Raw genomic sequence first — 108,064 nt, forward strand, 5'->3', positions numbered from 1 at the left:
AAGCCATCTCCATCAGGACGGCACCAGCATATATACTAAAAATTTCTTAAATATCTGAACATATGTTGTTGCTAATAATCGAGGAGGGGATTGTGGGAAGGGATATAATAGAGGGAAGGGTGGTAAGGTGTCACTTTAAAGTTAATCAATGAGTGGGAAAGGAAGAGTTCACCAAAGACTGAATTTTAAGGGTAAGCCAGCATATGTCGGGCCCTGAAGGGTCCAGCGAGGACGAGAGTATGTGGCAGGAAGGTGATTGGGGCAATAGTTGGGGTTCACCGCTGAGAGTAACAGAGTATAATCTTGGAGTTGTAGGGGGGACAGGATATGTTATAGTGGTATAATATATAGCAGGCATTGAGTGATTATAATCGGAAGGAGGGCATTTCTAGCTTAGGCAGGTAGGTGGATAAGAGTTGCGGAAGATTAGTAGGATGACAAAGATGATCCAAAAGTGTGATAATAAAGAGGCTAACCAATGGTAGAACTTCTGCTGTCTTTGATCCAGGGTTCCCAATTCTCCTTGAAAGTTGGGAGTTTTAAGTTTGCTTTAACGAATGAGGACTCCATTAGGAGGTGGTTATTGAGAGTCCATATCACTTCATCTAGAGAGAGAGGATTTCTGTTTCCATTGACGAGCAAGGTCTAGTCTGGCTCCTATGAGGGTATGGGAGATGAAAGACCTGAGGTGTGGAGGGAGATCCATGATGCCTACTCCTAGAAGAGCCATTTGTGGCCTGAGGGAAATGTAGAACGTCACAGAAGACATAAACTGCACTACTGCTGACCAGTATGAGGAGGTGATTGGACAGTCCCACCAAATGTGATATAGGGTGCCAGTTTGACCGCACAGTCTCCAGTTCCGCACACACGGCTCATGTGTAAGGTAAAGTCTACAGGTTTGGAAATATCAGTTTGTAAATGGATAGAAAACTGGCTAAAAGACAGAATTCAGAGAGTAGTGGTTAATGATTCTTACTCTGAATGGTCTAAGGTTATCAGTGGTGTACCCCAAGGTTCAGTGTTGGGACCGTTACTTTTTAATATCTTTATAAACGATATTGGGTCTGGGATCAAAAGTAACATTTCCATGTTTGCAGATGACACCAAGCTATGCAGTGGAATAACGTCCTTACAGGATGTCTCCAATTTACAAGCCGACCTCGATGCTCTGTCTAATTGGGCGACTATGTGGCAGATGAGGTTTAATGTTGAGAAATGTAAAGTTATGCACTTGGGGGCTAAGAATATGCATGCATCATACATGTTAGGGGGGAGTACAACTGGGGGGATCCATAGTGGAGAAGGATCTGGGGGTTTTGGTAGATCATAAGCTCAATAATAGCATGCAATGCCAAGCTGCAGTTTCCAAAGCGAGCAAAGTCCTTTCCTGTATTAAGAGAGGTATGGACTCCAGAGGGAGAGATATCATTTTGCCCCTGTTCAAATCATTAGTAAGACCTCACCTGGAATATGCAGTTCAGTTTTGGGCACTAGTTCCAGATATCGGGGAACTGGAAAAAGTGCAGAGAAGGGCAACCAAACTGATAAGAGGCATGGAGCAACTCAGCTATGAGGAAAGATTAGAGGAACTGAATTTATTCACTCTTGATAAGAGGAGATTAAGGGGGGATATAATCAACATGTACAAATATAAAAGGGGTCCATATAGGGAACTTGGTGTCGAGTTATTCACTTTACAGTCAACAAAGAGGACAAGGGGGCACTCTTTACGTCTAGAGGAAAAGAGATTTCATCTCCAAATACAGAAAGGTTTCTTCACAGTAAGAGCTGTGAAAATGTGGAATAGACTCCCTGCAGAGGTGGTTATGGCCAGCTCAGTGGATTGCTTTAAGAAAGGCCTGGATTATTTCCTAAGTGTACATAATATAACTGGGTACTAACATTTATAGGTAAGGTTGATCTGGGGAAAATCCGATTGCCTCTCGGGGGATCAGGAAGGAATTTTTTCCCCTGCTTTAGCAAATTGGATCATGCTCTGCTGGGGTTTTTTGCCTTCCTCTAGATCAACTGTGGGTATAGAATTGGGTATATGGGCTGGTAGGATATTTATTATATATATATTTTTTTTTTTTTGTGGTTGAACTGGATGGACTTGTGTCTTTTTTCAACCTGACTAACTATGTAACTATGTAATGTCGGGAGTGATCTGGGAAGATGGAAGAAAGCCTGGTCGTAGTGTAGTACCATTTATGGAAATTTTTGAGTTGAGATTCCCAGTGGGAGATGCATTTAAAGATCTTTAGCAGAAGCCTTAATGATATGTACCATTGGCAAGTATGTTTTTTTGAGGGCAACCCAGCTAACTGCTGGGTTGCCCTCAAAAAAACATACTTGCCAATGGTGGTTGTAAACTAAAAAAAAAAAAAAAAAGAAAAAAAAAAAAAGAAATAGATCCTGTTCTATTATAGCAGATTAAACAGCACAGCGCTTGTGCTGCCTAATCTGCCCCTTTCTAAGCTGTAAAAAAAAAAAAAAAAAACTGTGCCCCGTTCTGTGTACCACTAATCATGGCTGCTGATCCCCGATTACCATGGCCAGTTTACTTTCCTCCATCATCCGCAGCTCTCCTCTCTCCCCCTGTTCCCCTGCCTGTCAGCTCCTGTGTGTGAGCTGCCCCACCCCTCCCCTCCTGCCACTATTAGATCACTGCCAGCCCCTCTCTTTTATCAAGCTATAACACACTGTGTACGTTAGTGTAAAACGGTTCCTGTAATTACTTTATCTCAGATCTCATCTATTCGGTCACATGACCCGTGGCTCTCCTCCAGTAGCTAAAGGCTACAGTGGGAGGGGCTGAACAGTCAGCAAAGCGGTCACGTTACCTCCCGGGCAGAGGGAATCTAAGCCCCTCCCGCTTCAGCCCTAAGATTGGAGGAGGAGAGCGGCCCAAGACCATGTGACTGGCCAGACGAGATCTGAGATAAGATCGTTACAGGCATAGTCTTATCCCTTGTACACACGGTCGGAAATTCTGATGGAAAATTTCTGATGGGACCATGTTATCGGATAATCCGACAGTGTGTGGGCTCCATCGGACTTTTTCCGACGGAATGTCCAACCAACAAAGTTTGAGAGCTGGATATAAAATTTTCCGACAACATGATCCGATAGGACTTTGTCTGATCGTTTGTAGAGAATTCCGATCGGACAAAGTGCCACGCATGCTCAGATCAAATTACGAGACCAAAGCTATTGGCTACTAGCCTGAACGTAGTTCCGTCGTAACAAACAAACGTCATCACGTTCCGAACGATCGGATTTTCCGACAACTTTGTCCGACCGTGTGTATGTAACACCAGTTTTGGACAAAATTTGTCGGGATTACAATGCCGGCACCGCAGAGAGGAGGGGGAGACGAGTGGGGCTTCGCTCCACCGCATTGCTGGACCCTGGGATAGGTAAGTGTCCAATTATTAGTCAGCAGATGCAACATTTGTAGCTACTGACTTTTATTTTTTTTAGCAGAACTCTGCTTTAATGAAATTACTGAAAAACTATGGAGAAATAGCAAATTTAAAAATGAATTTGGTAAAATCAGAGATTTTGAATATAAATGCAAGCAAAGAAGAACAGAGGAATTAAGACATTCACACTTGTATGTACAGTATATGTGAGCTGTAAATGTACCTTTTTGCCTTAACGCGATTTAAAAAAAATATATTCTACATATGAGATTCTAACTATAATGCAATCATCACTCCTCGCTGGTTTCACCCTGGTGTGCTATAAATAGATGCTCGCTGTCCATGGATGGGCCATTATTTATTAAGATTCTATTTGGAATCTGGTAATCCTTGAGTGAATAAAACACAGCTACTGACTATGCAAAGGCACACAATGCCAGCGTCAATTACTACAAACACAGAGTGGACTGAATAGAATCTGGGTATGGAGATTCTAAATGTTTTCTATACATTTTACCCAACAGAAATTCTGTGTATATAGTGTACATTTCTCTGTACATTTTCCATCTCCTTGATGAAACGTTTGCTATAGTTTGTGTTTCTCTTGGAGAGTTTCCATAGCAGCAAATGTTATTCTATTTTTTATTTTATTTTTTGCTTTGTCAGGCTAAAAAAAAGGCCGTATAATATATACAATGCTGTGAAAAAGTATTTGCCTCCTTACTGATTTTAATTTTTGTTTTGCATATTTCTCACACTTAAATGATTCAGATCAAACAAATTTTAACATTACACAAAGATAACCTGAGTAAATCCAAAATGCAGTTTTTAAATTATTATTTAATTTATCAAGGGGAAAAAAGCTGTTTAAAGTGGTTGTAAACCCTTACAACACACTTTGACCTACAGGTAAGCCTAGATTAAGGCGTACCTGTAGGTCCAAGAAATATCTCCTAAACCTATACTGTTTAGGAGATATTTGCCCGAAGACATGCGCCGCAGACAGCTGAGCACGGCATCTTCAACAACGGAGATGCCGCGCGTGTCAGCTCCCGTGCGCATGTGACGTCATCGCAGCTTCACCGAATGACTGCGGCAGAGCTGTGAGACCCCACCGAGAAGATGGATGCGCCGGACTACAGGGGACAGCGGTGACTTTGCTGGCTCCTGTGTCAGGTAAGTGACATATAATGGACTACTATGCGATGCATAGTAGTCCATTATCCTTTGCCTTTGCAGGGAATGAAAGAGGAAGTAAACCCATCCGGGATTACTTCCTCTTTAAATCTGCCTGGCCCTATGTGAAAAAGTAATTGCCCCCTCCCCTGCTGAATCATGAATGAACTGTGATTAACCACAATTTGTTGGTTCAATTTCACTTGCCACACCCAGGCACGATTACTGCCAGACCTGTTGAATCAAGAAATCACATAAAAAGAAGCTGTCTGACAAAGTGAAGCACGCCAACAGATCACAAAAAGCCACACATCATGCCACAATCTAAAAAAAAATCAAGAACAGATTAGAAACAAAGTAATGTACATGTAATGGTCTAGGAAAGGTTTCAAAGCCATTTCTAAGGCTTTGGAACTCAAGTGAACCACGGGGAAAGCCATTATACACAAATGTAGATAACTTGGAACAGTGGTGAACCTTCCCAGGAGTGACTGGTGTACAAAAATTACTCCAAGAGCATGACGACGACTCATCCAGGAAGTCATAAAAGAACACAGAACAAAGGGCAAAAATGTGTAAACCTATTACAAGACAATTTTATGGTTCATTTATTGAGGCCCTGACTAGGCATGATGCTCTGCTGGACCTGGTGACCTCAAACCATGCATCGCTTATTACCAATATTCATATAAAAGAACATCTGGGTAGCAGTGACCATAACATGATTTAATTTAATGTTAGCTGTAAGCAACAAACACATACGGGAAATACAAAAACACCTAACACAGGACAGAAATGGTAATTATTCAAAAAGATTGTATGTAAACTCACTGCAAAGTATATTCCCGTGGGCAATATTTAAAAAAAAATTAAAAATAAAACCTATGTGGATCAGGGCCAAAGTTAAAAAAGCTATAAATTAATAAAAAAAATGAAGGAACACGATCATCGTTTAAATGTTACAAAATATGTAAAAAGGAAATAAAGAAAATAAAAATTCAAAAATGACTGACCAATTGCAAAAGATAGGACGAACCCCAAAAAATTATTAAAATATATTAATAGTAAAAAGGCCAGGTCTGAGCATGTAAGCCCTTTACAAAATAATCTACAGTGCCTTGCCAAAGTATTCACCCCCTTGGCTTTTTACTATTTTGTTGCATTACAGCCTTTGGTTCAATGTTTTTTTTAAATCTGAATTATATGTGTTGTATCAGAACACAATAGTCTAAGTCGGTGAAGTAAAATTAGAAACATATACACATAAAACTATTTCTCAGAAATTAAAATGATAATTGGCATGTGCATAAGTATTCACCCCCTTTGTTATAAAGCCTATAGAAAGCTCTGGTGCAACCAATTACCTTCAGAAGTCACATAATTTGTGAAATGATGTTCCACCGGTGTGCAATCTAAGTGTCACATGATCTGTCATTACATATACACACCTTTTTGAAAGGCCCCAGGGGCTGCAACACCTAAGCAAGAGACTAGCCAAAAACTGCCATGAAGACCAAGGAATTCTCCAAACAAGTAAGGGACAATGTTGTTGAGAAGTACAAGTCAGGGTTAGGTTATAAAAACAAATATCCAAATATTTTGTGATCCCTAGGAACACCATCAAATCTATCATAACCAAATGGAAAGAACATTCCAGCACAACAGCAAACCTGCCAAGAGACGGCCGCACACCAAAACTCACGGACCAGGCAAGGAGAGTATTAATCAGAAAGGCAGCACAGAGACCTAAGGTAACCCTGGAGGAGCTGCAGAGTTCCACAGCAGATACTGGAGTATCTGTACATAGGGTGACAATAAGCCGTACGCTCCATAGAGTTGAGCTTCATTGCAGAGTGGCCAGAAGAAAGCCATTACTTTCAGCAAAAAAGAAAATGGCATTTTTGAGTTTGCGAAAAGGCATGTGGGAGACTTCCAAAATGTAAGGAGGAAGGTGCTATGGTCTGATGAGACTAAAATTGAACTGTTTGGCCATCAAAGAAAACGCTATGTCTGGCACAAACCCAACACATCATCCAAAGAACACCATCCCCACAGTGAAACATGGTGGTGGCAGCATCATGATGTGGGGATGTTTTTCAGCAGTCGGGTCTGGGAAAATGGTCAGAGTTGAAGGAAAGATGGATGGTGCTAAATACATGGATATTATTGAGCAAAACCTGTACCAGGCTGTGTGTGATTTGAGGCTAGGACAGAGGTTCACCTTCCAGCAGGACAATGAACCCAAACACACTGCTAAAGCAACACTTGAGTGGTTTAAGGGGAGACATGTAAATGTGTTGGAATGGCCTAGTCAAAGCCCAGACCTCAACCCAATAGAAAATCTGTGGTCAGACCTAAAGATTGCTGTTCACAAGGGCAAACCATCCAACTTGAGGGAGCTGGAGCAGTTTTGCAAGGAGGAATGGGCAAAAATCCCAGTGGTAAGATGTGGCAAGTTCATAAGAGACTTATCCAAAGAGACTTGGAGCTGTGATAGCCGCAAAGGGTGGCTCTACAAACTATTGACTTTAGGGGGGTGAAGAGTTATGCACAATGACTTTTTCTGTTATTTTGTCCTATTTGTTGTTTGCTTCACAATTAAAAAAAAACATCTTCAAAGTTGTGGGCATGTTCTGTAAATTAAATGATGCAAATCCAAACAATCCATGTTAATTCCAGGTTGTGAGGCAACAAAACATAAAAAATTCCAAGGGGGTGAATAATTTTGCACTGTAGAGCGGGTGACTGGGGACAAAGAGAAGGCAAATTGTTTAAATACTTTCTTCAGCTCGGTGTATACAAAGGAGCATGGGGGAGCTCTTGTCCAAAATGTGGGTGGTATTGACACAGCCCTAAATGATCCACAATGTCTCAAAAGTGAAATAATTCAGAAATATTTTGAGGTAATAAAGGTGGATAAAGCACCTAGACCAGATGCCACCCACCCACAGATCCTAAAAGAACTGAGCTCTGTCATTTCAAAGCCATTGTATCAAATTTTTAGGGACTCATTAATGATGGGAATAGTACCACTGGATTGGCGTAGGGTCAATGTGGTGCCTCTATTTATAAAGGGATCAAAGTCTTTACCAAGTAACTATGACCTGTTAGTTTAACTTCTATAATTGGGAAGATACTGGAGGGTTTAATAAAAGACCACATAGATGGTTTCTTGATGGAAAAAAATATTTTAAGCAACAGACAGCATGGATTCATGAAAGACAGAAGTTGTCAAACAAACTTGATTTATTTTTATGAAGAGGTTAAGTAAAACCTTGGACAGAGGGGTGGTGGTGGACGTGGTATACCTGGATTTCGCAAAAGCGTTTGACACCGTTCCCCACACATGGCTAATGTGCAAGGTAAAGTCTACAGGCTTGGAAAGATCAGTTTGTAAATGGATAGAAAACTGTCTAAGAGACAGAATTAAGAGAGTAGTGGTTAATGATTCTTACTCTGAATGGTCTAAGGTTATATCAGTGGTGTACCCCAAGGTTCAGTGTTGGGACCGTTACTTTTTAATATCTTTATAAATGGTATTGAGTCTGGGATCAAAAGTACAATTTCTGTCTCTCCACATGACACCAAGCCATGCAGTGGAATAACGTCCTTACAGGATGTCTCCATTTTACAAACCGAACTCAATGCTCTGTCTAATTGGGCAGCTGTGTGGCAAATGAGGTTTAAGGTTGATAAATGTAAAGTTATGCACTTGGGGACTTAGAATATGCATGCATCATACATACTAGGGGGAAGTATAACTGAGGGAATCAATGGTGGAGAAGTATCTGGAGGTTTTGGTAGATCATAAGCTTAATAATAGCATGCAATGCCAAGCTTCAGTTTCCAAAGCGAGTCCTTTCTTGTCTTGAGAGGTATAGACTCCAGAGAGAAATATAATTTTGCCCCTGTACAAATCATTAGTAAGACCTGATCTGGAATATGCAGTTTAGTTTTGGGCACCAGTTCTCAAAAAAGATATCGGCGCACTGGGGAAAGTGCAGAGAAGGGCAACAAAACTGATAAGAGACATGGAGGATCTCAGCTATGAAGAAAGATTAGAGGAATTGAATTTATTCTCTCTTGAGAAGAGGGGGTTAAGGGGGAATATGATCAACATGTACAAATATATAAATGGTTCATATAGTGAACTTGGTGTTGAGTTAGTCACTTTAAAGTGCTGTAAACCATTGTTTTTTTGTTTTTTTTCTAATAACATATCATACTTACCTCCACTGTGCAGTTCATTTTGCATAGAGTGGCCCTGATCATCGTCTTCTGGGGTTCCCACGGCAGCGCTTGTTGCTCCTCCTCCCATCGGTAAACCCCCTGGGAGAAGTGCTCTCCCTGGGGGTTCCTTTTGCGGGCATAGACAGATGCCGGACTCGTCCCTGCCCCCAGCATCGTTGGATTTGATTGAAAGCAGCAGAAGCCAATGGCCGTGCTGCTATCAATCTATCCAATCAAGAGCCGATAACCCTCAGGCAGAGAGCTGGACTGCATCTCCGCTGAGGGAACGAACAGGCTCAGGTGTGTAAAACGGGGGCTAGAGGGCCGGTCAGTGCCAGAAGTTTTTTCACCCTAATTCATAGGATGCAGTAAGGTGAAAAAACACTAGGGGATAAACAAACCCCCTGTTAGGATCATCACAGAGGACAAGGGGCCACTCTTTTCATCTCCAAATAAGGAAAGGTTTCTTCACAGTAAGAGCTGTGAAAATGTGGACTAGAGTCCCTCCAGGGGTGGATCTGACCAGCTCAGTAGATTGCTTTAGAAAAGTATACTTTCCTGAATGTACAGTGGTGTGAAAAAGTGTTTGCCCCCTTCCTCATTTCCTGTTCCTTTCCAGACTGATAGATCTCAATTACTTTCTTTCTCAATTGTTCCTGAATTTCTTTGGGTCTCGGCATGATGTGTAGCTTTTAAGGATCTTCTGGTGGACCTTACTGTGTCAAGCAGCTCCTATTTAAGTGATGCCTTGATTGTGAACAGGTGTGGCAATAATCAGGCCTGGGTGTGGCTAGAGAAATTGAACTCAGGTGTGGACAACCACAGTTATAGTATGTTTTAACAAGGGGGGCAATCACTTTTTCACACAGGGACATGATGGTTTGGATTTTTTTTCACCTTTAATAATAAACACCTTCATTTACAAATTGCATTTTGTGTTTACTTGTGTTGTCCTTGACTATTGTTTAAATTGGTTTGATGTTCCGAAACACTTAAGTGTGACAAACATGCAAAGGAACAGGAAATGAGGAAGGGGGCAAACACTTTTTCACACCACTGTACATAATATACTGGATAATAACATTTATAGGTAAAGTTGATCCAGGGAATATCCGATTGCCTCTCGGGGGATCAGGAAGGATTTTTTTTCCCCTGCTGTAGCAAATTGGATCATGCTTTCCTCTGGGTTTTTTTGCCTTCCTCTTGATCAACTGTGGGTTTAGGATTGTGTCTATGGGATGTTATTTTTCTTTTTTATTGGTTGAACTAGATGGACTTGTGTCTTTTTTTAACCAGACTATGTAACACTGAAGCTCATCTCTATGTGAAGCTTGATACACACGTTCCTCCTGAACAGGCTGACTTTTGGTACATGCGTACCACTGTCTTGTTAACAGACGGCTTCTAACGACCGTCCTAAAACCAGCATTGGATCAGCACTTGCCAATACCTGCAAGCACCAATCAGTGTATTCTGGTGGGGGAGTCAGAACACAATAGCACAGCAGCAGAGATGCCTACATCACACATCATCATTTGTTGATTTGGGGATCTGCGAGTCTTTTTTCGTTCAACCCGCTGGTTGAACAATAAAAACCAAACATGTATACCCAGCCTTATTCTCCTCCTTTCAGCTATCCATCCTATCATGTTCCTTGTTGGCACATGTGTTCATTGGCTGCTTGTGCTGATTCAACACCCCCACAGTCTGAATTCTGCTGTACAAGTACTACAAAAGGCTGATACCAAGTCAAATTCAGGCACTGCATACAATATAATAAATGTAAATACAATATTAATGATTACATAGCTATGTCCTTTAAATTCATCTATAAACAAGCTATTTTAATTTCAACTGCAGCAATACATAGAACTGTTTACATTAGTATATGCTGCATTTCACATCTTTCCCTTCCACAGTGATTGGCTGGTACTCTTTTAGAAATGTTATCGACTTTTTATCCACAGCAGCCAGTGTAAAATGTAGGTAGGCAAAGATGGGAGATAAAACCTCGGCCAGTCTTTTATTATATCTGTCTCCTTCCTGCATACTATTCAGCATCAGATTTCTAAAGATACTATAAAAGGAAGCTGAAAATAAAAAACTGGTAAATGCATTTCCCAGAAGGCAGCAAGTTTGTAATGCATTCTTTTGTGGAATCCATTTTCAATCACAATCGGACATGTCTGAATCTTTAGAGACGTGTATGTACAATAGACATTTCTTCAAGAATTCATTACTAAAATAAATAAAAAAAATTCTCCCTGCACCTCTTCGCAGTAGTTGCTATGCAAGGAGAGGCTGCAAAGATTTGAGTATTTTAAGGGACTACTAAGTAGAAATTGTGATGGAGATGGCCTTCCTGTATGTTTTAAACATTTCATTTATCAGAAAAGCAAACCTGTAGTTTACAAAGTGTTTACAATAGAGCACCCCACCTTCTATTATGTTCCTATGAGGATTTTGGTGCTTGAACATGCTCATTAAACTCTGGATAAGCAGTCTTTTTATTTTCCCTCTGAGACCCCTTTTGGGCAGTCTGATCAAGCCCACCACTCAGTTTTTCATCAAATCAGAAAGGGTAATGTAATAGGGTATCTCCTTTTTGGAGGACAACTTTCTCCATCCATAATGAGATGTATGGCGAGTCCCTTAACCTTTTGCTGGATATTGCTCTAATGTCCATATTGCCAGGCACATACAAATCTCGAAAAGCCAGCCTGTTGCGGTACTTCTCATCTGCAGCTTGTCAATTGACTGCCTCCTTACGGAAAAGTTCCAACTCTCCCCCCAAACAAAATCGTGCAGATGGAGGAGCAAGTAGAGCAGGAATCTGATATGTGGGATAAATACAAAGTTCTTTGGCTGATAACGGCGCACTACTCTTCCTCTGATTTCCTGAAAGCTCTAGCATCTGTAGATACTGCCCCAGCAGGTTCCCTGCTTGCCTCAACCTCAGAGTTACAACACCCCCCCCCCCCCAAGCAGTTGTACAAGGACCTTTCTTAGGTCGGACATCGGTCTCCTCATCCTGTTAGCCCCTCTCTCTTTTTCTGCCTAAACCACTTTCCCCAGAGCATCCCATTCCCTCCTCTCCCCCTTTTTTTTTCTTCTTCTCTCCCTCTTTTTGCCACCAATATGTCATACAGAGATCGAATATTTACCACTACAGATTTACTTTTAGTAAGCACAGCTGCCTGATGTATCACAGAAACTGTCTTCGGAAATTTCTTAGGATTCTTTTATATACACGTTTATGTTGCTATACTTTTTATACTCTTAGTTCTGTCTTACTGTAATATGCATTAGAATTAAAATAAACAAATATTCAACCTAAATCAGAAAGGATCAGAATCCATATTAGTCTATTGGGGGGGATAAAAAAAATTGACTCAGAACATGGATCAGAATCCACGTCAGTCTATGGGTAGGCATAATTGGACTCAGAACATGGATAAGAATCCATGTTAGTCTATCTGGGGGCGGATATAAATAGACTCAAGATCATGGATCAGAATCCACATTAGTCTATGGGCTGGCGGAAAAAAAACTGACTTGCATCTCTTCTCTACATCCGGTTCTATCCAGATCCCAAGAAAATGGAAAAGGTCTGCTGCATCCTATTCCATTTTTTTGGACCTAAACATGACAGAGGTAATGGGATTAAAATGCACACAGATCCATTTACATCTGGCTGCCCCCAGATCTGATAGAGGTCCAGAAAGCTCCAGTTTTTAAATGCACAGACACAAAAGTGACATCTGTTCTGTTCTAATTAGACCAAACAGAAGGCCTAGGGTTATACCTGCAAATATTGGTTACCTATTACCAAAATAACACAAACCAAACCTTAAAGCTGAACTCCAGGAACAAGTGTGTTATTTGAAATATATTCCTTTAATAGCCAAAAAGCTTATGAAGCAAACACAAATATTACATTGTAACAGTTCGAGTGACATCACTCTCCTGTACATAACCTATACAGAGATTTGAGCTGTGGGCTGGATCCAGCAGGCTCCACCCACTACAGGCTGGCTGCAGAAGACTACAGGAAGGGGTGGAGACAAGACCAATCACCCTGCACAAGGAGAGAAATGCAGTGAGTGGTCTTTATTACAGGAAGCTCCTGTACAGAAGTAAACTTTCACACTGGATTACTGCACAGATCTGAAAGAAAAACACACAAAGAATACATATGACTATGATATATGGATATTTACTAATCCCGGAGTTCAGCTTTAAAGTAGAGGTAAAGCCAATCACTAAAATCTCATAAGCTCCAACAGGTTAATGCAACGTCCAATATTTCTAAGAAGCTTTTATTAAAATAATACCTGGTGATGATACAAAAGGGATCCTTGTTTATGCACTTCCTATTTTAGTATGATAGTGCCCCATCCCTGTCTTTTATTTGTGTTCCTGTGTTGTCACCCTGCCACACAGGCTTCCATTGCAGACAAAAGACTGTTGCAATACACACTACAAAGATCAGGTCCACTGTTGACACATTAGGAAAAAAAACAGCCCTGAAGTGCATGTAGGCAGAAAGTGGTTGCAAAAAGCTGCAGGCGATTATCAGCAATGAGATGTAACAAAGCATGTTTGATATCAACACATGTGATGACAGAACACCTAATTGACTTTGCTTTCTCCCATTCTATATGAATATACGGTATAACTCGATTTAGTTGTTTTATAGCCTTAAGGACATATGCACAGACTTCATTCATCCTGGACATACACACATAAAAGTATAACAGGAATCTCTACATGGGGATGCATTTATTTACATCTTCACTGATTTAAAACTTAACAATGCCAACTCTGATACCAGCATCAAATGACTTCCTTACATTTTCTATACATAATTATAATAAAAATATAATTATGTGCGTACATATATACAGCTATTCTGCAAAGCTGAAAGTGATTTTATTTCTGCTCCAGAAAGTAAGGCTTTATGTACAACTAGGTTCAAAAACACAGCTTTTACAGGCATTTGTTTTTTTAGTCTGTAAAAGCGCGTCTATGGTCTATGCTAGCCTGTGTCCATCCACACACAGGTGTTTACAGGCAGAAAAATGCTTGACATACCTAAACACATCTAAAACACACTTAAACGCTAGGCATGTTTAGTGCTTGAGCCTTTATTCATTCCAATTGCCAGAATAAATGTATGTTCTGGCCAATGGAATCCATTAACATGCAAAACACGTGACGCACCTAAACTCACATACAATATGCGGATTTAGGCACGTTTTTTAAGCAGCTTTTTCCCACCAGTAAAAGAGGTTCAGAGATTAATATTCTGGTATATTTAACCTTGTTGATTGTATATGTTACCTGTGTTTTCTCACTAGGCATGTACAGGATCTTGGAACGTTTCTTGTACTCGAAAATTTTGCTTTTGGGGTTTGTAGACAAGCCACCAGCTTCAATACAAGCTTGCATAGAACAAGTGTGGTTTTAAAGGCAGCGTATAGTGGTTCAGCATATATCTTATGTATTTTGGTCTGGAATTAAAAAACATTTTTTTATGTCTGGAAATTATTTGATCCCCTACAGATTTTGTACTTTTGCCCACTGACAAAGAAATGATCAGTCTATAATTTGAATGGTAGGTTTATTTTAACAGTGAGAGACAGAAGAACAACAAAAATATCCAGAAAAATGCATTCAAAAAAGTTATAAATTGATTTGCATTTTAATGAGTAAAAGAAGTATTTGATTCCCTATCAGCAAGATTTCTGGCTCGTATGGGTCTTCTATATAGGTAACGAGCTGAGATTACAAGCACTCTCTTAAAGGGAGTACTCCTAATCTCAGATTGTTCCTTGTATAAAAGAAACCTGTCCACAGAAGCAATCAAATTCCATTCTGTCCACCATGGCCAAGATCAAAGAGCTGTCCAAGGATGTCAGGGACAAGATTGAAGACCTACACAAGGCTGGAATAGGCTATAAGACCATCGTCAAGCAGCTTGGTGAGAGAGTGACAACAGTTGGTGTGATTATTCTCCAATGGAAAAAAACACAAAATAACGGTCAATCTCCCTCGGTCTGGGGCTCCATGCAAGATCTCACCTCGTGGAGTTTCAATGATCAAGAGAACAGTGCCAGGAATCATCCCAGAACTACACAGGAGAATCGTGTCAATGATTTCAAAGCGGCTGGGACCATAGTCACCAAGAAAACAATTGGTAACACACTACACCCTAAAGGACTCAAGGTTCCCCTGTTCAAGAAAGCACATGTACAGACCAGTCTGAAGTTTGCTAATGATAATCTGAATGATTCAGAGGAGAACTGTATGAAAGTGTTGTGGTCAGATGAGACCAGAATCAAGCTCTTTGGCATCAACTCTACTCGCCGTGTTTGGAGGAGGAGGAAAGCTGCCTATGTCATCCTTAATGACTTGGAGAGGATTTGCAAAGAGGACAAAATGCCTCCTGAGATGTGGTGGCCAACTACAAGAAACATCTGACCTCTGATTGTCAACAAGGGTTTTTGCACCAAATACCAAGTCATGTTTTGTGAAGGGGTCAAATACCTTTTTCACTTATTAAAATGCAAATCAATTTAAAATAAACCCGCCATTAAAATTATAGACTGAACATTTCTTTGTCAGTGGGCAAACATACAAAATCAGCAGGTTACCCTCAACTGCTTTACAGAAAAATACTGTTGTTTATAGAGCTCATTAACGCAAGATAAAAATGGCATTGACAAGAAAATAACTTAAAATGATGACTCACCCCCTTCCTTCCCCTGACTGCCTGTTGTGTGCAGATGTGCCATAATAAAATTTCAATCAGAAGGCAAGAGTCTGAAGGTAAACAGCTTCTGTTCTCTCTTTGAAAACCCATACCGTGGTCTGATATTGCTGACCTATGCCTGTCATATGACGTTCAATGTTAAATTGCAGATGTTCTTTAAGCAATTATATAGTATACGCAAATGTTAACCTTAAATCTTACTGTCCCGGGACCAAAAGTAGATTTAATATCTTATCACTCCATCTTCTGGTGCCTATGATGATTTTGTCCACATCACATCACAAGTGCAATGTCATGTGTGAGCAGACAACCCCAGCTACCTAGTTTTAAGAAAAAGGGGAGCAGTCAAATCAGCATTTCTGCATTTGATCATTACTGTACCCCTTAGATAAAAGTCGCACCGGGAATGTCTGTATAGGACATACACTTGCATACTCAGACAATACAAAAGTACATATTTATGAACACATCATTCTGGGAAAAACATTGTCCAGTGATGGGGTTACATGTGTACCATTTTACCACTGTGGCCAGATGTACATTACGACATCACACATGTGGAGAAGTGTGGCATTACACTAAGCTTCTGCAAATAAGGAGTAACAAATGCACAATTTATAAAAGATCTAAAATTACAATCGCCTATTTTTTCTTTATTTCACCTAAAATGAAAACCTGACACTTCATCACCAACAGAGCAGGCCACACTAAACCAGAAATAATTATTTGCATCATGGAAAAACTAGAAAATAAACCTCCCTCAAAGCTGCATGTTTTTGTCATATTTCCCCCAAATCTTTGTGCTTTCTTGTCACTTATAATGTCGACCTGAAATGCATAAAAATTTTGACAGTTCATTACCAAAAATTATCATTGAGGGAGATATTCAGGAAAATGCACTAAACCAACAGTCTTTTTTTTTTCTAATCTCCATAAACAATAAACAGGCTTCAAAAATCCAGGAAGGTTGCAGGCTTCTGTCATGACTTTGATGATGGCTTGGCACTTTGGCGTTGGGGAAGCTCCTGTTTGGAAGTAAAGCTATCCCAATAGCTGGGGTCTTCATCAGACAGTGGAACAGCTGAGGCCATCAGGTCTTTGTAGGTGAGAACTGTAAATGGCGTAACTGATCTCTTTACGTTCTGATAATAAACCAAAGAAACAGTACAATGACAAAATATCAACAACTTTGTAGCTTTCATTGTATACAACTAAATCATACTCATATTTAAATTACCGTATATACTCGAGTATAAGCCGAGATTTTCAGCCTCTTTTTTGAGGCTGAAAGTGCCCCCCTCGGCTTATACTCGAGTCATCGCTGTCTGCCTGCTCGATCAGCGTGTCGAGCAGACAGACAGCGGCCATTCTATCATTCAAAAGCCGCGCCTCCGGCTCCGCCTTCGCCTGTGATAGGCGGAACACTGAATTTCCCAGCAGCCTGTGTTCCGCCTATCACGGACATCGTATCATCCTCGTACTACGGACGAGGATGATACGATGTCCGTGATAGGTGGAACACAGGCTGCTGGGAAATTCAGTGTTCCGCCTATCACAGGCGAAGGCGGAGGCTTTTGAATTTTACAATGGCCGCCGAGGCGCCGACGAAGAGGGCACGGGACGGAGGCAAGGCAAGGCACGGCACGGGACGGGACGGAGGCAAGGCAAGGCACGACACGGGACGGAGGCAAGGCACGGCGGCACGGCGGCAAGGCACGGCACGGGACGGAGGCAAGGAGGCAAGGCACGGGACGGAGGCTCGGGACAAAGGCTCGGGACACAGGTTGGACACACACACACACACACACACACACACACACACATGGATGGAGACACACACACACAGGGATGGATGGATGGAGACACACACACACAGGGATGGATGGATGGATGGAGACACACACACACAGGGATGGATGGATGGATGGACACACACACACACAGGGATGGATGGACGGACACACAGGGATGGACGGACACACAGGGATGGACGGACACACAGGGATGGACGGACACACACACAGGGATGGACAGGCATGTCTCACCCTCGGCTTATACACGAGTCAATAAGTTTGCCAGTTTTTTTGGGGGTAAATTGGGGGCCTCGGCTTATATTCGGGTCGGCCTATACTCGAGTATATACGGTAGTAGTTTTGGTTACAATCAGATTTTCCTGTGTTTTTTTTTTTAAAGATGTCACTAGGACTAGATCGAGAAAAAAAATTCAAAATACAAAAAAAGGTTAGGGGGTTTTGGCAATGCGCCCCTTTAAAGATGAACCCCAGGCAGATATACAAGAAAAATTAATGCAGCATTTCATTTACATAAAACAGAGCTAACATTGCATTTTAAAAGGAGAAGTACAGCCAAAGCTCGTTTGGCTGTACTTCTCCTGGGGATCACTGGAGTGCAGTTCATTCTGAACTCCAGTGACCCGTTTTCAGCAGACAGTGGGCTGCATCCCGCTGTCGGCTGGCGTCACAGAACCAGTCCAGGCTCAAGTAGGGTCAGGATCTGCCAAAATACCCTGGACCGGCATCCTGCTCAGCCTCTTAGGGAGCCTGAGCCGGCCACTCCTGCCCCCTCCACAGCCCAGCGCTCCAGTGAGTGTGTGGCACGGGGGCAGAGCAGAGGGCTGGTGACTGACTGTCACCAGCTCTCTGCTCACGGAGCTGACGTCACAGAACCCATCCAGGCTTGGAAAGGGTCAGGATCTGCCCAGATCCCTGGACCGGCTCTTAGTGAGATTGAGCCAGCCACTCCTGCCCCCTTCCACAAACCAGAGCTCCAGTAATGCACAACTCAGTCTATATACAGATGGCCAGGACTAAATGCTAAATACAGGGTGAATGCAACTTCTGTGCTCATGTGTGAAAGTTATGTCACCCATGGCCAACCTATATAGAAGACTGGGAGAAGATGGCAGCAGTTGCAACAGAGTGATAAGGAGGAGAGAAGACCTAGCATCGCTTGAGGAAGGATCACTAAAAAGTACCACTAAACTTTTGGCATATATACAGGTAAATATACAAAGGAGAGCGTTTTACCTGCCAAAGGTTCTTCTGTAGTTTGTCTATCCATTCCTGAGCTTTACACAGATCCCTTATACAACACAGCCAGGTGGGTAACACCACTTACAATTAAAGTGTAAAACCTAACAAACTATACCATTGAAAGTGTTTTGCTTGCTCTCTTTTATAAATGCAAACCTTTGATTTTGCCTGACATTTATGGGACATCAACAGTTACTTTTCTGTATTTGCAGCATGTTAAATGGATAAAACATGAAGGGAATGTCAATAAAATTGTAGAGATGTATAAAATATGTATTTTTCAATTTTGCCTTGAATATGCTTTTAAGCGGCAGTAAACTGCAAAAAAAATCTCCCTGCAAATGAAGAGCATAACGTGCTAGTATGTATCGCATACTAGTACATTATCCACTTAAGGACCAGGCCTCTTTTTCAGACTTGGTGTTTACATGTTTAAAACAGTTTTTTCTGCTAGAAAATTACTTAGAACCCCCAAAAATTATATGTTTTTTTTTCTAACACCCTAGAGAATAAAATGGCGGTCATTGCAATACTTTTTTTCACACCGTATTTGCGCAGCGGTCTTACAAGCGCACTTTTTTTGGAAAAAAATCACTTTTATGAATAAGAAAATTAGACAACAGTAAAATTAGCCCAATTTCTTTTTATATTGTTAAAGATAATATTACGCAGAGTAAATTGATACCCAACATGTCACACTTTAAAATTGCGCCCGCTCGTGGAATGGCGTCAAACTTTTACCCTCAAAAATCTCCATAAGCGACATTTAAAAAAATCTACAGGTTGCATATTTTGCGTTACAGAGGAGGTCTATGGCTAGAATTATTGCTCTCGCTCTACCGATCGCGGCGATACTTCACATGTGTGGTTTGATTACGTTTTAATATCCGGGCGCTACTCACGTATGCGCTCGCCGGGTTGGTGAGTTTAAAAAAAAATAAAAAATCGTATTTTTACACCGTTTAAAAAAAAAATGGATCACTTTTATTCCTATTACAAGGAATGTAAACATCCCTTGTAATAGAAAAAAGCATGACAGGTCCTCTTAAATATGAGATCTGGGGAAAAGTCCTCAGATCTTATATTTGGACTTAAATGCAATAAAAAAAAATGTAATTTGAAAAAATAACATTGAAAAAATGTGCCTTTAAGAGGTATGGGCGGAAGTGATGTTTTGACGTCGCTTCCGCCATCCTATGGTATAGAGTGGGGGCCATCTTAGCCTCACTCGTCTCCATACCCAGCACAGCAAAGGACCCGATCACCTCTGCCGCTACTGACGGCTCCGATAAGTAGCGGAGGGCGCAGGAAAGCGGCGGGAGGGGGGTGGCACCTCTCCCGCCGCCAACGGTGATCTTGCGGCGAACCCGCCGCAGAGACCACCATTATCGTAAATACGACCGGCGCCTGAAGAGATGGATATGTCGGTTGTGGCAGCAGCTGCTGCCGTAACCGAGATATCCCTCTTCAAAAAATAGACGTACATCGGCGTGCGCCGGTCGCAAAGTGGTTAAAAAATACTTACCTTAAAACAAAGCCCTCCAGTAGCACTGTCCCCACTAACAGGGCTTCCATCTTCACCCAGTCTTCCTTTTGCAATTGTGTGCTCCAGCTGTTTGAATGTATGAGCCACGTGGAAGTCACGGCCGCTCTCAATGGACGCCATGCACATGCCCCGAGTGACATCACCGACGCTATTAAATACCTTCTAAACCGTGCATGTGTGGGAGATATTTACTGTACCTACAGGTAAGCCTTATTATAGGTTTACCTGTAGGTATAAATAAAATGACTTTACGATCATTCTAAGGAATAAAATGATGTCCTCTCTCCACCCTGCCTTCTGATTGGATAGAGAAAGATTAGCAGCAGACCAATGAGGGCACCTCTTTGTTTACTCTTATCAACATGTAAACTCATATGCATTAAAGATGAATGAATATTGAACTGCATTAATGTGTGGTTTATATCTGCTTGTAGTTAAGCTTTAATTCTTTTAATATATTCAGGCAAATGAAGTTATTTTGCAAACATAACCTTTCCTCTTCGTTTCCTGTCCTTTGAGAGCTGTCATAAAATATCCAGACATTTTACATGTCTTTTTTTTACATTAGCCTCCATATGCCTGCCAGCTCTTCCAGGCGCTCTGGGAGTTCTGCAAGTAGCAAGTTACATTAAATTAGGTGCTTTCTGCATCCATCTGGATGTGCATGCTTCTAAAGGTTTGCAGAGATCACAAGGGATATTCTGTGCAGTGATATCTTGGAGGATTCCTTGTTTCTGCAGAATATCTCCCTCCCTCATACTTCCTCAGCATTCTTTGTATACTAGTAAAAATTGTCTATTGTAATTGCTACAAAATGTTGACAAGTCTGAAATATGCAGGGGTTTGGATAACTGTACTTTATTTTTATTTATCAAAAGGTACTTATATAGCGCAGGCAATGTACCCAGCACTATACATATATATTGCACATTCACATCAGTCCGTGCCCTTAAGGAGCTTACAATCTAAAGTCCCTAACTCACATTCATACATACACATATTGGGGCCAATTTATAAAAGAGCCAATTAGCCTACCAGCATGTCTTGTGGGAGGAAACCAGAGCACCCGGAGGAAACCCACACAGGCACAGGGAGAACATGCAAACTCCAGGTAGGTGGCGTCATAGTTGGGATTCGAACCAACGACTCTGGTGCTGCCAGGCAGATGTGCTAACCACGTAGCCGAAAATGTTAAGATACAAGTGTGCTTTTTGTTTTGTTTTTTATTTGAGGACTTTCTAATGTTATTCCCTACCCACACACACAGATTTACAAATCTGCATGGTGGGGGAGATGCAGGCAGGGGGATTAAAGCAGTGGTCATCAAACCTGTTCTCAGGGCCCACTAACAGGCCAGGTTTTATGTATTACCTTGGGGAGATGCAGACTAGAATACTGCAATCACTGAAGCAAATGAGATCACCTGTGATGTATTTCAGTTATCTTGCAAACCTGGCCTGTTAGTGGGCCCCGAGGACAGGGTTGATGACCACTGGTTTAGAGGATGATGATCTTTTAATTTTTTAATTTTAAATTAAATTTTTTCTTTTGAAGAATTTTAGATTTTATAGTCTAATATATTAAACAACTTTTTTTTTTTCCAGGGCAGATCAGGTTTTTAATTTGGTAGTAGATTTTGATACAGATAGCATCTTTTATTTTCTAGGTTTTCATTAGGCCTGTTCCCTTCCACACAAGAAATAGACAGTGAGATACAGGATATGGATCAGTGCTCAGACTTCAGAGGGCTTTAGGACCTATGATATCTCGGCAGAATAAACATTAGGGTATCAAGTGACCCTAAGCGCTGTTAAAAGAGAAGTATGGGATTTTTTTTTTATTTTAGATTCATACTTACCTATGTGGATGGAGCACGAGACAATGAGACAATGCTGCAGCTTGGACATTCACATATTACCATGTTTCTGACAGCAGTAAATAAGCTTTAAAACAAGCTCATCACTGACCCCTGTAGCTACAGACACTGTGGAGCAAATCATCCTCAAAGTTCAAACCAGAAGCAATGGAATTTTTCTATCAGCTGCTTAACTCACCCTAATCCCCCCAATATGTTGGCAATGCTTACAATGACTGCTTGTCGTTGCACGCATTATAAAGTTGAAAGGGTCCTAGTGCAGTGTACGGATCATTTTCCCTAAGTAAGCTTACCTTAAAGCAGTTGTAAACTGCGGGACATTTTTTTATTTTAGTTGTTTTGTACCTGCAAGGTAAAGGCATAATGTGCTAGTATGCATCACATACTAACACATTATGTGAAACTTACCTTAAAACAAAGCTCTTCCAACATCAAGATGTCAGTGCTGCATGCGCTCTCATCTTCACCCGTCTTGCTTCCAGGTTTGCCGACTCCGGCTCTGTGACTGGCCGGAGCCGCAATGATATCACTCCCGTGCATGAGCTCAGGAGCCGCTGTTCACTGCATAGGGCTCTGAAGAAACATCACAGGTGGCAGTTCCTTCAGAGCGCATGCGCCAGTGATGTCACTGGCTGCATGTTCAGTAAAATATCGCCTAAACGACGCACATTTAGAAGATATTTACACTACTTATAGGTATGCCTCATTAAAAGCTTACCTATAGGTAAAAGCAAGAGATGAAAGTTTACTTCTAGCTTAAATTTAAAGGATATATACAGCCAAACTTGTTTTCTTTATTTTTGGACTATGCATTAAAATGTCTGAGTTGAATTTTTTGCAGCCTTTGTCCTGAAAGATATTGGTTACCCTTCTGTCCCAGAGAGCAACAGGAATCTCTGAGGGAAAAAGAGTTTGCACTGGAACAGGTGTCCACATTAGAAAATGTCCCCTCATTTCCTGTTCTGGTGACAAGTGTAAAATGTTAGATTTCCCTTTTAAAGGAGAAGTACAGCCAAACCAGCTTTGCTTGTACTTCTCCTGTGGCTCAGAGGAGTGCAGAGTAATCAGCAGTGACTGACCAGCTCTCTGTTCACAGAGCACTGAGAACCGAGCCATCGGTGGTCTTTGATTGCTCAGTTCTCAGTCTTAGAGCTGGCGGGAGGGGGCAGACGCAGCATCCACCTAGGCAAGTATGACTTCTAAAGAGAAAAAAAAAAACCCATACCTCTCTTTTAAGTCTGTCTCAGCAACAATGGTCACTAGGACAAAGAGAGAGCGTGAAAACACCCAGTAGGAACAGAGGCAGCAATAAAAAGTTGACAGTGGTTATGAATCTTCCTTACTCTACTCAAAACAAACAAAAAAAGTTAAGGTTTGTTTTAACACTTCGGTTGCTTGGATTAAACAAACCTAATCAGCAATCGTAACGTTGTTCTGACCAGAGTGAGATGAAAATGTGATTCGATCTTATAGGTCATCTCACTTTACACCCCATAAAAGGCAGGTGACTGCTATATTAAATAAGGGCGCCAGTGTATCAACACCCTGGTAAGAAGGCGGCAAGCATTTCCTTGCAGCACACCTTTACAGATGTTAGCTTACCTTTGAAGTCTGTTCTCTGTTTGTATTTGTGTCCCCCAAGGCAACAGCAACATGATGCTTGTCATCCAGAAGCATTTCCTATACAATTCAATCAAAATTAATTACCGTTTCCTGAACACTGGAGTCCAACTTATCACAAAAATCTACAGCAAGGTATTTGCATTCTGATGCAACTTCCATTATTGCAAAATAAATCTGGCACTTCTTAAAGTGAACTTGTTAGCCACTGTTTATGTAAAGGTCCTGTGTGATTGCACAAATCACAAGAGGCCTATTAATTCTTACAGCAAGAATATCCTCCCATTAGATTCACTTTGATAAGTGGGGACTGCTTGTCTGTGTTCACACTGCGGTGCTTCTAAAATGCATCGGGTTTGTAAAAAATGCATAGCATGTATTAAATGTGCTGCAATACAGCGCAGATGTCTGAATAGCTGGTTGTTGAGGATGCCATCGTGTGCCAACTCCTTAACAACCAGCTATTCGTTTATTGTTAAAGGGGTTGTAAACCTTTCTGTTTTTTCACCTTAATGCATCTTATGCATTAGGGTAAAAAAACTTCTGACAGTTACCAATCCCCCCCCCCCCCCCATTTTAGCCCTTTGTTGCCTCGGCAACGACGCGATGGACCTCTCTGCCCGGGTTTCTTGGCTTTTGATTGGATAGATTGATAGCAGCGCAGCCATTGGCTCCCACTGCTGTCGATCAAATCCAATGACCTGGGGCCAAGTCCGGCATTCTGTGTCTATGCACGCAAATGCTGGACTCGAGAGCTCGCCCACACGGGAACCCCTCAGAAGAGAGCCTCACCCAGGGGGTTTACCGATGCGGGGAGGAGCCGTGAGTGTCGCTGGGGGACCCCAGAAGATGATGATCAGGGCCACACTGTGCAAAACGAACTGCACAGTGGAGGTAAGTATAATATGCTTGTTATTTAAAAAAAAAGAAAAACAAAGGTTTACAACCACTTTAAGGATGCGGACGGGTGGTTGTTAAGAAGCTAGAACCTGCCAGCGTCCTTAACAACTGATAGTGCCTCCTCCCAGTGGTCAGCATGCTCCAGCTTCTCTTGTGCAGGAGAGATACTACCACTAGAGGGGGAGGAGGTGGAGAGACAGCGGGTAGGACAGCAGGGAGCATCGGCTCCCAGAATCTCAGGTAAGGAGGCAGGGGAAGGCTAAACTCCTGGTGAGCCTCAGGGGGATAACTGAGCAGGAAGGGCGTGTTTACATACTGATTGTTAAAGTAGTATTAAAAGTTTGGCTTTAAAAAAAAAAATAACAAACATGTTATACTTACCTGCTTTGTGTAATGGTTTTGCACAGAGCAGCCGGCGCGCCTGGCTTCTCCCCCTTGACCAGTGCTGCTTGCTCCCGAGGCATGCTCTATATGACAAATAAAGCCGCAGCTCAGCCCTGCCCCCTCTGCTCTCTCCTCATTGGCTCACAGCCATTGGGGAGAGGGAATCCCAGGACAGCCAAGGCTCTCGTGCACATCGTTGGATTGAGAGGGGGCGCTGAGTATTAGTAAGTCTGGATTTTTTTTGGGGGGGGGGGGGGGGAGCAGCAAACATAGAAGGTTTTTTGCCTTCATGCAAGAAATTAATGAAGGTAAAAAACCGTCAGCCTTTACAACCATTTTAAGGAAGCCGGCATCTCCTGGGACCCTAATAATCAGCTATTCGCTGGTTGTTAAGGATGCTGGCAGGTACCGATACTTTTGCCACGTGATGTCAAAAACTCGCCTAAAAAGACCCTGGGTGCATTTTTGGTGCATTTCCCCCTGAGTTCAATGGAAGGTGCATCTTTAGTGCGCTTTTTAAAAGCAAACCAAAGATTCAGCACTTTTCAAACCGTACTGAAAACACAGCACAGCGATGTGAAAAGAAAATAGAATTTAAAGGCAAACAATTTGAATGCACTTTTGTCCCGGAAAGATGCGTTCCAGTGCAGCAAAAGTGCATCAGTGGGAAAGGGGTCTAAGGACTTTTAACTTTTAACCACCACCCTCTGTCCAATGAGAGCGACTTTCATGACTGCACAGCACTTCCACTGGACAGGGGTGGCGGTTGCAAGGCCTTAGTCCATAAGTCAGGTCTTCAGTAACAAAGGAACTAATAGATGTATATTGAGGTGTCTGGTCTTGCAGAGAATATTTAGTATAAAAAGTTAGATAAGGATGACATTTTTTTTTGCTTTCTGCATCCATCACTAACTTAATATTGCCTAAGAAAAAGTAATTGTGTGTTTTGACATAATCCTGTACTTCTGGCAGTCAGATAAGCGTGTTTACATAATGATACATACAGTAGTTTATTCTGACGCAGGAAAATATATACTTCAAAAACCAACAAAAAGATTAAAGTTTATAGATCGATATGCACAGCTACCATGCAGGAATTCCTATATGAATTATTAACAGACAAAATGATTCATTTGGAAAGATGGTGAAAGCAGAACATAAATAATGCTTAGATCTCCTGGGAGACAATTGCTTCATAGCAACTACAATCTAACATGGCCATATAGAAAGTTCCCAGCCCTCCAGATCTAAAATGTCATTTTTATATTTGTTGCCTCAATCAATCCTATGAAGTCAAGAGAATGCAAACTTGTTCACACACCTGCCCCTTTCCCTATCAATGTCACCAGCGATGGATTAAGGCAGAATGGGGACTCAGGCAGGGAAGCAGCCTTGGTACAGTAATCCCTTTTTCGACTGACATTGGAAAGGATTCCGTTATGCACAGAGAAGCCACCCCATTAGCATTGTCTGTACTGGCATGTCCCACATCAAACACCAACTGCCTATGAGTACATCCTCCCTCCTGAAGCGACAGGCAGGTCGGAAGCTTCTCGGGGGTAATCAGGGCAGTGGAGGGAGTTGTGTGCAGAGGAGCGGGATGGTGGAGAGTGGTGCAGAGGTTAGAGCCAAGGAGGGGTGGAAGTGAGATGTGGACAGCCTGTGAAAGTGAGCTGCACTCTGCATACTGTGCACAGCACACCCCTAAAGTCTGCATGTAGGGCACTTTTCAACCCTGCACTCTGTACACACCACATCCCTAAACGCTGCACTACACTGTGTGCATAGGGCACCCTGAAACTGAACTCTGTACACAGCAAATCTCTAAACTCTGCGTCGTGTGCACAGAGCACCCCTGAACTCTGCGTCGTGTGCACAGAGCACCCCTGAACTCTGCGTCGTGTGCACAGAGCACCCCTGAACTCTGCGTCGTGTGCACAGAGCACCCCTGAACTCTGCGTCGTGTGCACAGAGCACCCCTGAACTCTGCGTCGTGTGCACAGAGCACCCCTGAACTCTGCGTCGTGTGCACAGAGCACCCCTGAACTCTGCGTCGTGTGCACAGAGCACCCCCTGAACTCTGCGTCGTGTGCACAGAGCACCCCTGAACTCTGCGTCGTGTGCACAGAGCACCCCTGAACTCTGCGTCGTGTGCACAGAGCACCCCTGAACTCTGCGTCGTGTGCACAGAGCACCCCTGAACTCTGCGTCGTGTGCACAGAGCACCCCTGAACTCTGCGTCGTGTGCACAGAGCACCCCTGAACTCTGCGTCGTGTGCACAGAGCACCCCTGAACTCTGCGTCGTGTGCACAGAGCACCCCTGAACTCTGCGTCGTGTGCACAGAGCACCCCTGAACTCTGCGTCGTGTGCACAGAGCACCCCTGAACTCTGCATCGTGTGCACAGAGCACCCCTGAACTCTGCATCGTGTGCACAGAGCACCCCTGAACTCTGCATCGTGTGCAGAGCACCCCTGAACTCCATACATAACACTCCCCATTCCTGGTATTTACTGCCCCTTTAAGAACCTCCCACTGTTAGTGCTATTTGGCCACCTGGTTCAGCACAGAGGGGGAAGGTTGAGTTCCTGCACCTAATTCTCTGAGAAATGAAAAGCCCTGGACAAATTTATATCAATCTAACAGATACAACCGGCCCTTTGAGGGCAACCATAATGCTGATGTGGCCTGCAAGTAAATTAACCAGCAGCCATGATAAACCGTGGTCAGCTTACAGGGGGGAGGGCAGAAACTGGCAGTATCAGACAGGTATGTCAGGTGATAAAAAGGGCCAAATTACACAGCACAAGCACTGTGCTGTATAACATGCTTTAAAGGAACGATATTTTATTTTTTTAGGGTTACAAACACTTTAAGTGTAGATTTATTGGAATAAATGATAAAAACACACACTATTGCACTCGCTGTGATAAAAGGAAGTATTGCATGTTAAGCAGTCCAGGTCCCTCCATGGCAAATGGTCATTGGCTGATGTGAAGGTGAGCCAGTAAAATACAAGAGAGCATGTCAGAGAAGCGGCCAAGCATAGCAGAGTAGTACAGGGAAGCGGCCTGATCTGATGCCCTAACTCTCCAGTGACCTAGTCTCATTGAACAGCCATGGTAACATGCAAGAAGGGGACCCTAAGAGATGATGAAGCTTCACAGTTACCTTTCACATTCTTACCTCAAAAGACCAGTTTTCAGGCTCCTCATCCAGCCACATTCTGGTCTCTGTGTAAATCTTACCGACCTCCATAGTTATGGGGGACACTTCAAATTCGACACGCTGCAGACTAAAGCCTAGTCCGACCCCTATGGCTTTTATAAAGCTTTCCTTTAGAGCCTAAAAGCAGAAACACAGAATCTGTCAAAGTTTCAGAATTTATTGTAACAAAATAATATACATTATTTACTCTGATCTTTTCTTTTATTAAAACTTGTACATATCTGCTCACTCATCCTTATGAATGTTGAGCTTCTCACAATAAAATATTCATAGCGTCTTATCAGCAAAATGGAAAAAAAAACACACACACACACCACACACACACACACACACACACACACACACACACACACACACACGCACGCGCACGCGCACGCATTATGTGCCTTGTGTCAGTGCTGCGGAAAACCTCTGTACTCTCCAAGGTAAGAAACATATGTTTGTTTCTGTAACATTACACTGCTTAGCAGGATATTGCCAGATGATTAAGGCCAATGCAAAAAGCATGTTTAAGCACTACTGGAACAGTATGCAGATGGGATTACTAGGAAAAAAATATAGTAACGTGTCTACAGCGCCATGAAGTCAACCGAATGCCAGATAAACAACTAAATACGCATTTGAAATGCAGACATAGGAGCCGTTTTACCATCCGAAGGATTTGTATTTCTGTCCAGCCATTTCTGAGATTTACACGGCCATAGAAGACAGCACAGGCTAGTGACCCACCTATTTTCTGCTGCAGTTAGGCTGAAAAACTAGGTCACAGCCTGCCCCTAGCCTGTAATTAGACATAAAAGGAACAGCAGCATGCTGCTGAAGTCATCCCTCTGCTCTCTACTCCTGTCAGCATGCTCCAATATGATGCTTGATTTCCAATGCTTCCAATGCAATCTTTTAGACCCTGGATGTCTCATTGAAGAGAACTTGTCATCAAAAAAAGAAAAAATCATCACATAGGGGAATTGTAAAAAATAAAAATTACAGCCAAGCACATAACTCCCCTCTCCTTGAAAAATTGAGGTCCCCCCACATATATGCACATACAAACTCAAATGCACACATCGCATTACATACTAACATATTATAAAATGCTTACCTTAAAACGAAGCCCTCTGGCGGCGTGCTTTCACCGCTGACATCTTCACTCTGTTCCCCTTCAAGGTCCTCAGGGCACAAGTCACATGCCACAAGCCGGATCAGTTAAGATAATGATCCGACGGGGATGTGACTTACATTAAAATCAATGGGCTGAAATCGAGGCCAAGTAGTGCAGGAACCTTTTTCAAAGTCGGACGGACATGGTGTGTTGGGCCAGTTAAAACAGCTCTCATAGGGAACCATTGATTTTGACATTCTAAAAGAGAGGGGTCCCACAGATATATGAGGAGATGACGTTGTCCTCAGCCTCCATCCCTATTATTTTATACAAAAGAGAACAGGGAGGCAGGACTTTAAATGAAGTACGTGGAGGGTCAAGTGCTGCGTGGCATTATAATTTAAGTGCCTTACAAAAGTATTCACCCCCCTTGACATTTTTCATGTTTTGTTGCCTCACAACCTGGATTTAACATGGATGGATTGAAGATTTGCATCATTTAATTTACAGAACAGGACCACAACTTTGAAGATTTTTTTTTTATTGTGAAGAAAACAACAAATAACAAAATAACAGGAAGAGTCAATGTGCATAACTATTCACCCCCCTAAAGTGAACACTTTGCAGAGCCACCTTTTGCGGCTATCACAGCTCCAAGTTGCTTTGGATAAGTCTCTATGAGCTTGTCACATCTCTTACCACTGCGATTTTTGCCCATTCCTACTTGCAAAACTGCTCCAGTTCCTTCAAGTTGGATAGTTTGTACTTGTGAACAGCAATCTAAGTTTGACCACATATTTTCTATTGGGTTGAGGTCTGGGCTTTGACTAGGTCATTCCAACACATTTACAGTACATGTTTCCCCTTAATGTTTCCCCTTGTTGCTTTAGCAGTGTGTTTGGGGTCATTGTCCTGCTGGAAGGTGAACCTCCGTCCTAGCCTCAAATCACACACAGACTGGTACAGGTTTTGCTCAAGAATATCCTTGTATGTAGCACCATCCATCTTTCCCTCAACTCTGACCAGTTTCCCAGTCCTGACTGCTGAAAAACATCCCCACAGCAGGATGCTGCCACCACCATGTTTCACTGTGGGGATGGTGTTCTTTGGATGATATGTTGGGTTTGTGCCAGACATAGCGTTTTCTTTGATGGCCAAACAGTTAAATTTTAGTCTCATCAGACCAGAGCACCTTCCTCCATACCATTTTGGGAATCTCCCACATGCCTTTTCGTAAACTCAAAATGTGCCATTTTGTTTTTTTGCTGGAAGTAATGGCTTTCTTCTGGCCACTCTGCCATGAAGCCCAACTCTATGGAACTTACGGCTTATTGTCATCCTATGTACAGATACTCCAGTCTCTGCTGTGGAACTCTGTAGCACCTCCAGGGTTACATTAGGTCTCTGTGCTGCCTCTCTGATTAATGCCCTCCATGCCTGGTGTGTGGCCGTCTCTTGGCAGGTTTGCTGTTGTGCCATGTTCTTTCCGTTTGGTTATGATAGATTTGATGGTGATCTTAGGGATCATCAAAGATTTGGATATTCTTTTTTATAACCTAATCCTGACTTGTACATTGTCCCTTACTTGTTTGGAGAGTTCCTTGGTCTTCATGGCAGTGTTTGGTTAGTGGTGCCTCTTGCTTAGGTGTTGCAGCCTCTGGGGCCTTTCATAAAGGTGTGTATATGTAATGACAGATCATGTGACACTTAGATTGCACAGGTGGACATCATTTCACTAATTATGTGACTTCTGAAGGTAATTGGTTTCACCAGAGCTTTTTATGGGCTTCATAACAAAGGGGGTGAATACATACACCCAGCCAATTATCAGTTTCTTATTTCTGAAAATCTGTTTTATGTATATAATTTTTCCAATTTCACTTCACCAACTTAGACTATTGTGTTCTGATCCATCGCATATAATTCAGATTAAAAAAACATTGAACTAAAGGCTGTAATGTAACAAAATAGGAGGTAAAAAGCCAAGGGGGTGAATACTTTTGCAAGGTATATATATATATATATATATATATATATATATATATATATATATATATATATATATATATATATATATATATATATACACACACACACACATACATACATACATACATACAAGTAGGACATATGTCTCATAATTCACTCGATAGAAAATTGATATACTACACATATAATTAACCACTTAACAACCGGCCCATAGCCGAATGACGGCTACAGGGCGGTTGTTTAACTCTGGGAGGCCGTCATATGACGTCCTCCCAGAATTCCGCTCTCACGCGCCCCCTGGGGCGCTCACTCGAGAGCATCCGTGACCACAGTAAACAGCCGCTCATCGCGGCCGGTTACCATGTGATCACTCCGTCAAATGACAGAGTGATCACTTGTAAACAAACCGGCTTCATGTTATGACGTTGGTTCCTCCCTCCCCTCTCTGTACCGATCGGTACAGCGGAGGGGGAAGAGATCGGTGTGAGCAGTGCTGTGGGCTGCATCTGCAGTGCCCACATCGCTGCTCATCGAAATTTAACCCTTTAATACCCTGCCAATACTCTGCAATACCCTGCCAATACTCTGCCATAAATTGCCATACCCGGAGATACCCAGCCATACTCAGTGATACCCTGCAATACTCAGCCATAGACACACCCCCACCCCTCCCGCCGCCCTCCGGTGCTTCTACCGACTCGTCAATACGATCAAAGGCAGAATCTTTTTTTGTTTTTGTTTTTTATTTCAGGCTTCCCAGCTTAGAGGTGAGATGCGGGGTCTTATTGACCCCATATCTCACTGTAAAGAGGACCTGTCATGCCATATTCCTATTACAAGGGATGTTTACATTCCTTGTAATAGGAATAAAAGTGATCAAAAAATTTTTTTTGGGGGAAAAAAATGTCAAACTAAAATAACGTAAAATGAACAATAAAAAAATAAAAATAAATTTAAAGCGCCCCTGTCCCCTTGTGCTCACATGCAGAAGCGAACGGATACGTAAGTCCCGCCCACATATGAAAACTGTGTTCAAACCACACATGTGAGGTATCGCTGCGAACATTAGAGCGAGAGCAATAATTCTAGCCCTAGACCTCCTCTGTAACTCAAAACATGTAACCAGTAAAAAAATTTAAAATGTTGCCTATGGGGATTTTTAAGTAGCGACGTTTGGCGCCATTCCACGAGCGTGTGCAATTTTGAAGAGTAACATGTTTTTACTCGGCGTAACTTCATCTTTCACATTATGCAAAAATTGGGCTAACTTTACTGTTTTTTTGTTTTTTTTAAGCACAAATTTTTTTTTTCCAAAAAAAAACGCGTTTTGAAAAATTGCTGCGCAAATACCGTGCAAGATAAGAAGTTGCAACAACCACCACTGTATTCTCCAGGGTCTTTGCTAAAAAAAACATATATAATGTTTTGAGGTTCTATGAAATTTTCTAGCAAATAAATGATGATTTTTACATGTAGGAGAGAAATGTCACAATTGTCCTGGGTGCTCCAGAACGCCTGATGGGGCTCCCTGCATGTTGGGCCTCTGTATGTGGCCACACTGTGTAAAAGTCTCACACATGTGGTATCACCGTACTCGGGAGTAATAGCAGAATGTGTTTTGGGGTGTAATTTGTGGTATGCATATGCTGTGTGAGAAATAAACTGATAATATGACATGATTTTGTGAAAAAAAAAACAAAAGTAAAAAAAAAAAATCTTGATTTTTCAAAGAATTATGGGAAAAAATGACAACTTCAAAAAACTCATTATGCCTCTTACTAAATACATTGGAATGTCTTCTTTCCAAAAAGGAGTCATTTATGGGGTATTTGTACTTTTCTGGCATGTGAGGGTCTCAAGAATTGAAATAGGCCGTCAGTACTTCAGGTGTGATCAATTTTCAGATATTGGCACCATAGCTTGTGGACTCTATAACTTTCACAAAGACCAAATAATATCCACCAATTTGTACTTATTTTTACCAAAGATATGTAGTAGTATAAATTTTGGCCAAAATTTATGAAGAAAAAATTACTAATCTGCTAAATTTTATAACAGAAACAAAGAAAAATTCATTTTTTTACAGAATTTTCTGTCTTTTTTCTTTTATAGCACAAAAAATAAAAAACCCAGCAGTGATTAAATACCACCAAAAGAAATCTCTATTTGTTTGAAAAAAAGGACAAAAATTTCATATAGGTCCAGTGTTGCATAACTGAGTAATTGTCATTCAAAATGTGAGAGCACCGAAAGCTGAAAATTGGTCTGGTTATTAAGGGTGTTTAACCACTTTCAGACCGGACCATTTTGCTGGTAAATGACCAGAGGTCTTTTTACAATTTGGCACTGCACTGCTTTAACTGGTAATTGCGCGGTCATGCAATGTTGTACCCAAACAAAATTTGCGTCCTTTTCTTCCCACAAATAGAGCTTTCTTTTGATGGTATTTGATTGCCTCTGCGATTTTTATTTTTTGCGATATAAACGTAAAAAGACCGCAAATTTTGAAAAAAAATGATATTTTCTACTTTTTGTTATTAGAAAAATCCAATAAACTCAATTTTAGTCATACATTTAGGCCAAAATGTATTCAGCCACATGTCTTTGGTAAAAAAAAAGTCAATAATTGTATATTTATTGGTTTGCGCAAAAGTTGTCACATCTACAAACTAAGGTACGTTTTCTGGAATTTACGCAGCTTTTAGTTTACGACTGCCTATCTCATTTCTTGAGGTGCTAAAATGACAGGGCAGTACAAAACCCCCCCAAATGACCCCATTTTGGAAAGTAGACCCCCTAAGGAAATTGATAAGAGGCATGTTGAGCCCATTGAATATTTTATTTTTTTGCCTCAAGCGATTGAATAATGACAAAAAAAAAATTTTTTTTTTTTTTTACACAAAGTTGTCACTAAATGATATATTGCTCACACATGCTATGGGCGTATGTGAAATGACACCCCAAAATAAATTCTGCTGCTTCTCCTGAGTACGGGGATACCACATATGTGGGACTTTTTGGGAGCCTAGCCGCGTACAGGGCCCCGAAAACCAAGCACCGCCTTCAGGCTTTCTAAGGGCGTAAATTTTTGATTTCACGCCTCACTACCTATTACAGTTTTGAAGGCCATAAAATGCCAAGATGGCACAAAACCCCCACAAATGACCCCATTTTAGAAAGTAGACACCCCAAGCTATTTGCTGAGAGGCATGTTGAGTCCATGGAATATTTTATATTTTGCCACAAGTTGCGGGAAAATTACAAACTTTTTTTTTTTTTTTTTTTTTTTCACAAAGTTGTCACTAAATGATATATTGCTCATGCATGCCATGGGCATATGTGAAATGACACCCCAAAATAAATTCTGCTGCTTCTCCTGAGTACGGGGATACCACATATGTGGGACTTTTTGGGAGCCTAGCCGCGTACGGGGCCCCGAAAACCAAGCACCGCCTTCAGGCTTTCTAAGGGCGTAATTTTTTGAGTTCACTTCTCACTACCTATTACAGTTTTGAAGGCCATAAAATGCCAAGATGGCACAAAACCCCCACAAATGACCCCATTTTAGAAAGTAGACACCCCAAGCTATTTGCTGAGAGGCATGTTGAGTCCATGGAATATTTTATATTTTGCCACAAGTTGCGGGAAAATTACAAACTTTTTTTTTTTTTTTTTTTTTTTCACAAAGTTGTCACTAAATGATATATTGCTCATGCATGCCATGGGCATATGTGAAATGACACCCCAAAATAAATTCTGCTGCTTCTCCTGAGTACGGGGATACCACATATGTGGGACTTTTTGGGAGCCTAGCCGCGTACGGGGCCCCGAAAACCAAGCACCGCCTTCAGGCTTTCTAAGGGCGTAATTTTTTGAGTTCACTTCTCACTACCTATTACAGTTTTGAAGGCCATAAAATGCCAAGATGGCACAAAACCCCCACAAATGACCCCATTTTAGAAAGTAGACACCCCAAGCTATTTGCTGAGAGGCATGTTGAGTCCATGGAATATTTTATATTTTGCCACAAGTTGCGGGAAAATTACAAACTTTTTTTTTTTTTCACAAAGTTGTCACTAAATGATATATTGCTCACGCATGCCATGGGCATATGTGAAATGACACCCCAAAATAAATTCTGCTGCTTCTCCTGAGTACGGGGATACCACATATGTGGGACTTTTTGGGAGCCTAGCCGCGTACGGGGCCCCAAAAACCAAGCACCGCCTTCAGGCTTTCTAAGGGCGTTACAGTTTTGAAGGCCATAAAATGCCAAGATGGCACAAACCCCCCCCCCCAAATGACCCCATTTTAGAAAGTAGACACCCCTAAATTTAGGGGTACACTAGTGAGACTAGGTAATAAATGGCGGGTGCCCTGAAACTATAAAAAAATAACTAACCAACCAGCGTCACCTGTAACAGTTATATGGTGATCACTGGTGAAAGGGTTAACTAGGGGGCAATCAGGGGGCTTTATGCGGTAGTATATGGGGGTCCCTGGCGCTATAAAAAGCTGCGGCGAACCTAAATACCTACCTGCCTAACTAGCGTCACCTGTGACACTAATACAGCGATCAGAAAAACGATCGCTTATTAGGCTGGGTTCACACTGGAGCGATGCGGAAACGCCGCGAATCCGCGGCGGGTTCCCGCATCGCATGCCTCCCGGCGGCAGTTCACACTGCCCTATGCGAACTGCTGGGAGTGTCAGTGAAATGTTACTGACACCCCCAGATCAGTTCGCATATCGCAGTGCGATCTGCAAACTCGGATCGCATGGTGTGAACACCCATGCGATCCGATTCTGCTGCGGGCCAAAAAAAGGGTCCCGTGCGAATTTGCGGCGGGTGCGGCGGGTGTGGCGGGTGCGGCGGGTGCGGCGAATGGCTGAACTCGAATCGCACAGAGATCGGATGTGATTTGCACTGCAGTGCGGTGCGAATCACATTCGTTCTCATAAACCGCTGCAATGTGAACCCAGCCTTAGTGACACTGGCGACGGGGGGTGATCACGGGGTTAAACCTTTATTGGGGGGGTTAGGGGGGTACATTAGAACTAAAGGGGGCTAACCCTAACTGCCCTAACAGTTATTACAGTCACAAATGACACCAATGCAAAAAAAAAAAAAAAAAAAAAAAAAAAAATGACATTGGTGTCACTGTGACTGGGGGGCAGGGGTAATTGGGGGGGTGATCGGGGGGTAAAGGGGGGGTGTGAGTGTGCCTGGCATGTTCTACTGTGTGTGGGATGTGTTGGTGCAACTCACTGATCCGCTCTCCTCCGTGTCGGAACGAAAAATACCGACACGGAGGAGAGAATACATCACTTCCTCTCCTGTGTTTACATTACAGGAGAGGAAGTGATGTCACCGGGGATTTCCATTCGTCGGGAGCGATCGCGAGGGGGTGGCCATGAATGAATGGCCGTCCCCTCGTCCGGGATCGCTCCCGAACGAAAACCGACCGCCGCAGGCACCGGGCGGGGGCCCGATCGGGCCCCCGACCCGCGGGAGGCAAATCACGTACATGTATGTGATTATGCCTGCCTGTGCCATTCTGCCGACGTACATCGGCGTGAGGCGGTCGGCAAGTGGTTAAGTGCCCAGTGGTCAAGTGGTTAAATACCTGCATGGAGTAAGATGTTGAAATGAAAAGCTTTATTTCATACAACAATACAACAATACACATGATATCTATATAGGAATAGCACCCCATATACATACCTATATGATGTCAGGGTGTTTTACCCCGTATTTCTTTTTTGTATATTTTTCACACATGTGACTATAATAGACCAACTAGAAATGCACAATATATCATTACAGAGATATCTTGCACGTGTACATGCTTTCTCCTAATGAATGACATTAAGTCACGAAACGCGTTGAGATGATGTCGTGTTCAAATCGCATACTTCATCCTACCAGGTCATTGTGGTGTCCATTTATGCATTTTGTATTTGACTATATTCTAATCATGTGCTATCCAAGTTTGGGCTTTTCTATATGTATCATGTGCCATCCATTTTTTGGATTTTTTATGTATTACGTATCGCTCTATGAAATAAAGCTTTTCATTTTACTCCATGCAGGTATTTAATTATATGTGTAGTAGATCAATTTTCTATTGAATATGAATTATGAGACAACTGTCCTACTCCTTTACATGTATTCTAGCTATGCCAATTGTAATGCTACACAACACTTGACCCTCCGCGTACTTCATGTAAAGTCTCGCCTCCCTGTTCTCTTCTCTATTGATTTGGACACGTCATGCAACTTGTGCTCTCGATGTTGGAGTGTATATTGGACCATTGTGAACTGGCCCCAAGACTAAGGCCGCGTACACACGGGCAGACTGTCTGACGGACTTGGTCAGCTGAAACGTGTTTCAGCGGACAATCCGCTCGTGTGTGGGCTTCAGTGGACTTTTTCAGCGGACAGTCTGGCGGACTAAGTCTTTCGGAATTTCCGTAATATTGTCCTTCCAAACCTGGTTTCAGCGGACAGTCCGCTCGTGAGTAGGCTAGTTCGACGGACTAAGTATGGCGCATGCTCAGAAAGGATTTACACGGCTGAAGGTTGCATTGCAGTGTATTGGACGTCGTATTTCTAGTCCCGTCGTACGTGCTGTACACGTCATCGCGCAAGCTTTCAGCGGACTGTCTGTTCGTCGTGTGTGGTCAAGTCCGTTCATTCAAAAGTAGGACGGACTGTCTGTCGGATTGTCTGACGGACTTAGTTGGACGGATAGTCAGCCCGTGTGTACGCGGCCTAAGTTTTCCTGTTTTCTGAAGTGTTTACCACTGTTGCGATTACAAAAATATGTGAAATAAAAAAAGTATTAATGAAAAGTATATGCTGAGATAGCAGATAAACCTTTTCTCTAGGTGCTGCTCTGGTATACAATGGTACAAAGCCCAGGCCCTGGGGTGACACGATGAGTCTATGAAGCCCAGACCTTATTTCTCAGCTGTTCCGGAGCCTGCGATTTACCCAGTGCCTGTAGAACATGTCTAGCTGAGCCCAGTCGCCGGCCATGCTCTTGATGGAGTGCCATTCCCTCTCTGTAAACTGACGATGCATGAGACGAAAGAACTCTTCAGTCGAGCCGCTGCCTGTAGAATTGCAAACATAAATTTAAATGGTCGGGCTAAACACAATATTTTTCACTTTTAACAAGTAAATGTGACCTTGCAGTAATATGCTCTGGCTCAGTAATGGGAGAATCAAGCTGAAGATTTACCGCAGCACTCCTTCCCTGTAATTTATATAAATTACTTTGTATAGTACAGTATTGGAAGCCTCGTTCTGAGAGCAGGACTAATGGCACCTGGATACCCAGCCAGGCTCCGCACTGTAGTATCAAATAAAACATTGCTTAGACATGGAGGGCTTCGAAAATTCATCCACTCAAATAAGCTAAAAATAGAAAAAAATATCAGAGCAATAAAAATAAAAAGTATGAAATGGCTCAGAACATTACATGGCGCTATAACGAAGCTTAAAGCTCAGATCCAGGCACATATAAAAGATACTAATTCAAGCAGCTGTGTATTCAGTAGATTGTACTTTAAATTTGGATGACATTTTGTAAAAGCGTGGTGTATTATAAACAAGTTGCTCTTTTTTTTGTTGTAAACCCTTACTCAGAGATGAAACTATTCCTCCTATATAAATTCTACCTTTTTACCTGCAGTCTTCTCTTCATCCATTCAAAGTATTAAAAAAATAACCACTTGCCGACCGGCCACAGTGCATATAATGCGGCAGGTCGGCTCTATTGTAAGAAACAACGTACCTATATCATTTTGTGCAATAGCCACCGGGGTCGCACGCACTGACTGGCAACTAGAGGAGCCAATCAGCGGGTCCGGTGGACGAGATGTCCGCCGGCCACCCACGATCGCTTCCCACAGAGATAGAACGGCGGTCTGCCAATAGAAAAACAAGGCAGACCGCCATTCTGACAGCAAGAAAAACGTTATGAAAAACAAGGCAGACTGCCGTTCTGAGAGCTGAACATTGTGAACACGAACCACTGTATTCAGCCAGTTAGTCCATCTCTCACACAGTAAGCAAGCACTAACTAGGGACACACCTATAGCACCCCATCGTTGGTGTCAGGGGAGGAATAGCACCCCATCGTTGGTTCTAGTGGGAGGAATAGTGCCCCATCATTGGAGTCAGTTGGAGGAATAGTGCCCCATCATTGGGGTCAGTGGGAGGAATAGTGCCCCATCATTGGGGTCAGTGGGAGGAATAGTGCCCCATCATTGGGGTCAGTGGGAGGAATAGTGCCCCATCATTGGGGTCAGTGGGAGGAATAGTGCCCCATCATTGGGGTCAGTGGGAGGAATAGTGCCCCATCACTGGAGTCAGTGGGAGAAATAGTGTCCCATCATTGGAGTCAGTGGGAGGAATAGTGCCCCATTGTTGGGGTCAGTGGCAGAAATATGCCTCACTGCTGCTTACAGTAGGGGGAATATTTGCCCCAAGGACAAGATAAAAGCTAGTAAAGAGTTGTATCCAGCCCTCAGGCGCAATTTAGAGATCACAGCCCTAGGCAAATATAATGTACACAAAATAATGTAATCCTGTAATGAATAATAATGAATGTATTATGCAGGTCTTGGACAGTCTGGGCTCAGAGGAAGTGTGTTGCATGATGCTGGCCATCAGACTGAAGGCATTTTGTGTGTGTGTGGACTGTGTGGTATTGCGGGGCACAACTATTAATTGAAAGTATTTTACTAAAACCAGCTTGTTTAATTAATTTTTAACGACTTGGTAGTTATCTTAATTTTTTTGGGTGGATTTCTCTTTTGAATCAATATGAAGTCTAAACCCTTATCTGAAATCAGCTGCACCGATCAGACTGGTAACTAGGGGAGGTGCTGCCAAAGATACCCATCCAATGATGTGTGCACCTACTGCACCACCTGTCCCTTCTAACCAATCTGCCCATCATTTCCACAAAAAGATGGAGGTGGAAGCAAGACATTTTTCTGTAGCCAAAAATCATACATGAATATTTTAACTGAAAGAACAAAGGCCATCCAGAAAACCTGGAGCTGCGCATGCACAAACCCCACAGTTTAGAAGTCTGCTAAAATGCATTTTTAAAGGCTTTACTGCAGATTTAGCTTATTAGTGAAATCAATAGCTAATTTTGCAGCAAATCAATAACTTCACCATGGTCATGGAAAAGAAGGATTACTGAGAAATACCCAATAAAACATGCCAGGTAGAAATAAGAAAAAAAAAGAAAACCTACCAGTGTGCTTATAATTTCTTCTAGCTTCAAAACTGAACTCTGGGGGAAAAACAAGATTTAACCCTACAGTGGGCCCCCTCCCACTGCAAGAGTTAGCTGCTTACTTTGCCCCGGGGATAATGAATAGGATGATATACGGTACTTACCTTTTTTCCCCTCGATCCCTCGGCAGCCGGCACTCTTCTTCATTGGCTGATGCTCCAAATACAGGCGGGCAGTTATGGTCCTCCCATAAAATGCTGCTTGATCTGATTGGCTGAGGTGGATGACATCAGGATCTCCACCGCAGCCAATAAGAGAAATCCTTGTATTCATTCATAAAACTACAAGGCTTTCTGTTAATGACTAAGCAATGCTCTGCCTGACTTGATTTTGTTCTGGGAACGGCACAGGAAGTTGCCATACCACTGCCGGAACACATCGCCGATGCTACATAGGAGTTTACACAGCGCTAACAGCAGCCGCATTTTGTAATGGCCCATAGCCTTGGCCCATATAAACCATTTAACACAAAATATGGAGCTAAAGTACTTATAAGCCCTCACATATACCCAGTGGAGTGAACAGCCTCAGGTGATAGACAGAGATTAAACAAAACCTCCTACATAGGTTTTACTTATTTATCTGCAGTCTTCTCTTCTCTACACCCCTTCAAAAATGCAGATCCTGTTAAAAATCTTTCTTCATCTGTCAGGAGCACATAGAAGGGGGCAAAGAGACTGCAGATACAGTGTGAGAGAGCTGATTGGAGGAAAGGAACACACCCCCTCCACACAGCAAAAGAACTGTGTTCTGAATGGACAAGCTCTGTTCTAAGCCGCCCCCCATTTATGTTATGCGTCAGGAATACTTCTCAGAAGTGACTCATTCTGATAACAGAGGAATGCAGCACCAGAGAGAAATCACACTTAGGGCTCATGTACACTACAGCTCCTAAAGTTGAGTTTAGGAGCTTTTGGCATTTTTTTTCCAAAGCACCTAGTTTAAATTCCATAAAGGTCTGTGTGTGTACACAAGAGTTTAGGAGCTGCTGTGGCTAGGGGAGATGTTCTAGTAGGTTTCCTGGCATTCACATCCTACAACAAAAGCCATGGTCCGCAGAGAGCTGCCAAAGCATCAGAGGGATCTCATTGTTAAGCGGTATCAGTCAGGAGAAGGGTACAAAAGAATTTCCAAGGCATTAGATATACCATGGAACACAGTGAAGACAGTCATCAAGTGGAGAAAATATGGCACAACAGTGACATTACCAAGAAATGGACGTCCCTCAAAAATTGATGAAAGGGCAAGAAGAAAACTGGTCAGGGAGGCTGCCCAGAGGCCTACAGCAACATTAAAGGAACTGCAGGAATATCTGGTAAGTACTGGCTCTGTGGTACATGTGACAACAATATCCTGTATTCTTCATATGTCTGGGCTATGGGGTAGAGTGGCAAGACAGAAACCTTTTCTTACCAAGAAAAATATCCAAGCCCAGCTAAATTTTACAAAAACACATCCAAAGTCTCCCAAAAGCATTTTGGAAAATGTTGTTATGGTCGGATATAACCAAGGTTGAACTTTTTGGCCATAATTCCAAAAATATATGTTTGGTGCAAAAACAAAGCTACATATAGCCAAAAGAACACCATACCTACAGTGAAGAATGCTGGTGGCAAAATCATGCCTTGGGGCTTTTTGTCTTCAGCTGGAACAGGGGCCTTAGTCAAGGTAGAGGGAATTATGATCAGTTACAAATACCAGTCAATATTGTCACAAAAGCTTCAGGCTTCTGCTAGAAAGCTGAACATGAAGAGGAACTTGATCTTTTAGCATGACAACGATCCAAAGCATACATCCAAATCAACAATGGAATGGCTTCACCAGAAGAAGATTATCGTTTTGGAATGGCCCAGCCAGAGGCCAGACCTGAATATGATTGAAAATCTGTGGGGTGATCTCATAAGGGCTGTGCACAGGAGATGCCCTCGCAATCTCACAGATTTGGAATGTTTTTGCAAAGAAGAGTGGGCAAATATTGCCAATTCAAGTTGTGCCATGCTGATAGACTCACACCCAAAAAGACTGAGTGCTGTAATAAAATCAAAAGGTGCTTCAACAAAGTATTAGTTTAAGTGTGTGCACATTTATTCGGAGGATTACAACCATTTTAACCACTTCAATACTGGGCACTTAAACACCTTCCTGCCCAGACCAATTTTGAGCTTTCAGCGCTGTCGCACTTTGAATGACAATTGCGCGGTCATGCTACACTGTACCCAAATGAAATTTTTATCATTTTTTTCCCACAAATAGAGCTTTCTTTTGGTGGTATTTGATCACCTCTACGGTTTTTATTTTTTGCTAAACAAATAAAAAAATACCGAAAATTTTGAAAAAAAAATTTTTTTTTTTGTTTCAGTTTCAAAACTTTGCAAATAAGTAAGTTTTCTCCTTCACTGATGGGCACTGATGGGGTTACACTGATGGGCAATGATAAGGCGACACTGATGGGCACCAATGAGGTGGCACCAATGAAGTGGCACTGATGAGGTGGCATTGATGGACACCGATATGTGGCACTGATAGGTGGCACTGATGGGTGGCACTGATGGGCGACACGGATGGGCGACACGGATGGGCGACACGGATGGGCACTGATAGGTGGCACAAATTGGCACGGATTGGCATGGATAAGTGGCACAGGTGGGCATGGGTTAGGTGGCACAGGTGGGCATGGGTAGGCGGCACAGGTGGGCATGGGTAGGCGGCACAGGTGGGCATGGGTAGGCGGCACAGGTGGGCATGGGTAGGCACTGATAGGCAGCACAGATGGGAACTGATAGGCGGCATTGTATTATAATATATTGTACTAATGGATGCCAATCAGTGCCAATCAATAATGCATGCCAATCAGTGATGCCCATTGTGGGCACTGATTGGCATCCATTATGGGCACTGATTGGCATCCATTGTGGCACTGACTAGAATCCCTGGTGGTCTAGGGTGGCATACCTTCTCCTTGGCATCCCTGGTGGTCTGGTGGCGTCCCTGGTGGTCCAGTGTGGGCATCCTCGGGGGGGCTGTGCTGATAATCGATCAGCACAGACCCCCCGTCAGAGGAGCAGCCGATCGGCTCTCCTCTACTCGCGTCTGACAGACGCGAGTGAGGAAAAGCCGATCACCGGCTTTTCCTAGTTACACTGTGATCAGCCGTGATTGGACACGGCTGATCACGTGGTAAAGAGTCTCCGTCGGAGACTCTTTACCGAGATCGTAGTTGCCGGGTGTCAGACTGACACCCCGCAACAACGATCGCCGCGATGCGCGCCCCCGGGGGCGCGCAGCGGTTCATAATCCTGATCACGTCATATGACGTCCGGTCAGGATTATGCAACCACTTTGCCGCCGTCTATTTGCTATAGGGCGGGCGGCAAGTGGTTAAGCTTTCCGTTTGAAAGCTAGAAGCAAATATAAGCAAACTGGTAGACACATAATTGATGAGCATTGCCAACTAACCCATCTCATGAAGGCGACTTGACCTGAATTAAAGCGGCAGTAAAGAACGCTTGGTGATTTTTACCTATAATAAACTTACCTGTAGGTAAAATGAATATTTCCTAAATGTGCACAGTTTAGGAGATATTCACCCTGCATGCAGCCATTCCTGTCCCCGGTGCATTAACTCTGAAGGTCCAGCATACCTTGCCGGACCGAGGGCTTCTGCATGCATGCACAGGAGTGATGGCTCTGGCCATTTACATAGCCGGAAAACATGCGACCCCAGAAGGAAGACCGAGGGAAGATGTCAGCCCTCTCAGTGGTAACAGCGCACCACTGGAAGGCTTTATTCTAAGGTAAGCATTTTATAAGGTGCTAGTATGCGATGCATACTAGCACATTACGCAATTGCCTTACAGGCGTTTTTTTTTTTTTAAACAGCTGCAGTTTACTACTGCTTTAAAGCCCCACTCCAGGCAAAGATACCCATATCACCCCAACTGCACCCTTCAAGAAGTGCAGACGGGTGACCAAAAGCTGCAGACCAGTTCTGCTAAGTGGTTTTGTTGCCTCTCAGGTTGTAACATAACCACAAAGCAACTGGAAGACTTCAAGATCTGGTGAGGACTCCTGGAGGAACCCGTCCCCATAATAGTCACATTAGATTGACAATGGGCAGCGTTCACATCAGCAGGAACAACCAATCATAAGTTAAATTGAGTAAATTATATATTTTTTATATAAAAAAAAATACATTTACAGGTGATAGACCATGCTTGTTTAACAATATTTGGAGTCGATCACAAAAGGAGAACAATACAGTGTGTGTTGGATTGTTCAATGTTTTATTTGATGATGAATCATGTGATTGTGATTTTTTTGTACAGTAAAGTTAACCACTTTCAGACCGGACCATTTTGCTGGTAAATGACCAGAGGTCTTTTTACAATTTGGCACTGCGCTGCTTTAACTGGTAATTGCGCGGTCATGCAATGTTGTACCCAAACAAAATTTGCGTCCTTTTCTTCCCACAAATAGAGCTTTCTTTTGATGGTATTTGATTGCCTCTGCGATTTTTTTTTTTTGCGATATAAACGTAAAAAGACCGCAAATTTTGAAAAAAAATGATATTTTCTACTTTTTGTTATTAGAAAAATCCAATAAACTCAATTTTAGTCATACATTTAGGCCAAAATGTATTCAGCCACATGTCTTTGGTAAAAAAAAAGTCAATAATTGTATATTTATTGGTTTGCGCAAAAGTTGTCACATCTACAAACTAAGGTACGTTTTCTGGAATTTACGCAGCTTTTAGTTTACGACTGCCTATCTCATTTCTTGAGGTGCTAAAATGGCAGGGCAGTACAAAACCCCCCCAAATGACCCCATTTTGGAAAGTAGACCCCCTAAGGAAATTGATAAGAGGCATGTTGAGCCCATTGAATATTTTATTTTTTTGCCTCAAGCGATTGAATAATGACAAAAAAAAAAATATTTTTTTTTTTTTTACACAAAGTTGTCACTAAATGATATATTGCTCACACATGCTATGGGCACATGTGAAATGACACCCCAAAATAAATTCTGCTGCTTCTCCTGAGTACGGGGATACCACATATGTGGGACTTTTTGGGAGCCTAGCCGCGTACGGGGCCCCGAAAACCAAGCACCGCCTTCAGGATTTCTAAGGGCGTAAATTTTTGAGTTCACTTCTCACTACCTATTACAGTTTTGAAGGCCATAAAATGCCAAGATGGCACAAAACCCCCACAAATGACCCCATTTTAGAAAGTAGACACCCCAAGCTATTTGCTGAGAGGCATGTTGAGTCCATGGAATATTTTATATTTTGCCACAAGTTGCGGGAAAATTACAAACTTTTTTTTTTTTTTTCACAAAGTTGTCACTAAATGATATATTGCTCACGCATGCCATGGGCATATGTGAAATGACACCCCAAAATAAATTCTGCTGCTTCTCCCGAGTACGGGGATACCACATATGTGGGACTTTTTGGGAGCCTAGCCGCGTACGGGGCCCCGAAAACCAAGCACCGCCTTCAGGCTTTCTAAGGGCGTTACAGTTTTGAAGGCCATAAAATGCCAAGATGGCACAAACCCCCCCCAAATGACCCCATTTTGGAAAGTAGACACCCCTAAATTTAGGGGTACACTAGTGAGACTAGGTAATAAATGGCGGGTGCCCTGAAACTATAAAAAAATAACTAACCAACCAGCGTCACCTGTAACAGTTATATGGTGATCACTGGTGAAAGGGTTAACTAGGGGGCAATCAGGGGGCTTTATGCGGTAGTATATGGGGGTCCCTGGCGCTATAAAAAGCTGCGGCGAACCTAAATACCTACCTGCCTAACTAGCGTCACCTGTGACACTAATACAGCGATCAGAAAAACGATCGCTTATTAGGCTGGGTTCACACTGGAGCGATGCGGGAACGCCACGAATGCGTGGCGGGTTCCCGCATCGCATGCCTCCCGGCGGCAGTTCACACTGCCCTATGCGAACTGCTGGGAGTGTCAGTGAAATGTTACTGACACCCCCAGATCAGTTCGCATATCGCAGTGCGATCTGCAAACTCGGATCGCATGGTGTGAACACCCATGCGATCCGATTCTGCTGCGGGCCAAAAAAAGGGTCCCGTGCGAATTTGCGGCGGGTGCGGCGAATGGCTGAACTCGAATCGCACAGAGATCGGATGTGATTTGCACTGCAGTGCGGTGCGAATCACATTCGTTCTCATAAACCGCTGCAATGTGAACCCAGCCTTAGTGACACTGGCGACGGGGGGTGATCACGGGGTTAAACCTTTATTGGGGGGGTTAGGGGGGTACATTAGAACTAAAGGGGGCTAACCCTAACTGCCCTAACAGTTATTACAGTCACAAATGACACCAATGCAAAAAAAAAAAAAATGACATTGGTGTCACTGTGACTGGGGGGCAGGGGTAATTGGGGGGGTGATCGGGGGGTAAAGGGGGGGTGTGAGTGTGCCTGGCATGTTCTACTGTGTGTGTAGAGTGTTGGTGCAACTCACCGATCCGCTCTCCTCCGTGTCGGAACGAAAAATACCGACACGGAGGAGAGAATACATCACTTTCTCTCCTATGTTTACATTACAGGAGAGGAAGTGATGTCACGGGGGATTTCTATTCGTCGGGAGCGATCGCGAGGGGGTGGCCATGAATGAATGGCCGCCCCCTCGTCCCGGATCGCTCCCGGACGAAAACCGACCGCCGCAGGCACCGGGCGGGGGCCCGATCGGGCCCCCGACCCGCGGGAGGCAAGGGACGTACATGTAAGCCCTGATGCCTGCCCGTGCCATTCTGCCGACGTACATCGGCGTGCGGCGGTCGGCAACTGGTTAATGTTTGATAACATTAACTTTATACATTAACATTAACATAACTTTTTTTTTTTTTTTTTTTAAAGCTAGGTCTCTGTGAGGAGCACCGTTTACAATTGGAGATGCTTAAGAAATTAAAGTGGAGCTAAACTCAATCAACATTTATTATTAATCCTTATGTTTTTAGCATTAGTAAAAAAATAGAAAGGTATATTATAATTACTTGTTTTAAACTTTTTTTTTTTTACATTTCTTCAGTTGCTTCCTGGTTTCTGGCCTAGGTCAAAATAATGTCATCCCAGGAGTCTTTTCTTTCTTATGCCTGAGCTAAGGGCAGATGGAGTCCAAGAAGTAAATTCAGCATGAATCATTTGCCCTTAAGCAAGATGGCCGCAGAAAGAAATGCTAGGGAATGTTTTTCAAAATGACTTCCCAACAAAATAAAGCATGGAGACATGGATAGATGGATGAGTTTGCTTTGAATATTAAAAATGAATTCAATTGTGTTTTTATTTTGTGGTTCTCAGATACAGTTTAGTTCCACTGTAAAGTCTATTTCCATAATGGAGTGAAATTCATAAATAAAGCTTGTACAGTGGCTTGGTGGTTAGCACTTCTGCTTTTGTCTTACAGTTCAAATCCCAGCCAGGACACTACCTGCATGGAGTTTGCATGTTCTCAGTGTGCTTGTGTGGGTTTCTTCTGGGTACTCCAGTGTTCTCCCATGTGCCAAAGACATGCTGGTAAGTTAACTGGCTCCTATCCAAACTGGACTAGTATGTACATGCGAGTTAGGGACCTTAGATTGTAAATGCCTTGATGTGAATGTACAATATATCAAAGTCACTGCCTAAATTGTCACTCTATAAATACCTGTAGTAATAATAATAATAATAATCCTGACTTAGGAGTACAGCATGTACCATGAGGGAAAAAGTATTTGATCCCCTGCTGATTTTGTACGCTTGCCCACTGACAAAGAAATGATCAGTCTATAATTTTAATGGTAGGTTCATTTTAACATTGAGAGACAGAATAACAACACAAATATCCAGAAAAATGCATTTAAAAAAAAGTTATAAATTGATTTGCATTTTAATGAGTGAAATAAGTATTTGATCCCCTATCAATCAGCAAGATTTCTGGCTCCCAGATGCCTTCTATACAAGTAACAAGCTGAGATTAGGAGCACTCTCTTAGGCTGGATTCACATTTTTTGTGCTTTTTGCATTTTGCAGATTTGCACTACAGTCCATTTAGCATGATTTCCTATGGAACACGTTCTGTAGAGTAAATCTGCAAAATGCACTAAAAATGCATAGGTGTGAATCCAGCCTTAGAGGGAGTGCTCCTATTCTCAGTTTGTTATCTGTATAAAAAAAGACACCTGTCCACAGAAGCAATCAGATTCCAATCTCTCCACCATGACCAAGACCAAAGAGCACAGTGGTCCAAGCATGTCAGGGACAAGATTGTAAACCTACACAAGGCTGGAATGGGCTACAAGATCATCGCCAAGCAGCTTGGTGAGAGGGTGACAACAGTTGTGATTAATGGAAGAAACACAAACTAACTGTCAGTATCCTTCGGTCTGAAGCTCCATGCAAGATTTCACCTTGTGGAACTTCAATGATCATGAGAACGGTGAGCAATCAGCCCAGAACTACACGGGAGAATCTTGTTAATGATCTCAAGGCAGATGGGACCATAGTCACCAAGAAAACAATTGGTAACATGCTACACCATGAAGGACTGAAATCCTGCAGCGCCTGCAAGGTCCCCCTGCTCAAGAAAGCGCATGTACAGGCCTGTCTGAAGTTTTCTAATGAACATCTGAATGATTCAGAGGAGAACTGGGTGAAGGTCTTGTGATCCAATGAGACCAAAATCAAGCTCTTTGGCATCAACTCAACTCACCCTTAGAAGAGGAGGAGGAATGCTGCCGCTGACCCTAAGTACACCATCCCCACCGTCAAACATGGAGGTGGAAACATTATGCTTTGGGGGCGTTTTACTGGGGACAGGGCAACTTCACTTCACTGCATCAAAGTGATGATGAACGGGGCCATGTACCGTCAAATCTTGGGTGAGAACCTCCTTTCCTCAGCCAGGGCATTGAAAATGGGTTGTGAATGGTTATTCCAGCATGACAATGACCGAAAACACCCGGCCAAGGCAACAAAGGAGTGGCTCAAGAAAAAGCACATTAAGGTCCTGGAGTGGCCAAGCCAGTCTCCAGACCTTAATCCCATAGAAAATATGTGGAGGGAGCTGAAGGTTCGAGTTTCCAAATGTCAGTTTTGAAACTTTAATGACTTGGAGAGGATCTGCAGAGGAGTGGGACAAAATCCCTCGTGACATGTGTGCAAACCTGGTGGCCAACTATAAGAAAAACGCCTGACCTCTGATTGCCAACAAGGGTTTTGCCACTAAGTACTAAGTCATGTTTTGTGAAGGGGATCAAATACTTATTTCACGCATTAAAATGCAAATCAATTTAGAACTTTGATATACGGTACGTTTTTCTGGATTTTTTTGTTGTTATTCTGTCTCTCGCTGTTAAATTAAACCTTCCATTAAAATTATAGTCTGATCACGTCTTTGTCGGTGGGCAAACGTACAAAATCAGCAGGGGGTCAAATACTTTTTCTTCCCTCGCTGTACGTTTATCTGGTTGTGACAGGGTCTCTTTAAGCATTATACACCAGGTAATGGCAGTAATCCAAACAAACAATATTACATATATCAAGAAAACATCAGTTACAAGAAGCTTAGTCTGAAAGATTAAAAGAATGCCAGTCCTGTATAAATTCATGGGCACTGAGGGACAGTAAAACTGTCAACAAACGCAGATTGCATATTCTCTGTTTTTTACGTGTGCCCAAGAGAAAAACCTAATTAAAATGCTTTAGTATATCCATCCAATCGCTCTCTCAGATAAAACATACGTGGGATAAAAAAAAAAAAAAAAGACATCTTATGTGCTTTCTAGTCTACCATAGAAGCACCAGGCACAACTTTTCCAAGCTGCGGCTTTCCACTACAAAGGCTGTCACAACAAACCTCCTCATGTCAGGCCCGCAGAGGGCACTGCATATGATGAAAGCTGCAAACAGCGAGCCTCTGCAGTCAACAAATGCTGACAGCAAAGGGTTAGATGTGGCCTTTCACCGCAAACGACTGAGAGATAAAACCACCAACTTCCTATTACAGCAGTACAGAAAAAAGCTTCTGGTTTCCTTCATACATTGTATAGGCAATCTACGAAGTGCCCATAAACCCGGCCAATCCGTTTCATACATAATGGCAACTAGCAAAATGGAACTTTTCAATGAGATGAACTTCAGTCCACCTTTCAGCAAAAAGTCTGCATGAATAAATTCCTGACATGTCACGATATACAGCAACAACATAACATTTCAACTTAAGGGTACAAATAGAGTTAAAATGATTTTTGTCCTTCCCCTAAGACCCCTTTCACACCACACTGCCCATAGCGTGGGCGGTAAAACGCCACTATTTTTAGCTGCGTTTTACCGCTGGATTTGCGGTAACCGGAGAAAGGGTTAAAACCGCCGGCAATACACCACAATAGCGGCGTTTTGCCCGCGGTATTACAGCGCTGTCCCATTGATTTCAATAGGGAGCAGCGGTGGAGGAGTGGTAAACACACCGCTCCTTCACCGCTCCAAAGAAGCTGCTGGCAGGACTTTTCCCCGACGTCCTGCCAGGGCACCGCTGTAGTGTGAAAGCCCTCGGGCTTTCACACTACACACAATGGTGCAGCTTTTTTAGGGCGTTTTGCAGGCGCTATTTCTAACGCTATAGCGCCTGCAAAACGCCCTGGTGTGAAAGGGGTCTTACATTCTTGCTCTTCGATTTTATTAACCACTTGCCCTCCAGAAGATTTACCCCCTTCAGGACCAGGCCATTTTTTGTGATACGGCACTGCGTCACTTTAACGAACAATTGCACGGGCGTGCAACGCTGTACACAAATAAAACAGACGTCCCTTTTCCCCCCCACAAAGAGCTTTCTTTTGGTGGTATGTGACCACCTCTGCATTTTTTTCATTATGAGCAAAAAAATACAGACAATTTGAAATAAAAATTGTATGTATATATATATATATATATATATATATATATATATATATATATATATATATATATATATATATATATATAAAAATTAAAATTGTGTGTGTATAATATATATATTATATATAGATATATAGACTTTGCGGAGCAGAGAAAACGCCGCCGAGATCACAGGGACTGGGCAGAGCCGAGATACACATAGCCGAGTGTACTCAGCTCTTCTCGGCTCCGCTCACAGTCACGCCCAGTACCGCCCTATGATAGACATAACACAGGTCCAATGGCGGGGCTGGGCGTGACTGCGAGTGGAGCCATGAAGAGCCAAGTACACTCGGCTATGTGTATCTCGGCGGCGATCACTCCGCTCTGCTCACAGTCAGTGGAGATCGGTGGGGGATTGGTAGGGATCGGCGTATAAACAAGCACCCACGATTTCCCCCCGATTTTAAGGGGAAAAAAGTGTGTGTTATGCGCCGATAAATACGGTATATAAAATTTACTTTCTGCTATAAATCATATCTAATAAATAAAAAAAATCCATAAAATGTAGGGCAATATGTATTCTGCTACAGGTTTTTGGTAAAAAAAAAAAAATCCCAATAAGCGTATATTGATTGGTTTACGCGAACGTTACAGTGTCTACAAACTATGGTATATATTTATGGAATTTGTATTTATTATTCTTTTTTTTTTTATACTAGTAATTGCGGCGATCAGCGACTTATAGCAGGACTGCGATATTGTGGTGGATTATCGGACACTGAGGCCGCGTGCACACGCGCGGACTGTTGGCCCAACTTTGTCCGTCCAACAGTTTGAGCGAACAGTCCGCTCAAACTTAGCATGGACGGACATGGCCACACACGACGAACGAACAGTTTGCTGAAACCGTGCGCGATGACGTGAACGGCACGTACGACGGGACGCAAAATACGACGTCCTATACACTGCATTATAACTTTCAGCTTGAAAATCCTTTCTGAGCATGCGCGGAACTTAGTTTGACGAACAAGCCTACACACGGGCGGACTGTTCGTTGAAACAAGGTTTCAGCGGACAGTTTTTCGGAATTTCCGTAAAACCTTGTCCGTCCAACTGTCCGCTGAAACTGTCCGCTGAAAGCCCACACACGAGCGGACTGTCCGCCCAAACACTGTTCAGCGGACAAGGTTGGGCCAACAGTCCGCGCGTGTGTACGCGGCCTGACACTTTGTGGGAACCAGTGACACTATATACAGTAATCAGTGCTAAAAAAAAAAAAAAAAAAAAGAATGCACTGTACTAATGACACTGGTTTGGAAGGGGTTAAAGATTTAGGGCGCTCAAAGGGTTAACTGTGTGCCTAGCCAGTATTTTTGTGTATTATATTAGGTGCTTTTACTAGGGGAAGTTATTGATTTTATTCTCTGCTTTGCAGTGACACAAAATCAATCCATCCCCCCTGTCAGAATGGAGATATGTGTTGTTTACATAGGCAGATCTCCGTTCTGTGTGTTTTACCGAAGATTGCCGAGTGCCTGTGGACGTCCAGTACCTAGCACCCACAGATCAGCTTCTGCGGTGATTAACCACTTAAGCTCCGGACCATTTTCCAGCTAAAGGACCAAGCCCCTTTTTGGGACTCGGCACGGCGTTGCTTTAACTGACAATTGCGCGGTCATGCGACGTGGCTTCCAAAACAAAATTGATGTTCTTTTTTTTCCCCACAAATAGAGCTTTCTTTTGATTGTATTTGATCACCCCTGCGGTTTTTATTTTTTGTGCTATAAACAAAAAAAAGAGCGACAATTTTGAAAAAAATGCTTTTTACATTTTGCTATAATAAATATCCCCCAAAAATATATAAAAAACATTTTTTTCCTCAGTTTAGGCCTATACGTATTCTTCTACATATTTTTGGTAAAATCGCAATAAGCGTTATTGATTGGTTTGAGCAAAAGTTATAGCGTCTACAAAATAGGGGATAGTTTTATGGCATTTTTATTAATAATTTTTTTTTATTTTTTACTAGTAATGGCGCCGATCAGCGATTTTTATTAGGGACTGGGACATTATGGCAGACACGTCGGACATTTTTGACCCATTTTTGGGACCACTGACATTAATACAGCAATCAGTGCAATTAAAAATGCACTGATTACTGAAAAAATGTCACTGGCAGTGAAGGGGTTAACCACTAGGGGGCAGCGTAGGGGTTAAGTGTGTGTGTGTTTTTTTTTAACTGTAGGGGGCGTGGCTTGGCGTCTGATGTCACTGATCGTCTTTCCCTATAACAGGGAACAGACAATCAGTGACAGCCTCAGTAGGAAGCACGAGGAGAGGTTTGTTTACACTTACCTCTCCTCGTTCTTCAACTCTGTGACCCGATCGCGGGACACCGGCGGCGATCGGGTCCGCGGCCACGGTCATGGAGCTCAGGACCGGGTCGCGAGTGCGCCAGCACGCTCGTGACCCACGGCTGGGCACTTAAAGGGCAACATACCTGTACATGCTTGTGCCCAGCCGTGTCATTCTGACGATGTATATCAGCATGAGGCGGTCCTTAAGCGGTTAATCACAAAAGCCTTCTGTGTGCATCAGCCCCCCCCCCTCCGATACATACCTGAGCCCCATCTCGATCCAGCGATGTGCACAAGAGCAGCGACTCTGCGGGGTCTTTGCCTCCTCACCGGCCGAGCCATTAACTCCCTCTACTATCAATCACAGCCAGTGAGCCAATGAGGAAAGGGTGGATGCGGGGTTGAGCCACGCCCTGTGTCTGAATGGACAGACAGAGCAGCAGCTCGGGAGGGAGCCTGCCTGAGTGTCCCCCATAGTAAGCTGAGAATCTCACTGAAAAGAATATCTCTCAATATTACTTGAAGGAGGCAGGTAGAATAGAGGGAGAAGCCCAAAGGAAAAATGATCAAAAAAAAAAAGGCACCGAAAATAATCTGATGTTCAAGAATATATTAGGTTACGGTACTAAAGGAAACTGGTACAGTGGGGAAATTATTTGAACACCTGCAGATTTTGTAAGTTTGCCCACTTACAAAGAAATGAAGGGTCTATAATTGTTATCATATGTGTATTTTAAATGATAGAGACAGAATATAAACCAAAAATCACAATGATACAAAGGTTATAACTTGAGTTGCAGTTCAGCGAGTATAATAAATATCTGACCCCCTACCAACCAATAATAATTCTGGCTCCCACAGACTGGGTACAGTGTGTGCTCATGTGGTACACAGATTAGTCTTGTCAATGTAAGAAGATGCTCCTAACGACAACTTGTTATCTGTATAAAAGACACCTGTCCACAGAATCTCTTTCTTCCATTCAAACCTCACCATCATGGGCAAGACCAAAGAACTGTCAAAGGACTGCAAGGCCATCAGCAAGAAGCTTGGTGAGAAGGAGACAATTGTTGGAGCGATTATTTGCAAATGGAAAAAATACAAAATAATCCTCACTCGCCATTGGTCTGGAGCTCCATGCAAGATTTAAGGATGATCATAAGAAAAGTGAAGGATCAGCCCAGAACTACATGGGAAAGCATGTCAATGATCTCAAGGCAGTTGGGACCAGAGCCACCAAACAAACCATTGGTAACACAATATGCCGCCATGGGGTGAAATGCTGCAGTGCCCGCAAGGTCCTCCTCCTGAAGAAGGTACATGTACAGGCCTGTCGGAAGTTTGCCAATGAACATCTAAAGGATTCAGAGAAGGATTCAGAGAAGGATTGGGAGAAAGTGCTGTGGTCAGATGAGACCAAAATTGAGATCTTTGGCATTTCCTCGACTAGCCGTGTTTGGAGGAAGAAGACTGCTGACTATGACCCTAAGAATGCCATCCCTACAGTCAAGAATGGAGGTGGAAATATGATGCTTCTGTTTCTCTGCTAAAGGTACAAGCTGACTTTGCCACATTGAGGGGCCAATGGATGGGGTCATGTATTGTAAAATCTTGGGTGAGAACCATCTTCCCTCAGCCAGAACACTGAAGATGGGTCGTGGATGGGTCTTCCAATATGACAATGACAAAAACATACCACCAAGGCAACAAAGGAGTGGCTCAAGAAGAAGCACATTAAGGTCCCCCCTGAGATGTGTGCCAACTTAGTAACCAACTACAAGAAACGTCTTACCTTTGTGTGGGGGAGAGGGGGGGATATTACTGCGCTAACCCAATGTGTGAGGAAGAATGAACAGCTGCTACATAAGAATGTGACGAAAGTTCAAAGTAAAAGATTGGTGAAAAGTATAGCTCTAAAAATATGAAACAATAAACATTGAACAAGATACCAAATGTATAAATAATAAGAACTCTGTGATAAATTAATCTAAAATATAGTGAATATGAGACGAAGCATATTATATATACATATATACATATATATATATATATATATATATATATATATATATATATATATGAGTAGAAACACAAGTGAAAAAGTCCCAAAGGTGAAACAGAGTCCACCACAAAAAAGTTGTTGCTCAGAAGTGGGGTACAATGGCCTTAGCAGGCGTGTAGAGCATCAGGGCAAGTGTGTCCTCCACCCAAGATAAAAGGTACGCACTCTTATCAGAAGTAGTGGACTTGAGTGTCAGCGGCAACAAGTCAATCAAGCGAAGATAGCCCAATCAGCAGATTTCCAAAACGATCCAGGGAATCAAAGGAGCTCCAAGAATGAATCCAGGTAATCGTGCAGGTAACCATTAGGCTGGAACTCAGATGTTAAGCGGCCAGACTGGAAAGCCAAAAACGCTCATCCGAGGGGGGATATAGAAAGAAAAAAATGCCTCCATATGGTGTTGGTCAAAAAGGTGGGTTTTATTGAAAAAAAACAACATTCATCCATAAGAATAAAAATGTGATCACAGAGTAAAAGCAATATGGGGAACAGAAACCTAAGTCCGATGCGTTTCATTCCAATGGACTTCAACTGGGGCATATATCGGCTACCCCACATTGCACATATTTATAGAGGACACGACATGAATCTCTTGCCCAAGGTCCTAAGACCTGTGAATCGAGTATGCTCGGTCACGATGGCATGAGCGCCAAGCCTCGGTATGGGAACCAATGTACAGAGCAGGCCGGATCCCACGGCACCAAACACTGATGTCATGGGAGCGTGACTGCACCTGTAAGGTCAACCCGCAAATGACACGGCCAACATGAGACAAACATCTCATTTGAAAAGCAGGACTAAAACATAACTCACCACTAACCAGATCATAAAGAGAGGCATATAAGTTAGCCTTACTACTATTCATTTCCTTGATCTTGAGATATCAGTTAAAGGAACAGTTTGTTGAAGTTAGTGACAGGAATTATGCCTCAAGGGCTGGATAAAGGCAAGAAAAGGGCTGCAGTTTGGAGACCATTGGCCTAGAAAGAGAATGATTTCTAAGGTAAGGCCAAAAAAGCCTTAAGATGCATAAACCTCAACGGAAATCAAAAATGGGAAAAGAAAAACAGATGTCTGTAGGTTGAAGGAGAAACACCCATAGTCCTGACTGCTGAGAAATGTAGCCATAAAAGAGGATAAAGAAGGAATAGAGCTTCTAATTCTCTGCTATGAAAGATGCAGAGGTTTGTATTGTGTGTACACTGCTGGTGTGTAGAACAGAAAGGGAAAACGTTTCCCCAAAAATAGGGTCAGTAAGTAGCTTAAAAGTTAGAACATTCCACCCAGGGGGATGAAAAATTAAGCAACAAAAGGTAGTCAGTGACGGTCAATAAATCATCCCACGAAAGAGAAGCTAGAAGAGAAAGATTACCAACATCAGGGAAGGTCATGGCCAAAGCACAGTCCAGAAAAAAAAGATAGGAATTTGAACCTAGTAGTTTCAGAAGGGAAAAGGGCAGCAACGTTAAGAGTCATCTCTGAAGGCCAGTGACTCTCCTACAATTGGTTGCTGGGCTTTCATTTGCTAGTGTCCACCTCCTAAAGGCAGCTGTATAACCAAGTATCTAAGACCCTCAATGGATTATAAAGAATTTTTTATTTTTTTTGTTTTGGATAAGAGTGTTGCCATCTGTGCCACCAATGGGGAGACTCACCTCCCGATTGCTCCTGGTGACCACTGTCACCGAGACAAAAAGGGGAAGTCCAAAATTCAGGAGAAGCAGATGGTAAAAGGAAATCTTCCAGTAGGGACACATTTTCTGGTGGCAACTTAAATGAGAAGTCCCCTCACTTAGGGGGGGGGGGGGGGGGATTTGCTTACTTCTTTGTTGAGTCTCCAAGACAGAAGGTGAAGGGAAACGGAACCCAGACAGCAACAAATAAACCAATAGAGGTTTTAAAGCCTTATCTTGCTCTATCCAAAATAAAATTAAAGTTTTGGCTCACATTGGTCTTCAAGAACATGACAAGCAATATACCTCTCGTACTGTATATCAGAGGTTTATTATTCTAACCATTGGCTATTGGCTTAAACAACACTTGGGGCTTCTACTACACACACTGATGGTATGTAAACATGCATATCTACTGTATGTCCAAGAAAAAATTGGTTTGCCAGCTGGAAAGTTTGCAAATTTTAATGTTTGTGGTCAACTTCTGTGTAGGACTGTGATATATCACAGCTGAACAAGTCCTGGGAGCCAGCATGTGTCTGAATCAAAGACGAGACCCATTTCTTATCTATTGGATGCACAACCCCAACGACGACTCCCTGCCAGATGGACTCCTGAATACTACATCTATTTCTATACTGTTATTATTGAATATCAGTACTTTTCAATGTTTCACATTTCTGCATTGTTTTACATTGTTATACATACCAGCCATGCATCTGATTACAGGCAACCTGTGCCAAAGGAAATATTGAAACCGACCTCTACTTCTGAAAATACGAGTTCCTTGCTGATCTTATAACGTTAATGTTTCCTACACCACAGACCTTGAAAGATTCTGCAAATAAAACCTTCTGATTTCACTGGCTGTGTGCTTTATCTTGGGTATTAACTCAGAAAATACCCAACTCCTAAAGTTAACAGCTAAACTCATTCTGTCCCATAATCTGAAATCTAACCCAAAAAAAGCGAAATTGTCCAACTTTTTTTTATTCCAATAGTTTCTGATCAGGAACAAGCATTTGGCTTGAAGTCAGAAACCCTAAACCTATGCCTTAGGACTAAGCATGAGCTCAGGTGAGTTCTCGATTTCTGCAGTCACAGATCGGGAAAATGTCTCACTGCCTGTGATTAGCGCCGTGCAGTGCCGACTTCCTGGCGTGCTCTGCATGTGCGGGTTGCAAACACGCCTGAGCTCATCCTTACTTAGGACTCACTTTCTTGGGTGCCAATGCAGCCTATGTTAGGCAATGGATACGCAATGGCTGTATGGACTACCCAGCACCTCAGAGTTTAAGAAGGGCGCATAGACAAGTGTGTGGCCCTAATCACAGGCATTATTGTTTGGGGTCACACACTTGTCTCTGCATGTGAGTATTAGTATGGCGATCTCCCTGTTGTGCTATTGTGTCCTGACAGGGGGACCGCCCCACCAGAACACTCCGGTCAGCACTCGCAGCCATTGGCTGAGAGTGTTGATCGGCTGCTGGCTTTCCAGAATGCTCGTTCGACAGAAGCCGGTCCTGACATCGGCTTCTGAGGGAAAAGTACAAGGTCCTGTACACAAAGGCTGAATGTAGGCCAGTTTAGACTGTAAAAGGTGATTTTGGCTGGTATTCAGCCCATGTGTACGGGACATAAAACTTCAATCCAACCCCTAAATACAACTATTTCCCATTACAAGCTGCCTGCAGAAAACTAGAGGAGACCGGTTCAAGACTAGTCACCCTTCACAAAGTGAGAAAGCAGCAGTGAATAGCAAAATACACTATATTGTCAAAAGTATTGGGGCACCTGCCTTTACACACACATGAACTTTAATGGCATCCCAGTCGTAGTCCGTAGGTTTCAATATTGAGTCGGCGCACTCTTTGCAGCTATACCAGCTTAAACTCTTCTGGGAAGGCTGTCCACAAGGTTTAGGAGTGTGTCTATGGGAATGTTTGACCATTCTTCCAGAAGCGCATTTGTGAGGTCCGGCACTGATGTGGACAAGAAGGCCTGGCTCGCAGTCTCCGCTCTAATTCATCCACAAGTTGTTCTATCAGGTTGAGGTCAGGACTCTGTGAAGGCCAGTCAACTTCCTCCACCCAAACTCGCTCATCCATGTCTTTTTGGACTTTCTTAATGGAGAGACGTGGGGTCTTTAAGACCACACATCTCTCCTCCAGGCCGGAAAGACCGAGATAAAAATAAATAAATACATGAACTGTCTCAGCCTTTCCAGCCAAGTCCCCAGCATTGTTTATATCAGCCGACCCAGACGTGACATCATAACGTCACGCCCGGGCCCTTGAGGGTCACAAAGCTGACTCGGGACCATAGGGTCACCAGAAATCTTTATGATCAACTTCCGGTGGAGATTCATTCGTTCTCCAGCTCGCCAATCACACGGGTGAGCCCGGAGAAGCACCCGCCGCCTGTAAGAAACATCAAGTGGCTTAACTGCCGCTATGATTGTTCTTACAGTGCACAGAATCACTGCCCAAAAAAAAGATGATATCTGAATGGTGCCTGTGGCTGCAGGAATCATTCAGATATCCCCACTCAAATCCAGGATGTCATATGATGTCCTTGGGCTGGAAGTGGTAAATGTCCTTGTGCTTCTAAGACTATATAATCAGTTACAGCAACGTTTTTGTTTTCCTTTTGGGAAAAAGGTTTTACATAAATAAAAGCTGATAATTTTAAGCACCCCTGTCAATGTTAAAATGGTTTGTCTCACAACCCTGTAACTGCAAGAGTTTTTATGTTGAACAACAACAGATTTACGGGCTAGGTCACCAGATAAAAATAGAAGAAAAGGGGGAAACGAATGCAGCTATTGCATCTAAGAATTGTTAAGCTGCAATATGATAAATGTTTGATTTTGGGTTTATTACCACTTTACCATTTCTGGTTTACCAGTGTCCAAACCTCCTGAAGGTGGCAGTATAAACCAAATAGCTAAGAATTACTACATTTCTGTGTCCTTCATTGGACAATAAAGACATTTACATTTTGGTACCTTTTGCCTTGAATTCCTCCTGAAAAATAAAAGGCACTGCGGCCTCTGACTAAATGTCAGGAGATTTAAAGTGACTAAAAACCATAATTATTTTTTTTTTTAAATAAACATTTATACTTAGAGGGCTTTCACACTGCGCCGCCCATAGAGTCGGCGGTAAAACGCCGCTATTTTTAGCAGCGTTTTACAGTTGGATTTGCGGCACATTTCGGCCGCTAGCGGGGCGCTTTTACCCTCCCGCTAGTGGCCGAGAAAGGGATAAAAGCGCCCGCAATACACCGCAATAGCAGCGTTTTGCCGGCGGTATTGCAGCGCTGCCCCATTGATTTCAATGGGGAGCAGCGGTGGAGGAGTGGTAAACACACCACTCCTTCACCGCTCCAAAGAAGCTGCTGGCAGGACTTTTCCCGACGTCCTGCCAGCGCACCGCTACAGTGTGAAAGCCCTTGGGCTTTCACACTGGAGACAATGGTGCAGCAGTTTGAGGGCAGATTGCAGGCGCTATTTCTAACGCTATAGCACCTGCAAAATGCCCTCGGTGTGAAAGGGGTCTTACCTGCTCTGTGTAATGGTTCTGCACGGAGCAGTGCCGATCCTCCACTTCTCAGGTCCACCCCCTGGCTCCTCCTCTTCTCATTGTACCAGCATAGGAAGCTGCTTTCTATTGTGGAACACGTGTGGGCTTTTAATCCTGAGCCATGCTATTTACCTTATCGACAAAGACAGTGCGGCTCTGCCCTGCCACCCCCTACCTCATCACAAGACTTGATTGATGGCAGTAGGAGCCAATGGCTCCCACAACTATCAATCTGCCCTGTGAGGAAGGAGAGAGGGGAGAGAGCCGCTGCTCTCGGGCACAGCTCTGGATTGAGAATGGGCTCAGGTAAGTACAAGAGGAGGTTGGGGGATAGACTTGTTTACACATGCAGAGCTCCGTCTTGGGTCTCTCTTTGGCATTCAGCACATACTGGCGGACATTCATTGGCTGGCACCCGCTGATCGACTTCTGCTGTGACTAATCGCAGCAGAAGCGGTGTGGCGGCGTGTGCATGCCCCCTACCCGGAAATGCAGAATCACATTAATATATATATATATATATATATATATTTTTTTTTATATATATATATATATATATATATATATACACACACATATACACATATACACACACACACACACACACACACACACGATTCTGCACAGAATGGCCACCCTGTAGCAGTAAATCTGCTATGGGGTGGTCGCAAGTGGTTAAAACTAGCCTGTCACAAGAGTAGCAGGGAGGTTGTCACTTTGACATCTCCTCCCGATAACGCTAGTTGCCTGGCCATCATGCTGACCCACTAGGTTTTTAGTCACTGGTCAGAAACAAGCATGCAGATAAAGGACTTCCAACATTTCTCGGATTTCCTTAAAAAGCAAAGATTTTGCCACTAAGTGGCACAGAGTCCTAAACCCCGTGCATCAGCATAGTTGGCCAGCAGTGCCAGTCCTCACACATTTTTCAATACTTTAATCACACCTCTTGGCCTGATTTCTGAACCACAGGATAAAGAAGCAAAGAATCATTCCATGATATGTTAGAAAATATCTGGAAGAAATGCCAGTGATTTCAATCCACCAAACAGTCCTAATAAGTCTATTTAAACGACTCTGTATAAACATGTGATTTCCAGAGCGTAAACAGGATAACAGCATGTAAAAGATGTATAAGCAAATTAAGCTCAATACTAACCATTTATATTGTAGGATATAAAAACAAACATTTAAAGCACAGAAATAAATTTACATTTACAGTGCAGTATGTTTAATTCCTAAAAAGTGGCTGCATAAAAGGGGCAATGGTGCCACCCAGTGGATTTCAACACAATGGCAAAGCAATCACAGATAATGAAAAAAAAAATATGTCCTTAGTTTAGATAATAATTTTAGATGCTTGCTGGGTATATAAACACAATCAAACTGCCAGTACCTGAGCATTCATGTTTATGCAATGAGCAAGCAGCCCCTTCTAAGCTGTGGATGGCTTTGTAAGTTATTGTTAGTATCTTGAGTTTAATTTGTTGGGTGAGTGAAAGCCAAGAGGGGAGAGCAGAGATGGGGGATAGCAGAGATGGGGGTTGGCAGAGAGGGGGTAGCAGGCCCTGAGCAGTTTGTAAGGTGGGGGGATAGCCTATGTAAAGGTAAGCTAATGAGGAGGGAGCTGCAATATTCGAGGCAAGATGACCAGGGAGTGAATTAGAAGCTTTGTGGTGTAATCGGTTAGGAAGGGGCGTATTTTGAAGACATTGTGTAGGTTGAGGCGCCAAGCTTTGGACAATGATTGGATGTAGGGCCGCAAGAAGAGTTCAGAGTCCAGGATTATACCTAGCGCCCTGGCACACGGGGACGGGTTCATAGTTGTGCCATTGATTTTGACAGAGAAGTCAGGGGAAGAGGCAAGTGGGGGAGGAAATATTATGAGCTCAGTTTTGAAAAGATTGCGTTTGAGAAAGTGGTGCGACATCCAGACTGGTATGTCTTTTTTTTTTTTTTAATTCTTTATTTATAGGATTTTCCAAAATTTACAAAAAACCACGATTCATATATAAACTATTTCACATGTTAAATACAACATCATTTCTTATACAGGTTATCTTCCTATTCCCCCCCCCCCCCCCCTTCCCACCCCTCCCTCACTCGATCCTACTCCATGGGACTCCTTTTAACTAGCTTTCAATCCTCTTCAGATAGCTTTCAGTTTTACCAAACAATACCCAAAGACGCCATTTATTTTGGTACCTTTCCTCCAAGTTATCCAGTTTGTACATTGACTCTTCTATGATTCGAGTCTTTTCTAACCTATCTGCCCACTCCCTCATTGAGGGCGGGTCAGCTCTTTTCCATCTAAGCGGTATCAATGATTTAGCAGCATTTAATAAAGAGGGTATCAAGGAATACGCATACTCCTTCTCTCCTTTTTCTATATCATGAAACAAACATACCCATGGATCCCTCCTAATCCTTTCCCCTGTTATTTCAAAAATAGTTTCTATTACTTTATCCCAAAATATCTGTATCTTAGGGCACAGCCACCATATGTGGGCAAAAGACCCCTCCCCCATGCAGCCTCTCCAGCATAGCCGGGGGGTCGCACTACACATTTTATTTCCTTGTTGTGGGGTTATGTACCATCTTGTTAAAAGTTTATATGACATCTCTCGTGTTTGCGAATCTACGGTAACCGAGTAGGTTCGTCTAATTATCCTATTTCTATGGCCATCATCACCTAAGGACCCGATTTCGTTTTCCCATTTTTCTAAATAGGGAGGGTAATTTTGCTCTATTCTTTCTATTAGAATTTTATAAAATTTTGAGATTCTTTTTTGAAGGCACTGTCGGTTCACTAATAGCTTCTCCAACGGTCTAAGTTGTTCCATACCCCGTAGTGGCTGTGGTAAAGACTGAATAAAATAATATAATTGAAAATATCTCCATTTGTCTCAGACTGGTATGTCTGTTAGCGCATTAATGATGCGCGAGGAGATTGAGTTGAGGGGTACAGAGGTAAATTTCATTGGTGGGTGTCATTGGCATAGAAATGGTATTAAAAACAATGGGAGGCAATCAATTGACCCAGGGAGGAAGTGTAGATTGAGAATAGTAGAGGCCCAGAAACAGAACCTTGGGGAACCCTGACAGAGAAAGGAAGAGCAGAGGAGAGGAGAGGAGGAAGAAAATTGAAAGTGACACTGAGGGTACAGTGGGATAGGTAGGATGAGAACCAGTGAAGAGTACAGTCCCAGAGACCAAAGGAGTAACATTTTCAAAGAGGAGGGGGTGGTTAACCGTGTCATAGACAGCAGAGAGGTCAAGGAGTAGGAGTACAGACTAGTATCCAATGGTTTTAGCCGTTACTAGATTGTTTGTGTATTTAAGGAGAGCAGTTTCAGCGGAGTGTTGAGGCTAAAATCCAGACTGAAGGGGATCAATAAGTTTGTTCTCAGTCAGATGGTTGCTCAGTCAGTTGTAGACTAGATGTTCAAGGAGTTTGGAGGAAAAGGGGAGTAAGGAGATGGGGCGTAGGTTGTTAAGATTGATGGGGTCCGGTGAGAGCTTTTTAAGTATGCGGATGACTAGCGCATGTTTTAGAAAGTTGGAGAAGATGCCACCAGAAGAGAGGGAGAGGTCGAAGATACGAGTTAGAGTGTAGAATAGAGCCAGAGGATAACTGCAAGGAACAGGGTCCAGGGGGTAGGTGGGTGTTAGAAAAAAGTTTAACAACCTTGTCTATATTAACGAGGCTTAATGAGGGAAGTAATGATTGTACCTGTGGGCATGGGGTGTTAAATGGGGGGGGGGGGTATCTGTAAAAATAAAATCCCTGAATCCACGTTCTAACGCTAACCTATCTAACCTATCTAGCCCCGTAAAGAAGAAATCAGATTACATACCTTTTTTGAAGCCGATTCGATCTCCAGCGGCGGAAGCTCTGCAGAGGACACGGCCGACAACGGCTGTGAAATGAATGGGGCGTGACGTCATCTACAGACTAACTATGGGGCTTCCGTTGTCAGCTGTGTCCTCTGCACCCGCCTACACAGCGAAGCCACAGAGGACAGCTCAGCATGAGAATGGGTTGAATCAGCTTAAAAAAAAAAAGGGTATTATACCAATTTCTTCTTTACAGGGTTAGGCTAGTTTTAGATCATGGATGTGTGTAGATGCAGGGATGTTTGTTTTAGGGTGGACTTATCCTTTAAATTCAGGGTGCCAATCATTTTGTCCAGTCCATTTTAGGAGTTTTGCATGAAATGTGTCAGATTTGGCTTTATGTTTCTCCACTTTGTGTCATACCAATACAAGCAAAATAAATAAAACATGAGAAGGCCTAAACATTTGTAATTGCAACAATTTTCTGGGAGAAGTGGTGCATTATCGCACAACTGCAGGGGTGCCAACGTTTTTGGACATGACTGCAGAGAATATTAAATTATATATATATATATATATATATATATATATATATATATATATATTTATTTTTATTATTATATTATTTTAGATTTATTATATTATTATTTCTGGGGTAACCCTTTTCACAGGTTTATGTAATGCCTTGTACACATGATCAGAAAATGGGATGACAAAAATGGCGACAAAGGGGCAAACATGAATACTTCTCGTATGATACTAGATCCAGCGATTTTCGTTTAATTAGTACAGTAGTCGTCAGAAAGAAAAATCGGAAGACCAAGAGTACACATACTCAGAAACAGAAGAATTAAAATACAATGCAATACAATACAACACATTCCATCACTTCCAAAGTTGCATTTTGTTGTGTGAGAATTTCCGTAAGCTCTTCATTTTCGATATGAGACTAGCATGCAACAAAAAACACCATTCATCCAACAACATCATTGTGTGTACTAGGCTTGCGAAGCCTTTGCTCCCATAGTTCCCCTTTAAATGTAACATACAGCAATGTAGCTGTGACTTGTGAATTCCAATGCAGTCGCAGGCTTCACAGTGAATTAAGCCTTCAGAGACAAAGCTGAACCACTAGACACAAACTCCCTCTTCACGCACACAAGCCATAAATTATGTCTATTAAATATATTACAATGTCCCGCTAGGAGGAAGGAAATTGCTATTTTTGACTACTGACGTCACTTGCAATGCTTGGAGGCTGAACTGAATCGATAATCATTTTAACAATTCTGTGCTCTGACTGCAGAAAAGGAATAAGAGAATAGCAGTGAAGACGTCGCCAGGTCTTGCATAACAATAGCGTACTATGTAGGCCGACAAATACTGATGGCTTCTGAAAATGTACATTCTGTGGCTTCAGTACTTTGCGAGTCATTGGACAAATATGCAGATCACCTACTCTGACTTCTCTGGATGCAGACTTGATTCAGGCCAGGCACTAAGCATTTTCACATTTAAAAGCAGAACTTTATCCATAACAACTTGGTAAAAAAGAATGCTCTTTAGCAAGGAACATACATACATTCTATATTAATAATTATGCTACCAAAATGAGTGTGTGCTGTAAATTGCCTCCAGCATTTCTCCCATTTCTTCTTGCTGGAGGCTGCCATTTTGTTGAAGCCCAGAGCGCCCGAACAGCAGTAAATCATAAAGCAGAACTAAACCCATCAATTTAACAGTTTAAAAAAAAAGTAACATTCCTGGAATGCCAGGATTGCTAACGGTCACATTTGCTTGTGTCTTCAACCAAACCATCAAACCATCCAATGGCTGGTGTCATAACTAATCACATGTGCAGCACCATGGCTGTTGAAGATCAAACCGAAGCAGCTTCCTTGACTGTAAAAGGATAGCAGGGTTTAATTCTGCTTTAACAACTTCATGCCCAAAGTACATCATATATGACATCATGGACTTTGAGTGGTGATATCTGAATGATGCCTGCAGCTACAGGCATCATTCAGATATCGTTTTTTTTTATTTGGCCGGCAATTCTGTGCACTGTAATTACAATCATAGCGCAGTTCAGCCACTTGATCATTCTTAGCCCTTGTACACACGGTCGGAGATTCCGACAACCAAATCTGTCAAATTTTGTCCTACGGATCTTGTCCGAAACTGTTGCATACACACGGTCGGACAAAGTTGTCAGAAAATCCGATCTTTCAGAACGTGATGACGTAATTTCGTTACGATGGGACTACATTCTGGCTTGTAGCCAATAGCTTTGATGTAGGAATTTGATCTAAACATGCGTGGCACTTTGTCCGATCGGAATTCTCTACACATGATCGGAGTAGTTTGTCGGAAAATATTTCCAGCAAGTTGGAAAATTTGGTCCGACGGATATTCAGACGGAAACAGTCCGATGCATACCACACACAGTCGGAATATCCGACAAAACGGTCCGATAGGACATATTCCGACTCTCCGACCGTGTGTACAAGGGCTTACAGGTGGCAGGAAGGGAAGTTCCCCACCCTCCCACTGCCCTCTGATGCTTTTTTGGTCTCACCTGTGCCACCAGTGAGCCGGAGAATGAATCGGCCACCACCGGAAGTTGCGCATAGAGATTTCCAGTGACCAGACGGTCCCCAGTCATCTCTACGACCCTCGGAGGCCCGGGCACGACGTTATGATGTCAAGTCTGAGTCGGCGGATGTAAACAAAGCCGAGGACGTGGCTGGAAAGGCAGAGAGAGTTGTTTTCTCTTATCTCAGCCTTTCCAGCCTGGAGGAGAGATGTGAGGTCTTATGGACCCCACATCTCTTCATAAAGAGGACCCGTCACACACTATTCCTATTACAAGGAATGTTTATATTTATTGTAATCAAAAACATTTTTTTCAAAGAGAAAGTGTAAAAATAAAAATCTAAAAGTCAAATAAAGAATAAAAACAATTTAAAAGCGCCCCTGTCCCCACGTGCTTGCGCACAGAAGCGAACGTATACGCCACGTGCGTTAAAGAGAGAGCAACAATTCTAGCCCAAGACCTCCTCTGTAATGGCTCGTACACATGATCCGAAAATGAGATGAAAAATATCGCTTTTGATGTGATCGTACAATAATCAGATTGTTAGTACAGAGCTTTCAAGAACCGATCATAACAGTTCATCCGATATTATTTTAATCGGACATGCACGAAAATTCTTCTCGTAAGATACCAGATCGTACGACTTTTGTTTAATCAGTACAGTTGTCGTCCGAAAATACAATACAAATACACTACAGCACATGACATCACTTCCAATTTATTATTCTGCCGTGCGAGAATTTTGGTAAATTTTAGTAAACTCTTCAGGTTCGATACATGACTAGCATGCAAAAAAAAAAAAAAGAAGGACAACAATCTGTCTGATTTTCAGATCGTGTGTACGGGGCATAACTCTAAAAACATGTAACCTGGGAAAAAATTGAAAGCGTCGCCTATGGAGATTTTTAAGTACCGAATTTTGGCACCATTCCACGAGTGTGCGCAATTTTAAAACATGACATATTAGATATCCATTTACTTGGCATAACATCTTTCACATTATACAAAAAAAACTTGGGCGAACTTTACGGTTTTGTTTTATTTTTTAATTCATGAAACTTAAAAAAAAAAAAAAAAAAAAAAAAAGGAAAGAAAAATTGCTGCGCAAATACCATGTGACATAAAAAGCTGCAACGACTGCCATTTTATTCCTTAGGGTATCTGCTAAAAAAAATATATATATCTAATAATATATATATAAAATTTTGGAGGTTCCGAGTAATTTTTTAGGGAAAAAAATGTTGATTTTTACATGTAGGAGTGTAGTGCCAGAATTGGCCCAGATAGCAAGTGGTTAAAGTGGAAGTAAACCCTCCTATCTTGGCCTGTGTTTGATCTTCAACTGTCATGATGCTGAACATGTGATCAGTTATGACACCAGCCATTTGATGGTTTGACAGTTTGGTCGAGAGCACAACCGTTTGACAGTTACATTCCTGGCAAGTGCCGGAAATGTAACTTTTTTTATACTGGTAAAACTATGGGGTTACTTCCACTTTAAAGCTTTCAAGCTGATTGGCCTCTACAAACTCAACGGTGCCTAAAAATGGAGCATGTGCAGAGCAGAGTGCAAGGTGTATTGCTGGATTTTATACACTATAGGCACTTATTTTGAATGTTTTAAATTTACATTTGTTTTACAAATGTTTTACATTTAGCTATACCTGCAAAAGGGGCTAGCCTGAAAAGATCTAGCAGGACTTAGAGCAGAGTTTAAGTCAAAAGTGTAACTTCTGCTCATCTGTCTCCTATTTTTGACAGGTACCCCTTCCCCACTTCTGGAGACGGCTACATCTTTGCCCCCCCCCCCCCCCTCCTCCTTCCTCCGGCGCCGGGCCAAATAGATAGTGCACCACGCTTGACGCATGCGCAGTAGAGAACTGGCTGTGAACTGACGGTTTCCCTTACCAGAAATGGTGGCGGCAGCACCCGAAAGCCCATCTGAAGATCGGCTGGGGTGCCAACATTGCAGGAACCCTGGACAGGTAAGTGTCCATATATTAAAAAGGCAACAGCTACAGTATTTCAGTAGTTCAATCTTATTTTATTAGAGGGTAAAGCAAGATAGGACATAGTTATATTGTTACAGGATACAATGGTGTGGTCATATATACGTACTGGATAAAGGAGAACAGATACAAAAAAAGTTAGTCTTAAGCCTCATACACACGATAGGACTTTGTACAAACTTTCCCTTGGATTTTTGTACAAAGGGCGTCGGCCCTGAACTTGTATTGCATACACACAGCAGGACTTTTTCAGCCAACTTTCACCAAATCATGTGGTTTTTCTGCTCTTTACCGCCACCTTTGGTCAACTTCTGTATTGTTGTCTGATCTTTTGCATTGGTTCTGAGCATGCGTGTTTGTACTTTGTACAAAAGTCCTATGGTTTTCCGTACACACGATCAGACTTTGCTCCATCAGACTTTTTGCCAGAAAGTTTGTCCGTTCGCACAGCCAACAAAACTCAGATGAAAACCAAAAAAAGTTTGTCCGATGGAGCATACACACGGTCGGATGTTGCTCCAAAACAGCTAATTTGCATGTTTGTTGTCAAAAAGTCTGATCCTGTGTATGGGCCTTTAGACGCTATGTTTGAGTCCGGATTGGCACTTTGATTGCTGAGAGTAGGTCAACTGGTTTAGGGGTTAAAGAGGAACTTCACCCCCTCCCCCCTTAACTTTTTCCCTATCCACTAAAAACATAATTGCATGCCCAGCAGATCCAGCAGTGTCCTGTAGCGATCTGCTGTTCTGCAGCTGAACACCCCTGTCCTGTGCGGTCATCTTTTTTCTACAATCATCGGGAGCTGGCTTTCTCTTCTGTTTTTTTGCAAAAACCAGGAAGAGACTACTGCGCCGCCCCCCCCCCACACTGCACAATTGCTCTGAAGCCTGCTGGGATTCATGATTAAGTATCCCAGGAGACTGCAATCAGCGGTGTGTACAACATTCTTGCTTAGGTGAGAAAACTGGAAGTTTTTAGTGAGAATTCTTGCCTGCAACAAGATTACCAGAGCAAAATGGGCCTAACAGCAGGACAATGACCCCAAACATACAGCCAATGTCATCTATATTCAGCGTAAAGAACAAAAAGTCCTAAACGTGATGGTTTGGTCACCACAGAGCCCTGATCTCAACGTAGTAGGAAGGGCTTCGCTGCCAGTTTGCCTTAACCAAGATGCCGGCTCTTGCACGCAAACCGACTTGGGTGAGGACATCACTGGATCCCCAGAGAAATAAGTGTCCTTTATAATAAAAGCCAACAGCTACAGTATTAGTAGTTGCTACAGCTGCAAGATTAATAGTTAAAAAATCACGATCTCAATTCAACCTCTCCTCACAATCTTAACCCAGCATTTCCCCGATTCATACAGCCATTCTCTAATCACTTAGAGCTGTCAAAAAAAAAAAAAAAGCCGGAAAATGTTTATCAACATTGTTTATAGTTATCTCCCAGTGCTGACAAAGTGTCTTTTGGTTCTTTTAGATCAAAGGGAAGAACTTCGGTCTATAAATGAGGTCAGTTTAACCACTTCAATACCGGGCCTATTCTGGCACTTCTCTCCTTCATGTAAAAATCATAATTTTTTTGCTAGAAAATTACTCAGAACCGCCAAACATTATATATATATTTTTAGCAGGCACCCTAGGGAATAAAATGGCAGTCATTGCAACTTTTTATCTCACACAGTATTAGCGCAATAATTTTTAAAACGCCTTTTTTTTGGAAAATTCATGAATAAAAAAAAGAAAACGGTAAAGTTAGCCCAATTTTTTTGTATAATATGAAAGATGTTACGCCGAGTAAATAGACACCAAACATGTCACGCTTTAACATTGCACACAATCGTGGAATGGCGCCACACTTTAGTACTTAAAAATCTCCGTATGCGACGCTTTAAAATGTTTTACAGGTTACCAGTTTAGAGTTACAGAGGAGGTCTAGTGCTAGAATTGTTGCACACGCTTTAATGCATGTGGCAATACCTCACATGTGTGGTTTGGGCGGTGTTTACATATGTGGGCGGGACTTAAGTGTGCGTGCGCTTCTGAGCGCGAGCTAACGGGGACAGGGGCGTTTTACATTTTTATCTTTACACTTTTTGTTACATTTTTTTTTTTTGATCACTTTTATTCCCATTACAAGGAATGTAAACATGTAATAGGAATATATTGTGATAGGTCCTCTCCATGGAGAGATGCAGGGTCAAGAAGACCCCACATCCCTCCTCCAGGCTGGATAGCATGAGATCTGGGGAAAAAAAATTTCACCGATCTCATGCTGACAGCTGCTATCACGGCTTTGTTTATTTCCGGGTACCCGGGCGTGATGTCATAATGTCGCGCCAGGGCCACCGACGGTCATAAAGATGACTGGTAATCTCTATCATCTGGCCTGGGCTTATTCTTTTTCCAGGCCCCCAATGGCACGGGAGAGCCTGGAGAAACAACGGATGGCAGCGGGGGGGTAGGGGACGTCCCCACCCATCGCCTATAAGATGGATTAAGCGGCGGAAAAGCCACTATGATCATTCTTATCGTGCACAGGATCGGTGGCTGGAAATAATGATATCTGAATGATGCCTCTAGCTGCAGGCATCATTCAGATATCCTCCCCAAAGTCAAGGACATCATTTTACTATGGTCGGGTATTGAAGTGGTTAAAGGGCAAGTTCACCTTACAGAAAAATCTGTAAGGTGAACTTACACTGGTTCCCCCCCCCCCCCCCCCCAGGTGCCGCTGACCTGGAATCCGGTGATCACCCAGTCTGACCCATCGGACAGCTGCTTTACCGGTCCAGGGATTAGAAATCCCCCTGGCTTAATCTCATACGTACCTTTAAGGCCGCGTACACACGGGCGGACTGTTCGCCCAACTTAATCCGCTGAACAGTGTTTCAGTGGACAATCCGCTCGTGTGTGGGCTTCAGCGGACTGTTTCAGCGGACAGTCTGACGAACAAAGTCTTACGGAATTTCCGTAAGACAGTCCGTTCAAACTTGGTTTTGTCCGTCCAAACTTGGTTTCAGCGGACAGTCCGCTCGTGTGTAGGCAAGTTGGACGGACTAAGTATGGCGCATGCTTAGAAAGGGTTTACACGGCCGAAGGTTGCATTGCAGTGTATAGGACGTCGTTTTTCTAGTCCCGTCGTACGTGCTGTACACGTCATCGCGCACGCTTTCAGCGGACTGTCTGCTCATCGTGTGTGGTCAAGTCCGTTCATGCAAATTTTGAACGGACTGTTTGTCGGATTGTTTGACGAACTTAGTTGGGCGAACAGTCCGCCCGTGTGTACGCGGCCTAAGAGGTACGTTTAGGGGAGGCATTCTAATTGGTCAGTGCCGTCAACCAATCAGAATCCGCATAGCCCGTCCTGTCAGCTCTAGAGAAGAGGCGTGAAAGCTGCAGGGATTTCAAATCCTTGGACCGGTAAAGCAGCTATCCGATGTGTCAGAACGGGTGATCATGGGACTCCAGGTCAGCGGGACCGGGTGCGACAGGGTGTCCAGTGTAATTTCACCTTACAGATTTTCTGTAAAGTGAACCTACACTTTAACCACTTAAAGAATAAACCTTTTTCTCACACTTGTTGCTTACAAGTTAAAATCTGTATTTTTTGCTAGAAATTTTACTTAGAACCTCCATTATATATATATATATATATATATATATATATATATATATATATATATATATATATATACACATACACACACATACATATATATATATATATATACACACATACATATATATATATATATATATATATATACACACATATACATATACATACACATATACATACATAGTAACCTGGGGAACAGGTAGCAGGTACAGTGCCTTGTGAAAGTATTCGGCCCCCTTGAACTTTTCAACCTTTTGCCACATTTCAGGCTTCAAACATAAAGATATAAAAAAAAATTTTTGGAGAAGAATCACCAACAAGTGGGAAACAATTGTGAAGTGGAACGAAATCTATTGGATTTTTGAAACTTTTTTAACTAATAAAAAAATGAAAAGTGGGGCGTGCAAAATTATTCGGCCCCCTTGCGTTAATACTTTGTAGAGCCACCTTTTGCTGCGATTACAGCTGCAAGTCGCTTGGGGTATGTCTCTATCAGTTTTGCACATCGAGAGACTGAAATTCTTGCCCATTCTTCCTTGCAAAACAGCTCGAGCTCAGTGAGGTTGGATGGAGAGCGTTTGTGAACAGCAGTTTTCAGCTCTTTCCACAGATTCTCGATTGGATTCAGGTCTGGACTTTGACTTGGCCATTCTAACACCTGGATACGTTTATTTGTGAACCATTCCTTTGTAGATTTTGCTGTATGTTTGGGATGATTGTCTTGTTGGAAGATAAATCTCCGTCCCAGTTTCAGGTCTTTTGCAGACTCCAACAGGTTTTCATCCAGAATGGTCCTGTATTTGACTGCATCCATCTTCCCCTCAATTTTAACCATCTTCCCTGTCCCTGCTGAAGAAAAGCAGGCCCAAATCATGATGCTGCCACCACCATGTTTGACAGTGGGGATGGTGTGTTGAGGGTGATGAGCTGTGTTGCTTTTACGCCAAAACATATTGTTTTGCATTGTGGGCAAAAAGTTCGATTTTGGTTTCATCTGACCAGAGCACCTTCTTCCACATGTTTGGTGTGTCTCCCAGGTGGCTTGTGGCAAACTTTAGACGAGACTTTTTATGGATATCTTTGAGAAATGGCTTTCTTCTTGCCACTCTTCCATAAAGGCCAGATTTGTGCAGTGTACGACTGATTGTTGTCCTATGGACAGACTCTCCCACCTCAGCTGTAGTTCTCTGCAGTTCATCCAGAGTGATCATGGGCCTCTTGGCTGCATCTCTGATCAGTCTTCTCCTTGTCTGAGCTGAAAGTTTAGAGGGACGGCCAGGTCTTGGTAGATTTGCAGTGGTCTGATACTCCTTCCATTTCAAAATTGCACAGTGCTCCTTGGGATGTTTAAAGCTTGGGAAATCTTTTTGTATCCAAATCCGGCTTTAAACTTCTCCACATCAGTATTACGGACCTGCCTGGTGTGTTCCTTGGTCTTCATGATGCTCTCTGCGCTTTCAACAGAACCCTGAGACTATCACAGAGCAGGTGCATTTATACAGAGACTTGATTACACACAGGTGGATTCTATTTATCACCATCAGTCATTTAGGACAACATTGGATCATTCAGAGATCCTCGCTGAACTTCTGGAGTGAGTTTGCTGCACTGAAAGCAAAGGGGCCGAATAATTTTGCACGCACCACTTTTCAGTTTTTTATTTGCTAAAAAAGTTTAAAATATCCAATAGATTTCGTTCCACTTCACAATTGTGTCCCACTTGTTGGTGATTCTTCACAAAAAATGTAAATTTTATATCTTTATGTTTGAAGCCTGAAATGTGGCAAAAGGTCGAAAAGTTCAAGGGGGCCGAATACTTTCGCAAGGCACTGTATAAAGCTCCCTGGGACGAGCAGTTTCTCAGGCACAGATACCAAGTCCAGCATTGTGATCTTTATTCTAAGAAAAAAATCGTGATTCTTATTTTAGCCAGAATCGTGCAGCTCTAGTAGCGGCTGACTTATTTTTTGGGGGGAGACTGGAGCTCCTCTTTAATTCCTAGGTGAATCATTCAGAGTGTTCTTCGCCCTCACCTTCCTTCTACACAGCATTCCATCTAGCGCACTTAATACATTAGGCTGGACATTGCCTTTAACAACAACTCGTATAGCTGTGAAAATAGACGACCTTAGAAATAAAAGCGGAATATGCCACCATATTTTTTCTGATCCCTTTGGAAGATCCAGGGAATGGAGGTTTGAATAATTAATAAAAAGGATGTCATAGATCATCTGGGTGCTTATACCGCTACAATGAAGATGAAAAAATCAGCTCAGAAAAGGTGCTACAAAAGTTAAAGAGGGCAGAGCAAAATTATTTCCAAAATAAAAGATGTCACTGTGATGAATTGCTGCAATTTATTCTTAGCTGGAACATTTTAGTGATGCAGACAGTGAGGAACGTTCTGGCTTAGCGTGTGAAAAGATCAATTTTAAGTGAAAATTCTGAGCTCCTTTTTTCCCCCTATCAATGACTGTTCTATTACTGTGCATAAAGTTATTCCAAAATTAATAACTCAAAAGAAACTGAAAAAAAAAAAAGAACACAAGAACTGTCAGAAACAGGTGTGTACAGCTGAATTATTATTATTATTTTTTCCCCTGATTTTCACCTGGTGATCCTACCGGTAACACACTTCCTATCCTAAGGTGACACTGCTCAATCACTGCAGGAGCTGCGTTGTCACCCTAGGCCAGTGATGGCGAACCTTTTTGAGTCTGAGTGCCCAAACTGAAATAAATAAGTTGGTTTTGTGTTGTAAAGTGCCAACACGGCAATTCGGGAGAGAGGGGTGCTGAGCAAAAGAGAGGGGGTGTGTAAGAGAGATGGGGGTGTGTGTAAGAGAGATGGGGGTGTGTGTAAGAGAGATGGGGGTGTGTGTAAGAGAGATGGGGGTGTGTGTAAGAGAGATGGGGGTGTGTGTAAGAGAGATGGGGGTGTGTGTAAGAGAGATGGGGGTGTGTGTAAGAGAGATGGGGGTGTGTGTAAGAGAGAGAGAGAGAGAGAGAGGGTTGTGTGTAAGAGAGAGAGGGTTGTGAGATAGGGGTTTGTGAGAGAGAGAGAAAGGGGGTTGTGAGAGAGAGAGAGAGAGAGGACACATAGAGAAAGGTGACAGAGAGTGAGGGGGGACAGATAGATAGAGATAGGGGACACACACAGAGGGGGGGCACATGGGGGGGCAGAGAGAGTGGGGACAGAGAGGGAAGGGTGTGAGAGATATGGGACAGAGATAAAGGGGAGGGCACAGTGAAAGAGAGAGAGAAGGGTGACAGAGAGTGAGGGGGGGGGACAGATAGATAGAGATAGGTGACACACACAGAGAGGGGGGACACACGGGTGGCAGAGAGAGGGGGGACCCAGAGGGGGAGGAGTGTGGGAGATGCTGATAGAGGGGGCAGAGAGAGATATGGAACAGAGATAAAGGGGAGGGCACAGAGAAAGAGAGAGAGGGGGGACAGAGAGAGAGAGAGAGAGAGAGAGGGGGGGGGAGAGAGAGAGAGGGGGGGTCAGAGAGACAGGGGACACAGAGAGAGAGAGGGGACACAGAGAGAGGGGGGGCACAGAGAGAGAGAGGACACAGAGAGAGGGGGGGCACAGAGAGAGAGAGGGGACACAGAGAGAGGGAGGGGACACAGAGAGAGGGAGGGGACACAGAGAGAGGGGGGGCACAGAGAGAGAGAGGGGACACAGAGAGAGGGGGGGCACAGAGAGAGGGAGGGGACACAGAGAGAGGGAGGGGACACAGAGAGAGGGGGGGCACAGAGAGAGGGAGGGGACACAGAGAGAGGGAGGGGACACAGAGAGAGGGAGGGGACACAGAGAGAGGGAGGGGACACAGAGAGAGGGAGGGGACACAGAGAGAGGGAGGGGACACAGAGAGGGAGGGGACACAGAGAGAGGGAGGGGACACAGAGAGAGAGGGGACACAGAGAGAGAGGGGGCACAGAGAGAGGGAGGGGACACAGAGAGAGGGAGGGGACACAGAGAGAGAGAGGGGACACAGAGAGAGAGAGGGGACACAGAGAGAGAGAGGGGACACAGAGAGAGAGAGGGGACACAGAGAGAGGGAGAGCAGAAAGAGGGGGACACGGGGGCTGAAAAAGAGGAGAGCTGAAAGAAAGGGAAACCTCTAAGCTCTGTCCTTATCTGCAATCCCTGCTCTGCCTCCCTGCCCCAGTCTTTGTTTGCAGGTATTCAGTGTATAATTGTGCCCAGTACCTGTCTCCATCCCTGTTCCATCCAGCGGCTCCCTCACAGCCTGCGCCTCTCGCCTGTCCTTGTCTTCTGGGCCCACGGTCAGTCTGTTCTCCGGGCCTCACTGTTGAAGGAGGTTTGAGGAGTCCAAGCTCCAGAAGGCGCCAGAGCTGCTGTGCTCCTCTTTAGCCATACAAAGAAGCAGTGAAGCTCTTCTCTCCCTCCCATGTGTGCCGTCAGGCCTGTAGCCTACCACGCGGAGAATGTGGTTCTGCCCACTCACTCGTGCAGACAGTTTCCCGCACCTCACCGCTGCTTGCTTCTCTCCCTCGCGTGCTCTCAGGTCTGTAGCCTTCCGCGCGGAGGCTGCGGAGCCACCCACTCACTCGTGCAGTTAATTTCCTGCCATGTTCTCCCCACCGTGAACCAGGACCCTCTCGCGTGCCCACAGAGATGGCTCTGCGTGCCAGCCGTGGCACGCGTGCCATAGGTTCGCCATCACTGCCCTAGGCTGTCCTATTGATTTGGACTACAGAATACCTCCCTCATCATGTCCATAACATAGTTAGGTTAAATCTACTAATAAAGCATACCTGTTCAACAGTTCATTAAGCCAGAAATCCTGTAAGCTAATGACTTCCTGTGCTCTCTGCCCCTGGACTGTTATCAGTTAGAATTGCTCCCTTCTATCTCCATTGTCTTCAAAACTTCTCATCCTGTTATGGAGAAGAGAAGGGGGTTTTATGTAGTTCTAACACACTCCCTTGTCCTAGGGTGACAACCAGTGGCGGCTGGTGCTCCATATTTTGGGGACGGACGCCAAATCCCCCCCCCCCACCTCCCCCGCCACCGGGTCTCAAAGTACCCCATCTACGATTGTGGCTTCTCCTCCTTCATGGCCACCGTGAAGTCCATGCACTGCAGATGGACGAAGCAGTAGGAGAGCAGCCAGGAGGAGAAAGCCAGGCCGCGGCATGCTCCAATGACATAAATCGCCATCTTTCTTCTCCCAGCTCAGCTGCACGGCAACTCTGCCTCTGTACGTCCCTGCCAGAGACTGCACGCTCATTGGCTGCCTCCAGCTCCCCGCCTTCTCTTCCTCTCCTCCAATTACTGCACACAAGGGTGGGCTCTGCATCCAAAGCTTACCCTTTTTTGAATCCAATTAGAGCCTCAGGCTCTAATCACACGCTTCAAAAAGAAAAAAAAAAAACAATTGAAATCCACGCGTCTGGCACCTTGCATGTAGATTAGAATGGATTGGTGGGGCAGCGCCCATAATGAGCAGACCGCCACTGGTGACAACATTGTTCAGTACACTGGTCACCCTAGGACATGAAGTGTATAATGGCAGGATAACCAGGTTAAAATAAAGCAGGGGTGTCAAATCTAATTTCATTGGGGGCCACATCAGCATTACAATTGCACTTATAGGGCCAGTTGTATCTGTAAGGGCTAGTTTACACTTTGGTTCAAAACAAGGCTTCAGACAGGCTTTGTTAAAGCTCTCTGAATGCCAGTCAAAGCTCCTAAGGTGACTTACACACCGAGGTGCTTTACAGGTGCTATACCGGTTAAAATAGCATCTGCAAAGTAGAGCTGCACGATTCTGGCTAAAATGAGAATCACGATTTTTTTGTTTAGAAGATAGATCACGATTCTCTCACGATTCTCGCAGCGTATCATATTTCACATTAAAACAAAAAAAAAATTGTGCTAACTTTACTGTTTCATTTTTTTTTTTTTTTTTTTATTGAAGTGTACTTTTACCCCAAAAATTGCATTTGAAAGACCGCTGGGCAAATACAGTGTGACATAAAATATTGCAGCAATTGCCATTTTATTCCCTAGGGTCTCTGATTATATATATATATATATATATATATATATATATATATATATATATATATATATATATATATATATATATATATATATATATAATGTTTGGGGGTTCCAAGGAATTTTCTAGCAAAAATATTGATTTTAACTTAAGAAAGAAGTGTCAGAAAAAGATTTAGACTTTAAGTGGTTAATAACCTGGGCAGTCTGCCAAGCTATTTGTTTACACAAGTTCTATCCCTTTGATCTAAGAAGTAAGCCTTAGTTACAATGTTTCAAGTTCTACACTTGGCAGATTGCCCAGGATGCTTTCTTTTGACAGCTGAGTGAGCAGATAATCTCTGCACTTGTTTATATGAAAAAAATTGCCTATTTAGCAGAAGAGATCTTAAGGGGGGGGGGGGGGGGGGGGGGGTTGGGCTCTACTGCAAAGTGCCTATAAAGGGCCTCTCCTGTCACTGCAGTGTGAAAGCCCGAGTGCCTTTCACACTGGAGCGGTGACTAAAAAAAGTCATGCAAGCCGCATCTTTGAGGCGCTTTAGGAGTGGTGTGTACACTGCTCCTAAAGCACCTCTGCCCATTGAAATCAATGGGCACCGCCGCCTTTTACCCTTTTTTGGCAATTAGTAGGGGTTAAAAACAAGTGCTAGTGGCTGAAAAGCGCCGCAAAAACGACGGTTTACCGCCCATCTGCCCCAGTGTTAAAGTGCCCTAAATAAAATGGTTAGCTTAGAGCTCATTTAGGCATTTCCAGTCATTTCAATGGAGAGCGGCGTTTTGGGGTACCGCCCTACCAGCGCACTGCCCCAGTGTGAAAGCATTCATTGATCCTAATGGAAATAGGTTTTCGTGAGCTTTTCAGGTGCTTTTTTTGCGTGAAAGTGCCTCAAAAACGCGTCAATGTGAAAGGGATGGTACACTTGCTTCGGCTTCAACAAACATTAACAGGTAGTTTACACTTGCTTCGGACAAATGGTTTTAACCCCCGCTAGCAGCCGAAAAAGGGTTAAAACTGCCCACAAATCAGAGCTTTGCCAGCGGTATAGCCACGCTGGCTCATTGATTTCAATGGGCAGGAGCGGTGAAGGAGCAGTGTATACACTGCTCCAAAGATGCTGCTAGTGTGAAAGCCCACAACACAGCAGCCGCTGTTTCAGGCGCTTTGCAGGCTCTATTTTTAGCACTGTAATGCCTGCAAAGCGCCCCAGTGTGAAAGGGGCCTTGCAGTCTTGTTTACAGATAAAAGAAAAAAGGCGCCTCTAAGTGCAGAATTAAAACTTTTAATATTCCCAAAGAAGATTAAAAACACTTACAGAATCAAGGAGGAGAAGAGGCATAACATGGATGTATGAAGCAGGTGATCCGGCATCAGGAGGTCCCAGTGTATCACAGCTTTCCATGGATAACAATATACAGCAGCAGAATGTCCCAGGATAACCAGCAGGCTCCGAGAACACTGGTGAAGTAATTGCGCCATCTGAGGCAGCGTGGAGCATGGGGATATTAAAAATTGTAATTCTGCACTTAGAGGCGCCTTTTTTCTTTTATCCGTTTTCTACTAGAGATTGCTCCCCGCTTTGAGTGCAGCCCTAAGGCCGCGTACACACAGGCGGATTGTCTGTCCAACTCAGTCCACTGAACCGTGTTTCAGCGGACAATCCGCTCGTGTGTGGGCTTCAGCAGACTTTTTCAGCGGACTGTCTGACGAACAAAGTCTTACGGAATTTCCGTAATTTTGTCCGTTCAAACTTGGTTTTGTCCGTCCAAACTTGGTTTCAGCGGACAGTCCGCTCGTGAGTAGGCAAGTTGGACGGACTAAGTATGGCGCATGCTCAGAAAGGATTTACACGGCCGAAGGTTGCATTGCAGTGTATAGGACGTCGTTTTTCTAGTCCCGTCGTACGTGCTGTACACGTCATCGCGCAAGTTTTCAGCGGACTGTCTGTTCATCGTGTGTGATCAAGTCCGTTCATTCAAAATTTGGACGGACTGTTTGTCGGATTGTCTGACGAAGTTGCCCAGACAATCCGCCCGTGTGTACGCGGCCTTAGTGTTTGAAGACCACTTCATCTGTCCAATAAAGACACTATCTGCCTGGTCCTGACATTCTGAGCAACCTTGAAATAAGTTTTATCTACAGTCCTGTTTACACCTCACGTCACATTAATGGTGCTTCAAAGCGCCTTCAAAGCCCCCATATAAGTCTATAGCAAAGCTCACTTGAAGCTCCACCAAAGCCCCACCGAAGCCTCATCGAAGCACTAAGCAAAGGCAGGAGGACTGCAAGCTAACCATTTTATTTAGTGACAGTAGCTTTGACTGGCGTTCAGAGATCTTTAACAAAGCCTTGTTTTGAAGCAAGTGTAAACTAGCCCTTACAGTCCTGTTTACACATTGTGTTTGCTTTGTTTTGCTTCGACTTTGTGGTGCTTCAAAGCCATAGAACTCTATGACAAAGCTCGCTTGAAGCACTTGCGGCTTTTGAGAGGCTTTAACTCAGCTTTAACTTTGCTTTGGAGAAATTGCAGGTATGAGATATGCATAAATAAAAAGAAGAAATACCGTGCTCTAAAAACGTAATTAAACTAAAAAAAGAGCAGCAACTAATATATGAGATACACATATACCAAAGACAAAAGAAGAATGTTAGTTGCGCTAAAAAAAGTGAAATAACTGATAACCAATCAGTATAAATATAAACGTGAATCTTACAGTAAGAATTAAAAATTCCTGCAAAGTGAAAAAAAATATATATAATAATCACATATATTATACAAACAGTGATAGAACAAATCAAGTCCAAGTAAGTGGCCTAATAAGTAAAAATCCATAGGTACTCCTGCTGGAAGGTGAGTGCTGAGAAATTCTAATATACATGTAAATCTTCCAACACCACGTGCTAAACACCATATAAGTTATGCCCTTACCAGAGGGCAGCCAATGAAAGCCTGCGGTTATAAACCCTAGCCCGGGCCTTTACCCAAGGGCATCTAGAGTCTGAGAGAGAGGGACAACCTGCAGCAGATAGACCAGTATGGAAATGGATCCACGATGGTAAGTGGTTGTCACTGCACCATGCAGTAGAAATAGAGACCGTAGCCGCCTGTGGAGATTTTTAAGTACCGTAGTTTGTCACCATTCCACGAGCGTACACAATTTTAAAGCATGACATGTTAGGTATCCATTTACTCAGTGCAACATCATCTTTCACATTATACAAAAAAATTGGGGTACAGAGCTTTCACACTGCTGTGCCCATAGTGTCGGCGGTAAAACGCCGCTATTTTTATCAGCGTTTTACTGTCGGATTTGCAGCGCATTTCGGCCGCTAGCGGGGCGCTTTTACCCCCCGCTAGCGACCGAGAAAGGGTTAAAACCACCCGCAATATGCCACAATAGCGGCTTTTTGCCAGCGGTATTGAAGCGCTGCACCATTGATTTCACACTGCTCCTTCACGGCTCCAAAGAAGCTGCTGGCAGGACTTTTCCTGACGTCCTGCCAGCACACCGCTCCGGTGTAAAAGCCATCTGACTTTCACACTGGAGACAATGGTGCAGCAGTTTCAGGGCGGATTGCAGGCGCTATTTCTAACGCTATAGCGTCTGCAAAACGCGCTCGTGTGAAAGGGGTCTTACCTGTCCGATATAGGAAGTAATTGGAGTGACTTTTCTCAGTATGGGACAGAACAGGAGAAGGTAATACCTGGAGTAAGTGGAGTTCCATTTTAAACACATTCAATGCAAACGGACATCAGTGTTTAAAGCGTAACTCCACTTTTGTTGAGAAATAAACATTCCCCTCTGGGTGATCTATATACATTACAGGGATTATAACAACCTTTTTTGCAGATTCCTACCTTTTGTTTTTATGAAGAAATCCCTGTTTGTTCTTCTGTGCTAAGTCTATTGAGAGTGGTTTCATAATTATCTGCCAGCTGTGCTGCTGCAGAGCACTAATGAGGAAAGCTGCTGGGCCTGCATCCCTTTAGACGTGGTCCTATTGAAAGTATCTCACCAAAAATGACATTTTTGTTGCAGGGGTTACCTGAAATCTCACTTGTATTTTAGGCAGACTTCTGGGAAAATCAGTGAGCCAATCACACAAGCAGGAAATTATGTTTCTGGGGGGTGGTCAGTACACACTCTGTGTACAGAACACCAACAGGTAACCGTATTGCATTTTTAGAAAATGACAGCGGCTGCAGATTGAAAAGGAAAGGTCATTTTTAATAGCATTCAATTATAATATGACTTGTGCTGCAATTGTATACACTATATTTCTTCTTTATTTGATATTTTTTTTCCCCATAAAAAGTAGAGTTACCCTTTAACAACGGATTAGCAATACTCCGCTTAAAGCTATGCAATATTAAAACGTTTGATAGCTGTCAGAATAAAATCTATGTAATTCCATTGTACCTGGGAAGTCTGTCTTCATGATATCAACTCCAACCTGTAGCTCAGGCTCAGCAGCAAGGACAGCATAATCTCCTTGGTGGGAGACATTGAAGTTATAGTTCTCATGAGAGACGTGATTGGCCAGGAACGGCTTTCCTTTGGCTGTTCTTTCCAGGTGTATCCTGTCCCAGGGTATGTGAAGATTTTCTGCAATTAACTTTCTTATCAGAAGACGACCAGCCTACAAAAGAACAGATTATTAGCTCCAAAACGATATAAGATACGCATCAAAAATATTCAAGCTGGACTCTAGTGAGGTATAAAAAACACAAAAACAAAAGAAAATACATCAACAAAACTCCTGGGGAATATCTCCTGAGCCTTGCTCCTTGTCCCTCTCGGCGGCTCCATGGGGCTCCTCGGCCCTCTCCGGGGCTCACTGTCCATCCCTGCGGCTCCATGGGGCTCCTCGTCCCTCCCTGGGGCTTATTGTCCCTCCCTGCGGCTCCATGGGGCTCCTCGTCCCTCCCTGGGGCTTATTGTCCCTCCCTGCGTCTCCATGGGGCTCCTCGTCCCTCCCTGGGGCTTATTGTCCCTCCCTGCGGCTCCATGGGGCTCCTTGTCCCTCCCTGGGGCTCACTGTCCCTCCCTGTGGCTACATGGGGCTCCTTGTCCCACCCTGGGGCTCCATGGGGCTCCTCGTCCCTCCCTGCGGGCCCATGGGGCTCCTTGTCCCTCCCTGGTACTCTTCAGGGCTCTTCGTCCCTCCATGGGGCTCCTCGTCACTTCCTGGGGCTCCATGTCCCTCCCTGGGGCTCCTCGGCCGCTTTGCCAGCAAATCCCTGCTTTCAAAATGACAGTCAGGACTTGCACGGTATGATAGGAGTGGCTGCAGCTGCTTTTGTGTAAAATGACAGTTGCAAACAGTGTCTGGAAGTGTCATTCAGAAATAAGATGTAACAATGTATTGTTGCATTTTATCTGCTTACTTTCATTCCTATGTAGATCATGTGTATTTCCTAGGATCATCAAGTAGCAATAGCAATGCTGCATTTTTCCTGTAAAACCTCAATCAGGAGGAATACTGCATTATTACCACTGATAATCCTAGTAAATAAACATTTTAAAGTGTTACTAAACCCAGGACCCTGCATTCACTATATCTGGTCTCCCACAATACACAGAACATTTTATTTTAGTAAATATAATCAGCTATATACCTTTTCTCATCAGCAGTATATAGCAGTTTTGTGACTTCTATTGGCGTCTGGTTAAAGCTTGTAGGAGTTTTCATTCTCCTCTGACTGTCCTATGAGGCTGCATGACCCCCTGACCCTCTGTCTGGACAGTGCTGATTGGCCCCGTGCTGAACACATGCCCCTTCCCAAGAAAAAAAAAGGAAAAAATCCTCTACCAATACACACCAAACTGAGCATGTGCAGACTGCCAACAAGGCTCTGCACTATCAGGAGATGGACTGGGGACAGTGAAAGAAGGGGGGAGATCAGAGAAGACAGGATCAAACAGCCGTTTTACACATTAACCCCTTAGGTTCCACAATGAGTATAACAAGCATGCTTTACTGCATGTACTGACTGATTTTACTGTTGTGTGTTTAGTAATGCTTTATGCAAATTACACTAAGATTTATGAAGCCTGAGCAAACAAAAAAACAAACAAAAGAAGTGCAGTGCTACCTTACTAATCAATAAAGTAAAGTGGTAGTAAAAGCAGAAGTTTTTTTTTTACCTTGATGTATTCTATGCATTAAGATAAAAAAAAAAACTGTGTGCCTCAGCCCCCCTCATACTTAACTGAGCCCATATGGATCCAGAGATGATGCATGAGAGGGCTTGTCTGCCCAGGACTCTCCCTTCTCATTGTCTTAGACAGCAGCGGGGTGCCATTGGCTGCCTCTGCTGTCAATGTGAGTGAGTCAATAAGGAGAGGGAGGCGGGGCTGGGCCGCAGCTGTGTGTGAATGGACACAAAAAGGAGCAGCTTGGCTTGGGTGCCCCCATAGCAAGCCAGGGAATGTAAGAGGTAGGGGGCGCTCCTTACTACTCTACTGAAAGGTGTCCACATACAATACAATACTCTCAGCCCGGGGGGTGATGGGGTCAATGGACACTGGACATCTAGTGGTGGAGGGACAGATCCAGACTGAATGCAAGCAGTGCAGCAAAAGCTGCTTTTTAAAGTGACACTAAACTATCTATTTAATAAATAAAATGTGATTCAAGCATGTATTCTGGTAATATAATCAGGGCGGGGGAAAAAAAAAATCAACGATTTAACCACTTCCTGTCCAAGCTATAGCAGAATGACGACCAGGCGGTAGTTCTATTATCCTGACTGGGCATCATATGACGTCCAACAGGATAACATGCCAGCGCACTGCTATCAGCGGTTCTGTGTCAGTCTGACACACCGCATCTCCGATCGTGGTAAGGTGCCTCTGACAGAGGCTCCTTACCACGAGATCAGCTGTGCCCAATCACAGCTGATCATCGCGCGAACCAGGAAGTGCCAGTAAATGGCTTTCCTCCCTTCACGCTGACAGGGAGAGCTGCTCTCCCTGTCAGAGGGGGGTCGGCGCTGATAATCAGCACAGCCCCCATAAGAGGTGCCCACCACAGCTGCAAATCCGGGCCCATCAGCTGCAAGTCAGTGCCCGCCACAATGCCAGTGTACATCACAGTGCCAATCCGTAACATCTGTCAATATCTCATCATCAGTGCTGCCCATCAGTGCCCATCAGTGAAGAAGAAAACAACATTTTATAACAGAAACAAAGAAAAACGTTTTGTTTTTTTTTCAAAAAAAATTCGGTCTTTTTTAGTTTGTTTAGAAAATTTTTTAAAAAAGTTAAAAACCCCAGAAATGATCAAATACCACCAAAAGAAAGCTCTATTTGTGGGAAGAAAACAATAAAATTTAGTTTGAATGACAATTGAGCGGTAATGTGACGCTGTACCCAAAGTGCAACAGCGCTGAAAGCTGAAAATTGTCCTGGGCAGGAAGGAGCGATAATGCCCAGTATTGAAGTAGTTAAAAAAAAAAAAATAATAATAATACGATTTTTATCAAATTTATTTCTATCTAAAGATAGTTTTCTATTTAAGACACATTAATAATTTAGTTTATTCAGATTGAAATGGAGTTTAGTTATTTAGCATGAGGCTGCATATTCTGCAATATTTATAACATTTTTGGTAAACTCATTTAATGAATCCAAGCTCTGCAAGCTGAGATAACTTGCACTGCATTGATGCATTCACACAATGCCACAGTAACCATGAGATAAACCAAAGTTCAGAAATATTGCTTTATCCCATTGTTTTGCAAATCCATGTACACTACAAACTGTATGATTGAATCGTTTGTGATTTCGGTTCTGTTTTACTAACCTGGCAGCTTGTTACTCTAAATAAGAAACCTTCATTTTGTTTGCAAATATTAAATATTCTAACTACCAGCAAGAATAAGTCCTTACATTTAAAGAGCACCTGTCATTTCAGATCCATCATGGCGGCGCCTGTTAGTGGGCATCCACTCACCTTCTGCCGCCACGTTCCTCACCTTGTTGTGTCACTGCCGCATCACCAGCCATCTAATTAAAGTAAATGGGACTGTCGGTGAGTCAACAGCGACTCAGAGGAGGAGCCGCTGTGGGACAGAAATGATAGTCGCTCTTTAAAAATGATGGTTTAAAATCGAGTTGATGTAAATAAAACCCACCCTGAATAATGTATTTATAGTTTATAATGTACCACATAATACAACATATAATAGATAAATATACCCTATAACTAATATATAAAATATATAAAAATACAATAAATTATACCATATTATATAATATGGTATAACTTATTGTATTTTTTATATTAGGGGTGCAACGGATCGTCACCCCGCTCGGTTCGGCACATGCCGCACTCCGCGGTCTCGGCCTCTGTACTAACCTGTACAGTGGAGGGGAGAGATCCTGAGATTGAAGCAGCCATCCCTCCATACCCTGCAGTACCCAGCAATACCCTGCCAATTCTCTGCAATACCCCAATACTCTAGCAATACCCCAATACTCTAGCAATACCCTGCAATACCCTGCCGTGCCCAGCCATACTCAGCCAATATTACAGTGGGGGAGATTGTGGATATTACAGTGGGGACTATATGGTGGTGGAATTTTCACAGGTTTTTGCTAATTAAATTTAATATTTGCTGATCTGAAAAATGATCCGATCCGTGACTCTGATCCAAGGAACGATCCGATCCGTGAGTTTTTTTTGATCCGTTGCACCCCTACTTTATATGGTATATTAATATCAAACTTTACAATATATAAATATACATTGTGTTTATATAAAAGACCATATCATAATATATAATTATTCAATATATCATACAATAAGATATCATATAAAATAGATAAATATACCATATAATATAGAATAGGGGTGCACCGAATGGGTTTTTTGGTGTCGAAACCGATACCGAAAATGAAAAATACACTAGGCCGAAAACCGAAACAGCACCGATACCGAAACATATTTTTCAATAAATATTTTTATACAGGGGATGGTCAGAGACAGAGGACATGGTACAGGAGATGGTCAGAGACTGGGGACATGGTACAGGAGATGGTCAGAGACAGAGGACATGGTACAGGAGATGGTCAGAGACTGGGGACATGGTACAGGAGATGGTCAGAGACAGAGGGCATGGTACAGGAGATGGTCAGAAACTGCACACATGATACAAGAGATCAATGCAGCCTCACCAGTGCCCGTCAGATGCAGCCAAAGTGTCCCCTTATTATTGCAGCCAGAGTGTCCCCTTATTATTGCAGCCAGAGTGTCCCCTTATTATATATATCATTATATATATCAGCCAGTGTCCCCCATTGCAGCTGGCCTGTGAAGGGAAGAGAGGAGAGCCGCCTCCGCCACCTGTTTGATCACAGCGCCGGGAACATCACAGCTTTCATTTCAATAGCTGTGTGTTCCCGGCCGTGCGCCATCACATACAGACCCTCCCCCTTGTCCGGGCACTTTGATAGACAGATCAACCATCCAATCCTGGGGGGATCTGTCTATCAAAGTGCCCGGGCAAGGGGGAGGGGCTGTATGTGATGGTGCGTGGCTGCGAAAACACAGCTATTGAAATGAAAGCTGTGATGTTCCCGGTGCTGTGATCAAACAAGCAGCGGAGGCGGCTCTCCTGCACTATAGCATGATCTAGCTTTTCATGATGGGCGGCACCAGGGGTGGGGGGCATGTCAAAATGTATTTGCGCAGCGGTCTTTCAAATGCAATTTTTTGATCCCCTGCTGATTTTGTATATTTGCCCACTGACAAAGAAATTATTAATCTATAAATGTATTGATAGGTTTATTTTAACCGTGGGAGACCGAATTACACCACAAATATCGAGAAAAACGCATTTAAAAAAAAAGTTATAAATTGATTTGCATTTTAATGAGTGAAATAAGTATTTGACCCCTCAATAAACATGACTTAGTACTTGGTGGCAAAACCCTTGTTGGCAATCACAGAGATCAGACGTTTCTTATAGTTGGCCACCAGGTTTGCACCCATCTCAGGAGGGATTTTGTCCCACACCTCTGCAGATCCTCTCCAAGTCATTAAGGTTTTGAGGCTGACATTTGGAAAATCGAACCTTCAACTCCCTCCACATATTTTCAATGGGATTAAAGTCTGGGGACTGGTTAGGTCACTCCAAGACCTTAATGTGCTTCTTCTTGAGCCACTTCTTTGTTGCGTTGGTCATGTTTTTTGGGTCATTGTCATGCTGGAATACCCATCCACGATCAAGTTTCAATGCCCTGGCTGAGGGAAGAAGATTCTCGCCCAAGATTTGATGGTACATGGCTCCATCCTTCGTCCCTTTTGATGCAGTGAAGTTGTCCTGTCCCCTTAGCAGAAAACCCCCCCAAAGCATAATATTTCGTTTGACGGTGGGGATGGTTTTCTTGGGGTCATAGGCAGCATTCCTCCTCCTCCAAACACAGAGAGTTGAGTTGATACCAAAGAGTTTGATTTTGGTCTCATCTGATCACAAGACCTTCATCCAGTTCTCCTCTGAATCATTCAGATGTTCATTAGTAAACTTCAGATAGGCCTGTACATGTGCTGGATTTCAGTCCTTCAGAACGCAGTATGTTACCAATTGTTTTCTCAGCTGCCTTAAGATCATTGACAAAATTCTCCCGTGTAGCTCTAGACTGACTCCGGGCACTGTTCTCATGATCACTGAAACTCCACAAGATGAGATCTTGCATAGAGCCCCAGACTGAAGGAGATTGACAGTTATTTTATGTCTCTTCCATTTGCTAATAATCGCAACAACTTTATCACCCTCTCACCAAGCTGCTTGGTGGTGGTCTTTGTAGACCAACACAAGGCTGGAATGGTCTACAATCTTGTCCCCGACATCCTTGGACAGCTCTTTGGTATTAGCCATGGTGGCGAGATTGGAATCTGATTGCTTGTGGACAGCCCCTAATCTCAGTTTGTTACCTGTATAGAAGACACATGGGAGATAGAAATCTTGCTGATTGAGAGGGGATCAAATATTTATTTCACTCATTAAAATGCAAATCAATTTATAACTTTTTTGAAATGTGTTTTTCTAGATATTTTTGTTGTTATTCTGTCTCTCACTGTTTAACTACTTTGCGCCCGTGCGATAGCCAAGAGACGGCTACAGCGTGGATGCTAACTGCCCGGAGGGCGTCCCTGGACGACCTCCTGTTTACTTCTGCAGTGCGCACTCCCGCGAGCGCTCATCGAGGAAGATCTGTGCTTCACAGATCACTGTAAATGGCCCATAACAGCGGCCATTTACAGCGCGATCGGCTTGTCCAATGAGAGATGATCTCATATGTAAACATATGAGATCATCTCTCATCACTGGCTCTCCCTCCTCACACAGAGACAGCATGTGAGGAGGGAGAGATGAACCGCTTAGTCAGAGATGCAGCGGTTAGTAGGAGAAAAAATAAATAAAAATAAAGTGCCCATCTGCCCCCAGTGCCACCTGTCAGTGCCATCTGCCCAAAGTACCACTTGTCAGTGCCATCTGTCCCCAGTGCCACCTGTCATCAGTGCCACCTGTCCCCAGTGCCACATCAGTGGCAAATGTCATCAGTGCCATATCAGTGTCACTTGTCATCAGTGCCACATATTAGTGCCATCTGTCATCAGTGCCACCTGTCATCAGTGCCACCTGTCATCAGTGCCACCTGTCATCAGTGCCACCTGTCATCTGTTATCAGTGTCATGTGTCATCAATGCCAGGTATCAGTGCCATCTGTCATCAGTGTCACATGTCATCAGTGCCACGTATTAGTGCCATCAGTGTCACGTATAAGTGCCATCAGTCATCAGTGCCACATATTAGTGCCACATCAGTGTCATGTGTCATTGTCCCGGTGCTCCAGGGTCTTCAAAAGTGTAATAGGTAGTCAACAAGTTAGATGTGTAATTTATGCTCCTAGAACACGTGATGGCGCTCCCTGCATGTTGGGCCTCTCTATGTGGCCAGGCTGTGGAAAAGTCCCACACATGTGGTATTGTAATACTCAGGAGGAGTAGCAGAATGTATTGTGGGGCGTTATTTGTGGTATACACATGCCATGTGAGAGAAATAACCTATTACAATGACAATTTTGTGGGAAAAAATAAAATAAAATAAAAATCTTCATTTTGTAAAGAATTGTGGGAAAAATTAAAACATCAAAAAACTCACCATGCCTCTTACTAAATAGCTTGGAATGTCTACTTTCAAAAAAGGGGTCATTTGGGGGGTATTTGTACTTTCCTGGCTTGTTCGGGTCACAAGAAATGAGATCGGCCACCAGTACATCAGATGTGATCAAGTTTGTATGATTCGCACCACAGCTTGTAGACTCTCTAACTTTCACAAAGACCAAATAATATCCACTGATTTGGGTTATTTGTACCAAAGATATGTAGCAGTATAAATTGCGGCCAAAATTTATGAAGAAAAATTTATAATTTGTAAAATGTTATCGAAGAAACAAAGAAAAATGTGTTTTTTTTCCCAAAATTTTCAGTCTTTTTGTAATTTATAGTGCAAAAAATAAAAAACCCAGAGGCGATCAAATACAACCAAAAGAAAGCTCTATTAGTGGGGAAAAAATTGTTGGGTACAGTGTTACATGACTGAGTAATTGTCATTCAAAGTGTGAGAGCACCGAAAGCTGAAAATTGGTCTGGGCAGGAGGGGTGTTTAAAGAGGTAGTAAACCCTGATGGGTTTACTTCCTCTTTCATTCCCTGCAAAGGCAAAGCATAATGGACTACTATGCATCGCATAGTAGTCCATTATGTGTCACTTACCTGACACAGGAGCCAGCGAAGTCGCCGCTGTCCCCTGTAGTCCGCCGCATCCATCTTCTTGGTGGGGTCTCGCAGCTCCGCCGCTGTCATTCGGCGAAGCCGTGAGAATGCCGCGCTCAGTGCGCCTGCACGCAGCTGTCTACGGTGCATGCGCCGTAGACAGCGATGCCTGTTTTCGGGCAAATATCTCCTAAACCATATAGGTTTAGGAGATATTTCTTGGACCTACAGGTAAACCTTAATCTAGGCTTACCTGTAGGTCAAAGTGGTTTGTAAGGGGTTTACAACCACTTTAAGTGCCCAGTAGGCAAGTGGTTAAATAAACCTAACGTACGGGATCAAATACTTTTTCCCCTCACTGTAAGTTTACCACATAATATATAAATATGCAATAGAATATACCATATAAATATATCATATAAATCTATGAATATAAAATATAATATATATCACATAATGTAATATATAAACCATATAATATATTGTATAATTTAGAGATAATACAATAAAATACCTTATATAATATAGAAGTATACAAATATAATGTATTATAAATCATTATATATTATATCATTTAAGAATATAAATCACAATGTAATATATTATATAAATAAAACACATAATATACAGTATATGAAATAATCTAAGTATATAATATAATCTATAAATATAGAAAAAATTAACCATTTAATATATCAATATACCATATAATAATATACAACACAATATATAAAGTCCAATATTCCCTTTACTATACACTCCATGATCTCATCTCTAGGTATACCATGGCAGCCTTGGCGTCCCGGGTGAACATGAACTGCCCGATCCTCCTCCTCTCCTCAGGCTGAACACATCGAGTACAGAGCAGCCAATCTTCCCGGCCCGGTACCCACCGAGCACAGGGGAATGCCCACCTCACCCCCTCCATGGGTACAAGTCGGCACACCGCCCGCATTCACCAGGTCCTCGGCGCCCTCGGCAGGTAAAAGACATTCCCCTCTAACAACAAACTTCCATTCATTTCCCATTAGCTACATACTTTGTGAAAGATGACAGCGCAACAAAGTGTCTCCAGAGGAGAGGGTTCCGTTCACAGAGTGCCGGCCATTTTCTTGAAGCTAAAATATATGACGGGAATAGCAGATATCGCCCACAACATGGCTCCACCAGAGAAGACAGCGTCTTCCTGGGTAATTGACCGATGTGTACATGCTTTTTAAAATGTTTGACAAAACTTTATTAGCACAACTGGAATTTTTTATAGCGAGAACCAGCCAGTCCTTTGTAATAAACAAAAATGTGGATGGAAATTTTAGTAACGTGCGTTGAGATTTGTCAGAATGTTTTTGATTAGTTTCAAGTGCAACGGCAAATATTATGTATTAGAAATACACAAATTATAGCTAAATGTTTATACCATTCTGCATAGAGCAGATGGAGGGGTAGAACCCCTGTCAGTATTGTAGTCTTGGCATTGGTGTCTCATTTAGGAGAGATGTAGATTCAATTGGAAGTGAGAGAATATATTTTTATTGCGAGGGACCTTGTAGATACTTGTCATGCTAACAAGTGTCCTTATTAAAAGATTTCCCCTCTATTCCTGCTCTGGTGGCAACTCCCCTCACTTTCATTCCTGTGATCATGACACATAGGAGTGCGTACAGGGTGTGCCGAGTGTGCCTGGGCACACTCTGATCACCCCATGCTCATTAGCATTATCACTCTGTGTGCCGCCGGGAAAATGGGAAAGATTTCCCTTTTACCAACACTTCCAAAAGAAAAGAGCTTATGCTTTTCTCTGTGCCAGCAGGGAGATCAGTGTGCCGAGGGGCCATATATATATATATATATATATATATATATATATATATATATATATATATATATATATATAGACACACGTGTATGTGTGTTTTGAGCCTTAAGCCTCGTACATATGATCGGATTGTTGACAGATAAAGCATCAGACTTTTGTCCAAAGGGTGTGTGCCTGGATTTTGTCTTGCATACTAACGGCACACAATTGTCAGCCAACAAACACGAACGTAGTGACGTACTAGACGCACTACGTGGAATTTCAGCTAATTTCGTGTTTGATCATTGATTCCGAGCATGCGTGTTTGTACTTTGGACTTTTGTGTGACAGACTTGCATACGCACAATACAAAAATCTGACAACAGACCACCGAGAATTTACTAGCCTGCCATCCAACATTTGTTGGCTGAAAATTGGACATCGTCTGATGGAGCGTACTAACAGTCGGATTTTAGGCAAACTGTCTGTCATCACACAATTCCTGGCTGAAAATCCTTTTGTGTGCACGAGGGCTTTAGGGTGCACACCCTAATGCAATAGGCTGCACACACCTATGATCATGACTAGGGATGAGCCCGGTGTTCGAATCGAACATCGGCCGTTCGTCCGTTCGTCGAAAACAGAATTTTGTGGGCCGTTCGCATCAAATTTGTGTGATACGAATGGCCCACAATGCACTGCGCCAGTCGCAGTGCATTGCTGGCTGATGATTGGCCAAGCATGCACTGTGACCCCACATGCTTGGCCAATCACAGCGCAGCGAGGAGAGTCATAATTGGCCACAGGTTGGATGCCTGTGGCCAATTATAGCTCGGGGGGTTTAGTACACGCCCCACACTATATAAGGCCGCCAGCGTGGCGGCCTTGTGTAGTGTGTTGCGCCATTCATAGAGAGAAGGATAGGCAGGGACAGTATCAGCTGTGCTTTACTTCTTTAGATAGCACTGTTACAGTGAGTGTAGTGTTCAGGGAGAGAGAAGGATAGGCAGGGACAGTGTCAGCTTTGCTTTGCTTCCTAACCTAGCGCTGTTACAGTGGGTGTAGTGTGTCTCCTGCACAGCATACACCTGAATCTACCCCCCCCCCCCCCCCTCGTTGCTGGTGTTGTGTAGTTGATTTGTGCAACACAGGCATCTGCCTAATATTCAGTCAGTATAGTGTGCCTCCTGCACAGCATACACCTGAATCTACCCCCTCGTTGCTGGTGTTGTGTAGTTCATTTGTGCAACACAGGCATCTGCCTAACATTAACATAACATATTTTGGGTGCGGGGTTCCCCTTAATATCCATACAAGACCGAAAGGGGCTGGTAATGGGCTGCGGTAGGGGGGTGATGGGGTAGCCATGCCATTTTTCTCAAAGATTTTCCTCCATATTGCCAGGACAAGACATTACTTAATAATTACTTAATTAATGCTTTAATAGCCGCAAGCAGTTTTAAATACCTTTTTTTACTTTACAAATGTCATTTTGTGCAGGGACTGTTCTAAACATGGGAAACACATGCCACTTCACAGACATACTTTAGACACCGCCCAGGCACGATATTTAAAGTAATATTTCACTTTTTTTTTCACTTTATGCATCATTAAAATGACTGCTCCAGAAAAAATGTCAGTTTTTAAAACTTCTTTTTGCATTGATACATGTCCCCTGGGGCAGGTCCCGGGTCCCCAAACCCTTTTTAGGACAATAACATGCATATTGGCCATTAAAATTAGCACTTTAGATTTCAAACGTTCGCGTCCATTGTAATTAATAGGGTTCTAACGTTCGTGCGAACTTTCGGTCTGTTCGCAGGTTCTGGTGCCCGGGGTTTTTCGGCTCATCCCTAATCATGACACACAGAGAGGGTGAATCTCCCTAATGGGGACAATAAAAACCTAACAATAGTTCTAACCCCTTACCATTCTATACAAATCTAAATAAAAAGTTTTGCTAGTTAGAACTAAAGGCAAAACTTTTTTTTTTAAACGTGAATAGAGTAAGGGATGGTTATAGGCCCTGTCTCCTTTTCTCTTTGTTGTAAGGGAGAGTTATAGGCCCTGTCAGTGTCCCATAACAGTAAACAGGACAGTAGAGGGGGAATTTCTCTAACGGCACAGACAGCAATAAAAACCTAACAGGGGCTTCTGCCACTGTCAAACCCTGTGAGGAGGGCGCAGGGGGCAGGGCCAAACCATGCTGTGTGTCATTGGATGCACACAGCCCGGCTTGTGATCAAGCCCACATGAGTGCCCCCATAGTAAGTAGCTTGCTGAGGGGGCAGTCGGAGAAGAAGAGGGGCCAGGAGCGTGGCATGAGACCCCAGAAGAGGAGGATTGGGGCTGTTTATTGCAAAACCTTTATGAAGAACAGGTAAGTATGACATGTTTGTTTTGTATTTTTCTTTTAGATCACTTTAGAACTGCTTGAAAATTGTGTATGGCTTAATAAAGTGTGCCCAGCCCATGTATGTCCCAGTCTTTGTACTCACACAACATTTGCTGCAGAGAAATCGTAAAATTTCTATCAAATACTTACCAAAATTTTATTTTCCTGATGGACTCCATGGCAGCCTATGTATGGGTTAATCCCACCTCTCATACCTCATAGGACCCAACTTCCATAAATCTTTGCTTCTATTCAGAGACCGTGTTCCGTAACTTAGCCTACTCCAGCAAATGGGAGGGAATTCCTGCTGCCATCATCAGGAAAGGAAAATTACGGTAAGTATTTGATATAAATTTTCAGTTTTCCTGACAGACTCCATGGCAGCCTACGTATGGGAAATAACTAGCCATACACACCCGGGTGGGAAGTTGCTGTTTAACCACTTCCCGACCAGCGCACGACGATGTACGTCGACAGAATGGCACGGGCAGGCATATTGGCGTACATGTACGTCCAATATTCGTTGCCGCCGTGCCATCGGGAGCGCGCTGCTGGCGGCGCGCTCCCGCGCTGGTCGGGACCCCCGTGAGTCCGGTCGCGGGACCCGCGGACTCGATCGCCGCGGGCATCCCCGCGATCGTCTCACGGAGCGGCCGAATGGAGGAAATGCTGTATAAACAACATTTTTCCATTCTGCCTAGCAACTAGTGACGCTGATCTCTGCTCCATGTGATTGGAGCAGAGATCAGTGTACACTAAATGAAAGCCCAACCCCCCCACAGTTAGTAACACACCCCTAGGAACACTTAACCCCTACACTGCCACCCACTGGTTAACCCTTTCACTGCCAGTGTCATTTACACAGGAATCACTGCATTTATATAGCAGTGATTACTGTATAAATGACAATGGTCCCAAAAATGTGTCAAAAATGTCCGATGGGTCCCCCACAATGTCGCAGTCACAATAAAAATCGCAGATCGCCGCCATTACTAGTAAAAAAAAAAATAATAAAAAATTATTAATAAAAATGCTATAAAACTATCCCTATTTTGTAAACGCTATAACTTTTGCGCAAACCAATCAATAATCGCTTATTGCGATTTTTTTTACCAAAAATATGTAGAAGAATACGTATCGGCCTAAACTGAGGGAAAAAAATGTTTTTTTATATATTTTTGGGGGATATTTATTATTACAAAAAGTAAAAAATAATGCGTTTTTTTCAAAATTATCGCTCTATTTTTGTTTATAGCGCAAAAAATAAAATTTGTGGGAAAAAAAGGACGTTAATTTTGTTTGGGAGCCACGTCGCACGACCGCGCAATTGTCAGTTAAAGCGACGCAGTGCCGAATCGCAAAAAGTGGTCTGGTCTTTGACCAGCAAATTGGTCCGGTCTGAAAGTGGTTAAAGAAAAAAAAGGTTTAATTGGCACCGTCAACAGATAAGATATGCAAACCAAATTTGACCGAAGACAAAGAAGCCGGTTCTATGCAATAGTGCGTCATAAATGTGTTAGTTGATGACCATGAGGCCGCTTTAATAATCACTTTCGGGGATGCATGAGGGTAAGCCGCCCACGACGTAGAAACGCTCCTAGTAGAATGGGCAGTCACTGCGTCCAGAGGAGCCAAACCCTTAGCCTTATAAGCCCCTTAGATGGCCTGGACAATCCAAGCTGCAATGGTTCTGGAAGAAGCACGCAATCCTTTGTTCTTTCCATGAAAATAAACAAACAAATGATCAGATTGTCGAAAAGCAGTTGTGGCTTCTAAATACTGTTTTAAAACTTCTTCAACATCTAAAGCATGAATATTAGAATCTTCAGCTATCCGGAAAGTTGGAAGAACAATTTCTTGATTCTCATGAAATACAGATGATACCTTAGGATTTAATCTTAGCATAGGAATCAATACCACTCGATCAGGCAAGAAAGTGAGGAATGGTTCCTTGGATCCCAGAAAACTGATCTCGGAAACCCTCTTAGGCTACAAGGAAGACAGTTTTTAGAGAAAGATCTTTAAGAGATGACTGATCCATATTTTGTATATCTTTTTCTGAGAAGAAATGCAGGACAAAAGGAAGATCCCACTTAGATAACCTTGATTTTCTTTGAGGCCTAAGTCTTATTGCTCCTCTAAAGAACTGCCTGGTAAGAGGATGTCTGGCCCAGGATATACCTGTGAAGGCAGAGATTGCAGAAACCTGTACTTGTAAGGAACTTACTGATAAGGACAGATCCAGGCCTGTTTGTAAAAAGCCCAGAATATCCTGTATCTTTGGATCATTACAGGAACTGTCAGTGGTAGAAACATAGTCCGCAAACTTTGACCAAATTCTTTGGTAAACCTTGTTGGTACCTGGCCTTCTCGCATTCAGTAGAGTGGCAATAGCTGTACTCGGACATCCTAGTGCTTCCAACCTTCCCCTCTCAAGAACCAAGCCATCAGATGTACATGGGATGGGCATGGACGAAGAGATGTTCCCTGCAACAGGAGATCTGGTCTGAAAGGAAGAGGGTACAACCAGCCTGCTGGATTCTCTTGCGAGTACCGGTAGCAGATGCTGTAGCTGCTAGGAGAGCAGGGAAAGCCATCCCCACCAGGGGAAGATAATTGCCTGGCAGGAGGGATCCCCGCACACACACTGTGTTTATGGGGGAATCAAGCAAATTTCTTTTCTGCAACCCGTGGTTGCAGGGAAAGGAATTTGCTATGAGTATGGATGGCCTTATTTTTAGATAAAGTTTGAAGAGGGTTATTATCTCTCTCAGGTTTTTACTGTTATCTGGGGCTTCGTTAAAGAGCTTTACTCTTGCTTCCTGGTCTGCTGACATTGTACCAACAGAAAGTGGGGGAGAAGTCCAGCAACACACATGTAGATAGCTTGCCTACAAAATGTTAGTTTAGGTAGTTGGCTGACCCAGGCTGGGGAAGGGGTTAATGTTTTGCACCTCTCTTCCCAGGTTTTTTGGACCCAGCTGATCCGCCCCATGATATAAATAAGGGGGAAGGCTGGGTTCTAGAGCTTCAGCCCACTCAGGAAGCTGCCGTGATTGCTACAGAACACCAACAGAGAAGACAGTTGTGCCTTGCAGTCCGTCAGAAGGCACCAGAAGTTCGGAGCTTTGGAGGATGCCAAAAATGGACTATCACCTTGTTGAGGTATGCCTGGGCAGCATAGTTGAGATAGTTAGGGGATGTTCTATTAAAATTGTTCATGATGAACTGTATCGCCAAATGTACAAGTAAAGTTGCATCAACTATTTCAGTCTGGTCTGAAGTCATTCAAAGGGGTGCATGATGGTTCCTGGAGTGTATAAGAGAACTAGGGTCAGTAATGCACATGTGAGGTGTGAATTAAAGCCACTATGGAAGGCATACTCAGCAGGAAAAGCAGGAGGACACGTCGCCTACACCAGCTTCCATGCCTCACGACTGGCTGCAATGTACCTTGCACTATTTGGTTACCCATAGCAAATGCATGACTCTTGAACATCTCACAGAGTACTGTTCAATCCATCATCCAAAAATGGAAAGAGTATGGCACAACTGCAAACCTACCAAGACATGGCCGTCCACCTAAACTGACAGGCCGGGCAAGAAGAGCATTAATCAGAGAAGCAGCTTAGAGGCCCATGGTAACTCTGGAGGAGCTGCAGAGATCCACAGCTCATGTGGGAGAATCTGTCCACAGGACAATTATTAGTTGGGCACTCTGCAAATCTGGCCTTTATGGGCAAGAAGTGGCAAGAAGAAAGCCATTGTTGAAAGAATGCCATAAGTCCTGTTTACAGAAAGCCATGTGGGGAACACAGCAAACACGTGGAAGAAGTTGCTCTGGTCAGATGAGACCAAATTTGAACTTTTTGGCCTAAAAGCAAAATGCTATATGTGTCGGAAAACTAACACTGCACATCACCCTGAACACACCATACCCACCATTGTGGGGAGGATTTTCTTCAGCAGGGACAGGGAAGCTGGTCAGAGTTGATGGGAAGATGGATGGAGCCAAATACAGGGCAACCTTAGAAGAAAACCTGTTATAGTCTGCAAAAGACTTAAGACTGGGGTGGAGGTTTACCTTCCAGCAGGACAACGACCCTAAACATACAGCCAGAGCTACAATGGAATGGTTTAGATCAAAGCATATTCATGTGTTAGAATGGCTCAGTCCAAGTCCAGACTTAAATCCAATTGAGAATCAGTGGCAAGACTTGAAAATTGCTGTTCACAGACACTCTCCATCCAATCTGACAGAGCTTGAGCTATTTTGCTAAGAATGGGCAAAAATTTCACTCTCTAGATGGGGAGGAGCTACGAGCTGACGTCATTACGCCCCACATGACCCCAGAAGTGCGGGTGATTTGAATTCTGTTTGCCAGCATACTTATCTGTACTATGTTTGGAATTGTTTAACCACTTGCTTACTGGGCACTTAAACCCCCCTCAGTCCCAGACCAATTTTCAGCTTTCAGCGCTGATGCACTTTGAATGACAATTGCGCGGGCATACAACACTGTACCCAAATGAAATTTTTATCATTTTTTTCCCACAAATAGAGCTTTCTTTTGGTGGTATTTAGTTACAGCTCGGAGTTTTATTTTTTGCTAAACAAACAAAAAAAGATGCAAAAAAAAAAAAAATCATGTTTTAATAGTTTGTTATAAAATTTTGCAAACGGGTCATTTTTCTCCTTCATTGAAGTGCGCTGATTAGGCGGCACTGATAGGCTGCATTGGTGGGCACTGATGGGCTGCATTGGTGGGCACTGATGGGCTGCATTGGTGGGCACTGATAGGCTGCACTGGTGGGCACTGATAGGCATAGTTAAGGCGGCACTAATAGGCACAGATAAGGCGGCACCGATGGGCACAGATAAGGCGGCACTGATGGGCAAAGATGGGCACAGATAAGATGGCACGGATGGGTGGCACGGATAAGTGGCACGGATGGGCACTGATAGGTACCACAGATAGATGGGACTGATGGGCACTGATAGGTGGCACTGATAGGTGGCTCTGATAGGTGGCACTGCTGGGCACTGATGGGCGGCACTGCTGGGCACTGATGGGCGGCACTGCTGGGCACTGATGGGCGGCACTGGGGTGCAGCACCTTTGAGGCAGATTTTGGGTGGCACTGTGGGTGGCACTGCTGGGTGGCACTGTGGGTGGCACTGTGGGCACTGCTGGGTGGCACTGTGGGCACTGCTGGGTGGCACTGTGGGCACTATGGGCACTGCTGGGTGGCACTGACAGGGGGGCACTTACTTTATTTCAGGATGGCACTGCGGGTGGCAGGTGGGCACTGGCAGGGGGCAGGTGTCCGTTTAAATTGTTGGCCGTGATCGGGACTGATGTCCCGAACACGGCCGCCGGCGATCGGCTTTTTTTTTTTCTCCTCGCGCTGTCAGCGCGAGGAGGAATACTAGCCGATTACCGGCTCCGTTTTATCACATGATCAGCTGTCATTGGCTGACAGCTGATCACGTGATAAGGGGTCGGGATCGACCCCTTACACGGATCGGTGATCAGGCGAGTCTCACGGACTCGCCGATCACAGAGCGCGCCGCGCGCGCCCCTCAGGGGGCGCGCAGGCCGCTCGTATCCGGGATGACGTCAATAGACGTAGTCCCGGAAATGTGGGTCCGCGCTATTGCCGTCATTTTGCAATAGCGCGGTACCCAAGTGGTTAAGCCTTTGTGAGTACCCACCTTTTTGGCTTTTATTAACCGCTTAAGGACCGCCTCCTGCACATATACGCCGGCAGAATGGCACGGCTGGGCACAAGCACATACCTGTACGTTGCTCTTTAAATGCCCAGCAGTGGGTCGGTAGCAGGCGCCGCCGACCCGGTCCTGAGCTCCGTGACTGAGGCCATGGGACCAGCGGACCCAATCGCTGCTGGTGTCCCGCGATCGGGTCACAGAGCTGAAGAACGAGGAGAGGTCTGTGTAAACAAACCTCTCCCCGTGCTTCCTACTGAGCCTGTCACTGATCGTCTGTTCCCTGTTATAGGGAAAGAGGATCAGTGACGTCAGACGCTAAGCCACGCCCCCTACAGTTAAAAAACACACACACTTAACCCCTCCCCACCCCCTAGTGGTTAACCCCTTCACTGCCAGTGTCATTTACACAGGAATCAGTGCATTTAAATAGCACTGATTGCTGTATAAATGACAATGGTCCCAAAAATGTGTCAAAAATGTCCGATGTGTCCGCCATAATGTCGCAGTCACAATAAAAATCGCTGATCGCCGCCATTACTAGTAAAAAAATAATATTAATAAAAATGCTATAAAACTATCCCCTATTTTGTAAACGCTATAACTTTTGCACAATAATCCATCATCAATGATCACGAATATTAATAATTGCGATTTTTTTTTACCAAAAATATGTAGAAGAACACGTATCGGCCTAAAATGAGGAAAAAAATGTTTTTTTATATATTTTTTGGGGATATTTATTATAGCAAAAAGTAAAAAATATTGAATTTTTTTCAAAATTGTCACTCTATTTTTGTTTATAGCGCAAAAAATAAAAACCGCAGAGGTGATCAAATACAACCAAAAGAAAGGTCACTACTCTATGGTACATTTGCAGTTTATTATTGATCAAGCACGATTATTTTGTCTTTTTATTTATGTTTACTTTGATTATATCATATGGTTTGTCGCTGTTGTTTTAAGTATTTTTTTGCACTTTACCGGGGTATACCACTTCACATACTCTCTAGATGTGCAAAGCTGGTAGAGACATCCCCCAAAAGACTTGCAGCTGTAATTGCAGTGAAAGGTGGTTCTACAAAGTATTGACTCGGGGGGTCTGAATATAAATGTACACCACATTTTTCACATATTTATTTGTAAAAAAATGTTGAAAACCATTTATTATTTTCCTTCCACTTCACAATTATGTGCCACGTTGTGTTGGTCTATCACATAAAATCCCAATAAAATACATTTACATTTTTGGTTGTAACATGACAAAATGTAGAGAAATTCAAGGGGTATGAATACCTTTTAAGGCACTGTATATACCATATTTATCGGCGTATAACACGCACCTCTTTCCCCTTAAAATCAGGGGGAAATCGTGGGTGCGTGTTATACGCCGATCCCCGCTGATTGTGAGGAAAGGAGCAAGCGGGAGCTAAGATACACAAAGCAGAGTGTACTTCGGCTAGACTAGGCTCCTCTCGCAGTCCCGCCCACCTTCACTGATTGCAAGAGGAGCGAGTGTCACCGAAATACAGAAAGCCGAGTGTACTTCGGCTAGACTCGGCTCCACTTGAAGTCCCACCCCTGACTGTGAGCAGAGCCGAATCTAGCCGAGTACACTCCGCTTTCTGAATGTTGGCGGCGCTCGCTCCTCTCCTCTCACAATCAGTGGAGATGGGCGGGACTGTGAGCAGAGCCGAATCTAGCCAAAGTACACAGGGCTTTGTGTATCTCGGCTCCGCTCGCCCCTCTCCGCTCATTCAGCAGAGATCGGCGCCAATTTTAAATGCTGCAAATAGACTAGCAAGGCTGCAGATGCAATGATAGACAAGGCTGCAGATGGACAATGATAAGGCTGCATTGATGGGCATTTAAATGTAAGTTTTTTTCCTTAAATTTCACTCCTAAAAGTTTTTTTCCCTAAAATTCCCTCCTACACTTGCGGTGCGTGTTATACGCCGATAAATACGTTATACTGATTGTTCTATATACACAGATCAACGTATTTTACAGAGTCACATGCATATCAGCTCCAGGTATGTATTAAAAATTAGATTATCATTTAAATTGATGATTGTAGTAAATGTTAAACTGGAACAGTCCAGCTTCCATGTTACCGTGGTACCTCCACCTATGAAGCCCCCCAGATAGAAGTGCATCATCGGCACCTTTTACACAGGGCTTGTCCATTTTGATGGACTCCGCTTGCTCAGCAGGGATGGATCCGCTGATCTCCGCTGTGTTGGCAGGTGACAGGTCCATCTCCGCTCACTGTGCAGGGACCAACCTGTCAGATCTCCACTCTCCTCTATGGGGGATTGGATGAAAATGGACGACCTGTCTGTTTACATCCGATCCGATCCACCAGACGGATGGAATGGAAAATAGGGTTTAGTGGATCGGAGCGGATGTCAGTGGACATGTCACCGTTGACATCAGTCGCTCCATAGAGGTATATGGAGCGTCCATTCAGGTCCGCCAGAAAAACTGACAGGCGGACCAGAATGGTCCACATGTGTGAAAGAGCCCTTAAGCCCTGTACACACGATCGGATTGTTGGCCGACAAAACCGTGGACTTTTGTCCAAAGGGCGGTGGCCCAAACTTGTCTTACATACACACGTCAAGGAATTGTTGGCCAACAAATACTAACATAGTGACGTACTACGTTGTTTTTCAGTTCTTTAGCACGGAGAGAAAAAATAGCCGATTACCAGCTGTGTTGACATCACATGATCAGCTGTCATTGGCTGACAGCTGATCACGTGGTAAGGAGTCGGGATCGGTCTGTGATCCAGCGAGTCTCATAGACTCGCTGGTCACAGAGCGCGCCACACGTGCCCTTCAGGGGGCGCGCAGGCCACTCATGCACAGGACAACATCAATAGATGTAGTCCCGGCAATGCAGGTCCGTACTCTAGCCATCATTCGTCCATAGCGCGGATCTCAAGTGGTTAAGTGATGGAGTGATGAGACCAAAATTTAGTTTTTTGGCCACAACCATAAACATTACATTTGGAGAGGACTCAACAAGGCCTATGATGAAAGGTACACCATTCCTACTGTGAAACACGGAGGTGGATCGCTGATGTTGTGGGGATGTGTGAGCTACAAAGGCACAGGAAATTTGGTCAAAATTGATGGCAAGATGAATGCAGTATGTTATCTAAAAATACTGGAGGAACATTTGCATTCATCAGCCAGGAAGCTGCGCATGGGACATACTTAGACATTCCATCATGACAATGATCCAAAACAGAAGGCCAAGCCAACCTGTCATTGTTACAGCAGAATCAAGTGAAGGTTCTGGAGTGGCCATCTCAGTCTCCTGACCTCAATATCATTGGGCCCCTCTGGGGAGATCTCAAACATGCAGTTCATGCAAGACAGCCCAAGAATTTACAGGAACTGGAGGCTTTTTGCCAAGAGGAATGGGCAACTTTACCATCTGAGAAGATAAAGAGCCTCATCCACAAATACCACAAAAGACTTCAAACTGTCATTGATGTTAAAGGGGGCAATACACGGTATTAAGAACTGGGGTATGTAAACTGTTGATCAAGGTCAGTTGGCTAGTTTCTGTTGTCATTATGATTTAAAAAGAGTAAACACAGTTGATTGATAATAAATGGCTTCAGCCAAACACTAACCATGAATGAAAGAAAAGTTTGTGTGTTATCATTCATATTCTCTGAAAAATGGCCAATAAATCATAAACTCTGCCTGGGTATGTAAACTTATGAGCACAACTGTATACACAGACAACTCTTCTTCATCTTCCATTAGCTGCCAGTCTTGCAGTTTATGTACATTCTCATAGGGTTACCCACAGGGGTAGGTGGGGATTTGACATTCTCATATATATTCGTTCATACATGCACGTGGATGCAAATTACTGCACTCAAACATACAATTTTCACATTGTTTGAATGGCTCTGAACACATTGCTGCATTATGGATCTTTACACGGCTGTTTTCATTGTCTCATAGACAACAGTGCGCCTATATTCACATCCATAATAAAAAAAAAACACATGACTACAAACATGTTTTTTTTCGCCTGTGCACAAGAGGCTTAAAGGATAAGTTCACCTTTGGAACATGTTACATGCTTCACGCGTTTATAGGGTGGAACATGTAACATGTTCTAGCAACTGCAGCCTCTCCCCCGACCACATCCCTCCCTGTGACAGCGGGCGGGGGTTCTTCTCCCCGCACCCCCTGTCACTATTTTAAAATAGTGCGGCCGTACAGGGCTCTGCCCACACGGCCGCGCTATTCATTCACGGTTTCCTGTGAATGAATGCCTACAAGTACTATCAGCCATTGCTTCTGGCAGCTTCTATTTTTCAATGAGCTGGCCCGGGGCCGGTGAGCGTCTCAAAGTCCATTGATCTTCCGGCTCTCAGGTTACTGCTTGCTGAATGAAGAGCAAGCAGACAGCGATCCTGAGAGTCTGCAGAGCTGAACATTGCACCCTTGATCTGCTGATCGCCGGTGCGATGCTCTGCAGGCACCTTAGAAAAAATAAAATAAATAAATGCACATTTTTACCTGCAATGTGCATTTCATATTTTTGGTAAAGGTGATCTTGTCCTTTAAGGCTAGGTTCACATCTGTGTGAATCCTTCATTGAAATGGACTGCTGTACCTGCAGGAAAAAGGCCCAGGTCCTTTTATAACAACGCAACCCCTTGGAGCAACAGAGAGTGACAGGAAGAGAAGGGAAATCTACCCAATGGGGACACAGATGACAAAAAAAAAAAAGCTGGCAGGGGTTATAACCCTCCCTAAGGCCCCTTTCACACTTGTGCCACTTGTCCTGCGACTTGGGACTGCAAGTCACATGACAAGTCATACCCCATGATTTCCAATGAGTACTGTTCATATCTGTGCGACTTGAAGTGACACTAGTCCCGCACTAGAACTAGTCCTTGTACGACTTTGGTCCATAGACCTCAAGTTTACACAGGCATTCCCTGAAATCGTGGCAAAATCACGTCAAAATCACAGCCACAAAGTCGCGGTAAAATCGTGGCAAAAATCGCTGGACTAGAAAGTCGCATGGTGTGAAAGGGGCCTGAGCCCTGGTTCACATTGGTGCAATTTGACATGCGATTTGACACGTCCTAATCGGCGCAATGCCGTATTTGTACGCCGCACCAATTTCAAAAGTAGTTTCTGTACTACTTTTTGCGATTTCGGGCTGCGATTTCCATTGACATCTGTGCAGAATCCCGCCCAGATGTCTCTGAAATCGCCACCAAAATCAGGACTGACACGCAGGAATGGCCGTAAGCGGCTTCATTCCAGTCTCCTAATTGTAAACACGGAAGCAACGCCATGACGTCATTTCCCGTTTACTCGGCTGCCAATGGCGTCGGATTTAAAAATATATACAGTATTCAAAATCACCGAAAACTGCGATCTGAATACTTTGAAGTGTAAAGGAGGGATCGGGGTCTTTTAGACCCTCAATCCCTCCATAAAGAGTACCTGTCACCACTTATTACTGTCACAAGGTTTGTTTACATTCCTTGTGACAGCAATAAAAGTGATCAAAATTTTTTTTAAATAAGAAAAACAATAAAATGTTAAACGCCCCCCCCCCGTCCCCGCGAGCTCACAAAGAAAACGCATACGTTGTGCCCGCATATGTAAACGGTGTTCAAATCACACATGTGAGGTATCGCCGCGATCGTCAGAGCGAGAGCAATAATTCTAGCCCAAGACCCCCTCTGTAACTCTAACCTGGTAACCGAAAAAAAAATGAAAGCGTCGCCTATTGAGATTTTTAGGTAGTGTAGTTTGTCGCCATTCCACGAGTGCGTGCAATTATAAAGTGTGACATGTTTGGTTTCTATTTACTCGGCGTAACATTATCTTTCACATTATGCAAAAAAATTGGGCTAATTTTATTGTTTTGTTTTTTTAAATTCATGAAAGTGTCCCTTTTCCTCAAAAAGTTGCCTTCAAAACACTCCTGCGGAAATACCGTGTGACATAAAATATTGCAGCAATCGCCGTTTTATTCTCTAGAGTCTCTGCTAAAATATATATATATATATATATATATATATATA

General features: G+C 43.3%; 1 protein-coding gene across 1 annotated transcript; it reads right to left on the minus strand.

Annotated features, from left to right (window-relative positions):
- Positions 1–13,597: 13,597 nt before the first annotated feature.
- Positions 13,598–93,101, minus strand: AASDHPPT (aminoadipate-semialdehyde dehydrogenase-phosphopantetheinyl transferase). The gene is made up of 6 exons (XM_077484338.1): positions 92,853–93,101; positions 83,705–83,924; positions 38,302–38,423; positions 28,175–28,333; positions 23,687–23,764; positions 13,598–16,751 (listed from the first exon to the last, which is right to left on the minus strand). Exons 1-6 carry the CDS (start codon positions 93,021–93,023, stop codon positions 16,590–16,592), a joined length of 912 nt encoding a protein of 303 aa, XP_077340464.1. The 5' UTR covers positions 93,024–93,101; the 3' UTR covers positions 13,598–16,589.
- Between the last annotated feature and the right edge of the window lie 14,963 nt (positions 93,102–108,064).

The sequence above is a fragment of the Lithobates pipiens genome, unplaced genomic scaffold (genome assembly GCF_037356315.1).
Source record: "Lithobates pipiens isolate NorthernLeopardFrog02 unplaced genomic scaffold, aLitPip1_a1.2 Scaffold_16, whole genome shotgun sequence".
Classification (NCBI taxonomy): domain Eukaryota; kingdom Metazoa; phylum Chordata; class Amphibia; order Anura; family Ranidae; genus Lithobates; species Lithobates pipiens.

What these genes read in the sequence shown, in the direction of transcription:
- AASDHPPT (XM_077484338.1), bottom strand. Translation starts at nt 93,023, where the DNA reads ATGCGGGCGGTGTGCCGACTTGTACCCATGGAGGGGGTGAGGTGGGCA. An exon ending in GGGACGCCAAGGCTGCCATG is followed by an intron (nt 83,925 to 92,852) that starts GTATACCTAGAG and finishes GTTCTTTTGTAG; the next exon opens with GCTGGTCGTCTTCTGATAAG. An exon ending in CTGAAAACTGGTCTTTTGAG is followed by an intron (nt 23,765 to 28,174) that starts GTAAGAATGTGA and finishes TGAATTGTATAG; the next exon opens with GAAATGCTTCTGGATGACAA.